General features: G+C 52.2%; 1 protein-coding gene across 2 annotated transcripts; it reads right to left on the bottom strand.

The window, feature by feature from the left end:
- Positions 1–50,431: 50,431 nt before the first annotated feature.
- On the bottom strand, positions 50,432–133,196 carry ETS1 (ETS proto-oncogene 1, transcription factor). Of its 2 annotated transcripts, XM_039383752.1 has the most exons (10): positions 133,071–133,196; positions 125,879–125,961; positions 122,850–122,994; positions 72,516–72,635; positions 71,813–72,013; positions 68,460–68,537; positions 67,092–67,340; positions 63,218–63,478; positions 52,606–52,724; positions 50,432–51,412 (listed from the first exon to the last, which is right to left on the bottom strand). In XM_039383752.1, exons 2-10 carry the CDS (start codon positions 125,948–125,950, stop codon positions 51,197–51,199), a joined length of 1,461 nt encoding a protein of 486 aa, XP_039239686.1. In that variant the 5' UTR covers positions 125,951–125,961; positions 133,071–133,196; the 3' UTR covers positions 50,432–51,196. The 2 variants fall into 2 exon arrangements, with proteins under 2 accessions (XP_039239686.1, XP_027584626.1); XM_027728825.2 differs by lacking the exons at positions 122,850–122,994; positions 125,879–125,961; positions 133,071–133,196 and adding an exon at positions 100,506–100,646.
- Between the last annotated feature and the right edge of the window lie 9,714 nt (positions 133,197–142,910).

Genomic DNA, 142,910 nt, shown 5'->3' with positions numbered 1-142,910 from the left:
TTTTGTCCCTGAAGGAGCTCCTGAGCCACCAGCACAGGGATTCAGGTCCAGAGGGAGGGCAGCACAGTGTCTCACCCACCACCTCCCGAGGACAAATTTACCTTGGACTGGTTTTTTTCCATCTTGGAAAGACCCCAAACACTTAAACTCCTCTTTTCCCCCCACTATGGGCGAGCTGGAGAACCTCCCCCTGTTTTAGCAGGTTTAGGTGTTTATTGAGCAGCTGATAACAAACACCTCAGGTAAAACCCACCCCTGGCCCCAGAGTTAAACCCAACACTCCCCAAATCCTGCAGTGAAACCCCCCAGCAGGGTCAGGTCCCAGCAGCCCCACAAAGAGGGTTCAGGGGGGAGGCCCAGCTCAGGTGTCCCACTTGGATTGGATCCTTCCCACTGCTGTTTTCCTTAAAACTGCCACAAAGGGACTATTGGCCCCCTAATCCTCATTTTTCTCACTGCTGGGCTGCAGGAAGGGATTTTCCAAAGGGTGAGAGGTGGGAGAAGATGTTTTGGGTCCAGCAAGAGTCATGAGTTGGTGCTGGTGGTGAAGGATGCTCTGGAGCATCCCGATTCCAGGCGGGATCCAGAGAAGCATCCCTGCAATTTGAGGCAGGATTGCCAGGAAAAATTGGGCAAATTGGTTAAAAATGAGCCTGGAGCTCCCTTTTGCAGACAGGCAGGTATTGCCCAGCCCTGGAATATGGCAGGAGGGTGGAATGGGTGATGTTAAGCAGGACAGGGAGTTGTGTTTTACTGGCAAAATGCCAATGGGATTGGAATGGAGGTGAATTTGGGTGGCTGGGGGGGAGCAGGACACACAGGGCCAGAAAAGCTGTGCCTGCTCCAGCCCTGGAAGTGTCCAAGGCCAGGCTGGAGCACCCTGGGCTGCTGGAAGGTGTCCCTGCCCATGGCAGGAACTGGATGGGCTTTAAGGTCCCTCCCAGCCCAAAGCACTCCGGGATTCTGGGATTCTGTGACATCACCTGGCAACCCCTCTGCACCCCAAAATCTGCTCCTGGCTCAGCAGCTCTGCTGGGGGGGTGCTGGGAGAGGGAGCAGGGTGGGCAGAGCGGGAAGATCCCTGGAGAAGGCTCCCTGGAGAAGGCTGGCATCCCCCCACCACCGAGGCTGGAGACAGGAATGTGCAGCAGTCGGAGCTGCCCGGGCTGGAGCTGGAGGAGGGTAATTATGTGATTAGTGGCTAATGAAGGACAATTGAAATGGATAAGCCCTGCTTAGAAAAACCAAATGAGGCCAACTCTGGAGTTTCTAGGGAGACCAAACTGTCACAAGCTCAGGGAGGGGGACAGAGGGAGACAAAGAGAGGCTGCAGATCCTTTCCAAATGATGCTCCTCTGACTGAAGATCCCCAAACCTGACCCAGCTCAGAGCCATCCCACACCAGCTCTCATATCCCAAGGGAACATCCCTGCAGCCTGCTGGGAATGAGGGGAGGACAAATTGCCTCTGGAGCCGCAGCCCCCCGGTGATTCCTTCTCCCCCACACGTTTTCCAGCCCCTGCAGCTCCAATCTCATCCCCCAGGCCTGGCAGGAGCTGCAGAAGGATGTTGGATGTGTCTGAGTGGGTTATTAATTTGTCTGGGGCTGCTGGTTGTGCCTCAGGAGCTGGAGCTGCTCTCAGCCAGGGCTGTGCAGGAGGAGCAGTGCACACCCAGCAGACGAGGCATCTGTTTATTCACTTTAATTCATAAATAGGCTTAATCCTTAAACCTGGGCTGGGCCTCCTGCAGGAATGGATGCCCTGGTGGGAAAAGCCACCCTGCCCAAAGCAGGGCAGCTCCTGCTGCATCCCTGGTGCTTCCCAGTGCTCCCAGTCCCCTCCATAAGTCATCCCCCTGCTCCCAATGCTCCCAGTTCTCCCCTATAGGTCCCCCCAGTGCTCCCAGTTCCCCTCATGACTCATCCCCCTGCTCCCAGTTCCCCTCATGGGTCATCCCCCCACTCCCAGTGCTCCCCTATAGGTCCCTCCCAGTACTTCCAGTTCCACCAGAAGGGCAGCCCTGCCCTTTCTAGGGCTCCCAATTCCCCCCATAAGTCATCCTCCCCCTTTATTCCCACTGTTCCCAGTTCTCCCAGTGGGCAACCCTTTTCCTCCCAGTCCCCCACCACAGACGATCCACCCCTCTCCCAGTGCTCCCAACCCCCCCCGTGGGGCAGCCCCGCTCCTTCCCAGCGTTCCCAGTCACCCCCATAGGTCAGTCCCACCAACAGGACCCCTCCCAGTGCTCCCAGTACACCCCAGCGGGGGCGGGAGGGGGGGCTGGAGATACCGCAGGGGTTGGAGCCGCTCCCTGGGGTGTCCCATCCCCATCCCAACAGCGGGACAGAGCCGGGAATCGCCGCTGCCCCTCCCCGGGCACAGCCGGGCTGGGAAGGGCCCGGAACCCTCCCGAGCCCCCCGGGCTGGCTCTGCCTCCCGTCGGGATCGCTGCCAAGGGAGCCTCCCTCCAGCCCTGCACCTTGTCAGCATTCCTGGGAATGGGAGACAGCTGCTCTGGGGGCTGGAGAGCAGGGAAAGGGGCTGGAGAGCAGGGAAAGGGACCATTTGGGATTTTTGCTCCTTGCCCAAAGCTCTGGCCTCAGGTGAGGATGGGGAGGAGGCTCCCAAACCCTGGCACGGGGGATGCTGGGATGCTCTCGGGACCTGCTTCCCTGTGGGTGGAGGCTTTTTGTCCAGCCCGGTGGGTTTTCCCATTGCCCTGGGCAGGTTCCTTCCAGCATCCCCCTATCCCAGAGGAAAATTCCGCACAGAGATGATCCCACCCACCTCTGGATCCCTTTCCCCACCCCCAGAGCTGAGATTCCCTGATGAGATTCCCAAGATTCTGGCCAGGAGACAAGCTCATATTTTCACCCCAAATAGCCATTCCACCCCCAAAATTGCCTGTAGAGCTCAAATCCCTGCTGTGCCCAGAGCACAGAACTCCAGGAGATCTGATCCCAGGAAAGGATTATCCTTTGGATGCCACAGCATCGTCCCTCCCAGTGCTCCAAGATCCATGCAGCACCCCGAACTTCCAGCTTTCCTTTTGGGATTTCCACTCCCCATCGAGCTGGGAACAGGAGCAGGGGGAGGATTTCCATGGGAGTCCAGGAGGGGCTTCTGGAAGGAGCAGCATCCTCAAGGACCCAGCTCCATGACAGGAGTAACTGGGCTCATTTGCAGGACAAGGTTGCTGCTAATGAGCTTTAATTAAATCCATCCTCACAGTGTCATCAGCTTGAAATCCAAGGCAGGGTTGACTATCCACAGTCATTCTCCTCCCTGGATCACAGGCAGGTGGTGGGCATTGGAATTCTGGGGCAAATGGAGCCAAATTTGCCAACCCAAGTGGCTCAAGCCCTGCTTGGATCCACCCTCACCAAATCCCGGGATCAGCTCAGCCTCTTCCAGCCCCACAGATGCCTCTTCTCCCCCCTCCCAAGCTCTCTCCAGGCTAATTTTAGCAACCAACCCCCCTAGAAGTTTCCTGTGGGGCTTAATCCCATTTGTGATGGGGGGCAGGAAGAGTTTCCCTGCTGTGGAATCTTTTTTCTTACTGTAAAATTCAAGTTTTGGCCCCTCTGAAGCTCTGGAAGAGATTTTCCCCTTCTTTTCCCCAGCCCTGGCTCTGGGCTGGGATTTCACAGCTCGTTGCAGCCACGCTTTGAGGACATCTTGAGTGCTTTAAAGAGGCCTCTTTTATGCTCTCTCCAGCTTTCAGTGCTCCAGGGACACGGGATCAGGGTGGTTTGGGATGCACCGGTGTTGGAATGTGAGGATCCACGATGGGACGGGGGCAAAGGGGATCAAGGAGAGCAGCCCTGGCACAGCTTTGGGCAGCTCTGGCTGTTGGCTCAGATCCCTGGGCTGCTCAGAGAAGGGATTTCATCCACCAAGGCACAGAATTCCACCTCAATCCATCAATGAAAAAAAGCGGGAAAAGAATATCCAGTTCCAGGATCTGTTTCTCTGCTCAACCCCCATCAGAGAAGAGCTGAAACTTTGTGCTTCTCATCCCAGAAATGCAATATATTCTTTTTTTTTTTATCCCCATAAAACCAGGTCTCCAACCCAAATCCTTGCCTGCTCTTGGCTTTCTCTCTCCCTCTTGTGCCAAGCCTGGAAAAGCTTTCCAGGGGCTCTCTGGGAAGAGCTGGGAACTGCTTGTGGCTCCTCAGGTCTCAGCTCCACAGCAGGCTGGGCACTGAAGGGCTGTCAGGACACACTGATCCTTTAGGGATGATGCAGGATTGTCCCTAAGGAATTCCAAGGGCACAGATCCTGCTTGGGCACCTGCATCACTCACCCACCACAGAGCCCGAGGAGAAAAGAGGATTTGGTACCAAATTCCAGCTCTGTTTGGGATAAAAAGCCCTGATTTGCTACAAAATAACAGGAAAATCCTTCTGGAGTGGGATAAAATTTGGGATAAAATTTAGGATAAAATTGGGATAAAACCTCCTCCAATGAGGGGGTTGCTGCATTTCCCAGGAATGCTGGATCTCCAGGAATGGAAGGATTTTGGGATGTCGGGAATGCTGGATCTCCAGGAATGGAAGGATTTTGGGATGTCAGGAATGCTGGATCTCCAGGAATGGAAGGATTTTGGGGTGCCAGGAATGCTGGATCTCCATGCAGGGTTGTGTCCTCCAGAAAAAGGCCCTCCAAAAGCACAGCAAAATTCCCTCTTTTCCCTTTTATCCCAGAAAAAGCAGAGGAAACAGGGAGGATGGGACATTACTTTGGGGGATCTCTGTCTAAATCCCAGATTTCCTGGACATCTGTGGGAAAAGCTGCTATTTTGGGGGTGGCAGCACAAGGCACTGACTGGACAAATCTGACACGCTGTGAAAATCCAGGGAAAAGTCACTTTTCCAAGAGGGTTAAAAAAAAAAAAGCCCTTTTTTGCTGGGACTCTGCACTCCCAAATCCTCCTGCTGCCTTTCCTTGGAAAAGAATCACCCCATGGAATGAGCCCAGCTCCTGACTCACCTCATTTATCTTTCCTTGGAGCCCCCGGCCGGGAGACCCAAAAACTGGGATTAAGGGCCGAGATAAACCAAAGATCCCAGACGGCCCAAGATTTGTGGATTTTCCCCCGAGCTGAACTCTGGGCCCAACATTTGGTTTTTATTTGGGAATGATAGGAAATGATGGGATTGGGGGGGGGGTTCTGCCACACTTGAGTGATTCCAATAGTCTGGGAGGAAGGGCTGGGAAGGGGCTGGGAAGTGGGATCTGATTTGCCTTTTTTGGGATACAATTTGCCTTTTTTGGGATACAATTTGCCTTGTTTTGGGACAAAATTTCCCTTGTTTGGGGATAGAATTTGCCTTGTTTTGGGATCTGATTTGCCCTGTTTTGGGATCTAATTTGCCTTGTTTTAGGATCTAGTTTACCTTGTTTTGGGATAAAATTTGCCTTGCTTTGGGATCTGATTTACCTTGCTTTGGGATCCAATTTGCCCTGTTTTGGGATCTAATTTTCCTTGTTTGGGGATCCAATTTGCCTTGCTTTGGGATCTGATTTACCTTGTTTTGGGATAAAATTTGCCTTGTTTTGAGATCTGATTTTCCTTGTTTTGGGATCCAATTTGCCCTGTTTTAGGATCTAATTTGCCCTGTTTTGGGATCCAATTTGCCCTGTTTTGGGATCTGATTTACCTTGTTTTGGAATCTCATTTGTCTTGTTTTGGGATCTAATTTGCTCTGTTTTGGGATCTGATTTGCCTTGTTTTGGGATCTAAATGAAGGGTTTTCTTGCCCCCCTTCCCTGCCTGCAGCTCCCTGGCTGGGGGGGAAAGGGAGGGAGATTTGGGTTGCTCAGAGTGCGAGGATTGGGTTGAAACCCCTCCTGCAGCTTTCCCAGCCCCCTCCATCCATCCTTCCCCCCATCCAGCCCCCTCCATCCATCCATCCCCCCATCCAGCCCCCTCCATCCATCCAGCCCCCCCATCCAGCCCCCTCCATCCATCCATCCCCCCATCCAGCCCCCTCCATCCATCCATCCTTCCCCCCATCCAGCCCCCTCCATCCATCCTTCCCCCCATCCAGCCCCCTCCATCCATCCATCCTTCCCCCCATCCAGCCCCCTCCATCCATCCTTCCCCCCATCCAGCCCCCAGGGCCGAATCCATCCCTGCCCACAGCTCCCCCTGAAGCTTTGCAGACACAGAGGAATCCCCTCCCTGCCCTCCCAGCCCAGCCAGAGCTGCTCTCCCTCACATCCAACAGAAACCCCATTTTCCCTGAAAAAACAAGGAATGTTTCCCTTCCAACATTCCCAGCACCCAGCTCTGTGTCCACCAGGGAATTTTGGGTGCTTCTTGGAGGATGTCAGGACCACAGAAATGCATCCCTAGGCCTTTCCAGGGATGAGTGGAAGTCCTTTCCCAGGATTATAAGAACTAAGGACATGGGAAGGTTCTAAAAATGAACATTTTCAAGCACTTTTCTCCTCTCCCGTTTGGCTTTTCTGCCCTCAGTGAAATATGTTCCTTCAGCTGGAACTTCCTGAGGGGAGCAGAGAAACCCATGGCCAGGGGCTGGAAAATTCCCAGGGATCCCTTCAGTCCTGTGTTTTTCAGGAAAACTGTGTTTTTTGCTGGAAGGTTTTAAAGGTTTCATTAAAAAAGATACAAAAATCATCATTTTATGTAAACTCTTCTAAGAGAGCCTGATCCCTGTGGCTCCTGAATCAGCATCCTTGAAAAACATTGGATATAAGGAATAGATCTTTACAAGAAGGTATTTTAATTCAATAAAATCATTTTAATAATTCTAATTATTTCATTAGAATTTAATAAATTTAATTATTAATTATTAATCAATAAATCAACAATAACACTTAATAATTCTAAATATGTAATAATTTTAATTCTTTTAACAATTTTAATTTACTAGAAAGCAACTCTGAAAGGACAGAATTCAGCACTGGATGGTGGAAACTGCTTTTTTTTTTTTTTTTTGCTGCTTAAGGTGCCCTAAAATCAGTGAGTGAGGGCTGGGATGATCTGTGCAGGGAAAGCTCAGCCACCCCTACACATTTTGAAGTGGTTATCCCAGTGGGAAGTTTATTTGTGCAGGAATCAGCCAGGATTTGTTCCTGGGCTGGTGGAGGGAGAGCAAGAACAAAAGGGATGGTTCCCAAAAATCAGGGTTTCACACCAGATTCCTCCTGCATTGCAGTGGAACCACTTGGGTCCCCTGGAAATATCTTCCTTTTTCCCTGTGACTCTGAACCTGTCGGGGTTTGGGTTTCACACTTCCAGCATCCCAAAAAGCATCCCAGAGCTCCCCAAAGGAGGGAGGCAGGAGGAGGAGGAGGAAGAGGAGGGAGGCACCTGCTGACCTCAAGCCCGAAGCAGACGAGGCAGCTCGGCCCCAGTGCCACCAGAGGGTGCCAGGGGAGTGTCCTGGAGCAGGTGGGACATGGAGGGGGCACCCACATCCCCCCTGGCACGGGGGTGTTGAGCATCCCTGGTGGATGGAATGCCATGGAATCAGAGAGCAGAGATTGCTTTGTCCTAAACGCTCCACCCTGTGCAGCTGGGGCTGCCCCAGCCCTGGAAGTGTCCAGGGGTGGGGCTTGGAGCCACCTGGGGTAGTGGAAATTGTCCCTGCCCGTGGCAGGGGTGGGAAGCCAAAGATCTGAGGAGTCCAACATGTGGAAATTGGAACAAGCAACAAAGGAAGAAAACTGTGAAACCCCAGAAACAAACACCTTTTCTACCTCCCAACGAGCACAAAGCTGTGGGGACTTAGGGCTGAAGTTTGGGTTGTATGAAGATGTGTTTCCTGTCCTCTGATGTACCTTTTTCATCAATTTTGTAAAAATTGCTCATGTTCTCTATTCCTTATTTGTCCCCTTGTTGCTGACGGGTTCCCATTGGTGCCAGGCACCATTCCCTTATTTGGTCACCCCATATATGGTTGTCTGCACCCAGTTGTAGTTGAAACTCTCCCCTTTTTTCCTTCTCTGTCCCTGTTTAGCAACTCCACCCCTGTTCCACCCCTTCTTCCAGAGAGTTCCCTCCAAACCCTGTGAAGTCCGTGCTCCCCTGTTAATAAAGGATCCCCTGTTGATAAAGGATCCCCTGTTGATAAAGGATCCCCCTGTTAATAAAGGATCCCCTGTTAATAAAGGATATAAAGGATCCCCTGTTAGTAAAGGATCCCCTGTTAATAAAGGATCCCCTGTTGATAAAGGATCCCCTGTTAATAAAGGATCCCCCTGTTAATAAAGGATCCCCTGTTGATAAAGGATCCCCTCTAAATAAAGGATCCCCTGTTGATAAAGGATCCCCTGTTAATAAAGGATCCCCTGTTGATAAAGGATCCCCTGTTGATAAAGGATCCCTCAGTTCCACCCTCACTCTCTGGTCAGACCTTTGTTCCCCGGGCTGTCACAGCAGGGGGTGGGACTGGATGAGTTTTAAGGTCTTTCCCAACCTGAACCATTCTGGGATTCTCTAATTCCATATCTCCTCCTTCATTCCTCCCTTTCAGCCTCCATCCTCTCCAACAGCTGCCCAGTCCTGCTGGCAGTTCCTGCTGCCTTCCCAATCCCATTTCACCTGGGACCTGCTGGATGAAAACCTCCCATCTCCTCTGGAACCACCCCCTGCCTTCCCTCAGGTCCTTGTTCCATCACTAAGTGTCAGTTCTTCAGATCCACCTTGTCCCCACTCCTGACCCTGCAGAGATCCGACCCCCTGCAGCTCCAGAGGGACCCCTGGGAAGGCTCTGGCAGGACAACCATGGCCCTCAGGCCTCGTGTCACCCAAAAATCCTTCCCCCAGAGGCTGGTTGGGCACTGCCCAGGCTCCCCAGGGCAGTGGGCACAGCCCCAAGGCTGCCAGAGCTCCAGGAGGGTTTGGCTGATCCTCTGGGGTACAGGGGGTGACTCTTGGGGCTGGTTAAGAGTTGGACTGGATGATCCCGATGTTCCAACTCAGCATGTTCTGGAGTAACTTCAGCTGGACCAAGAGCTGGGAACGTGGCTGTGGCTCCACCAGGCTGAGATTGCTCAGAACAATTCCCTTGGAGGCTCCTGCAGGAGAAAACATGGATGGGAACACTTGGGAACACTGCTGGGATGGGGGGAATGTCGGTGCAGATATTCCAGCTCCCTGCAAATTTAGGATGTGAAAGGACTGGAAGGATTTGAGGAACGTTTCCAGATCAAAGCAAAACTCCTCTGGCTTCATTCCAATAAAAGCTGGAAGTTTGAATAAACTACAAAAACCAAGTGAAGTTTCTCCATATCTGTCACCCTGCTAAATGTTCCCATCCCTGCCAGGTCACCTGAGCTGCTCCTGTGTCTCCCACTCTTCATATTTCTCCCAAAAGCTCCAATTCCCAAATCCCGTTGCTACAGAGGAACCTCAACATTTTTCTTTTTAATTGAGAGGTTTCTGGACTTGATTTCATCCCAAAAACATGATCTCAGGCACCTCAGGGGCTTGGAAAATCCTTGCCCGTTCCCAGAGGATGTATGAAAGAAGCTCAGGAACTTTGAGATCCTTTCCAAAGTGGAGCAGGGAAAAGGGAAGGTTGGATGACTCGGACCCACTGCACAGGCAAAGGCTTCGGTGTGAAACTGGAGGAGGAAAAGGGCCCAAAAGTGCAGAAACAAAGCCAAAATCTTGGGTTTTCCATGGTTCAGCACCTCCCATGCAGTGATGGAGATGAGGGAATGATGCCATGGTGCCCATGGAGATGGAGAGGGGGGATCCACACTGGCATTCCTGGGGAAACTGAGGCACGGAAGGGTTTGGCTGCCCTGGAAATCTGCAGCACAGCTGGGGGCTGGATGGGAACTGAGAGCCCTTTGGCCACATGTTTCCATCCCATTAGGTGAGAAAACATTGCCTGGAGTGTGGAATGTCCCAGGACTTGCCTGCAGTCCTGACCAGAGCTGGAACCACAGCATGGGAATGTGTGTCCAGGCCCCTTTCCATCCCTCTCCTTCCTCTGGGGTTTTTCTTCCCCGTGTCCTCTGGGCTGGAACATGGATGTGAAGGCAGCACTGGGCTGGATTCTCCATCCATAGCATTCCCAGGATTTGATAGTTTCTTCTCATTTTTCCCCTCCTTCATCCTACAGCCAGCAGGGAGGGAAGAGCACCACGTTTCCAGATTAAAACCCACTTGAACTTGCCCACCAAGCCAAGGCCAAAGCCTCTGGGAAGCTGTTTTGTGTCACTGCTCAGCACGGAGCAGCCACTTCCCATGGTACCATAATCCCATTCCCAGCGCCCAGGAGCTCCCAGTCTTTTAAAATCAAACCAAAAAGAGCAGATCAAGCTCCAAAATGAGCTGGTTTTGGAGATTTAGCTCCACAAAGGAGCTAAAACCGAGGGAGAAACCCCCCCTGTGCTGCTGAGCACATGGAGCATCTCCTGCTCCCGCTGCCCTCGGCCCACGTGTCCATCCCGGGGAGCAGCTGTGGGAGCACAGCCCTGACACGGCTGTCTGGGCTCTGTTATTGTTGGTGTTACATTACAAACCCCCTTTCCAGGCACACATCCCAGGGGGGCCATAAACGGGCAAGGTCAGGACCCTGCCAATAAACAGGACCCCCAACCCCCCCCCCGGGGCCTCCCCACGGGGCAGGAAGGATTTACCCAACCTGCTCCTGCAGATCCCGGCTCTGGGATGATCCTCATCCATCCCCCTCCAGCCAGGACATGGGAATCCCCTTGGGAATGCAGCACAGCAGTGGCTGAGGGGGCTGGTGCTGCTACAACCACTCACAGCTCCGTCTATAATTAATCACCTTCCAGAGATGAGGCTTTTAAACACAGCAGGGATTGTTGGGTTTCCCCCATAATTAGCTCATGTGTTTGGCCAACACTGGTGCCTGGTGGCAACTATCAGCCAAAGTTCATTTTCCAGGGCATTATTCCCTTGGTGAATGTTTGTAGGGATGGAGAACATTCCAGGGGGGCAAAAATTCCTTAAAGCAAGCTCAGATGTGGAGGGAAACTCAGGGCTGGTGCTCTGGATCCAGTGCTGCTGCTCACCAGGATGGTTTTGCAGCATCTCTTTGGAATCTGCTGATGCAAAGAGGGGGTTGGGAGCGTCCCAGTGGGAGCCAGGGATCCTGAGAAGGAGCAGGGAAAGGGTTAATGGGACTATTCCCACAGGAGAAGATCCCGTCTGATCCCATGAGGTGCAAATCTCAGGAGTGGTGTAACCTGCAAGCTCCTCACCATCTTCCCCTGCCTGGACCACAGTGCTGAAGATATTTCTTCCTAATTAAGGATGTTTCCTGTTAATATGTGGATTTATTTTGCTGTGCAGGATGGGAAAAGGCCAGAGAAGCAAAAATCACCCCAGAGAGCAGCAAAATTCCAGCTCTTCTCTTTCCAGCTCCCTTTCCCACAGTTTTCTCCAGCACCCTCTGCCCTTCCACGCATTGGAATGATGACCCTGGGTAAATATTTGCAGAATGGGGAAGGATAAAGGGAAAAGGGGAATTCTCCACCATGAGGAAAGAAATAAAACCCCTCAATAAAACACAGATATTAGAAAGACAATATAGAGCATTGAGGTTTCCATGAGATGAGGGTGGTGAGAGTCTGGTGCAGGTTTTCCAGGGAATCTGGGGATGGCTCATCCCTGGACGTGTTCAAGGCCAGGTTTGGAGCAACCTGGTCTAGTGGAAGGTGTCCCTGTCCATGGCAGGGGGGTGGGACTAAAACACCTTGAACGTCCCTCCCAACCCATTCTGGGACTCCACAATTCCACGATTCTGGATAATTCAGGAGCTTGACCCTCACTCAGGCGCAGGTCTCAGAACAAATCCCACCCTGGGAGGGTTGCAGGGATGGAAGTGATGGTTCATTGCCCAGGTCCAAGAGACTTTGGGTGGTGCCTCTGAAAACCCCCCACCCAAAGAGCAGTTTGGTGCCCACGGACTGAAAATGGGCCTCCCACGCCTGACTCAGCCACTCTGAAACCACCTGGCAGGGAGCTGGGTGATAAAAATGTTAGAAAAAGAGAGAAAAAGAGAAAAAAACATATATTGAAAAACAGAGAGAGAAAAGGAAGGACTCAGCTGCTGGAAGTTGCTCAGCTTAAGTTGGTGAAAAAGCACCTGGGACTGTTTGGGGAGCAAACTTAACAGCCAAAATCTTGTTAAACCCAAAGTTTACCAGCACAAACTGAAGCTTTTCTGCACGTTCAGGAGCCAACAAAGAGCCCACATTTGGTATCAGATGGGGCCAGGCTGTCGGCGAGGCCCAGCAGTGACGCAGAGCAGCTCTGGGGTGAGATGCTCCTCGTGCAACGAGACACGTCGGCGGCTCTGAACAGCTCTTCAACCTTGCAAAAATCCAAAAACCAAATGCTGGAGATGCAGCAAAGAGATTTCTGTGGGTCCTCTCGTGCTGAGCTCCCGAGGGTTGCCATGGGCACCCAAAACCACCGAGCAAACAAGGCTGACTCAGAGCCACGTGTGACATCGGGCTGGGGAGATGTGACGAGAAGTCCCCAGCTCAGCTCACGTCGGTCACAGCTCCTTTTCTGAAGGCACAAGGGTGGGTTTTTTTAATTTTTGGGGGTTTGTTTTGCTTTGTTTTGCAGATGATTTGCCCAGGAGCTGCTGGTGATGAAGATAAAGGGTTGAGTAGCAACCGAGGAGCCTGTGAAGAAAAAACAAAATAAACCCGTGCAGGGGTCAGAACCACGGGAGTCAAGGCTGGGGGTGGTTGGGTTGGTGCTCCTGCTCTGCCTTGAGCAGCTGGATGATGGAGAAGCTGGACTGCTGCTCCAGCTTTTGAGGAATTATTTGGTGGAGAACCTGGGCTGGTGCTCCTGCTCCAGCTCTTAAGGAATTACATGGTAGAGAAACCTGGATTGGTGCTCCTGCTCCAGTTCCTGAGGGATTAGATGATGGAGAACCTGGGCTGGTTAGTGCTCCTGATCCAGCTCTGGAGCAGTGGGATGGTGGAGAACCTGGGCTGGTGTTCCTGCTCCAGCTCTTGAGGAATTATATAGTGGAGAACCAAGGCTGGTGCTCCTGATCCATCTCCTGAAGAGTTCCATGATGCAGAAACCCTGGGAATGATGAAGCTGGAGGAGAAAACGGCTTTATGGGCTTCAAGTCCCTCCTCCAGATTACTTTTCCTTCTTGCTGATTCCTAATGCTTGGACTCAACGATCTCAAAGGTCTTTTCCCACCTGACAATTCCGGGATTCTGGGATCTTCCCCCAAAAAGCTCGCAGATTGCTGCAAATCCGCTGGAAGGGGTTGAGGTGGGAGGTGAAAACTCCAAACCTCCTGGCCCAGAGGCTGCAACAAACCAGATTTGGGTGGGTTTTAACCTATTCGAAGATCAAAGCTTTAAACTGCATCATTTCTTCAAAGGAAGGTGACAAAGTCGTGGTGTGTTTTGTGAGGTTGGAAGAAAATCCCTGTTTGTAGAAACAGAGAAACTGAGGCCCCACACGGGGCCATGACTTGATAAACCCTGGGCAGCTCCAACCTTCCACCTTTTCTGGAGGGTTTTGGAGCTCCTTTGGTGGAACAAATCAGGGGCTGGTAATAAACCAGTAAGAAAACAGTCCTGTGTCCAGGGAAACTTGGAGAGGAAACTGCGCTGGAAAGGTCAAGTTCATCTCCAAAATCAAGCCCTGCTCTGTTTTGACAGTCCCCCCTTCTCTGGAGGCAAATGAGACTTTCCCACGTAAAGTTGTATTTTGTTCATTAAGAAGAGAAGCTGCTTGGCTGGTTCAAGTATCTCAATAAATTGGATAAATAAAGTATCAAAAATATGGTCAATAAATAAGATTTATATTTATCCTTAGCTGGTCTCTGGCAGAGAAATTTGGAGGATGCCCAGGAGCACCAGCAACTTCAGATGAAAGGAAACTCTCCCCTTCCTCTCCCTTGACTTTCCCTCCCAAACCAGAGGTTTCTTTATAAACCTCTGGAGCAGAAATATTGGTACTTTCTGGCTTTGTTTTCATGGGAAAACTGGAAAAACCCCATCCAAGCCCGGTGACAATTTGCATTTTCCATGGATACATTGATTTTTGCTGTGAGCAGACCTTCCCCCTCCAGGAGGAAGGATTTTAGAGGCCTCAGAAGGAGATGTTTGGGCTCAGTTCAACCAAAATAAAAATAAAAAAGCAAAGAGCGTCCACCTTCCTCAGCCTGTTTTCCAAGCAGGGAAGGGCTGGAGCATCCTGGGGCCTCAGGATTTCTCCTTCCCCCCCTCTCTGCCCATTTCCCATTGAAAGAGTTAATTAGCCAAGCCTGGTAATTAGGGCCCCTCCTCGTGCTGCTGAAGCTCCACAGGCTCCGAGCTGTCGTGTCTGAGCCCCATTTCCCCTCGGATTCCATCCCCCGACTCCAAATTCCCTCTTCCCCACCTCAGCAAAGCATCTTCTCCCCCTGAGATGCTCTTCCTGCTTCAGTGCTGGGGTCAGGACCTTGCTGTTCAGGTTTTTTCCTCTTTTTAATCCATTTTCTTGCCCCCAGGGAGGGTGAATTTCCACCTGGGGCCGTGTGGAATGGAATCCAAAAATCCCAGCCCTGGGCAGGGCCCCCCCTCACCCCAGGGAGAGACAGAGATCAGGGGAAAACCCTGCCCCAGAACCCTCATCCTGATTTATACACGGATTTGGGGTCATATTTACTTATATGGAGTTATTTATATTTCTTTTTATTAATACGTCTTTATTTATATGTTATATTATATGTATGTTATATGGATTTTATATATATGGATCAATATATATAAAATATATATTCATATATTTATATAATGAATAAATATATGTAAAATATATATTATATATGTATTAGGTATTTTTATATATATAAAATATATTATATTGAAAATATATTAGATATATAAAATATAAAAATATATAATATATATTTACATATTATAAATTCTTTTCTTTATATATGATATGATGTGATATTGTAAGATAAGATATTATATATTGCATATCTGCTATATAGATTATTGAGATTTTTATATATTTATATAATGTATATAAATTATATATAAAATATATAAATACGTTCTATGTCATGTATTATATATTATACATAGTTATATTTTATTAATTCCTTTATTTAGATATGATATGATATGATATGATATGACATTATATTATATGTATATTATACAGATTACATGGATTACATAGATTTTTATATATTTATCTATAATTATAAGTTTTCTTTGAGAGGAATATTTTAGATATATAATATATGTATAAGATATATATAATCTATATGTTATGTAGATTATATACATTATGTAGATTTTTATAGTATACTCATTTACTTATATATTTTAAATTTATTTATATAATGTATAAAATCTATATTATCCATAAAAATATATACATATGTATAATATATAACATAATTTTATATTTTTTCGTGTCTTTTAATATATAATATAATTTTATATTTTATTCATGTCTTTATATATCATATTCATTTCTTCATATACGATATAACATATATTATATTCTATATGTATGTTATGTAGATGATACAGACTTGGGTCCAAATATTAGGCAAAATATTCCAGCTGTGTTTTTTGGGGTTGTTTTTGGAGCAGAGCTGCCCCTCAGCACCAACACCACTAGAGGGCCCAGGGAGTGTTTCAGGGGCTGCTGGTTCCTTGTCCAGATGCTCTTGTCCTCCAAAATTGGCAGAGCTGCTCGGGCATCCCTCAGTCCCTTCCAAAAATTACATTTTTATCACTTCTAAATTCTCTTCTGGAATTATAACGATAGAACTGAGCAGTTATTTGGAAGGATTTTTATCCAGGGACTCCTCCAGGTCTCCTGCAACCCCTATTTGCAACTGCCAAGACATTTATATGTATTTTTAATCTCTATTTTGGGTCTGTTTGTGCCTGTCTAAGGTTAGTTTGGATCAATGCAACTTCCAGGGATGGAATTCCCCTTCCCCAGGGTGGAATTCAGCTGGAAAAGGACCCTCCTGCCCCGGTTAATGCCCGCAGGCTGTGGGACCCCTCTGGCTGGGGCTGAAAAGGGATAATTCTTTTTCCTGGGATTTTTGAACTGGTTTTCCACATTCCTCTGTGAGGTGAGAAAGGGAACAGCTTTTTCTGGAATTCTTCTGTTTGATATTTGGGTTTCAGCTTAGAAAGCAGAGAGGTGAGGACCCCACAGGAGCAGACTGGGGGGGTTTTGCTGCCAAAGAGGGATGTGGGAGATGTTATCCCAGCCATCAGCTGGCATTCCTGATGGATATCTCTGCCTCCAGAACCCTCTGGCTCTCCTGAATCATCCCTGGCCTTCAGCTCATTCCAGGGGAGAGGCATTAAGAGCGCAGACACCTCCTCAGGGACACCGTTAGGGATTAGAGATGGGAAATCTTTGGGATCGTTAATAGGGTTGGTGATGAGGGGAGGCGAGTCCAGAGACCGGAGCAACGACCCCACCCCCTTACTGACCGAAATTTGGGGCATTTCCTGTGCCAAATTCATGGAGATCTCTGTGCCACTCCACCCCCAGGGGTCACAAAGCCCTTTCAGGCAGGAGGACAAATCCCAGGGGACAATGTGGTGCCTCTCCGAGGGGCCAGGCTGGAAAATCAACGCGCAGGAAGAAATCCGAGCCCCGGGGCACTGTCCAGGAGCAGCTCCCGGCGGAGCAGCTTCCTGAGCATCCCCGTGCCGGGCCCACGCCGTGGCTGGGGGGCAGGAAGGGGCTGGGCCCCCCTCCAGGGCTGTCACGACGCTCTCAGGAGCTGCCAAGATGTTTCCTGCAATTCTTGCTGGCCCTGACCCGGCTCCCTTACCCAGCGAGGTGCTGACGCTCCGCACCCGGAGCCGCCGCTGTCGCTGCCCTCCCCCCCTGCAGCCCCCACTTTGGGGGCTTGTCTGTCCAAGGATTTCACTGCCCTGCCCCCTTCCAGCCCCAAGGCTTTCACTGACCTCCCTCTCTGCAGAGGGTTTATCTGTCCATGGCTTTCACTTCCCTTGACGTCTTTAGCTCAACACGGAGCAGAGGTGGCTTTGTGGGGTGGATGGGGCAGCAGGGGAGCATCACAACCCCCTGTGTCCTCAGGAACCGTGGCAGCAGGCATAGATAACCCCACAGGATGCTGGAGCAGGGTGGGGAATCCTGCCTGCCTCCAGCCAGCTCAGGAAAAGCAGCTGAAGTTCTCCACACCACTCAGGAGAAGGTCCCAAACACCTCTGTTGAGTTGCATCAGTGTAAGGTCCTGTGGAATCCCAGAATGGTTTGGATTGGGAGGGACCTTAAAGCTCATCCCATCCCACCTCCTGCCACGGGCAGGGACACCTTCCACCAGACCAGGTTGCTCCAAGCCCTGTCCAACCTGGCCTTGAGCACTTCCAGGGATGGGGCATCCTGGATAAATTTGGGGTGTCCCTGTGAAGCCCGGAGAGCCTTGGTGTGGAGCAGGAGGTGGAACCCTTCCTCTCCAGGCTCAGTGTGAAACCACGGTGGGATCTTAAATCTCTTAACTCCCCCTGTCTAGCCTGGCACTGTGTGCCTTGGCCCCTGCCACACCAAACCAGCCCCCATGGATGGACATGAGCCCCTTTTTGGGGACTGGAACCCCCAGAGCTGCCAATGGGGACTTCCCTTCCCAAACCAAAACCGCCCAATTCCAGCTCACACCGAGCCACCCAACCCCAGCCTTTAAAGGGCCCTTCCAACCTACACAATTCCATGACTCCATGATTTCCTGGGGGTTTGGGGAACACCCTCACCCCACACCCCCTGCCAAGCCCCCCTGCACCCCCAAACCGCGGCGGTGGAGCCGTGTCACGGTGTCACCACCCGGGGTGGCCTCGGCCCCGCGGCACGAGCGGCTGGTCCTCGCCGGCCCTTTCCATCCTCCCACTCCCTATTGTTCCCCGGAGCCCGGCCCTGACCCTGGGTATTTATATCCCCCTTTCCTGAGCATTGTGTGCCGGCGGCACCCGCGCCTGGATGAGCCGGGGCCGCGCTCCTGCTTCCGCACCTTCCTGTTTACGGCGCTCGGGACGAGCCGGGCCGGCCCCTCCTGAGAACTCCATCCCACTTAGCCCTCCAGCAGAGAGGGACGGCAGCTGGGTGCGGATCCGCTGAACCCCCGAAATCTGGGAGAAGATGGGTTGATGCAGGATGTGCTGTGGTGGGGGATGGTGTTCCCTGAACCTCCAGAGAATCACAGAATCCTGGAGTGGTTTGGGTTGGAAGGGCCCTTCGAAGGCTGGTTTCTCTGCAGGGTTGGGTAGCCCAGTGTGGGTTGGAAGGGCCCTTTGAAGGCTGGTTTCTGTGCAGGTTTCTCAGTGTGAGTTGGAATCGGGGGGGTTTTTGGGGAATGGAGCTCCCCATTGCAGCTCTGTCTCCACATCCTATCACTGTTGGAATTGAGTCAGGCACGGCACCAACCTCAGGAGTTTGTCCTCAGACTGTCCAGGCAATAAGATCGGGGTTACCTCAAGTCCTTCTGCCTCCCTGAAATGGTGTGGAACCCCAAAACAACATCCAGGCTCAGATTTGGGCCCAAAATGGACTTTTTCTCCTCTCCTGGTTGTAGCCCAGTGGGCCATGGCCACGCCTTGATGCAGACAAGCATTGTATGTGTTTTACACTAAGAAAGGGCAAAAAAAATATATCTCCATTCTGTGCTGCTATGGTGTGTGAAACAGTTCATTCCAGCAAGAAAGACCTTTTGCCCAGATAGTTTTTGTTATTGGGGAGGTAAATCAGTGCTGGCAAAGGGTGGAGCTGCTCTGTGGGAGTTGCCAAGTGACCTCTGTGACAGAGCTGGGCCACAACAGGATGGGGTTGGGGCTGCAGGGATTCGTTTCAGGCTCACAAAAAAATAACTCCAGGTTTAATGAGAGAAGGTGTGTCAAGAAAATGTGGCCTGAGCCGTTTCAGTTGGGTTTGTTTGGGCAGGTGTGTGAGGGTGAAGGTTCCTCAGCCACCACCTTGATCCTGTCCTGGCAGAGGGGCAACCAGGGAACAGGGAAAAGGCATTTTCTTGTGCCAGAAAGGGGGGGAAATGGCAAAAAGGAGGAAAAGCAACCCTTGGGTTTGCTCTGAACGGGTTGGGATCAGCAGGTTGGGCAGAAAGGTCCCCATTCCCACCATCCCCTCTCTGCTCTGCACAGGGGGAGGATTCAGCCCCATTTCCCTCCCTTTGTAGCCCAGAGACATCATTAGCCCCAGAGTTTACCCCAGGGCCAAACCGTCCCATACCCAACCCCCTCCCTGGCAGGTCCCTCCCTGCCCCCGGAGCCGGAGCCGTGCCAGCGGCAGGGACTGAACAAAGCCCGACGAGAGCCCTCCCCCGCTAATCTGAGCCTTGCAAAGCCCGGGGGGAGCGAGCCCTGCAGGAAACCCCCACTCAGAGCCGCTCGTTAGTCAAAACACTGCCTAAATAATTCTCTTTGCTGCTCGTCCCCAGCCCTCAGCCCCTGCTCCAGGTGGGGACGACAATCCCTGTGTCCATTCATCCCTGCGGGAACGGGAGCCGCCGCTTCCCCCTTGGATGTGCAGCCAAACAATAGCCCTGGCTGACGAAGCTCCAATATTTGTGTGGGTTTTTCCTGGTCCCAAGCCATGAATCGCCCCTGAAATCCCACCTGGAGCCCTGGCTGGGCTGTCCCCTGTGCAGAGCCCACGGCTGTCACTGGACATTTATTCTTTATCTGGCTGTGACAGGCGAGGCAAATGGAATTCCAGATGTTTCCTACCCCGGAGCCCAGCCCAAGGTTTTTGGGGTTGGGCTGTTTGCTCGCCCTGGTTGGCACTGGGACATCTGGGGGGAGCAGCTGCCTGCAAATGTTGATTTTTTCCCACAAAAAATAGGAAAAAAAAAAAAAGTAAAAAAAAATCGTACAGCTCCTGTTTGATATCAAAATTAAATGTCTGGTGCTCTCTCATTGGTCAGGGCATTGTTATTTATGGGGTTTGGGGTGAATGGAAAATGGGAATAATCCCCAGTTAGGGACTCAGGAGGATCACAACAGTGTTAATTTGCAAGAAAACTGAAATTCCTTTGCTCAGGATGGCAATAAGATGGAAATCCAGCTGGAGGTTTGTGCGGGCACTCGCCAGGTTTCCCTGATGTCTGGGAGGGAAGGGATCAAAGCAGCTCCTGGTGTGGTTTTGGATGTGTTGGTTTGGCAGGAATAGAATTTAGAAGAAAAATAAATATTTAAAAAAATAGATGTGGGTTTTCATTTTGAATTTTATTTTCATTCTAAAGCAAAATATGTGTTTTCCATGGAAAGGCCATGTCTGGATGTCACCACCTCTGAGGTGGAGCTGGTGAACCAGAGCCAGAGCATCCCACCCACGTCCTGGCAGGAGGAAGGTCCTGTGCCAACGTGGGCTCAGGGACTGTTTCCTCCTCTGCCAGGGCTGCTGCAGGCACTTCAAGGTGAGTTTTGTCAGCAGAAATCCCATCCTGCATCACCTCCAGCACCCCAGACTCCTCCTGCAAAGCAGCAGCAGGCAGGGAAGGGATTTCTTACAGGTGCTTTTTGGTGAAAGAGCTTGGGAGTGGTGGGATGAGGGGGTTTACAGCAGGGAAAGGTGTGTTTGTTCAGGACAAAAAGGACTGTGGTGGTGACCTGCCTCAAATGAGCAGGAAAATTGATGCATTTGAAGCTGGAGACCCACCTGCCTTCCAGCTCACAGTCAGGATGCGTCTGAAAGAGCTGGGAGGTCCCAGCATGGGGTGTTTTCCCCCTGCATTAACTCTCCCCTTGGATATTCCTACAGGAATCCCTACTCAGGTCCCTGGTGCTCCTGGTCCTGTTGAGCTCTCTGGAGAGACTCATTTGGAGGAAAAATATAGTTCCTGCCTAGATCTGAAGTCCACAGTCATAGAACCTTGGAATGGTTTGGGTTGGAAGGAACCTCAAAGCTCATCTCATCCCACCCCTGCCAAGGGCAGGGACACCTCCCACTAGCCCAGGTTGCTCCAAGCCCCTCCAACCTGGCCTTGGACACTTCCAGGGCTGGGGCAGCCACAGCTTCTATGGACAACCTGTGCCAGGGCCTGCCCACCCTCACTGTAAAAATCTTTAGTCAGGGCAGACAAACTCCATCTCTAATGAATGAGGGGGACCAGAGACAGAGAGAACAGGGTCACACCTTGGTGGTGCAATTGTAAAAACCCCCAGTTCCTCCATGTCCACAGGAGACTTCCCAAAGCCTTCGTGCTCCAGGGCCATCAAGCCCTGCTGGGTTCATACTGAACATCCAAAAATACCTAAAATATCGGGATTGCTGAAGAAAAGCTCTTTATTTCACTGCCTGGTTGGTGGGAGCTGCAGGCAGTGGAATTTCCCTTCATTTGTATTCAGGTGGTTGGAACCAAATGCTCCCTGTGGGTTCCTTTATCTCCTTTACCCTCCTTTATCTCCTGGCCATCCAGAGCAGGGGGGGACAAGTGCACACGGAGCAGCTTTGGGAAGGATGGGCCCGCCTTGCCTGTGCAGGTCCCCAAGGCTGCAGTGAGATGTCTCTCCCACGTGGACATGGGGACAGGGCTGGAGGAGTTTCAAGAGCTCTGCAGCCCCTGAGGCTGTTGGTGGAGGTGGCCCCACACACCACATCCTCACCACACTGAGCAAGCAGGGTTTGGGCTGCCCAGAGAGTAACTGCAGGGACACAGAGGGGTCCTTTTCCTAAGGGGAGGAAGGAATCAACCTCAGCCATGGCCATAACCCTGGGGTTCAATTCCTCTGGATCACCCAACGTCCTTGGAGCCACTGAATCCTCCAGGTCCATCCATTGGGCTCTTAGGGCGGGTCCAAAGGAGGCAACAGGATGGGGAAGGGCCTGGATTTGAAGCCGTGTGAGGACACTGAGGGCACTTGGTGTGTTCAGCTGGAGGAGACCGAGGGGAGACCTCAGTGCAGTTCCACCTTCCTGGGCAGGGGCAGGGGAGGGGCAGGGACTGAGCTCTGCTCTGGGGGGACCAGGGACAGCAGCCAGGGAATGGCTGGAGCTGTGTCAGGGCAGGCTCAGGTTGGATCTCAGGCAAAGGTTCTTCCCCCAGAGGCTGGTTGGGCACTGCCCAGGCTCCCCAGGGCAGTGGGCACAGCCCCAAGGCTGCCAGAGCTCCAGGAGGGTTTGGATCATCCTCTGGGGCACAGGGGGTGACTCTTGGGGCTGGGCCTGTGCAGGGCTGAGGTTGGACTGGATGATCCCGATGGATCCCTTCCCGCTCATATCCTGGGATTCTGTGCCCTCTGTGCAGCCCCAGCTCAGCCCCCCAGGGACTGAGGAGAGCAGAGCCCTGGGGTGACTCGGCAGCTCCAGCGGGGTGGGGGGGACACTCTTTGTGGGGAGCAGGGCCAGGCCCTGGCACCCAAAATGTTCCGAGGCACAACTGGATCCCAAGGCACAGCTGGACCCTGAGGCACAGCTGGATCCTGAGGCACAGCTGGATCCCGAGACACAGCTGGATCCCGAGACACAGCTGGATCCCGAGGCACAGCTGGCCCCGGGCAGCCCCCTCTGCCCCCCCCCAGCCCTGACCGAGGGTCTCCGAGGGACCCCGGGAGCCTCCCCCTGGAAACCCCCTGACCTTCCCAGGGCCACCTTCACCCCCCCGGGCTGGGGGCTCTCCCCACCCAGGGCTGCCTTCAACAGCAATAAAATATCCTTAATATAAATAATATATAATCGAGATATAAAATAGAATATAAATGTAAACACAAACCAATAGAAATGTAAATATTAAATATAAATACACATATATAAAATATAAATACATTATATGAAATATAAATATATCTATAAAATATAAATATTTATGTAAAATATAATATGAAATACAAATAAAGCCCACATCCCTATCAATTTACGTCAATCCAATCTAAGCTCGCATATCATATACTCTGACTACAGTACACAGCAAAGAAAATATACAGTAAAAACGACAAGATATATAAATCTGACAGTATCCATAAAGCAACCTCAATCTATCCCCTCCCACATCTCAATACCAATCTATAAATACAGACAAAATCTAAAAATAAAACTAAAATATAAAATGAATATAAACATAAAATAAAAATGTGAATATATAAAATATATTATAAAAATAAATATAAATAAAACATACTAATGCAAATTTATAAAATATAATATAAATCTAAAAATAAAACTGAAATAAATATAAATATAAATAAAACATAAACGCAAATATATAAAATATAGTATTGATCTAAAAATAAAGCTAAAATAAATACAAATATAAATAAAACATAAATGGATTTATATAAAATATAATATAATTCTAAAAATAAAACTAAAATATATAATGAATATAAATATAAATTATAAATACAAATATATGAAATATAATATCAATCTAAAAATAATACTAAAATAAATATAAATAGAACATATAAATTAAAATATACAAAATATAATACAAATCTAAAAACAAAACTAAAGTATAAAATGAATAAAAATACAAATTATAAATACAAATAAATTAAACATAAGACAAAACTAAAATATAAGATGAATATAAATATGAAATTGAAATACGACTATATAAAATATAAATACAATTATAAAAATATAATATAAATCTAAAAAGAAAATATAAAATAAATGTAAATATAAAATATAAATACAAATATATAATATATAAATATAAAAATAAAATTAATATGAACATAAAATATAAATATGCATATATGTGATGAATATAAAAATTAAAAATAAATATAAATAAACATAAACTATAAACACAAATATGTCAAATAAAATATAAATATAAAATTTAAAATAAAATAGAAAATAAATATCAATATAAAATATCAAAACAAATAGGCTTGGAGGAATGGTCCCTGATCCTGGCTCTGTGGGATGGGGAGGGTTTGCAGAGCCCCCAAACCTGAGCGCTCAGGGCCTCCCTGCAACGGGGGAGTTCTGGGAAGAAATCCACATTTAGGGCCAGAACCCCCCAAATTTCCTGGTTTTACCTTCCTAATTAACCATTCTTGGGTGGGGAGGAAACAATCCCCTGGGAATGTCAGAGGTTCCAATGAAAACCCCTCCTGAGATTCCCCCATCCGTTTGTGGGGAGCGATCCTCTCCCCACAGCAGGAGAATTAAAGTCCCTTCCCCACCAGCTCTCCCAGAGCCCCCCCCGGCCCTGATCCCTCCCCCCTTCCTTCCCGCCGGGCTCCTCCGGGCCCTGAGGAGCCGGGAGAAGCAGAGGATTGCTCGGACAGGAGGCCAAACCTCCCTGGGAGGAGGAGAGAGTGACGCGTCCCCACCCCTGGGACTCGGGACACCGGCACGGTGGCTCTGGGCAGGGCAGCAAACCTGGCTGAAGGCCGTGGAAATCCAATTCCTGCTCCAAACTTGGGCTTTGGAGATGTTCAGCTTAAATCCACCTTCCTCGGGAACACATCCAGACATCCCAATCCACGTCTTCACGCCCCCAGGTTCCTGCAGGGACCTTGTCCCATTCCTGCCTCCACTTCCCCACCGAGTCAGTTGGGATTCAGGATTTTTTCCACCCTGGCTCAGTGAACTCCAGAGATACACATAATAAATACTCTTTTTAATATAATTCTGGCTTTTTAGAACTTAATCCCCACAGTAACAGGGTCAGTGTCTTCACTGGGAGCAGCTCAGAACCCACGGAGAGGCTCTTGTGGGGGCCAGAAGAACATGGAAACATGGAAAGAAGGGGCTCTTGGTTTATTTGCTGGGGTTGTCTGTTGTTTTCCAGCTCTGGGGAATAAAATCAGCTGCCTAAAATTCTTCCCTGGTGGTGTTAATCCCTTTCCATCCCCAGGCTGAGCACAAAAGGCCAGAGGAGGATCAGGATCTTCCAAGAGGGATCAGCAAGTGAGAGACATGACCTGCCAGTGTTGATCCATCACAAATAACAGCGAAGAAGAGGAGAAATTCCAGAGGAATGGAGGAGTAAACCAGGGATAAAACCTTGGTGGGTTCCCCACATGTGCAGCACCAGTGCTCTGTGCTTAGGCCAGGCCTAAAGAATAGGGTAATTTGGGAAGCACAGGATGAACTTCCTACCCAGGTCAGCTTGGATTGTCTCACCAGTGCATTATATCCTCCAAAGCTTATAAATCTATTAAAGCAGGCCTGCTAAGTTAATTAGAGCCAGTTACACTTCCAGCTAATAAAATATTTGTCATCTCCAAAGCACTGGGGAGTTTTTCTTCAGCTTAACCCAATCACCCTGACAATTCCTGCAGCTAAAGACATTCCCAGCAGCAGTTTTTGCCAGAGGAAGGGAAAATCTGATTAGGGGGGATGAGAAAAAGTTGCATTCCTGCAGTTTTCCCAGCTGGAGCATGAAGGGGTGGAAATAATGTGCCATAATCCACACACCTAGAAGTGGGGGTGGAAATTTGAGGGAACTCTGGGTTTGAGGGTGCAGAAACCTGTTGGGCACTTTGGTTTAAGGGCTTTCACCATTTTAGCTTCATCCTTAAGCCAAGCTTTGTTGAGCCTGGGAAGATTCAGGTTCAACTGGCTGGTTTTTTAGCATTTATTCATCTCTATTTTGGTATTTATTCATCTCTATTTTGGTATTTATTAATCTTCATTACACTTGAGACACACTTAATTCAGCAAAGGAAAAAGAAGCTTTTGAATGTGTTGCTGCATCCAAAGGGCTTTTTTTTCCCCCTTCTATCTCCTCTTATTTTTTTTAATGGACTTAATAAAAAAGGAAATGTATTAGCCAAGTCCAGCCCATGTGGTTTTAATCACTCAATTTAATTAACATCTCCCAAACTGTCTTATTAAAACTAAATTAAATCCTGGTTTGAGATGTTTAATAGATCACACAGACTTTGTGCAGAGACAACTGCAGCCGTGGGAGTGGCAGAGGAAGGAGCTGAGGTTTTCCTTGCTCACCTTTGCGGGGGCCAGAGCTGCTCCAGCCCCATTCCCAGGCTAAAATCCGGGATAAATCAGTGTTTATTCACTGGGGCTCTTCAGAGCTGGGGGTAGAAATGGGTAGGAGCTCCCTGACTCCACAATCTACCCTGGGAGGCATAAAAAACTGGAAATTATGCACAATATGCAACCCTTTCCATGTAGTTTGGGGTTTTTTTCCATTTCATGGCTTTTTTTCCCATTTACCTGAACCACGTTTTGCAAGATTACTTCTGACTTAAAAAAAGAAGAGGATGCTCAGCTGAAATCAGGATTATCCTAGAGATGGCCCCATTTACCATGGGGAAGGACTTTGGGTTTAGCTGAAAACACGTTGGTTTTGGAAGAGAAACAGGAAAACACCAACTTATTTTGCAGATTTTTTGCTGCCAACAAGAGGTTGGCAGGAAAGTGCTGCCTTTGTGGAGGAGCTGGTGCTTCCTCCTGCACCACCCCATCTTTCTTTGCCCTTTTCACCTCTGGTTTCCCCCTGTTTGGGGGGGTTCTGCCTTTTCCCTCTCCTCTCCCAGCTTTCCTGGATGCTCCCACTCCACAAAACAGCTTCTGATCCCGCTTTTCCCACCAGACCCTCCCAAACCAGAGAGCCAAGGGAGAAGGCATCTGCTTTCCATCACACCTGCCAGGCTTGGCTTAGCTCTGGCCCAGTTTAAGCCCTGCCTGGGCATTAAATGTGTCCCCCAGACTCAAATCCTGCTCAGCCCCCACTGGCTCGTGGCAGCCGCAGGGGGGGAGGTCAGAGGAGCTGATTTGGGGTGAGGGGCTGAGACTGTGCAGCCCAGGGATGTTGGGAGGACACCTTGGAGCTCTTGAATGGGTGGGCAGGGCTGGAAGGGCTCAGTGGAGTTTTGATTTGGCTCTTCTGGCTCCTGTGGGGATGGCAAACACATAGAATCATAGAATCAGCTGGGTTGGAAGGGACCTCTGAGATCATCCAGTCCAACCCTTGATCCAACCCCGCCGTGGTTCCCAGCCCATGGCACTGATGCCACATCCAGTCTCACCTTAAACACCTCCAGGGATGGAGAATCCACCCCCTCCCTGGGCAGCCCATTCCAATGGCTGAGCACTCTCTCTGGAAAGAATTTCTTCCCAATATCCAACCCAAACCTCCCCTGGCACAGCTGAAGACCCAGCCCTCTTGTCCTACTGCTGGTTCCTGGGAGAAGAGCCCGACCCCCCCCTGGCTCCCCCCTCCTGTCAGGGAGTTGCAGAGTCAGGAGGTCTCCCCTGAGCCTCCTCTTCTCCAGGCTGAGCCCCCCCAGCTCCCTCAGCCTCTCCTCACAGCACTTGTGCTCCAGTCCCTTCCCCAGCCTCGTTGCTCTTCTCCGGACCTGCTCCAGCCCCTCCATGTCCTTCCTGAGCTGAGGGCCCAGAGCTGGACACAGCACTCCAGGGGTGGCCTCACCAGCGCTCAGTCCAGGCCAACAATCCCTGCCCTGCTCCTGCTGCCACACTCTTCCTGAGCCAGGCCAGGATCCATTGGCCCTCTTGTCCCCCTGGGCACACTCTGGCTCCTGTTCAGCTCCCTGTCCATCCCCACTCCCAGCTCCCTTCCTGCCTGGCTGCTCTCCAGCCACTCTGGCCCAGCCCAGGGGGCTGCCGGGGGTTGTTGTGGCCAAAGGGCAGGACCTGGCCCTTGGCCTGGTTGAACCTCATCCCCTTGGAATCAGCCCATGGATCCAGCCTGGCCAGGTCCCTCTGCAGAGCCCTCCTGCCTTCCACCTGGTCAGCACTCCCCCCATGGGGGGTGGGTTTGGGAGCAGAGCTCAGCTCCTGCTTCCAGCACAGGGACACAGGGCTGGATGGGGCACCTGGAAGGGTGGGAATGGGAAGATCTGGTCAGAGAATGGTGGGAATGGCCAGCCCTGGGAGATAATGGCAGTCTGGAAAATGTCTCAGCTAAAGCCAGAAAACACTGCCCCAAACAGCAGAGGCAAAGGCCAAGAGGCTTGGTCAGAGTGGGCTCAAATCCCTAAATCCAGCTGGCCAGGAGGTCACTCTGAGAGGGGTGGGAAGTGCTGCTCCTGGGAGGGTGGACAGAACCTGTTTTCCCAGACACTCAGCAGAAAGTCTGGGAGCCCCCAAACGCCCCGTGCCAGTGAAAATCAACCCCATGTGTGGATGGCACCCAGGGCTGAGGCACAACACCCCCGGGGCTCAGGCAAAACAGGAGCAAAAACCATCCTTCAAACACACTAATTAGGTAAAAAGCCATTGTTCCCTCCTTTGGCTTGAAAAGCACAGCTTTAAACCGGCAGCTGGTCATTTTGCAATTCTATTGACGAAGATTTTCCAGCCTGAATCCAGGATTTTGTCCATTCCTGCTGACGTGTGTGGAGCTCTATCACCTGGAAATCTGCTCCAAATGTGTGTGGAGCAGCCCTGTTTACTCCTAATCCTCCCTGTACAGCTCCTCTGCAAATCGACACTGGAATCAGTAAAGACATCCGCAAAAAAAACCCAAAAACAAACCCTTTTGTGAGTGGAAGGAGATTTGAATCATCCAGTGCTGGAAAACTTCTCTCATCTCTTGATTCCGGGGCCTGACATCTCCGAGAAAAAACCCAACCAGCCCCTTTCCCAGCCCTAAGAGGGGTCTGCAAAGGCTATTCCTGGCCCAGTTTTCCCATCAGCCCTTCTGGAAGGTGTTTCCCCACGGAAAATGTTGTACCTGGGGGTGGGTTCCTTGTCCTGGTTGGGTTGAGGTGTCCCTGGGGCAGGGAAGGGGGAGGATCAGCCCTGAGTGGGTCTGTGACTCCTCTGAACGGCAGGAGATCAGGATGGGGTGGGAATTGCTGGGAGCAGGGAAAGGTAAATCCTCGGGGTGTCTGTGCCATCACTGGTGCAGCTCCAGCCTCGGGGAAAACTCCCTTTTCCCTAAAAAGCATTGAAAAGGTTGGTGGGAAAGCATCACTGGGCTTTCTTCTGCGCAGAGGCAGCCCCTGACTTTTCCCAAAGGGTTTTTTTGGGGTTTTTGCTTCCCAAGGATCTCAGTTTTGGGGAGCTGGGGGGTGTTGGTGGCTTCATCTCCCCTGGGTTTGACCTGCTCAACGCTGAACATTCTGGGTGAAACGTGGGGGGGTTCCAAAGCCATTTAAAAGGGTGCCTTAAAAAGGGAGCTTTGCACATTTTAAGGTTGTTCTTTTCTTTCTAAAGGTGATCTTTTCTTTCTATAAAGGGTCCTTTAGAGGCTCTTACAGCATCAATCACCTGAGGGTTATTAGAGGGAAAACTCTCCTGATAATTCAGATCAGCAGCTCCTCAGTAAACCCAAGAGTTGCCCTTCCAGCCTCCTGAGGAAGGTGGATGCCATTGTTATGGACACAGAGAAATTCAGGCAAAAGAGGAGAAAACAAACCATAGAAATTATATTTATCTCTTCTTTTAAACCCCCTTTCCCCTCTCTGCCACCTTGTCAGCTGTTTCCTTTCCTTTCCTGGAGGTCGTGAGTTTAATTTTCAAATTCAGCTTTTCTTTTAGAAGTAAAAATTTTCAGTTAAAAAAAAAAAGACAACTGGGGAAACAGCTTGATAAAAATTACAAATCACTGTTTTAAGTGAAAAATAATGGTAAGACCCCAAAGTTATGGACAGGCCACTCATTGACCCACTTCTGTGCAATGATGATATGGAAATAAAAGAGGTTTATTTTGGGGGGTTGAAAGGGGAGAGGACGTTGCTTTTGATCCCCCCCAAAGCCACCATGTGCCCAGCACCTGAGAAATGCTATTTATAAACCTGGGGGGGGAGAAGGGAGCCCATAAATCTTCTGGGTTTCCTTTTCTCTGCGGGTCGGGAGGAAAATGAGAACCATGTGCTCGAATTGCCAGGGATGGGAAATCCCACCTCCTGCCCCAGCCTGGAGGTGTCCGTGGGGACCTGATGATCCTGACCTGGTGATCCCAAAGAAGTTCAGGAGGTAAAATGAGGGTGATGTTTCTCCCAGGTCAGACCCTGACCTATAAAAAGAAATTTTCCTGCCATTTTGGGGTGATCTCATGTAAAAAATCAAGGAACTTTGCTGTTGAACCTCCACCCCCCACTTTGAGGACCATATTCCCTCACCTCATTGCCAAAGCCATTTTATTGGGAAGCAGAGAGCTGATCATTTTTAAAAGGAAGCCAAACCCTCCATTTTTTTCCCAGGAAGGATCCATAGAGTTCCCAACAGGCTCGTGGAAGCTGCAGTGGAGATTCCCTGCTGGCTCCTAAGGGGTTGAGCTCCTGCTGCAGCTCAGGATCAGTTTGGCTGCTGGACTCCAAATTCCTGGAGGAAAGGTGGATTCCAAGCAGGAACAGGCTCAGCAGTGCTGGAGCAGACACGTCCCATCACTGAGTTATGTGATGGGAAAAGCTGCTTTCCTGGGGATCAGTGGATCAAAGGGCAGGGCCGCCAAATGTGACCCCCATGGATACGCCCCTTTGAGGACCATATTCCCTCATTTCATTGCCAGAGCCATTTTATTGGGAAGCAGAGAGCTGATCATTTTTAAAAGGAAGCCAAATCTTCTATATTTTTATCCAGGAAGGATCCCTAGTGTTCCCAGCGGGCTCATGGAGATTCCCTGCTGGCTCCTAAGGAGCTGAGCTCCTGCTGCAGCCCAGCATGTCTAAACTCAGGATCAGTTTGGCTGCTGGACTCCAATTCCTGGAGGAAAGGTGGATTCCACGCAGGAACAGGCTCACACACCAGGTTCAGCAATGTCCCATGACTGAGTTATGTGATGGGAAAAGCTGCTTTCCTTGGGATCAGTGGATCAAAGGGCAGGGCCACCAAATGTGACCCCCCCGGCTGACCTGCTGGGGGGTGAGGAGCCCATCCAGCCTCCCAGAGCTCCCCTGGCCATTCCCTGCCGGGCAGGGTGAAAGGGGAGCTGTGCTGGGCACAGCCAGTGACCCCCGGCAGCAGCAGATGTGGAACAGAAGCTCCGCTGTTGCCGTGCCCGGGGGGGGGCCCTGCCCGCGGGAAACGACCCCGGGAAAGACCCATTGTCCCCAGATTTCCCAACGGGAACTGGGGCCTGAGGGACTGGGAGCAGCAGCTGCTAAAAATACCAGCAGGGGGAAAAGCAGCTCCTGCCATCCCTGCAGAGCACGGGGCCGTTGGGAATGTGCTGGGCTGTTTGCATGGCATGGAAAAAAACATGTTCCCAGTTTTTTGGGGTTTCCCCCCCCCCCTCATTCTTCCATCCTCTCCACTGGTGCTGTTCAGCTCTGTGTCCTGCACCTAAAATACAGAAGAAACCACTGTTCCCCAGTTTTATTGGTATTCTGCCCCCCATTCTTCCATCCTTTGCACTGGTGCTGTTCAGCTCTGTGTCCTGCACCTAGAATGCAGAAAAAAGCACTGTCACCTGGTTTGTTTGGGGTTTTTTTCCTCATTCCTCCATCCTTTCCACTGGTGCTGTTCAGCTCTGTCTTCTGCACCAAAAATGCAGAGCCTGGAGTCTCTTCTGCCCAAAAAACCCACAGGGAAGTGATTTTTTATACCATTTTTAAGGAGGGGGAAACTGAGGCACAGAACAGGGATGGATATTAACTTCTCCTTCATATCCTGGGGGTGAGACAGGGAATTTCACACATGTTTCCCTGCAATCCTGGACAAAATAAAAGCCACTGCCCAGCTCCTCCTGGATATATGGGATACTTCCCAAATAAAGGAATGCTGCCCAGACCACTTTCTCTCTGCTGAAGGACAAATAAATCAAACAGAGTCAAAAAATCCCTCCTAAAATCCCAAGTGAGGATCCTCCCTGCAGTGCTTTCCTGGGAAGTTTTATCCATGTGGCCTAACCAGGGAAAAAAAAGGAGTTTATTCCAGTCATTATGCGAGAGAGGTGCCAGAGACAAGAACTGAACGTGGTGAGACAAAGGTTCTGGTGCCTGGCTGCACATTTGGGTGCCAAGCTATCAAGAATCAGACAGAGAATCAGAAAGAACCACATTTTGGGCATAAAACTGGGAAAAGCAGAAAAAGAAAAGAAGGAAAAAGAGGTAAAATCTCCCCCAACCCCATCCAAGTGTTTCCCAAACCTCCCACGGGAAAAGAGCCATAACTCAGTAAATCCGAGTGGGATTTGAAGTGTTGGGAAAAGCAGCAGCTGAAGTTTCCAGAAAGGTCCCGCAGCACCTGCAGAATATTTTTCCTTGCTGGCTCTCCCTAATTGGCTCCATCTGGGAGCGAGTATCCCTTTCAAGGCCGGGGGTGTGGGCAGGACCCGCCGGGGTTTGTCCCGTTCCCTCTCTCGGATCACACACAAACGTGACCTCGGGCCCCGGGAGGCTCCGAGATGCCACGATAAGGCAAAAGCACCCCATTGTTCTTTAAGTGGAGCTTTCAGAAAGAAGTTTTGCTCAAACAGCCCATTTTCAGCCTCCTTTTATCACTTTTTTGGGAGAGGGGGTGACGATGAAGGTAAAAAGGAGGAGGCAATCCCATCTCTCCTTTATCCTGGGATACAGGCGCTGTGTGCCTCGTTTTCCCCAATTATCTCAAGGAGATGCTAAAACTTCCCGCTTGGCCAAGAAAACAATGCTTACAGTGTTATTTCCACGTGCCACCCCCAGGTTTGATGTCAAACCGACAGGAATATAAAGAAAAAGGGAAAATGCCTCCAGTCCACACTGACAACTCCAGCGAGAGGAGGTTTGGAGATGTTTGGAGTTCAGGAGCCCCCAGGGATGAGCCTGAGGCTGCAGCAGGGGCTGGGATTGTCAGCACGTTATTAAACGTTTCTACAAAACAGCCAAGTTTTCTTCTGGTGGGAAAAAGCTTCAGGGAGGGAGGATTTAGGGGGGCTGGGGTGGTTTTTTTTCCCCCAATTGCAATTTCCCTCGTGTGGGTGTCAAACCCTGATGCTCCAAAACATCCCAGTGACTCCAAATGATTTGAAGACAATCCTTTTGCTTTTTGGAACCATCCAATAAAGTCCTGGAGAGATTTATCTCCCCATCAGGAGCCTCTACCAACCACTTTCTAAATAGTGGGGAGAGGTGATCATTTAGTGGAAGCTCATGAACTGTTTCAGAGTCCATCTCTTCCAAGTGCTCCTGCAATCCCTGTGACTGAATTAGTCCCACAGCGACCTTTCCCTGTGTTCATCCCGCCTAAAACAGCTGGAGAAGTGGGAAAGATCTAAATGGGAGATGCCCAGGGATGGAGAAGGGTCGGGAGCAAGGATTTAGAGCCCTGGATGACATCTCTGCTTCTCCTGGTGAAGCATCGGGAGGAGTTGTTTTCATGGCAAGGAGCAGCACCTGAAATCACAGTCAGGGAATCGTTTTGGTTGGAAAAGACCTCTCAGGTCGAGGAGTCCAACTATAAATCACAGTGGGACTCACTGAGGGCTTGCAGGATGGTGTGGCTCTGATGTCACCCCACACCCTTTGCTCCAGGGTGCCATGGAAACACTCATCAGCTGGATCAGGAGGCTTTCCACAGAACATGGAATCCCAGGATTATTTGGGTTGGAAAGGACCTTAAAACCCATCCAGTCCCACCCCCTGCCATGGGCAGGGACACCTTCCACACCGTCCCAGGTTGCTCCAAGCCCTGTCCAACCTTTTCTCTGCCCTGTGGTCCCACCTGCTCCCCCCTCCCAGCTGAACTTTGTGTGGGGAGGTGGAGAAGGGCGGTGGAAGAGGCAGGAGGAGGTGGGAGGGTCGGGCCCAGCAGATCTCTCAGGTTTCTTCTATGGTTGTTGTTTCTATTTTTATTCCCTTTATGGTTTTCCAATTTTGAAATTTCAATTTAAAACAAACAAACAAACCAAACCAAACCAAACCAAAACAAAAAAGCCCAAAGCCCAAAGTGCTGCCTGGAATTTCTTTGCTGGCCCATTCCCAGCCTCCGTGCGTCGTTCCCAGCGCAGCGTCGGGGGCTGCGTTGACTCAGCGGGGCCAGGAGCCAGCTCTGGTTTCTATTACCAGTGATTGATGCCAGGGAACATGTTTAGACTCCCAGGGATAACACTGTGCTCGGGGACTTGGGGAATTTTTGGTACCAGCCCTGGTAAAACCCTTCATTCCTGGCTGGGGGTCACGCTCCGGGCTGGGCTTGGAAGCGGCTCCCCGGGAGGGTGGGATGGGGCAGCAGGGCAGGGCACCCCCAGACCCCACAGCTGAGGGGTCCCCCTGCTCTCCCTGCTCTCTGCAGAGCTTTTCTCCGTGCTCAGCTCCCAAGTCCTTCTGTGGGAAACCCTCTCTGGGCAGGAATGGGAGCGAGGGGTGATGAAAGGTTGACAGTGGCCAAGGCAAAGCAGAGCAGATCAAAGTGTTCCTCCTTCCCTGGTTGCTGAGAAAGCCCTGGGGACACCCAGAAATCCACCTCCTGGCCCAGCATCTCCCTCACCCCCAGCAATTGCCAGCTGACTTCAATCCCTTCAGAGCCAAAGGACCACTACATACAACTTTGTTCCTTGTGTTTTTATTTGCTTTACTTTGCTCCAGCTGCAAAGACCGGAGCTACTCCCAAATCCTTGATGATGGGGGGATTTCAGGAGCAATCAGGAAAGCTGGGATGAAACAAATCCAAGCCAAATCTCTCCTAGGAGAGCTAAACCCTCCCTCAGCCTCACCCAAAGGGACCTGCAGGCCCCCACCACAGCCAGGCTGGTTGAGTTCCTGGAGTTCTCCTCACTAACTCATGAGCGCCGGGAGGAAATTCCCAGGTTTCCCAAACTCCTCCTCCTCCCCAAACTCCTTCTCCAGCAGATGTTCCCAACACAGCACATTAAAAGCTGAAGTCTCCTGTCCCAGGTAGCTGCAGCTCCCAGGGGCACAGAGTTCTTGTCCCTGGAAATCCTTTCCTGGGCTTTGGGCAAGGCAGCTGCTGGTGAGGGGCCCGAAGATGCTCAGAGAGTTGATTCCTGCTGCCCTCACACAGGGAAAAACCCCAAATGCCTCGAAAGCCCATGGGATTATTCCTGGAAACAGGATTTCTCCCAGTCCAGGAAAACAAGGTGGCCATGGAAGTGCATGAATTGTTCAGAGTGTGTTGATGGAGTTGCCCGGACCAGCAAGAGCTCAGCAGGTTGGTTGGGCCACCTCTCTCCACCAGGGAGATGGATTCATCCCTCTTGAATGTCTCCAAAGCTTTGGATGGCCACCAAAGGATTTGGGATACACTGGTGGAATCACCTGCATCAGCAAGACCTCGTCAGGTTGGTTGGGTCACCTCTCTCCACCAGGTGGGTGGGTCCATCCCTCTCGGATCCTCCAAAGCCCTCGTGCCGTGCTGTTAAACCTCCTTGGGTTACAGACTCCAGTACCAGGAGTCTTTGGGAGAAAAAGATGCTGGAATTCTTTGCAGTGCTGGTCAGAACATGTTTTGATTCCATTTGATTCCTCTCCACCCCCAGAAAATTGATATTTTGCAGCTAAAAGCCAAGCTCTGCCCTGTTCACTCCCACACAGGATTTCTGGGCTGGTTCCTTTCCCCCTCTCAGAACGTCAATCCTGGAATTTCTATGGAAAGCAGACATCTCTTAAAGGCAGCTCCTCAGAAATCACCTTCTTCACCTAGAAAACTGTCCTGAGGGATTATTGTTTTTTTCCAGGAATCATTTTTTCAGGCTTTTCTTTCCTTTGGCAGTTGGAGTGCCCAAGGAGCTGGCAGAGCCCTGAGATCCAGGGTAGACATGTCCCACATCTCCAAGAATCCTGCTTGGAAGAGGAGAGTTGTCTTGGCTCGTCCAACCCTCCTGAGGTCACAATCCCTTCTGTTCATCTGCCATTCCTGGAAAGCAGATGGATATTGTTTTCTCCATCCCAGCTTTCAAGCTTCCCAGGCCCACCCCAGGCTCTCCTGAGTGGAGCCTGAGGAACCACCTCAATCCCAGAGCTGGTGATGGGGATGAAGAGCCAGTGTTGCCTCCTTGGAACCACATTCCCAAATAATCCCACCCTGGGCTTCCCACTGGCTTGGGAGAGACCCCTCATCTGCTTCCCTCGTGTCCTTCTCGGGGAGAGGGAAAGGGGTGGGAAGGTCATTTCCCAGGGCACCCAGCTGGCTGTGGGCTTGGAACAGTGCTTGGAAAGGAAGAGGGGGAGAAAATAGCCTGGGCTGACGGTGTCTGGACTTCTCCAGGCAGCAGCAGGGCACAGTTTGTGGTGGAAGTGTCCTGGAGTTGTTTCCTGCAGGAATCTGGGTTGGGTTAGGCAGCTGAGACCTTCCCAGCTCCGAGTTCCTGGGCTGCACTTTCCTTCACTTCCCACCAGCTTTTCTGTTGCAGACTTTGCTTTTCCCAGAGGAGATCTGCTGGGCTCCTCACTGGCTGGTTTTCCAAGGGGATGATCCCCAAAGCCATGTGCTGGAGGCTGGGATTTCATCCCCAGCACACCAGGGCACTCCTCAGGAGGGCTGGAGCCCCCCAGCACTTTGCTCTTACCATCCATCCCATCCCTGTGCTGGGGCTCCAGGCTGGAGCCAGGGGCTGTGCCAGGGGTTTTGGGGGCATCAGAGGGGTGAGGGGAAGCCCATGGAGAAGGTTTATCCAGCAGGAACTGGGACAGGCAGGGGTTGGAGCTCTCAGAGTCACCAGAGCATGACAAGGAGAGCAAAGAGGCAACTGGGTCTGAGTGTTCCTCCAAAGACTCTCGGTGTTCTGGGAGGAAATCAGGGAAGCAAGGCCTGAGCTCCCATTTTTCTAATGACTTTTAGGTGTGAATTACCTCAATTAGGTGCTTTTTGAACCAATCAACCCTTGCAGGCCACCTTCATCAGGAAGGAAAGCACATGGGGAGACACCAGCGTTCAGTTGAATGTTGCTGAGACAAACCCCCCTCTCCAAAGCTCCACCAGCTCCTCCTCCTCCCACCATTCCCTAAAATCTGGGTTTAACCAGCCCTGCTTTTCCCAGGCCACGTCACAGCTCCCTCTGCAGAGCCAGCCCTTGGAAGCATCTGGAAGCTGAATGCACAGAAGTCACTCACAAACCACAAGGCATTTTTATCCACCACCAGAAGCTTCTGTGTTTATTTCTGGAGTTCCAGCAGCCCCAGGCGAGGATCCCTCTGGTTTAAAAGGAATGGCTGAGAAAAAAAGAGGAAAGGGGAGGGATGTGCTCCACGAGGAGGAAAGGTTGGGGGTCCTCACACAGCACAGGGCTGGGGGATACCCACCTGCTCTGTGCTGGTGCACATCCTCATTGCTCATTTTAACAGGGGAGGATTGCTCAGCCCCCCAGGCCATGGTCAGGAATTCTCCTCTGGAAAACATCGTGTTTTCCAGCGCGTTGTGCGTGCGTGAGGTGGCTCCTCCTGACAACACTGGCCTCTGCCACCTCATTTGGGTCATGGTCCGGGCAAGATTCGGGGCTGTGTGCTTCAAACCCTCCTTTTATCCCATTTCCTGAGCTGATCCAGCCCCCTGTCCTGGGCCATCCCAGCCCTGCCAGGGCTGCAGCTCCGTGAGAACCTGAGCCTGGCCCAGCCCACACGGATTCCTCTCTTTGCTCCTGTGGTTAAACAAGCTGGACTCACAAACCAGACTGTTTATTAAACCAGTCCAGCTGAAATGTGCAGCTCCTGGAAGCAGCCTCTGCCCTGGGCCTTGTTCCCCTGATGCTCAGGGAGGGAGGATCCAGCTGCTGAGATTCCCGAATCCACACTGCAGACTTGGATTTGCTCTGGTTCTGGTTGTCACACCTGTAGGAATTGCACATTCCTCATTGCCAGTTTGAACAGGGAAGGATTGCACAGAGCCACGGATCCCCAGGCAGGAATCCTCCTCTGGAAAAGCAGCGTGTTTCCCAGCACGTTGTGTGTGGTGGCTCTTCCTGACAACACTTGCAAATGGCTTTTTCTTGAGTGGTGGGCTTTGGTTTGGTTTCTTTTCTCTTTCTGGTGGCTGAGGGAGCAGTTGGTGACTCACCATGACCAGGCCCAGGCAGTTCCAGCCCTTTCCCTCCGTGTCTGCTTGCAAGAACCATTTTGGGCTCAGGTTGGGAGGTTTTGGGGGTGGGCACCAGGTTGGTGCAGCACGAGGTGGTTGGGAAGGAAAATATGAACCATCTCATTTTGGTGCTGCTGCAACATGGTAATGCTGGAGTGGGGGGGGGATCATGGAATCCCAGAGTGGGTTGAGTTGGAACAGACTTTAAAGTTCATATTTTTACACTCCCTGCTGTGGACAGGGACACCTCCCACTAGCCCAGGTTGCTCCAACCTGGCCTTGGGCACTTCCAGGGATCCAGGGGCAGCCACAGCTGCTCTGGGGAACCTGTGCCAGGGCCTCCCCACCCTCACTGGGAAGAGTTTCTTCCCAATGTCCCATCTAACCCTGCCCTCCTTTAGCTTTAGTCCATTCCCCCTTGTCCTGTCTCTCCATCCCTTGTCCCCAGTCCCTCTCCAGCTCTCCTGGAGCCCCTTTAGGCCCTGCAAGGGGCTCTCAGGTCTCCCTGGAGCCTTCCCTTCTCCAGGTGAACCCCCCCAGCTCTCCCAGCCTGGCTCCAGAGCAGAGGGGCTCCAGCCCTTGGAGCATCTCCGTGGCCTCCCCTGGATTCACTCCACGTCCTCCTGATGCTCAGTTCCCAGAGCTGGAGGCTCCAGGATGGCTTTGCCTTTGGCACCAAGGAACATTTCCAACTCAAAATAAGATTGAGTTGCAAAAGCTCTCCCAAAACTCCTGTGAAAATCCCGGGCTTGTTGTCAGCACCTCTGCCTTGGCATCCAGAGGGGATCCCTGCAAGGAGCTGCAACGAGGCAGGAATGATTCCTTTGAGCTGGAGAATAGATCTGGGGGATGAGGAGCAAACCCAGAGCCCCTCAGGCTCCATTTAACCCACAGGATTCCTGAGCAAAGCCTTCAATGAACATACCTTCCTCACTTCCACTTTCTGTTGGTTCACTGAGCACTTTTTGCCTCTGGATCTCTCACTCCTCCACTGCCAAACTGCTCTTCCCCATGGAGGGAGGGAGCCTGTGAGTGGGATAAACCTTTTCCTGCACACAGGGAGAGAAATGGAGCTCCCACAGCCTCATTCCAGCGGTTTTCCTCGCCCTGGCCTGAACTGCAGCCAGGTTTGCAGCTCCCCCACTTCAGCTGGAAATGTTGGTGCTGTCGGAGCCCAAAAGCTGTCAAAGCTCTGGGATGCTCCTGCTGCTCCCAGTGCATATTCCCTGCTGGTTCATCCCCAAATCACACATTTATTGGCAATGCCATGAGACCAGGCAACATTTTTTGGTTGTTATCCCTATTTTATGCTTGGACTTTGAAAATGAGGACACCTGGAAGTGTCCAAGGCCAGGTTGGACAGGGCTTGGAGCAACCTGGAATAGGGGAAGGTTTCCCTGTCCATGGCAGGAATGAGATGGGCTTTAGGGTCCCTTCCAACCCAACCCATTCCATGATTCCATGGCTCTGTGACACGGGAAGCACAAAGGCACCTGGAACACCCCGTGCTGTTGGACACTGTGTCACCTCCTGCTGCCCTTTGTCCCCAGCCTGGTGGGAAGGGCAGGAGGGAGTTCAGTGGTGGTGTTGGTCAAGATCATGGGATATTTTTAAGAATCTGCCAGTCCTGGATTCACAAACAGCCACTCCAAGTGTCCATCCCGACCTGCCCATCCCTCCTGAGCCCGGGAGCAGCAGCTCTGTGCTCACCTGAGCTCAGCTGAGATGGTCCAACCTCTTCACCCCATGGCAGGGGGTGCAATGAGATGAGCTTTGAGGTCCCTTCCTACCCAAACCAGTCTGGGATTCTGTGAGAGATCTTCCCAAAACCTGGCACCAAACAGAACCTCCTACAGCTCATCTCTGCCCTTGAAAAGGGCACCCAAGGGTGCTGGAGGGCCCAGGGGAGCTTGGGAAGGTACTGGGGGACTGAACTCCCCACAGGAGCTGCTGCCACCCCAGAGAAACCACAACCCACTGCACACTGTGGGATCTGAACCCTCTGGCACATCCCAGCCAAGAATTTGGCACTGCCTTTAAATAGGTCAGGAGGGACAGAGATTTCCAAATTCCACTGGGAAACAGGGTTGGAGGCTTTTGATTTACACTTGAGGGCATAAATTCATTACTGCGTCACCCAAAATCCCAGAATTTGAGCCCTTTCCCTCTGTTAATGCCGAGGCAGCCAGAAATTCCTTGGATCCACAAGCGCAGTGAGAGCCACTTATTTATTTATTTGGCACTTCAGCCCCTCTTTTTCCTCTTTCCCTGGCTGGCACAGAGCCCTCATCTCCTATTTTTATCCTCAGGGATTGGATCTGCCATGAAAGGCACCGAGTGGGACCTCACAGGAGCCACAGCACCATCCCAGAAAGGGGAAAGGGAAAAATAAACACCCATCTCCCCCCGTGCCGGGGCTGGTTCTCAGGGGGGAGGGAGAAGCCAAGCCAGGGCTGTGCCAGCTTCGTGCTGAGAGTGGCACTTCCCCCATCTGCTATTTTTTTTTGGGGGGGAGGTTGCAAATTAAAATGAGCCTGGTGAGGCAGAGCCTGGAGATTTATGGGCAGCTCTGCTCCAGCAAAGGCTTTCCACCCGGCCAGCCTGGGGGGTGCAGAGGAGAAGGGGTCTGGGGGGGTTTGGGGGATTTTGGAGGGGGTTTGAGGGATTTTGGGGGAGAGGAGCACGAGCTGGCAGGGGGTTGGAAACAGATGCTTGTGATGTTCACCCCGAGGGCTGCAAAGTGCCTTCAGTGCAGGCCCAAAAGAGCCCCCTTCCCCCAGGGTTTGGGGCACCTCCATCCCCGAGGTGCCACCCCCTCCCCCAGCCCCATTCCCAGTGTCCCTGAGTCCCCTGGAGCCCGGGGGGCCCGGCTGCAGGAAGGGATGCTCAGCATTTGGCACCAGCAGTTTGCACATCATTAAGGTCCAAAATGACCCAGGGTAATGTTGAATCCTCTGTGTTGCTGCTTCATCTCCCCAGGAAAGCATTTTGGGTGGATTTGGGAAAACAGAACCACTTGCAGAGGCTGCTCAGGGGGAGTGAATGCCCCGAGCTGTGTGGGCAGAGCTGCCCACGGGACCCTGAGCTCTCCAGCCCCACGTGGAGCATCCCAGCCCTAGGGTTTGGGTCACAGGGACACCCCAAACATCTCCCAGTGTCCCCCATCCCACTTTCCTGGGAGATATTTGAGGTAGAGGCGGTAGCAATGCGGGCTTGGGTTTATCCTGCAGTCTGGCTTTATCCTGGCTGAGGATTCAAGGAATTGGAAAAAGGATTCCATAAAAGAACCCAGTGGTGGTGGTGCTGGCAGGAGCAGCCATCCCACTCCGCTCCCAGACAGGGATCCCAGTGTTTGTGTGGTCTTTTTAAGGTTTGGGATACGGGTTTGCACTTGGAGAAACTGAGGCAAAGAGGGGGAAAGAGGCCAAATTTCCGAAGAGCTCCACAAGTCCCTGATCCTGCCTCCCAAACCTTCCCTATGGGATCCCTGCCAGCCCCTCCTGCCCCTTCAGACTGGCAGCAGAGCCCTTTCCAGCTGCCAAGTCCCTCTGCCCTACTTTCTTGGGCTCATTTAGCCAAGAGTTCACCCCCTTGAGTGGCAAACTAGGACAGCGATGCCAGAACTGGGATTTCTGCAGGAGCAACCAGGATGGGGAGGGAGGAAAACAGAAAAATCCCAAAGAAAAACCCCAATGTAGGGGTTTTTCTGTTTAATTTTCCTTGCAGCACTCAATCCCTGAGGGGATGATTGTCCCCTCCAAACAAAACCCCTTCCTGGGCCAGGGTTTGCTCTTCCCTCTGGCCCTCCCAGTGCCCTCCCTGGGATCCTTTGGATTTGGGTTTGGAGTGCTGGTGGGCTGGGGTGGCACGTTGGTGGTCTGCACAGAGCCAAGGGCTTGCCTGGCTCTGGTTCCACCTCAGCCTTTCCAGCTGGGAAATGTCCTTAATGGAAGCTGGAGAGACACTGGCACCATTCCTGGGATGAGTTTTCCACTGAGGCAGAGCTGGAGCAGGAGATGGGATGGAGGGGCCAGGGATGACCCTGGGCAGGAGGGGAGTGGGATGGGGGGGTTGGGGTGGCAGCAGGGATGGGAGGGACAGGGGGGGTGGGAAGGTGGGTAAGGACCAGCCCAGAGCTGGGCTGGGACACAGGGGGGGCAGAGGGTCTCTCTGGGCTGGGTCCTTCCAGGGCACTTCAAAGTCAAGGGGGGGAAAATTAAGACCTCCTGGGTTTATCCCATGGAAAGACAGCACTGGCTTCAGGAACAAATGAGCTCAGCTCAGCAGGACCAGGCCAGGAGTGTCCTGAGCCCTCCCCAAAGGGATGCTGGAGGCAGGAGGGGGATGCAGGGAGCATCCCTACCCCAGGGATGTAGAATTTTGGGGAGTATCCTCACCCCAAGGATGCAGAATTTTAGGGAGCATCCTTCTTTGATGGATGCAGAATTTTGAGGAGAATCTCCACTGTAGAGGTGAAGCACATTGGGGAGAATCCTCAGCTCGGAATGCAGAATTTTGGAGATCATCCTCACCCAAGGATGCAGCACTTTGGGAATCATCCTTACCCCAGCGATGTGGAAGGTTGGGGACCATCCTCACCTCAGGGCTGCAGCATCTCAAGGAGCATCTTTTGCCCCAGGGATGCAGAATTTTGGGGACCATCCTTTTTTGATGGATGCAAAATCATGCAAAATGCAGGTTATGCTCATCCCACATGGAATCCCAGGATGGATTGGTGTGTGCAGGGTGTGCATATCCCACATGGAATCCCAGGATGGATTGGTTGGAAGGGACCCTAAAGATCAGCCAGTAATGATCCAGGAGACCTCAGCCAGGGAAGGATTCAAGCTCCCTCCATCCTCTCATTCCAACTCTCCCTCCATCCTCCCATTCCAACTCTCCCTCCATCCTCTCTCTGCCTTCCCCTCAATTCCCCTTTCCCCTCTTTCCCCACCTCCTTCCCCCTCTCTGGCTCTGTCTCAGGGGTTTCTCCAGAGCCCTTCCCTCAGGTCAGTAATTCCAGTGCCTGGTTCAGTCTCTCCAGCTCCAGTTCAAATCTCTCATTTCAGAACAATGACCCCAAAAAGACCCTTTTTCTCGCTGCTCTCTGCTCAGAGCAGCAGCTCAGGGTGTGTCCACCTGCTTTTCCCTGGCAAACCCCCTCCATCCATCCCGAGGGATCCCTGGGGATGTGCTGCCTCCTGCTCCCCTGCACTGCTGGATTCCTACATCCCTGGATCCTTGGATTCCCCACCCAGGCGGGGTTTTCCTGCTGGGAATTTCATCCCTCCCAGCAAACCCCTTTCTCTCAGCTAAATTCCATCCCTGAGCTCATTTATTCCATGATTCTATAAAAAGGTTGGACACAGTGATCCTGGAGGTCCTTTTCCACCCGAGGAATCCTATTCTCTGATTCTAAATTCCCAGGCTTTGGGATTAACTATTATTTCTAAGATGAAGCTTGTAATTTTTCAATATAATTCTATTTTCATTGCTTGCAGGACACGGGGACGGCTTTGGGGGTGCAGAGCTGGGGCTGGGATGGTTTTCCCACGGGAAAATCTCCGTGTATGTCCCCAGATTCCACTTGCCCATCCCAAATCTTTTTGCAGTGGTGGCACAGAGGGGCTTGGCACAGGAAAAGGAGGTGAGGACAGGGCAGGGGCACCGGGGGGAGCGTTTGCTTTGGGTTTGGAGGGCACTTGGTGTGTCCAGCTGGAGAAGAGGATGGAGCAGGACAGGCACTCACTGTCCCAGGACGGGCACTCACTGTCCCAGGGTGGGCACTCACTGTCCCAGGACGGGCACTCACTGTCCCAGGGTGGGCACTCACTGTCCCAGGGTGGGCACTCACTGTCCCAGGGTTCTCCCAGCTTTGAGGTCTCTCCCAGCCTCTCATATCCAGGGATTAGCTGAGCTTCCAGGACACAGGAGTGTCCCACAGCCACCCCAGGACCGCTCTGCAGGGACCATCCTGGTTCTCCACCCTCATCCTTCGGTGTCTCGGGCCATCTCTCTTCCTGCCTGGCCGCAAGTGGAGTCACCACAAAGGAGTTGGTTTAAATATTCCTTGTCCTGGATTCATCCGTTGCATCCTCATCACCCTGATGACTTGTCCAACCTTCTTGGTGTCCAAGAAATCCAAGTGTCACATTCCTGGGTGCTGTGTCTGCTCCACCCCATGCTGATTCAAACCCCCAGTCCTCAGGGATGTTGTCCTCTGGGAATGTCCCATCACACAAACTCTCCAGCCCTTTGGATCAGCGGCAGCTCCTGGACCTTGAACCTCTCCGAGACCCTCATAAATCAGCACTCCCAGACCTACAAACGAGCTCCAATTAACCCCCATCCAGTCAGGCACAACCCAGAGCTCCTCCTGGATGGATGAGGGTGAGGAGACACCAGCGCCAGCACAAAACTCCCTGGAAAAAACATCCCAGCTCTTGGGCAGGGCTAGGATGGTCCTCTTGGGTCCTTCCATCCCAGGACACTGCGGGATGTCCACAGACACACGGGTTTTCCCAAGGTCTGGGGCACAGGGGTGTGACTGAAGAGCCCAGAGGTGGATTTCTCCTGCTGATGGAGCCCAGCCCGTGGTGGCCAGGAGGAAAAGGGAATTCCAGCGGCATCTTCTGCTGCCACGAGGACACACTGGTGGCCACGAGGACACACTGGTGGCCACAAGGACACACTGGTGGCCACGAGGACCCACCGATGGCCATGAGGACACACTGGTGGCCATGAGGACACACCGATGGCCATGAGGACACACTGGTGGCCACGAGGACACACTGGTGGCCACAAGGACACACTGGTGGCCACGAGGACCCACCGATGGCCATGAGGACACACTGGTGCCCACGAGGACCCACCGATGGCCATGAGGACACACCGGTGGCCACGAGGACACACCGGTGGCCATGAGGACACACCGGTGGCCATGAGGACACACTGGTGCCCACGAGGACACACCGGTGGCCACGAGGACACACCGGTGGCCACGAGGACACACCGGTGGCCACGAGGACCCACCGATGGCCATGAGGACACACTGGTGGCCACGAGGACACACTGGTGGCCATGAGGACACACCGATGGCCACGAGGACACACTGGTGGCCATGAGGACACACCGGTGGCCACGAGGACACACTGGTGGCCATGAGGACACACTGGTGGCCACAGCGGTGGCCCCCAGGCTTGGGGAGTGGCTGCTCCTGATTCCCGAGATCCTGCCGAGGAAAACGCTCCTCTAAAAGCCTTTTGGGGAGGGAACCACAGATCTCCCAAAGTGCCAGGGAGGGTTTGGCATGAAAGACCACCTGGAAAGGCTGGAATTGCCCCTGGAACGGCGACGTGGAGCCACAATCCCAAAGGAAGAGGGAGCTGACGTGGAAGATCTTCCAGGAGCTGCATCATCAGCCAGACCACACAAGAATGGGGAAAGTAGAGAATTTTTATAACAGATAATATTATAAAAGATAGAATTTTATATGGACAAAATTTTATAAATAATCTATTATAAAATATATATTTTATATATTTCTAAATATATTTTTAATCTATTATAATGTATATTATAAACCATATAATTGATATTTAAATGTTTTTATAAATAATATAATATAATTTAATATTTTATATTATTATAAATAATTACTTATAATAATATAAATATTACTATAGTATTATAAGTCATATAATAGTATAAAATATATAATTTTATATAAAATAGTTTTATAAATAATGTAATCTTATATAGCATTATAATGATTTATAATCATAGAGATATTGTTATAAATATTAAAAATACTATATTATGACATATATAATTATATATTAAAATAATTTTAATAAATAATATATTATGAATAATGTGATATATATTAATAGACATTATGTATAATTCTGTAAATATTGTCATATTAGAAATAATATAATATGAAATATATAATTTTATCTATAAGTAATTTTAGAATATAACAACTAATGCAATGTTATATATTATTATAAAGGATTTATAATAATATAAATATTGCTATAAATATTAGAAATAATATAATGTAAAATATATAATTTTATCTATAAATAATTTTAATAAATAATATAATGAATAATGTGATATTACATATTAATAGAAATAATTATGTAAAATTATATAAATATTGTTATAAATATTAAAAAGAATATAAAATATACAATTTTATATATAAGCAATTTTATAATATTATATTGAATGTAATAGATATTATAAAGAATGATTTATAATACTATAGGTGTTGCTATAAATATTAAAAATATATATTATATATATCATATATATTTTCAATAAATAATATCTTATAAATATTGTACTATTGTATATTAATATATAATTAATTGTAATATATAAATATTTTTATAAATATTATAAATTCTATACTATTATAGATGATATAATTGTAATATAAGAATCTAAATATTGTTATATTATAAATAACACAATAATATATTATATATATTATATAAAAATATAATAATTCTATATTATAAAATATAGAATTTTTATAAATACATAATTGTTGGCATTTCTCCATTTTCCCATTGGTTTTCCCATTGGTTTTCCCATTTCTGCCCCCCGAATTCCCAGAGGAAAAGCCTGGAATGATCACACGGACACCGGGAATTAGGAATTATTCTTCTTTTAATTTCACATGGTTTAAAATACGATATGAAATAAGGCTACAGTATATAAAAAACTCTCCAGCAAAATGATGTGCCAGCATCAGCAATTCAAACGGAACCAATCCCCCCTTCCTTACCCATTCAATGCAGGAGGGATTGCTTTTTCATTTTGTATCCTTTAAAAACAAAAGACCAAAACAGACCAAAACACACCACACAGACACACACACACGTCGCTACATCTCGAAGCTACCTCAGCTCAGGGGTTTTTTGTAAAAAGCACCTGCTTTTTCCTTTTTTTTTCTTTTTTTTTTTTTGTTAAATCTCACTTTTAAACTTCTTTTTTTTTTTTTCCCCGCCCCACTTTTAAAAAATATAAATTATATGAAAATACAAGTTGGAAAATAGTCGAACAGCACAATATAACAATCTCTTTTTTTTCTTCTTCTTCTTCTTCTTCTCTGTTTTTCAGCTTAAAAAAATGCGTAAAAACAAAATAAAACAAAAAAAAGACTTTTTTTTCCTTTTTTTTTTTTTTTTTTTTTTTTTTTTTTTTTTTTTTTTTTTACTGAGGCAGTTAATTCCTGGAGATATTCCATTATAACATATATGTATACATAGATTTATCATTTATTTAAACCTCTTTGGAATGTAGACAACAGCTCAGGGGTATCATATAGACCCTACCAGAGAGCAGAGCACGCCAAGGCATCCCAATTTTCCAATGGAATAAGCAATCAAGCCCTAAAATCTGGGAGAAAACCCCTCCAAAAAGAGCAAAAAGCATAAGATGGAGGTGATTCCTGGATTTCCTGGGGATTTCTGGGACCCTTTTTTTGGAGGAGGAGTTGGTTAAATCTCATTTTATCTTTTCTTTTTTGGTTCTTTCTCCACCTGAACGGTCACGACTGGATGAGGATGTGTGGGAATAACATGGATTTACACTTGGACACACAGGAATGTCCAAGGACTATGGTGGTCCCACACATGGGGATGGAGAGAGATGGGCAGCAGAAAAGTGCTTGTGTTTTTTATCATTATTGGGGTTTTTTCCCCTCTTTTTTGGTCCCAAATATTGACCGTTGAGGCCCCCGAGAGCTGTTTGTAAAGAAGGGCTCAGGCTCTGCCAGAGGGACCAAGGGACATCAACCACATGGAGAAGAGTAGAAAACGAGCAGGACACAGAAAATATTCCCAAAAAAACCCCAAAGCACCTGAGACATCCCAAAACAAGGCAAACCCACCGATTTCCAACGGCCATGGGGGTGGAATTCACCCCCACGCAGAGAAACCAGCCCAGGGGTGAGTCCCAGCTCATCATCCCCCTCCAATCCAGCCTTCTGGATATCCCAGCACAGGTGGGATCCCAAATTTCCATGGAGCTGAAGGCCAGGAGGTCAGAGGGTCTGGGCTGAGCAAGGCTGGTCCAGCACAGCCCTCGCCAAAGGCCAGCAGGGAAGGCAGGAGGAGAAGGAAAAAGGAACAAAATCAAAAGAAACAAAGACAAATCTGCAAATTTCCAGTGTATAAACAGCAAACATCTCGGGGATGGTCCCTGGAGCGGGAATGAAAAGGAAAGGAAAAGAGAGAATGGTGGCCCTGATGGCCCTGGCATGGGATGGCTTGGAGAAACGATGGAGAAACTCCAGCCAGGGGCTGCTTCCGAAAACCAGAGCTGCTTCCCATGGCTCACCCTTTCCAACCTCTAAACCACCTCCCCAAAGTCACTGGGAACACAGCTTGGAAACCTGGAATAATAAGCATGGTGGGGTGGAAGTGGGATTCAGCCTGGCAGGACAATGGGGTTGTACCTGAACCTGCACTTCCTTCTACTGGAGGGAAATTTTATCCCAGTTTTTTGCTTGAAAAAGGCACTTCAGCTGCAGTGGAGCAACCCAGCAAAGCAGGGGGGATGTCCTGGGACAGGGCACGGTGCCAGGGCAGGAGCTGGAGTGCCTGGCACCTTTCTGTGGGTGTAAGGGGGTTCTAAGTGACCCATGCTGGGGAAGCTCAGGGCACTTTGCAGCAAGGCAGGACCCTGAACATCCCCCAAACCCCTCCAACTGCTGGAAATCCAACCCACACCGAGTGTCCTGCTGGGCTGCCCTGTACCAGCTGCTCCCCTGTGCCCTCTGTGCCCTCCCATCTCCCTGCACTCCCTTTCCAGCTGCTCAGAGGACACAGTGGAGCTCTGCCCTGGTGCCTCACTGATGGAGGGGACTCAGCCACGACATCCCAATTTTCCTCTCCTCTGCTTTCCCCACCCTCCCTGTGTGCCCAGGAGATGAGCCAGGGCTTAACCTCCCAGTGGGCAGCATCCCTTTCCTCCTTTGGGGCGTGTTCCCTTCACCCTCCAGCCATCCCCTCTTCCCTCCTTTCCATCCATCCCACCTTTTCCTCCCGTGGGCTCAGGGGGACAACCCCCAGCCACGAGCCAACGGTGTAACAACCTCCCTGTCCAACCCCCCCTGGGCTGGAGCTCCCTCCTGGCCACTCCCTGCCCCTCCACCAGCATTTTCTTTTCAAGCAGCAGCGATTTTGGGGCTGACCTGCCCTAAAATGACCAATTTTAGGATCCCAAGGTGCTCCAGAGGAAATGGATGAGGGTCCAGGACCTCTGAGCATCACCCTGGGATTGGGCTCCCCCTCCAGCCCTGCCCCTGCTCAGGGGGGAAGTGCCTGAATATTTTGGCTCTTTACACTCAGTGTCCTGTCCTTCCAAGCTGATCCTTTGGGATCAGGCAGGCATTGCCCACCCCCATCCCTGGAAAGCCTCTGACCCCACTGGTGCCCCACAGTGCCCCTGGAATGACCTCCATGCCCTAAAACACACAGACTGACAAACAACACGAAAAGAAGGTACTTTTGGTTCAAACACGTAACACTGGCTTGGAATGCAAAGGCCTGGGGGGGGGAAGACTCCAGTGAGCAGCCAGATCCTCATGGATCCAGCTTTGAGGTTGGACCTGGATATGGGAACACTCACTGATCCTCTAAGGCATCCCAGAGCATCCCAGGAAGTGCTTGGCACAGCAGGATTGACCCCTCCAAACAAAAACCAGCTGCAGCAAAGGTTTGGAGAGCAGAGGGAGCAGCTCCCACTGGGATTGATCCCAAAACCATCTCCCCTGAGCACAAGACCTCGTGTTTGCCCCGGGTTTGCCTCGTGTCCCTCACACCTGCCAAGGCTGGGCTCCAAAAAGTCATAAAAAGCCCATTTGCAGGGATAATTTTCCCCCTCCTGTGCCCAGGCAGGTCAACACACACAGCCCTAAAGACAGAGCTGGTCACAACAGGAAGGAAAAAACATTTCCCTTTGGGTTTTTAACTTTTTCCTGATTTTTTCCCCTCAGTTCACTGCTGTGTTTTCCATTTGTCACCTTGAAAACACAGGAATTTCTCCCTGTTGGAAAAAAAACAAACAAGCAAGCCTAATTTTCTGTAAGCACCAAAGTGATCCTTGAGCAAAGAAATTATTTGGAAAACACACAAAAAAAGACATTTTCCATGGAAATCTTGAGAGTCTTTGTGCAGCCAGGCAAAAAAAAAACAAAAACAAAAGGAGATATTTCAACCAGCTTTATCAGCACAGAGTGTGGGACTGGAAAGGAGGGTGGCACACCCAGCCAGCATCACCAGGAGCCAGTTTGGAGTTAATTTTCCTTCACATCCAAGTTGCAACGTTCCAATTCTCCAGTGGGGTCTACATAAACTAAATTCTTTTTTTGTTTTTTTTTCCTTTTACTCACTGTGATAAAATTCTCTGCTGGCATAACAGAAACAAACACACACAATATTGCAATACTGAGACCATCTTAGAGCTTAAGACTATTTAAAAAAAAAAATAAAAAAAACAACCAAATACTGGCACAAAATTTAATAAAATAAAACTTTAACAAATTAAAAAATAAAAAATAAAAAAGAGTCTTGATCCCTCCTAGGAAAAAAAAAAATCTGTCTCTTGTAGAAAAGAAGACAATGGACAGAAAAGTGATGGAACAAGAACAACAGTTCTTGTGTTTTTCCTATATTGCCCCTCCCCGAAGCAGGAATATTCACCCAGTTGGTTTTTCCCCTCCCCAACCCCCCCAAAAAAAGTTGAAAATCCTGAAATCCTTGGGAATATTGTCATTTCTTCAACTGTCAGTTTGGGTGAACAACCACAGGGATCCATTTCATCATATTTTTTCTAAACAGCAAAGGGTGGGGAGAGGGTTGTTGGTTTTTTTAAATGAGCTACATTTTTCTGGCTTTCTTAAACTCAGAATTTCACCCCAAAACAGCCTGTCTTGGAGCTTGCAGAAAACAACCATAAAGCCCATCCTTCTCTGAACCAAACTGGCCAAAATTTGGCTCTTCCTCCACCCTCTCCCCCAACACCCTCAAAGCATCAAATCTGAGTCGCTCTTGAAAAAAAAAACAACGTAATGAATGGAGAGAATTTCGCCCCAAAAAAGGCCTGTCTTGGAGCTTGCAGGAAACAACCACAAAGCCCATCCTAACTCTGAACCAAACTTTGGCCAAAAGTTTGCCTCTTCCTCCACCCGACCCCCTCAAAGCATCAAATCCGAGTCGCTCCCGAAAAAAACACAACGTAACGAACGGCAAAAAGAACAGCAAAAAAGGCGGGGAAAAAATGCACCAACACAGTCCCAAAGGCTCTCCAGGAGGACGGGGGTGGCCCTGGGTCCTCTTCACTCGTCAGCATCGGGTTTGACGTCCAGCATGGCGTGCAGCTCCTCGGGGGTGTAGCCCAGCAGGCTCTGCAGGTCGCACACGAAGCGATACACGTAGCGCTTCCCCGCCGTCTTGTGGATGATGTTCTTGTCGTAGTAATAACGCAGCCCCCGGCTCAGCTTCTCGTAGTTCATCTTGGGCTTGTTTTTCCTCTTGCCCCATCTCCTGGCCACCTGGCAGAGGGGGTGAAAGGGAGGAGGGGTCAGCATGGCTCGGTTGAGGAGTTCTCAGCTGGGTACGAGGGGAGGGAGAAGATTTTCCTTGTCGTTGTTGAAGTCGGCGTTGAGAGGGACACGGGTGGGCCACGAGCACCAGTGCTTGGAACAACCAACCCAGAGCACTGCAGAGGGTTCAGTCTGGAGAGGAGGAGACTGAGGGGAGAGCTCAGTGCAGTTCCAACTGCCTGGGCAGGGGCAGAGGAGGGACTGAGCTCTGCTCTGGGGGGACCAGGGACAGCAGCCAGGGAATGGCTGGAGCTGTGTCAGGGCAGGCTCAGGTTGGATCTCAGCAAAAGGTTCTTCCCCCAGAGGCTGGTTGGGCACTGCCCAGGCTCCCCAGGGCAGTGGGCACAGCCCCAAGGCTGCCAGAGCTGCAGGAGGGTTTGGATGATCCTCTGGGGCACAGGGGGTGACTCTCGGGGATGGGCCTGTGCAGGGCTGAGGTTGGACTGGATGGTCCTTGTGGGTCCCTTCAACTCAGTACATTCTGGGATTCCATGAGGATACACAGAATCATTTAAGTTGGAAAAGCCCTCTAAGATCAAGTCCAACCATTCTCCCAGCACAGCCAATCCCACGACTAACTCATGTCCCAGGTGCCACATCCACATGGCTTCTAAATCCCTCCAGGGATGGGGACTCCACCACTGCCCTGGGCAGCCGTGCCAGGGCTGGACAACCCTTTCTGTGAAGAAATGTGAAGAAATTTTCCCAATATCCAACCTAACCCTGCCCTGGTGCAACTTGAGGCCATTTCCTCTTGTCCAGTCTCTTGTACTTGGGAGAAGAGACCGACCTCCACCTGGTTCCAACCTCAGCCAGGGAAGGCAACAAATATCCCATCTGTTCCCCAAAACCAGTGGACAGTCCCCCCCTCTCACGTGTCCACAGCCTGTCTGAAGAGCTTTGCCACTGCTCCTCTCCCTGGGGTGTTTCAGCTCCTTCCCACCAACTCTGGGCACAAATCACTGCTCCCAAGGTGTCACTGCTGCCCCATTTTTAACCGGGTTTCAGCTGGTTTCCCCACATACCCAAGGCCAGAAGAACAGGATTGCACAAATCCCAGCCCCAAAGAAAGGAGGAGTGGGTTATCCACACCAATATCTCTGAGGAATTTGGGTTGTGCACTTCATTCCAGGGAACTCTACCTCGTCTGGGTCAGAGAGTTTGAATTCCCAGCCATCGCCCGTCCAGCTGATGAAGGACTGACAGGACTTGTCAGTGAGCAGTTCCAGCAGGAATTGCCACAGTTGGATGGGTCCACTGCCTACAAAGACAAAGGAGACATTTAATGGGACATTAATACCAGGAAAAGCACAGCTCCTTCTATCCCGGATGGGGGAAAAAAATCCCATGCAAATGGTGTTCACTGGAAGAAAAGAAAACCTCCTGCTGTCAAAACCAGCATCAGCAGCCACAGGGCAAGATGTGGGCTGAGCTGACAGCTGGGGAGTTCAATCCTGCAGGTAACAGAGCTTCCTATTTGCAGGAAGAGCTGAATATTCATGCCCTGGAATGCTTCACTTCGAGTTACATAAATAGGATTATTTTTCTGGCAGGGGAAGAGCGAGGAGTCATTGTCTTGGCACAGGAGCACCCAGTGCTCTCCATGCCAAAGAGCTGCTGGCCATGAGGTGAACTCCAGCACACTCCTGCTTCCCGACCTTCCCAAGATAAGGGGGGACCCAGGTATGACAATTATTTGGCCTCTTCCCAGGGCGTGTTGCTGCAGGAATGGGCGAGGCCGGCTCCGAGGGGGGACGGCACACACAGAGCTCCCCAGCTCAGCACTGCTGGAGCTCCCCAGGGCAGAGCTCAGCAAATCCAGGGGAAACCTCCCTGGGGCTGCTGCTGCTTCCCCTGATCCAGCTGGAGAGGCAGGAGGGGATGGACAGCATCCCGTGCCATGGACATTCCACCTCTCCTGACAACACTGTGGTCTCCACGTTTCCAAAATCATCGCTAATTTTGACCAACAGGAATTTGCTTTGGGGTCCCAGTGCCCTCCAGTGCCCCCCAGTGCTCCCCAGCCTGGTCTTGGCTGGATTCAGGGAAAGGTTTCACAATCCTTATCTCTTCCTTGGGCCTGTGGGTGGATTTCCCCATGGCAAATCTTAGGAAATCATAGGAAACCTCCCTGTGGCTGCTGGCTCCCCTAATCCAGCCGGATTATGATGGACAGCATCTCATGCCACGGACATTCCACCTCTCCTGACAACACCACGGTTTCCATTTTTCCTCTGATTGCTAATTTTGGCCAAGAGAATTTGCCTCAGGGTCCCAGAGCCCCCCAGTGCTCCCCAGCCTGGTCTTGGTTGGATTCATGGAGAGGTTTCACAACATTTATCTCCTCCTTGGGCTCGTGTCCCAACCCAAGGTAGAGGAGAAGCCCTGGAGCCAAAATCTCTTTGATGAGCAACTTCCAAACATGGCCACACCCAAAATATTGCACTTAGCCCTGGGCAACGTGTTTTGGGAGAGATCCTGCCAGGTTTGAAACCCAGTCTAGGACATATCCCTAATAATAACAATAACAGAGCCAGACGATGGATGAATTATTTATCCCAGAAGGAATTGCACAGGCTGGATTGGGCCGGGATGAACCCAGTGCTGACAGCGACGAGCAGGAGCTTCAAGAGGGAATAAAGGAGCCATGGGCTCAGAAAAGGGAGGGAGCCCAGCCTGTTTCCAGGAATGACAATGGGAGCTGTCAGAGCTGTGGCTGTGGGATAACCCAAGGAGGGAAGAGTTTGGAATGACTCAAAAGCAGCCAAGTTGCTGGGAGGAGGAAATGAGGGAGCTGGCTCCAGGACAGGGGAATCGTGGGTCCCATCCAGCCCTTCCCAAATTGCTTCCCTCCTGTCATCCCTGGGGAACTGCTCCTGGGTTTTGGAGGCACTGGGTTCCCTGCCAAGCCCTGGGGGTTATCAGAGTCACGGGCAGGACAAAGCAGGGAGCTCCCAGTGTCATTTCTGCCTGGAAATGGGAAGAGACTCGGCGGGAAAGGCTCCAGCCAGTCGCTCCCGGCAGGAGCTGGCCAAGACAGTGACTCCAGTAGGGATGGAGTTGGGTTATCCCAGCCAAAATGAGGGAGGAAATTCAAATGATGCCTTTGCCTCTCATTCCAAAGGGAAGAGCCAAAAGCCTGGCCTGAAATGCCACCACATCTCAAAGCTCGGGCCTATTTACAGCAGAGAAATAAACACAGCGAAAACATGGGGAAAAAGGTTTTTCTGGCCACCTGAGGTGTTCCATGGGGAACATCAGGTGAATTCCCAAAGGGATGGTTTGTCTTGGCCCATATGAATTTACATCAGTTCCCTGCACAGAGCCAGGGAGCCTCCAAGCCCCAAATCAGGGTAACAGAGACGTGGCCAAGGAGCCAAGGCTGAAGCGAGACCTGGTCCATCCCCTCAGATCTGTCTCTCTCCTGCCCAACCAAAGGACAAGATTTTTTGTTGATTCCCTCCCCAAAATAAGCTGGATGGAAGCCCATCCCCCAGAGACCAGGTTCTGGGGTAAGGAATTGCCCCCAAAACTCCCCTGGGCCATCCTGGCTCTGCAGGAGCCTTTGGAGGCTCCAGTGGCACTGCCCCCGAGCCAAGTGGCCAGTGCAGTTCCTGCTTGGCTTCCAGCTGGCAGGGAGATCTTTCCCCGGGGGAAACCCAGGAATTCTTGCCCTCTCTCCAGCAAGCAAAGCAGGGCTCCTGCCACCCTCTGCCGGGTACTGTGGGATTTCCAAAGGAAGCAGTGATTCCAAAGGAACAGGGATTCCCAAGGTCTATTCCGAGCTGCCTGTGGGACACGTAAAACCCCAAATTCCTCTGTGTTGGACAAGCAATTATGTGAAGAATGTGTTTACTGCAGGGCTCCAGGCATGTCCCAGCTCCTGTAAACACACACCCTCCCTGCCCCAGGGGAGGGCAGAGGGGCCCTGCAGATGTGCCAGCCAGGGCACCTTGAGATGTCAGCCGGGCACGAGGTGGCAGGAGCCAAACCCTGGCACATGCCTGAGCCTGTGTGCCCAAAACCAGGAGGGCAGGAAGGTGAATGGAACAGGGAAAGAGTTCTGGAAGTCCAGACACCATCTGGTGCAGCTGCAGTTAGTGCTGGGAGGGAGATCTGCAGAAATGGGCTCCTTTCACCTACTCTGCAGACTAGCAAGGAGCTGGGAGACCCTTGGAAATCTCCTCTTTTCCCACAGGATTTCAAGCTAACCCTTGGCTCGTGCAGCGATGCCACTCCTGGATGTCACATCTCCAAAGCTGCCAGGCTTTGTGTGCACCCCAGGAGCTGGGAGCAGCGCCCATTTTCCATCCCTTCTGCTTCACCCCTTCCTCTCATCCCCATCCAGGGCTGGAAATCCCCCTTGGGATGCCTGGTTGGGATCACTCCATGCCACAAGCAGACACAGACTGTTCCAGGCTGGCACAGCTCAGTGGGTGTAACCCACCCCAGGACCCATTGGTTATCTCCAAAACCACCCCCACTGGGGTGTTCCTGCAGCCTGGGTTTGGATGCAGCTCCAAGCATGGAGTAGAGGGACACAAAGCAACTTTTATGCCCCATGCACTTCCAGGAGATTCCCAGAGCAACCCCAGCCCTGGCTGGGGAATGGGGGCAGCCCCTGCTGCACAAAGGACAAGGGAGGATCAGAGGGTGGGGGGTGACCTCCAGCACCCCCGGGGCTGCTCAGAATAGCACCCACCAGAGGGGCCACAATGGGGGCCCTGTCTGGCCCTGGTGGCACTGAACAGGGTCCTTGAGCAGGGAGTGTCACACCACAGGAATTCTCCGGCGTCAGGGGGAAAATATTCCTCTGGAGCCGGAGCACAGGCGGCTCCTCCAGCGGGAACAGCCGGAGCTCCGCAGCACCAGCCCCTGAGGGCACCCAGGGGTGTCCCCAGGGCTAAGGGTGTGGGGCCACACCATTCCTTGCTCAGGTTTGGAGGTTCCCCCACCCCATTCCCAAGCACTGGGAAATTAAACTGGTGCAGTGCTGGTGGCACCACCCGGCCGGGGCGGATGGTGCCAAACCGGGGAGGGCACAGCCCCAAACGAGTCACCCCACTCTGTCTTGAGAGGGTTTCACACACCACCCCTCTCAACGGCCTCTGTTTTGTTTTCCTTCTTTCAAACAAGAAAAGAAGAGAAAAAAAACCCCACCTGAACCCCCCCCAGTGCTGCACCTCTGCTGGGGCTCTGCGGTTTGTGGTTCCAACCCAACAAAACAAGTGCTCGTGACAACGTCTCCAAAACAGCCTTCACCTCTCTCACGTGTCACCTCGCTCACCCTGCCCCAGCCCCCTTCCATGGCACCGTGGTCCCCAATTCCCCCAAAGTGCTGGGGCACAGCAAAGCTGGTCCCCATCACTCGTCAGACCAGGCCCAGCCACCTCCTCTGCAGCTCCTGCCAGGATTGGGGCAGGAGTCACACACTGGGAAGTGCTGGGAGGGCAGTGGCGGAGCTCAGGTGGAGGCATCTCCAAAAAACAGGAGCGAAAAGAAGCAGGGAAGGACCCAGAAAGCACCTTCCTTGGGGAGCAACTTGCTTTTGGCCATGATTATAGTCAGGACAAGAGTCAGGTGGGCAACTCAGAGCAAGACCTGCTTTCCTGAGGCACCTCCTCTGCTCTGAGGAAGACGATGTTCGGAGGACTGGTCACAGAACCTCCCAAGTTAGAAGAGATCAACTCCTGGCCCCACACAGGACAACCCCAGCAATCCCACCACGTGCCTGAAAGCATCATCCAACCTTCCTCTGAGCTCCAGAGGCATCTGGCAAAGCTCAAGGGGGTTTCATGAGCTTCCCATCCCCCCTGAGGGTGGCCCTGCAGGCCCTGAGCTGCTGTGCAACCCCAACCAGAGCAGAGCCAGAGCTGCTGTTCCCCCCCAGCCCAGGGCTGCAGCAGCTCGGGGGGGCTCAGCCCCTCCACGCTTGGGCAGCGGCGCGTGGGGCCGGCTTTGTTTGCACGTCTGGCAGGTGGAGCAGCAGCCACTGAATCAGTCCCACCTTCAAGCTCCACACCCTGGGGAGGGGAGAAGGGCCCCAGAGGCAGAAAGCAGCAGGAGCTGCTGCTGGTCACCCCTGAGGTCACAGGGATGACCCAGAGGAGCAAGGTCACACCACCCCCTGCTCTGCACGGGGTCAGAGGGGCTGCTGTGCTGGGGAAGGGACTGGAGCACAAGTGCTGTGAGGAGAGGCTGAGGGAGCTGGGGGGGCTCAGCCTGGAGAAGAGGAGGCTCAGGGGAGACCTCCTCACTCTCTGCAACTCCCTGACAGGAGGGGGGAGCCAGGTGAGGGTCAGGCTTTGCTCCCAGGAACCAGCAGTAGGACAAGAGGGCTGGGTGTTCAGCTGTGCCAGGGGAGGTTTAGGTTGGATATTGGGAAGAAGTTCTTTATAGAGAGAGTGCCCAGCCATTGGAATGGGCTGCCCAGGGAGGGGGTGGAGTCACCATCCCTGGAGGTGTTTAAGACACTGGACATGGCATCAGTGCCATGGGCTGGGTAAGGTGGTGTTGGGTCAAAGGTTGGACTCGATGATCTCAGAGGTCTTTTCCAACCTCATTGATTCTGTGATTGTGGCTGCTGGGGTGGCTTCCTGCACCTCCAGATCTCCCTGCCCCAAGGGCAGGTGCCCACACAGGCAGAGCACGAAGGATGCTGATGTTTCTAGGAATGCTGCTGCCCAGGCTCTGGATGCCAAGGACAGAGGGATCAGTGGGGTGTGGTGGGAGAGGGGCTGCTGATGGAATTCTGGATGCTGATCACCACAGCACGTGGGGGAACTGGCTGGTGGGAGCTTCAGAGCAGTAGCACAGCAACAAGGGGAGGGGAAGCAGCACACAAAGTGTCCTGACAGAAAGCCACTTTCTTTGGCACCAACTCGACTTTCTTGCAAAACAGCAGCTGTGCTTTCACTGCAGGGTCACTGATAACATCACCCAGAAACACAGGCTGCTCAGAGCCTTTGCACCACACACAACTCCGGGCACAGGGGTTTGGCAGCAAATGTGGGCCCCATGGACACAGCCCTGTGAATGCTGAGAGCGAGGACCAGGCTGGGATCTGGCCTGGGCAGGAAGGATTGGTGGAGAGAAGCCTCTGGGTGCTCAGGGGAGATAACATCTCTCAGAGGGGGCTGCTCCCTCCACTGCCTCCTAAGGGCAGGATGATAACAGGATAACAACAGTCTGACAGACACACTCAGGGGGCATTAACTCTTTTGGTGCTGAGAGTGGCTTTAAAGGCATCAGCAGCTTCCCCACTGGGCAAGGCCAGCACCACCTTCAGCCTCACAGATGTGGGATCAAGGTCTGGCTGACTCCACCTTTCCCATCCCTCTTTCCTGCCTTTCTCCCTGCACTGGAGGGAGGGGCCCTGCAGAGCCAGCTCAGTGAGGTGCAGCAGCAGCTCAGCCCAGCTGAGCTCTGGGGCTGTGGCAGCTCAGACATGAGGGCTGTGGAAAGCCCCGGCAGCGCTCGGGTCCTGCACACACAGAGCAAACAAACCCCACAGCTCGGCTCCAACCCACACAGCTGCTCCACAGAACCTAAACCAGCTCAGAGCTCCGTGGCCATCACAAGGCTGAGCCTCCCCTGGGCCAGCAGGAGAGAGGCAGCACGAGCAGCAGCAAATGCAGGGCTGGAAGGTCAGAGCCCAGGGGGTCAGTCCCACCCCACTGCCTCAGGCACAGGCTGCTCACCCTGACACACATCAGCTGGGTTTGTCCATGTGGCAGCAGGTCCCACACAGCTGCTGGTGGCCACGGGAGTGACCAGGAGCAGCACAGTGCAGGATCCAGCCACGGCACAGCCCCAGAGCCTGGCTTAGCCCAGCTGGGCTCAGGGACAGAGGGGTCTCTGCCATGTCCCAGCATGAGCTGAGCACCAGCACCCACCCACCCCAACACCACCCACCCACCCCAACACTGCTCTGCTGCTCAGCGAGGCAGCTTAGACTGAGCTCAGCTGAGCCAAGGTGAGGTTTAGCAGCCAACACACCCCCTGACCCCTGGCTTGCCTGAATGTACCAGGTGCACTCTGTCTGCTGGCAACCCCCCCAAATCTGCCTTGATGGAGAACCACAGAATCTCCTGAGCTAGGAGGCACCCACAAGGATCATCCAGTCCAACTCCTGGCCCTGCAGACACCCCAACAATCCCACCCTGTCCCTCAGAGCGTTGTCCAAACGCTCCTGGAGCTCTGGCAGCCTTGGGGCTGTGCCCACTGCCCTGGGGAGCCTGGGCAGTGCCCAACCAGCCTCTGGGGGAAGAACCTTTGGCTGAGCTCCAACCTGAGCCTGCCCTGACACAGCTCCAGCTGCTCCTGTGAGTGAGACTCAAGCTGGCCAAGCTTTGGCTCCAGACCCAGGTGTCCAGGGCTGGCCCTCCCTGCAGCCATGGAAACGGAACTTCACCAACTCCAGAGCAATCACATTTCTCCTTCAAAGGAAAGATAAGAAAATTGCATCAACCTCTATCTGAGCAACCATGGCAACTTGTCAAACTAGGTCAAGATGTGGGGGCAGATAAGGCAGCTTTGAGAAGCTCTCGGAGCTGGTGAAGAACACATCAAACCCCAAGAACACATCAAACCCCAAGAACACATCAAACCCCAAGAACACACCAAACCCCAACAGAGCTTCCGCCAAAATGCACCTTCTCAGCCCAGGCTGCGCCTCCCGGGGCAGATACCATCAGAGATGTGCTGTGACAGGGCACTGGGCCACCTCCCTGGGCCACCACCACGAAAACAGGGCCCTGGTAACAAAACCTGACAAATATTGTCGAGTTCTCAACCCCCAGAAAGCCCTGGAGATGTGATGGCCCAGCCCCACAGGGTGCCTTTGGGTGCTGGGTGTGGGCTTGAGGAATCCGCTGAGGGGGAAATGGAACATGAGGGTCGTGTTTGGGGGCCCTGGGCTGTCAATCCCCTGCTCTGCTCGTTCGGAGGCTCCACCTCCTCCCCAGAGCCACAGCCAGAGCCCAGACACCGAGTTCCTCCGCTGGAGCTGCGAGACAGCACTTCCTCCCCCAGTGAAGTAAAAGGAGTGCAGAGCAAAGCAAAGAAAGCACCAAAAGCTCTGCCTGAGTCCCCCCCTCCTTGCTTAGCCAGCCCAAGACAGCCTCCAGCAGTTCTGGGCAGCCTGAGTGGCATTTTTTGGCAGAAATGCATCAGCACAGAGTTTGAGAGTGCCCAGTTCTCCTCCAGTTTGTGACACAACACGTCCTCACTCGCTCTTGCTGCTCTCACAGCTACCCAGCTCTGCTCTGCACCCACCCTTGGCACAGAAAGCTGAAGGTGTTGACGGGCCAGAGGGCTTGGAAAGGGTCAGAGGACACCTCTGGAGTCACCTGCCTGCAGAGATCACCTGCCCAGAGCCCATTCCCAATGGCAAAGGGGATGTGGTTGTACAAGGACTGAATATTGTTCAGCAGCCTTTGGAGAGAGCAAGCAGAGCCCCAGCCCAAGGATTTCTGAGTGATCCTGGATTTTCCTCTCCACATTTAAAGTCTCTCAAGTGAATCAGTGCAAATATAAATACAAAATCAGGCGTTCCCACTTATTGATCCCACAGAAGTGCCTGGGCCAAGGGATGTTCTTCTCAGCTCAAAGGGGGGCTTTAAATGAGGTGAGGGAAAATGTTACACTGCACAGAGGGTTTGGAATTGTGCTCTGGCATTGCAGGAACCCAAGTCCCCCCTTCCTGGTGGCACCAGGCCAAGGACAGCCTTTGGGGTGCTGCTATTCCTTGGAAAAGCACAGGGTCCAGCTCTGACTTCAGCTCCTGCCTCTCTGCGGGGGTGGTTCTTTTCCACTCTTTTCCATCAGCTACAGCAAATGTGGAGGGAAACATCCAGCTTGGAAAACAAGAGCTCCTAGTCCTGCCAGCACCTCTGTGCCTCAGTTTCCCCAGATGTTAAAATTCATCCAGTGCTCCTTCCCAGGCACTGGATACCCAAAGCACTTCCAAAGGAATTGCTGGGAGAAAATGGGAATAAAAATTGCAAGTCGTGGTCCTTGGTCTCTTTTTTCAGGAACAGCAATTTCCATGGCACAGCAGAGGATAAGAACCTGGGCATGGTCCCTCCTACCCCTCCTGCCTCTTCCCACCACACCCCCCGAGCCAAAATCCTTTCAGGAACAGCAGAGCACACTCATATTTTGTATAGACTTTGTATCTATTTTGTATAGACTTGGTCTCATGGAGCAGGCAGGGCTGAGCTCTCTTTCTAACTAAAGCTATAGCAACAAACCACTTCCTTTTCTGCACTCCTAAAATTATCTCCCCACCTCTCCTTCCTCCTACCCCTCTCCCCACCCTCACGAAAAGCTCGAGATCAGCCCCAAGATGAGCCGAGCGTGGGAGGAGATTCAGGGACAGTCACACCTCAGGATCTGCTCTGAACCTGCTGATCCTTATCTGCACAAACTCTTTCCACCCAGCTGGGGCAGGAGAGATCAGCGTGTGCAGAGCAAGGGGAGCTGGCAGGAGCTGCCCTGAGTTCCACTCGGAGCACAGGGAAAAGCCATGGAAAGATGAGCTCAGTTTTAGCTGGAAGCCCCATCCCATCTCCGTGGAGATGCCAGGCTGCTGCAGGGCTGTCTCACCACAGGAGTTTCCATGGCCTATCACCTCCTCATCTCTCCCAGATGAGAATGGAAAATGTTTGGGACTGCTTTGGCACCATCCCAGCCCTGCCTCACACCAAGGTACGGAGCAAAAGCAAGGGATTCCCTGTGCCAGAAGGGGAGAGGATCATTCCCATCCCACCCAGCAGTGCTGGGGATGCAGCTGCTCCTGCCTGAGGGGGGAACCAGGAGTGGCCAACAGAGTGTCAGAGGGGGAATGTGGGCTCTCTGCCACCCTGTGCTCCAGGGATCCAAGCAGACACCAGCTCCTTCCAGCCCCAGCCAGGTGGGAATGGAACAGCAGGTCTTCCCTCAGCCAGGTCCCACGTCCTGCAGGAGCTGTGGGATGCCCACCCTCAGAGGAGCTGCAGCCCTGGGGGGCTCTGTGCTCTCAGAGGTGCCTGAGGCATGGGGCTGAGCCCAGAGACCCCCAAACCCTCCCTCACAGCCCAATAAACACAGACCTTGGGCACCCCAGAGAGCCCCAAACCCCTCCCTCACACCCCACTGCAACACAGACCTTGGGCACCCCAAAGACCCCCCAACACCTCTCACTTACAGCCCAATAAACAGACCAACACAGACCTTGGGCACACCAGAGACCCCCCAAAACCCCTCCCTCACAACCCACTGAACCAACAGACCTTGGGCACCCCAGGGAGCCCCAAACCCCTCCCTCACAACCCACTGAAGCAGCAGCACAGATTCTGGGCACTCCAGGGGCCCCCAAACCCCTCACTCACACCTCACTGAACCAACAGACCTTGGGCACCCCACAGACCCCCCAAACCCCTCACTCACACCTCACTGAACCAACAGACCTTGGGCACCCCACAGACCCCCCAAACCCCTCACTCACACCTCACTGAACCAACAGACCTTGGGCACCCCACAGACCCCCCAAAACCCCTCCTCACACCTCACTGAACCAACAGACCTTGGGCACCCCACAGACCCCCCAAAACCCCTCCCTCACAGCCCAATAAACAGCAACACAGACCTTGGGCACCCCAGGGAGTCCCAAAGCCCTCCCTCCCAGCCACTGCACCCCCAGCCCTTGGGGGCTCTGCTGGGTGCCGGGGACGATCCTCCCCGGAGGTTTCCCAGGGAATGGGGAATCCCTACCTGTGTATCCAGCCAGGGCAGCAGCAGGAATGACGGGCTTGTCCTTGTTCATGTCGGCCCGATCCCGAACATAGTCCTTGAAGGTGCCCTTGGGCTTGTGGCTGGGCAGGGTGGCGGGATAGTCCTCGGAGTCGAAGCTGTCGTAGGACGGGACGCGCTGCAGGCTCTGGAAGGAGGACTGGCTGCTCCAGGACTGCGTCAGCCGGTCACAGCTGTCGTAGCTCTCGATGCTCTCGAAGGAGTCCTGGCCTCCCAGTTTGCCTGGGGAGCAGCAACAGCAGGTGAGGGGTGATGGGCAGCACACGAGCTTCACCTGCCTGCTGGGCGGGCACCTGGGGCTGCCCCACCACCCCTCAGCTCCCAGGGAAGGGCAGCCTGGACCTGGACCCATCATTCAGACCCCTGGAAAACTTCAGAGAGAGACAGAGGCAAACCCTCAAATCCTGCCTCTCTCTCCCCAGGGCTAATGCCCAGGGCTGACTGGAAATGATCCTCCTCTTTCAAAAAGGCAACATCAGAGAAATAATTCACTTTACATATTCCAGACTGAGTTCAGGTGCCTAAACATGGGCACTCCAGGGCCTCTTTATTCAGAGGGTGGGGAGGCCCTGGCCCAGGTTGCCCAGAGAAGCTGTGGCTGCCCCTGGATCCCTGGAAGTGTCCAAGGCCAGGTTGGACAGGGCTTGGAGCAACCTGGGCTAGTGGAAGGTGTCCCTGCCCACAGCAGGGGGTGGGAATGAGATGAATTTGAAGGTCCCTTCCAACCCAAACCATTCTGTTACTTCATGATTTCTATGATTCTCTTCCTGCTGAAGGATATGGGGGTCCCCAATAAATCCCCTGTTCTCTCTGCCAGCCCCATACAAACACTGCCCAGGCCCATCCACGGGCACTGCACCAGCTCCTTTACTTTTGATGTTTCCTCCAGAACTCCACAGCAGCCCTTTCTTGCCATATGTTACAAGCAGCTTCCACCCCCAAATCCCCAGGGAGCATCAGATTTGATGGAGGAGGAGAGCAAAGGGCTGAGAGCTCAAGCAGCTCTTTTCCCAGTTCTGGTAAGGTGAGCACAGCTGGATTGTATCAAAGCTGCTCTCTGGGGTATTTTTAGTAAAAACCAGAACATGAGAGGCCAGATCCTCAGCAGTGCTGATTTACACCCACTGAAGACAGCAATGCACCCTCTGTACTTAAAACAGAGCTAAAAAAGGAGCCAAAGAACAAGCTGAGGCTGCTCCTCTGATCTCCCTTACGCTGCTGATTGCTCAACATCTTTCCTGACAAACTACGAGCGTAACAGGATCATTCAAGTTCACTAATTTCCCAAACCAAGCTAAAAACAGCTGCTGGGATTGTGCAAGAGCTCCTGGAGAAATTTCCATTGGCAGAGCTACCCACAGCCTGGGCCTGGACAGTGGATCCCAGGGGAAGGGGAACGTGGAAGGGTGCTGGCACACTCCCGAAATAGTTGTTGTGTTGTAGTTTGAAGAGCACTTGCTGTGAAAAGACTCAACTAATGAAGGCTCTGCCCTGATTGCTGGCCTGGAATCCTCAGATGTTTGGATCCATTGGTATATCCATGTTTCAAACTCACTTTTGGTTTTATGCCTTTTATTTTTTTTGAGAATTCCACAGGATACACTTCAATGCTTTCCTGAATCCTGCTAAAGGAGAACAACACTGCAGTGTGTGCACATTAATTGGCATAACCAATTCCCTGAGCAGTCCTGCAGCACGACCTCACTTAGAAAAGGACTTAAGAACCTGACAGGGATGTGGTTTGTATCAATCCATTGAAAATTCACCTCAATTTGGCCTAACTGAAAAAGCCAAGCCTTGCACTAGCCCAGGAAAAGCTTAGAAGAGTTTGACAGCTCCACTTTCTAGGCAGGAGCCCTCTCTGAGATAAGGCAGAGTGAAACAATTCCCATGGGACCACAGAATTCACTCCTAAAGCCCCCACAAAAGACAATTGACTGGCAAACCCTCTCCCTGAGTGATGCTCAAGGGCCTGACTTTGTGAGAGACTCAACTTCTAAGATAATGCAAGGTAAAGACAGACATAAATCTAAATTAACTGGGCTCTGCTTTCTATTAAAGCTTCTTTCCACCCTTCTGGGAGGATTTCTGCCACCAAAGGCCCTTTCCAGGGCTGAAATGTGTGTTAGTGTGAGCACAGCCTGTTGGAATCATTCTATCAAAGTCTTTGCTAACAACAGCATTAAGGGCTCTTTCCTCCCTCCCCTGAAACCATTTTTAGGTTTGCCACTGAGCACAGGCCCAAGGTACAGTTGCAAAAGCCTTCCTGGATCATTGCATTTCGAGGAGAATTATGAAATCACCTGTGTCAGAGAAAAGGTCGAGAAAAGGGAAAGGCACTGAAAAACAACCACAGAAAGAGGAATTCACCCAAAATTATAACTCTGTGCCCTCCTGGCTCACCCAGGTCACCTCTGCCAGAAGGAGAGGTAATAATACAGATAATGACTTCCCTGACAGACTGGAAGAAGAATGGGAAGCTGCAGCTGAGCTGCTCTGAGCTGAGATGTGCAGAGCAGAGCTGCAAAGGGGAGGCAGCACCTCCCCAGCTCCCAGAGCTGAGAAAGGGTTTTAAATGTTCCACATCCAGCCTGGCTCACAGCAACACATCCCCACAAGGAATTTGAGGCTTGGGGACACCTGGATTCTATTCAGGGGGTGGTGGCAGGTCAGATCCCTTCCCTGTGCCTCAGGTTCCCTACCCGGAATCAGGAGACAATGAAGCCCCTTTGTCGGTGACTTTGAGCTCTGTGGGTTCGGTTTTTGCTCTGATGGAAGTTGGGAGCACCTGCCCCTCACCCTGCACCAGGTGAGGTGGCTACAAAGCACTGGGGCAGCTGGGCCCCATGTGTTCTGAATTTAATAATATTAACTGGAAAGGTATTTGGGCTCAGATCCTCCAAAGTGCTCAGGTGTTTAAATCGCATCACCTCAACCAGGAATCATGTACCTCTAACTCTTGGGAGATGTCAGGCTGTAGCAGGAGGATTCAGGGGGTCTTTCAGCTTTGCTGCTGCCTCAGCCCCTGACATCTGCACCTCCTGACAAAGCCCAGGGCTTGGATTCAGCAGAATATCCATGGGATAATGGACAAAGACTTTGGATCATCGAGTGTAAAACTCTTCAGAGCCCTTGACAGTAATTCCTGATGAGAACTTGTGAAGAATTTGTGGGGTTTTGCCTGATCTTCTAAAAAAATGGGATTTATACAACCACCAGCAGTTTGTCCTCCCCAGTAGCTTTAAAGCTTAAAAATTTCACCCGAGTTTGACATCAAAGCCCAGCGCCAGAAATGGCACATTTTTGCAGATGTTGTAAAAACAGGCAGTGGAGGAGAGAAAAGAAAGACCTTTTTCATGTTTTCCCTGGAGGAGAGAAAAGAAAGACCTTCTTCAAGTTTTCTCTGGGAAGAAAGGCAGGGAGGGCTCAAAGCCACCAGGGGATCCAGCTCCAGAAGACACGTGTTGGGAAAAGGCTCCCTGGGGACATCTCCCAGGGGAGGGAAGGCAGCACGGATGTTGTTACAGGGAGAACAAGAAGAAGGGCATGGTCTGAAGCTGTGCCAGGGGAGGTTTAGGTTGGATATTAGAAAGAATTTCTTTCCAGAGAGGGTGCTCAGCCATTGGAATGGGCTGCCCAGGGAGGGGGTGGAGTCCCCGTCCCTGGAGGTGTTGAAGGTGAGACTGGATGTGGCATCAGTGCCATGGGCTGGGAACCACGGCGGGGTTGGATCAAGGGTTGGATTTGATGATCTCGGAGGTCCCTTCCAACCCAGCTGATTCTGGGATTCTGGGATTCTAAGTCAAGCAAACCCTGGGTTTGGCCCCAGCTTTACCTCTGCTGGCACGTCCCATGCACATGTTGTCTGGTGTGACCACCTCCTGCTTGATGCTGAAGTAGTCTGTCTGCAGGGGGTCCGCGGGCAGCGGGTCCCGCAGGATGACCGAGGGATAGTCGCTCTCGTACTTGAGGGACAGCAGCTCCTCGGAGCTGATGGGGTGCAGGGTCTGGTAGGACTCTGTGATGAAGCTGGGCTCCGAGAACTCCGAGGGAGGCACACACTGGGCGTGTTCAATGCCATAACCTGGGGGCAGAACAGCAACGTCAGAAACGGTCCCGAAAGCTCAAAGAAACCCGAGCAGCGCTCGGTCCCTCTCCAGCCTCCCCATCCCCAGGGAGACCTGCAGTGCCTGTGGATATAAAACACCTGGAACAGCTGGGAACTAGTTTTGGGAAAGGTTTCTAAAAGCTACAGAGGTGGTTTCTAAAAGCCTTTTGGCTGAGGTTTCTAAAAGTTTATCCTGTCCTATAAATGCAGTAATTTAACAAAATCAGGCTTCCTCAGCCATCACCAATGTGCTTCCCTCAAGCAGAGCTGCCAGAGGGAAAGAGCCGGAAAATCAGGAAGAACGGAATCTCACAAAGGAGATATAGGGCAAAATGGTTTCATTGATGACTGTAACAGGTGAACCATTTCCATAGTCCCCTCTCCTCACTGGCCAGAGCCTGGAATCCTGATTCTCTGAATCATGGAATCACGGAATCATGGAATCCCAGACCAGTTTGGGTGGGAAGAGACATTAAAGACCATTCTTTTTCACCCCCTGCCACAGGCAGGGACACCTTCCACTAGCCCAAGTTGCTCCAAGCCCCATCGAACCTGGCCTTGGACACTTCCAGGGATGGGGCAGCCACAGCTTCTCTGGGCACCCTGTGCCAGGGCCTCCCCACCCTCCCAGGGCAGGATGTCTCCCTAACACCTCATCGAAATCTCCCCTCTCCAGGTCAGCTGGGGTTTTTAGCTGGTTCATGAAATACCTCCCAGATTTCCAATCTTCTTCCAGAACATCTCCAAAACAACAGCAATGGGAAGTGCAGCAGTGCAGACTGAGGACTCATCCCTTTCCTTGCCAGGCTCCTTCCTAGCAATCCAGAATCAAGCCTTCTTCCCCCATTCCCTTCCTTTTTAAATATGTTTTTAACAATTCCCAGTACTCAGGAGTGATGAGGTCTCTTTCAAGGTCTGCTGAGCTACAAACGAACATCACTTGCAAAATCAGACCCCAAAAATACAGATGGCTCCTAAATGAACCCTCAGCCCAACACGACTTTGCACAAGTCCTCATGTGATGCAGACAAATCTCTCCCAGGAGGCACTTCCATGCCTGGAAGCACTGGAATGACACTGCTCACTGAGACTTACTAACGAAGTAGTCGGAGGTGTAGCGGGATTCGGGATACGTTGTGTTCGCTCCGTTTGCTGGGTATGGTTTTACCTCTTCTGCAAAGAGGAAAGGAAGGAAATGTCACACACTTGTGCTTTGCAAGACTTGTTGTAACACAGAGAGGTCTGAACTTCCTGAAATGCTCCTCTCTGGGTTAAACTGGGACGTTCAAAGGAACAGAAATTAATTAAGAGCTGAAATCCCACAGAAACTTGATGCACTTTGGGAATTCGTGCTGCAGGTATGGCCAGATTTAAAGCAAAACAACCCGACCCAAAGAGCAACAACTTTCTCAATCAGAGGCTCCAGGTGGTTCTGAAACACCAGTTGCATCATTTCCTTGCTTGCCTTGGTCTTTGTTGTCTTCCATCCTCCCGAGGGTTGCTGATCACGCTTCCATGTGTGAGCTCCTGAAAAACCTCACCTTACAAGGGCAGTTGTTTCCCTGAAACCCCCTATTTTTAGACCAGCAGTAGGTGTGTGCAAGGGCGTGGGTAACACATACCAAACCCAGCTCCTCTAAGCCCTAATTAATGCTAATTCCCAGCCTATGCAGCACCTGATGCAGGGAGAACATTCCACATCCAAAAACGCTTTGTCCCACTGTCCATGACCCAACTCCTGGCCCAGACTCCACTGTGTATGTGTGGGCAGGATGCCAAATTTTAGCCTCTCTATAGGCATAATTCACTGGGAAAGAGCACAGAGCACATCAAAGCACAGATTCCCTGCTCCCTGTTGCTTTTTCCAAGCCTTTCGGTGCTCCCGGGCTTGGCGCTGGATTTGCTTTCCCACACAAAAGCTGCTCCTCCCCCGAGCAGTTTTTCCATGAACACCTTTCTCATTCCAACATGGCATTGTGGGCACAGATCCTGGCACGGGAGATTTTCTTTCCTTTGCAGAGGGCAACCAAAACAAACCCCCCCGGGCAGCTCTGGGCTGGGTTTGTCTCTGCCGAGGCTCAAGAGGAGCCGAGCGAAGACAACGCACGTTCGCTCGCGAGGAGCCTAATTTTGGTCCCCTCTCCTGGGGATTGCAGGGTGGAAAATATTCCCTAACAAAAGGAGGGTTTGTACAAACACAGAGAACTAATGAGAAAAGCTCTTTTGCTGTCCCCGTGGTGGTTGCCAAGGCACAGGGTGGGTGACCACAGAGCAGGAGAGCAACCTTGGGCTGCGCTCGCACTCACTGCTGGGAACCGAGGGGGTTATTTTAGGAAGAAATTTGGGAAAATACGCCTGAAAATACCCAAATCCAAGCAGGGAAAAGTGGCCCATCTGCTACCTTTTTATAACCCTGAGCAGTCTGTGGTAGGTGAGTCACTCAGAGCTCCCAGGGGAGGTCAGCCCAGGGGACAGCGAGGTCACAGCGTGTCCCAGCGCGACCCCGGGGACAGGGGCAGGTAAAGCCAAACATTTTGGGGTTAACCACCACCCCCAGCACCAACACCCCCAAGGGATGCTGGTGGGTGGATGGGGAGGATGGAGAGACAAGTTTGACCCTGATCTCTTCACACATCCCATCCCCAGGAGCAAAGTGCAGCCCCCCAACTCCTCCTGGCTGGGGAAAGACCTGGCAGGGACAACTTTGCACCTTCTGTTCGTGCAGCACCAGCACAGCCCAGGCCTTGGCAGGGGTTGGAGATGAGCTGCCACTGACACGAGCCCTGTGGCCCACAGGGAACAGAAACCAGGCCCCAGAGTTATTTCTTAGAAGTCCTTGGTTACACCCCAAACACTTCACAGATATTGCCCTGCTGGGAAACGTGCTCAGAACCCACCAGAGGAGAGAGGGCTCAGCTTGTGCAAGAGGGACAAAGTCCCCAGGAAAGCCAAACACAGAAAGGAGATTTCTTGGTTCCCAGGGCTACACTAAAAGTGTGGAGACACTCAGAAATTCAGCTTTATCCTTTTCCTGCCTTTTGGAAGAAGAGTTACAACAGGAGCAAAGGTTTCCAGCTGCTTTGTGAAAGCTCCTGGCTATCCCAGACCTTTGGTATCCTCAAGACTGCAGTGTCTGAACACCCTGGTGTTTGTCAGTGCTATATGAAAACATGATTCCCACTTTCCTGTGGAATTACAGCTCCAAGTTCATCTCCACGTGTGGGGAATCTACAGGAAGGAGCTGCACGCCCAGCTCTGATGCCTCAGCCAGTACCTGCAGCACAACCCATCCCTCTCCAGTGAGTTATAGCCCCCAAAATCACAGAATTACAGAATCACCAAATGGTTTGGGTTGAAATGAGCTTAAAGATCATCTTGTTCCACCCTTCTGTCACCTCCAGGGACACCAGGAAGGTTGTGGGAAGGTACAAGGAATGGCTCATAGCAAGGAGAAATGGGCCTGACCACAAGGTTTTGCTCTGTTTGGTTAAAGTACCTGCTGTTGATATAAGCACTCAACAAAAAACAAGCAAAAGAAGAACAGCCCAGATAAAGAGTGAGACAGCAGAAAAACAGCCTGTCCTCCCCAGAGCCTGTGTTTACCTTCTGAAAACCACAGGTAGCAGTAAAATTAGTAATTGGCAATTAGCAGCCATTTGTCAATGGTTTCCTGGAAGGAATAACTGTGCTCCCCCTCCCCTTCCTGCCACCAGGGTCAGTAGGACAGTACAGGGGATGTTCCAGGAAAGCAAAGAGCTCTGCACAAAAAGGAGCTGGAAAAGGAGCCCGGGGGCTGCTGCTCCTGCTCATGGCCCAGGCCAAGGTGTTCAGCTCTTCTCCTGCTCTTTGGAAACAATCCCAGCATTTCCTGAAAATCAACAGCCAAAATCAACCTGTGTGTCCCCAGCCAGTGACAACTGGATGCTGTCACACAAGGACTGGCAGAGATGGCTTCTCCTCCCAAAAATGCCATTTTTGGGATGTGAAACACCCTTTTTGGGACATGAAACACCTTTTTTGGGACACAAAAGAAAGCAAAGCAGCTTCCAATCACCACTAGGAAACGAGGGTGGGATCTTGGCGGTGTTTTTGTGCCCAGTTCTCCTGGAGGAAGCACTAAAATTCACAACAGGAGTTGAACAAGCTGAGGAAAAATGCTCTGGAAAATCCCACCATGGATTCCAGGCAGGCAGAGTGTCCCTGCCCATGGTGGGTTCCTGCCAAGCATCCGGCACAAACGCTCTGCCCCTTTCAAGTAGTGCCAGGATTTGCTTTGCCCACTATCAGTGGGGATGCCCATTTGGAATCCTACTGGAAAGCTGGGCTTTGTAGGATGTTTTTCCTGGCATTAAAGGCCAAGGTGAACACTCAGTGCTCTTTGGAAAGCCCCAAAACCGGGCTGGCCGGGACAGTGGGAATCATTCCCTGCCGAGACTCACAGGCCTCACCTTTCTGCAGGATCTCCAGATGTTCCCAAAGGATGTCTCCCACAAAGTCAGGCGCCAGCTCCAGGAAGCACTCCTTGCCCAGGGCACAGAGGGCAGCTCCATTCATGCAGAACTTCTGGAAATCCACCTCCTTGAGGCTGAACTCGTTGACCGCCCACATCACCCAGTCCCGCACGTGCGTCTCCGTCCACTGCTGGGGATCTGCAGGAGGGATCCAAGAGTGAGCAACCACGAGCACCTTTCCCGGGAAAACAGGGCACAAACAGTGCTCCAGCTGCACAGCCTCAGCCCATGGAGACTGGCAGCCCACTGGCACCAGGGTGGGGAGGGAACACCACACCCAGTTTGGCTCAGCCCCATTGTACACATATTTCAGACAATCAGCTTTGGATTTGTTTGGGACTTCCAATAATCAAGGGAGTCAATTCTCTGACTCCCTTCTCCCACCCTTTTTCTCTGATTTTTTGGGTTCTCCCTGTCACCAGTTTGACTTGTTGTACTCCCTGCTGCTTCTCCCTATAGTGGAGATGACTTATCCACGTTTTTCCAGCTGAAGCTGCCGAGAAACAAGGCAATCCCACCTGAAGAGAACCAACAAAGGGATGGCGGACTTGGAGAATTCATGGAGAATTCCAGGCAGTCTGGCTGGAGGACACAGTCCCTGTGGATACCAGGGCTGCTCACGGGGAAGAGCCTGTCTCACCTTTGGGAATTCCCAGCCGCTGCTGCTCCTTGGCGAAGCCACTGAACGTGGCTTTCAATGCCTGGGACATCATTTCCTTGCTGCTGGGAGTTAATAAAGGCACATCGGCACATTCCATGTCTGCAAAAGAGCAGGAGAGAGAGATGGCCATGAGGACAGGAGTGGGAAAGGGGCCCGGAGTCATGCTGGCCAGGTGACACGGTGCACGTGGAATGTGCTGCTGGAATTGGACAGTGAGACCAAAGACCTTTCCTGACATCAACCTGCTGGGCTTCATCATCCCAGGAGTGTCTGGAGCCTGGGACAAAGCTGAGCAGCTCCAGACACCAAGGAAGGCAAAGAATCCCACACCAGGGTGAGCAAGAAAAGAGGGGAAAAAGCATCCCTGAATTCCCGCTCCATTGTCCCAGTCCAGAGACAAACAAGGGGAAAATTAAAGAGTTTTAGAAAATCCTTTATTCCAGAAAATTCTTCCCTGGGAGGGTGGGGAGGCCCTGGCACAGGGTGCCCAGAGAAGCTGTGGCTGCCCCATCCCCAGAAGTGTCCAAGGCCAGGTTGGAGCAACCTGGGATGGGGGGAAGGTGTCCCTGCCCACGGCAGGGGGAGGCACTGGATGGGCTTTAAGGTCCCTTCCAACCCAAACCAGTCCAGGATTCCATGATTCCATGAAAAAGGGAGCTGCCAGCAGGCTGAGAAAGGATGGGGAACCAGCAGAAAACTCATTTGAGGAGGAAGGGAAAACAAAGAGCTGGCAAATCCCTCATTAGCCCGGAGTTACATCATGCCTAGCCCGTGGCACCGAATGACAGATCCAGGGGAGTCAGGAAGGACGTGCAGCCACCCTATGGGAGAGAGGGGCCAGGCCAAGCCAGGCCTGCAGTGAGCCCTGAGGAGAAGCAAACCTCATCCTGCTTTTTTTTTTTATGCCTTTTTCTGATTTGTTTGGAAGGAGGTGGATATTTGTAGCCAAAGAGTTTCACAGACAAAAGCAACTGTTTGAGAAAAAAATTAGAATAAAGGTTTGGCTCTTTTTCCTACTTTATAAGTATTCCTGAAAAACATCTTTGATGGAGAAGGAAAGCCTCCCACAACCACCATCCCAAAAACTGAACTTTACCGGCCTCATATGGAAATCTTCCACCTGAGCTTGGTTTAGCACCGTAGCCTAGTGGAAGTTTTTCCATGAAAACTCACTGGAAAAACGATAACACAGGCAAACTCTTGGGTGTTTTCATGAATATCTGGACATGGACATGAAAAATCAAAGAATTCTCTGTTTTGTGGGAATGCCACCATGGATTTCCATGGCTCTAAGTTCGTTTCAGCTCTGATTTAATGAGCAAAATGCTGGTCAGTGCTTGTTTTAGACAATGTTGAGTGAATCCCTGATAAAATATGGATTCAAGGCTGGACACAGTGCTGCAGTCCCCAGTGCAGCAGAGCTGCTTCCCAGTCTGACCCAGTCTGGGGGTCCTGCTCCACTCACATCCTCCACAGCCAAACTCCTGGGCATCACTTCAAGGCCAAACAACACAATGTGGGGGCTTTTTTCCAAGTGGGAATCTCAGGGTTGGGCCAATAGGATTATTGGGCACTGGTGGAATCACCATCCCTGGAACTGTTCAAAAGACATGTGGATGTGGCACTTGGGGACGTGGTTGGGTGGTGGGATGGCAGTGCTGGGGGAATGGTTGGACTGGATGATCTGGGAGGGCTTTTCCAACACAAATGACTCTGTGATTCCATGGATAAGCTCTGTAGCACAGGGTGAGGGTGACCGTGACCAAAGCAGCCCCAAATCATCCTCTGGATGCAATGAATGCAGTTCCACTGCCAAGCCAAACAGAGCAACTCCTCTGCCTCCATTTCTGCCCCTTCCACCTCTCAGCCCCCACTAAAATCCAGGCTAAAATCAGCCCTTCTCTTTAACCCCCTCCCACCTCAGTCACCAAGGCACTCAAGGAATGATTTGCAGACTCTTTGCTCAGGCAGGACCAGTAAAATTCCTGACCCCAAGTCTCTGGGGACCCAGTTCCTCCCCACATAAATCCAGGATTGCTGCCACAGTGGCAGCATCAGGACCTTCGAAAGCAAATCCCACATTCAAGGGCTATTTGGCAAATTACACTTCATTATTTACTGGATTTGGCTGGAGAGGGCACGGAAAAATGAGCAGCCACCCTTGTTATCTCTGTTCCCCATCTGCTGCCTCGAGATAACACTGGGAGAAAGTGGTTCAGTGCCCCTTTCCCTTCATCCTCATGTTACATTTTAATGCTTTGCTTTCTGTGGTTTCAGGGACCACCCAGGAATCCCTCCCCTCCTTGCCTGGTTAAACAGCAGCTCCTGCTCCCGCCTGCCATGGGAAGATGAGTCAGAGTCGGGCTGAGAAAACAGTTCTAACCCCAATTTTTACACTGAATCACTCGTGAAAACCTGTGTGGAGGTGACTTCCTTAGGCGAGACACCACGAGCAGGGCGAGGGAGGTGAAAAAACGTGGGTTTATCTCTGCAACAGCAAATATCTCTCCCTGATCCCCCCTGTTTTCTCCTGCAGGGTCCGTGGGGTTGGGCTTGTTCAGACCCAGAATCAATTTTTCAGTAGCGGGGGGATAAGGTTTCGGTTTAGGAAGGTGAACGCTGAGCTCTGCACAAACAACATGTCAAAACAGGGGAGACTTAAAAGTGATTCCCGGGGAGAGGTCATGGAGAAGCAAACAGTCTGTTTTCAAATAAAAAAAAACCCCATGCCAGAGGAGGGTTTCTATTTAAACACCAAAAGCAGCCCAAATGTGCATTTCAAGGCTTCTCCTTGAAGACATGTTGTACTCGGCAGATTTAGGGTTGAAACATCATCTATTTTTTCCTGTTAAATCGTAGCTGCTTGTTCACATTTCTGCAGAGGACAGAGCAGCCCCAAAGCCCTGAGCCTGCAAACGCTCCCTGAAGCCTTGGTTTGGTCAGCGGGGTCCCACAGCTCTGTAAAACTCTGTAAAACTCACATGGGTAAAACCAAACGTGGGTGAAAAGCTCTGCAGACGTGTTTGTGGGCAAGGCTTGGCTTTGTGACCTGAGAAACACATGAGGGATGGAGAGTTTTTAATCTAAATTCTGTCTCTGCTGGTTTGGAGATACTGAAGTTACTTAAATATCCTTTTCTTTGTTAAACCCTAAGTGTATGAGGAGCATGATGGGCTTCACCCAGCTCTGCCTGATGTAACTTGAGGTGTTCTGTGCAAGGCCAGGAGTTGGACTGGATGATCCCTGTGGGTCCCTTCCAAACAATTATAATTCCATGAGCTTTGCTGGGTGCTGGGTGCATGGGGAGTTCCTTCCCATGGAGGAGAATCCAGCCTTGGCGATGTCCTCCAGCCATTCACCTCCAGTTTGGGATTCCTAAAGCTCAGAGCACAGCACAGCTTCGGGAATAAAAGCAACAAGCCGGGCTTAGCTCGCCTGGTTTCAGCTTTCCCTGCCATCTGAAACCTGTTTCCAAGAGTTTGATCAAATCTTGCCCAAATCAAACACGTCCCTTTGCGCCCCTCCTGCTGCCCACAGAGCACACACACCAGGGACAGAGCCAGCCCCGGGCAAACAGAGCACACACAGCACACACACACACCAGGGACAGAGCCAGCCCTGGGCAAACAGAGCACACACAGCACACACAGAGCACACACAGCACACACAGCACACACAGAGCACACACAGCACACACAGCACACACAGAGCACACACAGAGCACACAGCACACACAGAGCACACACAGCACACACAGAGCACACACAGAGCACACGCAGCACACACAGAGCACACACAGCACACACAGAGCACACACACACACCAGGGACAGAGCCAGCCCCGGGCAAACAGAGCACACACAGCACACACAGAGCACACACACAGCACACACAGAGCACACACAGCACACACACAGCACACACAGAGCACACACAGAGCACACACAGAGCACACACAGCACACACAGAGCACACACAGAGCACACACAGCACACACACAGCACACACAGAGCAAAACACAGAGCAAACCAGACACACACAGCACACACAGCACCACAGAAACACACAGCACACAGAGCACACACAGAGCACACACAGCACACACAGCACACAGAGCACACACAGCACACACACAGCACACACAGAGCACACACAGAGCACACACAGAGCACACACAGCACACACAGAGCACACACAGAACACACAGAGCACACACAGCACACACAGAACACACACAGAGCACACACAGAACACACAGAGCACACAGAGCACACACAGAGCACACACAGAGCACACATACAGCACACAGAGCACACAGAGCACACACAGAGCACACACAGCACACAGAGCACACACAGAGCACACACACAGCACACACAGCACACAGAGCACACACAGAGCACACACAGAGCACACACAGAGCACACACACAGCACACGCAGCACACACAGAGCACACACAGCACACACAGAGCACACACAGAGCACACACAGAGCACACACACAGAGCACACACAGCACACACAGAGCACACACAGAGCACACACAGCACACAGAGCACACACAGCACACACAGAGCAGACACAGCACACACACAGCACACAGAGAGCACACACAGCACACACACAGCACACACAGAGCACACACAGAGCACACACACAGCACACACAGCACACACAGAGCACACACAGCACACACACAGCACACACAGAGCACACACAGCACACACAGAGCACACACAGCACACAGAGCACACACAGAGCACACACAGCACACACAGCACACAGAGCACACACAGCACACACACAGCACACACAGAGCACACACACAGCACACACAGAGCACACACAGCACACACAGAGCACACACAGAACACACAGAGCACACACAGCACACACAGAACACACACAGAGCACACACAGAACACACAGAGCACACACAGCACACACAGAACACACACAGAGCACACACAGAACACACAGAACACACACAGCACACACAGAACACACAGAACACACACAGAGCACACACAGAACACACAGAGCACACACAGCACACACAGAACACACAGAGCACACACAGAGCACACAGAGTACACACAGCACACACAGAGCACACACACAGCACACACAGAGCACACACAGAGCACACACAGAGCACACACAGCACACACACACAGCACACACACAGCACACACAGCACACACACAGAGCACACACACACAGCACACACAGAGCACACACAGCACACACACAGCACACACACAGAGCACACACAGAGCACACACAGAGCACACACAGCACACACAGAGCACACACAGAGCACACATACAGCACACAGAGCACACAGAGCACACACAGAGCACACACAGCACACAGAGCACACACAGAGCACACACACAGCACACACAGCACACAGAGCACACACAGAGCACACACAGAGCACACACAGAGCACACACACAGCACACGCAGCACACACAGAGCACACACAGCACACACAGAACACACACAGAGCACACACAGCACACAGAGCACACACAGCACACACAGAGCAGACACAGAACACACACACAGCACACACAGAGCAGACACAGAACACACACAGAGCACACACAGAGCACACACAGAGCAGACACAGCACACACACAGCACACAGAGAGCACACACAGCACACACACAGCACACACAGAGCACACACAGAGCACACACAGAGCACACACAGCACACACAGAGCACACACAGCACACACACAGTACACACAGAGCACACACAGAGCACACACAGCACACACACAGCACACACAGAGCACACACAGCACACACAGAGCACACACAGAGCACACAGAGCACACACAGAGCACACACAGAACACACAAAGAGCACACACAGCACACACAGAGCACACACAGCACACACAGAGCACACACAGCACACACACAGAGCACACAGAGTACACACAGAGCACACACAGAGCAGACACAGCACACACAGAGCACACACAGCACACACAGAGCACACAGAGCACACACAGAGCACACACAGAGCACACACAGAGCACACACACAGCACACACAGCACACACAGCACACACACAGAGCACACACAGAGCACACACAGAGCACACACACAGCACACACACAGCACACACAGCACACACACAGAGCACACACACAGCACACACAGCACACACACAGCACACACAGAGCACACACAGCACACACAGAGCACACACAGAGCACACACAGAGCACACACACAGCACACACAGAGCACACACAGCACACACAGCACACACAGAGCACACCACAGAGCACAACAGCAGGCAACACACAGCACAACACAGCACCAACGAGCAACACACACAGAGCACACACAGCACACACAGAGCACACACACAGCACACACAGAGCACACACAGAGCACACACACAGCACACACAGAGCACACACAGCACACACAGCACACACACAGCACACACAGAGCACACACAGAGCACACACAGAGCACACACACAGCACACACAGAGCACACACACAGCACACACAGAGCACACACAGCACACACACACAGCACACACAGCACACACACAGCACACACAGAGCAGACACAGCACACAAAGAGCACACACAGAGCACACACAGCACACACAGAGCACACAGAGCACACACAGAGCACATACACAGCACACACAGAGCACACACAGAGCACACACACAGAGCACACACAGCACACACACAGAGCACACACAGCACACACACAGAGCACACACAGAGCACACACAGCACACACACAGAGCACACACAGAGCACACACAGCACATACACAGCACACACAGCACACACACAGCACACACAGAGCACACACACAGCACACACAGCACACACACAGCACACACAGCACACACACAGCACACACACAGCACACACAGAGCACACACAGAGCACACACAGCACACACACAGAGCACACACAGAGCACACAAAGAGCACACACAGCACACACAGAGCACACACAGCACACACAGAGCACACACAGAGCACACACAGAGCACACACAGCACACACAGAGCCAGCCCCGGGCCCGGCTGTTCCACTGAGCTCAGCTTAGAGAGTTCAGGGCTTTAATGGCCAAAGCCAGCGCAGCAGCAGGGCCCAGGCGAGCTGGGTCTGCTGGCTGAGCTTATGAGGCCCATCAAAGCCTCCCTGCCACTTGGCTGCCTGGATGCCAGGTCCTCCCTCTGCCCTCCCTCTGCACCCCTGCCCCGACTGGGAACTGCCTTTGATTTTCCTCCTGGGAGAGCGGGCAGGGTGTGAGGGGTTGATTTTTAAGTACTACCAGGAGCTGCAGTCGCCCTGGAAAATTGTGTCACCAGCAGCTCCAGCATCTGTGCAGCAGAGAGAAGTGATTTGCCTCACACAAGGGAGGCAGAGAGGGACAACTTCTCATCTGGCCACAGTTTCCCAAAGCTTCACCAAACCAGAACCCTCCAGCTCCCTGATATCCCTGGGAATGGGACTTTGGACAGACAAGAGGATAATGACAACCCTGACATCCCCTCTGTACCCCAGATGGGTTCTGCTAAGGGGGACCTGCCCAAACCCCCAAACCCCACGTGGGACACGGAGCCTGAGAAAACCCGCAGCAGAGAGGCCGAGATCACCGAGTTCATCCCCCAGCCAAATTCCCACTCTGCTCTCACCAGGCTCCACTTGGATAAACTATTTCCACACATCTGATCTTATTAAAGGCCTGGGATTTACAAACTTTAGGGATTTTGACCTTAAAACGCAAGAACCTCCTCTGCAGGCCAGAGCAGCTGATTGCACAAGGGCAAGAAATGGAAAATAAAGAAGATGCTCTGAGCACAGGGATGGGAGCAAAGGCATCTGTCATTCGAGTTCCCACTCGGGGTCACTGACTCCTCAAAGCTCCCCTCGGCCACTCACTTTTTTTTTCCATCTCAGCCCCAGTGTGTCCTTGTCTGGTGTCCCGTGTGGAAATGGGTGTACAGAGGGTCAGAGTGGAGCCACCTGACCCCGCAGCCACCTCGGAGGGATGGACACCAAGGTCAGGAAGCCAGTGTGCCCAGTGTCCCCCTCCTCCTCCTCCCCAGCCCAGAGCATGAGGAGAACACGGGGATTGCAGGGTGGCTTGACAGAGGTCCAGGGACAAGGGGGAAAAATGGCTTTGAAATGAAATAGGATAGATTTAGATGAGATTTTAGGGAGATATTCTTCCCTGTGAGGCTGGGGAGGCCCTGGCACAGGTTGCCCAGAGAAGCTGTGGCTGCCCCAACCCAAGGCCAGGTTGGAGCAGCCTGGGCTAGTGGAAGGTGTCCCTGCCCAGGGCAGGGGGTGGGACTGGATGAGCTTTAAGGTCCCTTCCAACCCAAACCATTCTGGGATTCCATGATTAAGTTTGGGAGGAGACGGTTGGTTTCAAATGAGAACATTTGATGAGAGTCAAGAAAAATCATCCCTTGGGACTGTGCATCCAAGGGCTTTCTGAATTTGTGCCCACCTCCCTCAAAACACCTCAGGCCTTGAGCCCTGAGGCAGCTGAGATCCTCCCTGAGTCCATTTGGAGCTGCCCACAATCCAGGACATTCCTCCACCATGGGATGAGCGCAGTGGAGCAGGAGGAGTTTCTCAGAGCCTCTGCAGAGCCTCTGCAAACAGGGCTTTGCTCCTTTCCCCTCTTCCCACGAGCCCACAGTGAGTCCATGAGCACCAAACCCCTGGATCCCTCCACCTCTAGCCCACCCCAAGCCTGACACTGTCCATGCTGAGCCCCCTCCACCCCATCCCGAGGATCCAAACCAGGGCAGAGTCAGGGATGGGGGAAGCTGAAACACGGATTACCCGATGTCCCCCAGCTGGGGACGCCCTCTTTAACACAGAGAATGAAAAGAAATACATTCCTTAAGAGGAAATACATTTTCTTGCAAAAAACCTTTTTGGATAAATTCTAAATTTCTGCTGCAGTTGCACTCAAGCTTTGTATGGCATTGTCAGTGAGAGACAAGTTCTCTAAATATACACAAATATGGTTTGTTTGCTACTTTATTTGAACTTATTTAACCTGCCTGACCCACAGCAATCATCCATTAGGCTGATTTTAATGTGCAGCCTGAATTATCATAGAATCATAAAATTATCATAGAATTATCTAAATTATCATAGAATGGCTTGGGTTGAAGGAGACCTTAAAGATCATCTCGTTCCAACCTCCCTGCCATGTGCAGGGGACCTTCCCCCAGACCCCTGAATGGTTACTCCAATCTAGTGGATGGTTCCTCCAAACCCTGAGTTTCTCAGAGCCTCTGCAAGGACCAACATGGGTTTGCTGTCCCTGCCTCTTCCCACGAGCCCACAGTGAGCCCATGAGCACCAGAGCCCTGGATCCCTCCAGCTCCAGCCTGACACTGCCCCAGCTCATCCCCCACCGCGCTGAGCCCCCTCCATCCCATCCCATCCCATCCCATCCCATCCCATCCCATCCCATCCCATCCCATCCCGAGGATCCAGCCCAGGGACAGGGGAAGCTGAAGCGCACGTTTCCCAATGTCCCCCGGCTGGGAAGGTTCAGCAGCAGAGAAACCTTTCTCAGGATCAGAGGAGGCTGAGGGGAGAGGGGGGCCTGGAGCCCAGACCCTTCCCACGCTCCCCTCCGAGGCGCCCGGGCACCGCGGGGGCACCGCGGGGGCACCTCGGCCCCAGCTCAGGTTTCCAGCCCCAGCAGGCACCTCCAGCCCCCTCGGGCAGCTCTGCCTTTCCCAGGTGCCCCCGCCCTGGAGCAGGGGCAAATCACCCCGGCTGAGCCCCCTGTTATTTAGGCAGGATTAGGCAAAAATTTGTGTGCACTTTTGAACTGTTTTCACAAGCGCTGCCTCTCACTCCCACGCAGGAAGCAGGAGAGGAGCCGGCCTGTTCCAATTAGGGCTCCTCGGACCCAAAGGGCAGCGAAATTCAACGGGGGGAAAGGGAAAGTGGGACAGAAAGCTGGGAAAAAAGGGACCACAAGGAAATCTGGGAAGCGGGGACAGATGGGGAGCAGGGCTAAGCACAGGGAGATGGGATGGGAGCAGAAGGGGAGGTTTGCTTCCCCTTCCTGCAGCAACTCGCCAGAGACCGGCCCTGCTTCCCTCTGCTTAAAAGGCGCAGACATTTGCTATTTTAATTTAAAATAAATATATTTCTTTTAAAAAAAAAGAAAGGAAAAGAAAAATAAGTCCTTTTTTTCTCTCCTTCAAGCAGCGAAAAATAAATACTCTGAGATGAAAGCTGAGCTTCAAGAGAAAAAACAAGAGAGGAAACCGAAAGCCCACAGTGCTTAGAGCTGCAGAAAGCCCAACAAAGCCAGCTTTTTTCCGGCCTTCAGCAGCTTTCTTATGGAGATGTGGTGTGTCATGGGGGCCAGCTCTTCCCCTAAGAAAAGGGCTTGAAAAGTGCATATCTCTAAATGCATTTCTTCCCAAAGTTTGGACTCTCAGCACCTCGAGGGAGAGGGAGGAAGGTTGAGGTGCTGGGATGCTCCACTGGGCTCCGGGCTTTGGGCACAAAAGCAGAATGGAAACATCTCTCTTGGGTGCGAGGTGGGCGCTTGAGGGAGATGTGTCCACAAGGAAAACTGCACATGGAGCAACCCCAGGGTGAGGGAGGGCTGGTTTGGGCACTGGGTATCCTCAGCAGGTGAAGGATGCTGCAGCCACCACCCCCAAGGCATTCAGGCTCCTTCTCCTGCCTCTCCCTCTCTCCCAGCTTTACAATGTGGGTGCTGGCCAGCAATCCTGGGAAAGCAGCATCCCTAAGAGTCCCAGAAGGTCACAGGGAACAGCCTGATGGTCACCTTGCTCCATCCTCCCCACTTCTGTGGGAGAGAGGAGGGAATGAAGTGCTAGAGAAAGCCCAGAGCAAAACCACAGCACTTGAGTCAAGGCTGCAATTACAGCAAAGCTGCCCAGCTCAGCACAGGGACAGGGCCTGCAGCTCCTCTCCCTGCAGCAGCTCAGAGCAGGGCTGCCCTTGCCTGGGAATTTGCTGCATCCTCCCCATTTCAGCCCCTGGAAGGAGCACAGATGGATAAGAGCAAGCACCAGGGAGATGTGGCCACCTCTGGGGTTGGGGAATGTGGCCACGGTCTAACTGCTCATCAGGACTCTCGCAAGCTTTCAGCAGGAAGATCTTTCATCAAGGAAAGTTTCAGCATTATTGTCCAGAGAAGCTGTGGCTGCCCCATCCCTGGAAGTGTCCAAGGCCAGGTTGGACGGGGCTTGGAGCAACCTGGGCTCATGGAAGGTGTCCCTGCCCATGGCAGGGGGTGAAAAAAAATGGTCTTTAATTTCCCTTCCCACCCAAACCAGTCTGGGATTCCATGATTCCGTGATTCCATGATTCAGAGAATCAGAATTCCAGGCTCTGGCCAGTGAGGAGAGGGGACTATGGAAATGGTTCACCTATTACAGTCATCAATGAAACCATTTTGCCCTATATCTCCTCTGTGAGATTCCGTTCTCCATGATTTTCCAGCTCTTTCCCTCTGGCAGCTCTCCTCAGAGCATGGAGCAAAAAGATCTTCCATCAAGGAAAATCTCAGCATTGTTGCCCAGAGAAGCTTTGGCTGCCTCGTTCCTGGAAGTGTCCAAGGCCAGGCTGGACCAGCCACTAGTGGAAGGTGTCCCTGCCCATGGAATGAGATGAGCTCTGCTGTCCCTTCCAACCCAAACCATTCTGGGATTGCATGGTTCTAAGCTGAGGTGCTACAGGGTGGTTTAGCCCCAGCACCACTGTGAGCACAGCTCCAGACCCTCCCACACTGGTGAACACTCTTGAACCAGCTCCAAACCTCTCTTTAAAAGTCACTTTAGATTTAACAGCATCACAACTAAAATCTTCCACAAGCCTTTCCCAAACCCTGCACCCTGATGGCAGAGTCCAGAGTTTAATTAAACCCCTGCAGAGTTGGACACAGCCAGAGCAGGGGCTGCAGCCAGCAGGAACAAACTCCCGTGCCCAAACCCCTCCTGCCCGGGAGCCAAAGCCGGAGTCAAAGCCTTTTCAGCAGCCTTAACGCCCTTCACCCTCCTGCTTTCCCGAGGGACCATCGAGTCCCCTCTGGAGACAGGATTAGCATCTCCCTCTCAGGCTCCTTTGCCTCGGCTCATTCCTCAGCAGGGCGGGAGGACACTCCCAGCGGGGTGCAAACCTGTGAGCCACGGCTTCCCCCGGGATAATGCGCCCTAATCCCCGCTAACTACCCGCTAAAGAGCTCTAATCCCCGGGCACCGGCACACACGAGCCGGGCTGGGCTCAGCAGAGCCTGCCATGGACACCCGGCCCCGCCGAAAGGAGGTCAAGTGCAAAGAGCCAGCCCAGGTCACGCCCCAGGCAGCTGCACCACCTCTGGGAGATGCTCCTCTGAGACCCACCCAGCTCCTCACACCCCACACACCTCCAACTGCTCCACAGAAACGGGAAAAAACGGGCAAAACCTTCCGAGCACACGAGCAGATGTTCATGGCTCTTGGCACGGTGCCCGAGGCATTCCCAGGGTGCCTGAGGGATGGACACGGCCACCAGGAGCCTCTGGAAATTCCTGGGGCTGGGCTGGGAGCCCTCAAGGCTTCCACAGCCACAGGAGCACAGCTTGAGCCCTCCAGAGCAACCCCAGAGCAACCCCAGAGCAACCCCAGAGCAATGCCAGAGCAACCCCAGAGCAACCCCAGAGCAACCCCAGAGCAATGCCAGAGCAACCCCAGAGCAACCCCAGAGCAACCCCAGAGCAATGCCAGAGCAATGCCAGGCTGGGCTGCACTTCCACAGCCACAGGAGCACAGCCTGAGCCCTCCCAGAGCAATGCCAGAGCAATGCCAGGCTGGGCTGTGTTTCCTTGGCCACAGGAGCACGGCCTGAGCCCTCCCAGAGCAATGCCATGTGGGGCTCCAGCACTCCAGGGAGGAGACAGTGGGCTGGGTCATCCCCACCCACCTGCAAGAGCTCCCATTTCTCTCATGCCAGGTTAAAAGCAGGAATCCTGTTCTTCTCACCTTGAATCTTTGGCTGGTGATGCCATTTCTGGCATCTTTGATGAAGGAGGGATGGGACTGCAGGATTTACCCAAAGAGAAGGATGTATCCCAGTACCCTGAGACAGGTTTTTCCTGGGCTGCAGAAGCACATGGGATGCTACCAAGGAACTACTGTAATCACACCAGGCAGTTCAGATGGAGCATTTCTCCTCCAAATAAACCCTCACTCTCTCCTCCAGATTTTAATCTCCCTCTTCATCATCCAGGGACAGGGACAGACACAAAGGGAGTTCAGCTCCAACACCTCCAGCTGCTGCTCCAGGCTGGGGCTGCCAACAGTCTCCCAGCAAGGGAGAGCAGGGATTTTGCAAGGCCTGGGTTGAGGATAATTGGCAGAACATTGTGCAGGAAGATGCTGTCAGGATGGGAAGTGTGAAAGGGAAGGCTGAGATCTCTTGGCAGGGCTGTCCCCTCGCAGCAGGGAGAAGGGCCAAGGAGCCTTCACTCATGCTGAGCTCTTTCATCACCCCACAGAGACATCCCAAGCCCTCCAAGTGGGCTCAAACACACCTGAGGAACATGCTGAGCCAACATATTTGGGGAGCTGCTACATGTGACCTCCCAGCTCGGGGTGGTTTCATCCCACAGTCCTGCTGATCCATGGGAAGTGGCTCCATGCCCCAATTATTGTGGTGCCCATCCCCATGACATGACACACTTCTGATGTAGATGTCTCTGCTGCTGGGAACACACTGATCCCTAAAAGGAGCCTCTCAATTATCCTTGCCTTGGGAAGGGATCAGACATGCAGATACTCAGCCAAACCCCTCCAATCCGTCTGTCCCAAGGAATTCCCCAACCTTCCCATGATTTTCCTGCCTAGACTGATGTCTCGGAGTCCTGACCTCAGCCTTGTCCCCAGGCTGAGTCAATGCCACGTCACAGCAGACACGAGGGGCCCACATGGCAGGAGGTGCCCTGGAGCTGAGATGAACAACCCTTGAAATATCTCCATCCACATCAAACTCACTCTCCTTGCCTCCCCAGCTCTCCCATTCACACCCCAGGAATGCTGCAGCTGGAAGGGCTGGACCTGCTGGTGTCCATCCACCCAGAGTGCCTTTGGTCACGAGGGGAAGGGATTCCTCAAGCCTGGCACTTCTACCCATGATGCAGTGAGCAGGGAGCAGTGATGCAGAAGGATCAGAGGATGAGGAAGGGAGGCTGGGCAGTCCTGGGTCACCTCCCAGCACACGCTGCCCCAGGGGCACTGGGCAAACCTCACCACAGCCCTGAGCAGCTGCAGATTCCTGCCCAACCCACCCCCACCTCCGCAGCCTCCTCGGCCACCCCTTCGCCCCAGGGCAGTGCCAGCCAGACATTGCACAGCCACAACAAACCCGGCATTGCTCAATGGGAGGGGCAAGCTGCAGCGTGTCACATCCCCCTGGATCACAGAGGGATCTTATCACATCCCCCTGGATCACAGAGGGATCTTATCACACCCCCCTGGATCACAGAGGGATCGTGTCACACCCCCCTGGATCACAGAGGGATCGTGTCACACCCCCATGGATCACAGAGGGATCGTGTCACACACCCCTGGATCACAGAGGGATCATTTCACAATCCCCTGGATCACAAAGGGATCGTGTCACACCACCCTGGATCACAGAGGGATCATTTCACAATCCCCTGGATCACAGAGGGATCGTGTCACACACCCCTGGATCACAGAGGGATCATTTCACAATCCCCTGGATCGCAGAGGGATCGTGTCACACCCTCTGGATCACAGAGGGATCATTTCACAATCCCCTGGATCACAGAGGGATCGTGTCACACCCTCTGGATCACAGAGGGATCACAGAGGGACCGTGTCACACCCTCTGGATTGCATAGGGATCGTGTCACAGCCCCTGGATCACAGAGGGATCATGTCACACCCCTCTGGATCACAGAGGGATCACAGAGGGACCGTGTCACACCCTCTGGATTGCATAGGGATCGTGTCACAGCCCCTGGATCGCAGAGGGATCGCTGCTGCCGTGCCCAGAGAAAGCCCTTGCTCTGATATCAGCCTTTGACAGCATCTCTTTGTTTTTCCATCCATCTGGGAGTGCTCTGGCTCTGCCCAGGAAGCACTGGCAGCACTCCACGGGTATGTGCAGAGGAGGAGAAGGAGCCCGAGAGCTTCACCCCGTGCTCACCTGGTGACTGCCAGGTCCCCATGTCCCTCACCCCTTCCTGCCCAAGGACCTGCCACCACACACAGGGACTCCAGGTCCGCCCTCCCCATCATCCCATTGCAGTTTGCAAAGGGGGAGAGGAGATTTTAGGGTATTTAACTCTGAAATCAAACAAATAATTGCACAGGCCTTTTGCAAACAGATCAGGGTCGGGAGGTCAGAGAGCAGCTGGTAAATCTCAGCACTGTTTGCTCTGCCTAAATAATATTAGACCAAGGATAATCAATCATTTTAATCAACAAAATTATTTATAACTGTTTAGAGCAAATAGTGAACTCTGCCAGCAGCTGCCAAGAGATGGCAGGTAATGATCCACACACCTCCAATGCCCCTGCACTGTGGATTGATTCTTTGCATCACTGCATTTACTCCCCTGAAGACTCACAAGTGCCTTGACCCTCTCTGAGGGTCTCCCTCCTCCCTCCCCAGGGCTCACAAATATCACCCCACAGCCCCTCTGCAGCCAAAATCAAACCCAAAGGGGCTCACAACAGTCCCTGCACACTCCCAGCACCTTCCCTGCACAAGCTGCTCCCAGCACAGCATCATCCCCCAGGAGGGAGGGAGAACCACCTGACAGGAGAGGGAGAAGATGCTCAAAGCCAGGGAGCCGCTGCTGCTGTTTGCTGCCCGAGCCAGCCCCCTGTCCTGGGCTCTACTGATGCCACCAAATGCCACCTCCATGGGCACCACCCATGTCCCACACCCCCACCCTCACGCTCCTAGCCCCAGCCCCGGGACAGGCTCTGCACAGCCTCCAACACAGGAGGCTTTTCCTGGCTGGGCTGGAAGCTGTGCAAGCCCAGGGATCGCTGCAGAGGGGAGAACCAGGGTCAGTCTCACATCTAGGACCAGGAGGGGATGGGACAAGGCCACCCCTGGGTGCTGCCTGCCAGTTCATCTCCCTGTCCCTTGTCCCAGCTGCTCAGCATCCCAGGGATGGAGCCAGAGAGGGGCCTGCGAGAAACCTGGGAACCAAAGCTCTCCAGCCCAGGGCAGCGAGTCTCTCAGGAACACCAGGGCCAAACCAACCTCATCCCACAACTTCCCAGGAAAAATGCTCCTGGTATGATTAATTTTTAAGCAGACAAGGAAACAAAGGCAAAGAACAGGGGGATTTTCCCAGGAACACCAAGAGAGCCCCAAGATTAAGCCTCCCCCTCCCAGGGTTTTCACAGAGCTCCTGGCTTTGCCCAGATATGTTACACCACACCACAGCCAGGTTATCAGGATCCTCCTGCACAAGAGCATTTGCCTAATTGACCCCCGGAAGGTCTTCTTTTCCAGCTCCTACTTCTAGGAAACTTCCCACCAGGGAAGAGACCAGCGCAGAGCCTGGGCCAGACAAAGCCCTGGGAAGATGAAGGTGGGAGTGAGCTGGGGAAGGTGGCCAAAGACTGCTGGGCTGCCCCCTCAGCCTCAGTGATCCCCATCCCAGATCCAAGGGCTGTCCAGGATGGGGATTATGTCACCTCTTGGCCTCGGCCTGGGGAGCCAGGAGCAGGCAGGGATAAATCAGAGGTGCTGGGATGTGCCCAGGGGAAGCCTGATCTTGGAAAGCTCAGCGAGGGCTGGGGGGAGAGAGGCTGAGACACTCCCAGCCCTCACATCCACCCCGGCAGCATCCGGAAGCTATTAAGGAATTACAGGCTCCCTGGCCCCGAGCCTTCCCCGGCAGAAGTGCCTGGGAGCAGATGGTGAAAGGGCTGATTGAATTCGGCTGCTCAGGCCAAGAGGCTGTTTAGGAGGAGACGAAATGGGGGAGGGGGTGGAGGGGGTGTCATTTGGCGACTCGGGAGCTGGGAGCCCTTGCCAGGAACTCCAGGAATCCTCCAGCAACCCTAACAAGCTTGGAGGAGCTTCAGCAGGGACTTGGATGTGTGATTTGGGGGTGTGAGATGTCCCGTTGCCCTCGGGAGCTCCTGCTGTTGAGGGGGTGAATCCCTCAGAGAGCCAGAGTTCCTCTCCCCAGGAATCTCCATTCCAAAGGCAGCCTGGCTGCTGGAGTGGCCCAAGGAGGCAGGATGAGCACAGAGCCCCAGGAGCTGTGTGATCCCAAGCCTCAAGCCCAGCTGAGAAGGAGGAAGCACAGGAGCTGTCAGCTCAGCAGCCCTGTCTCCCTCCCAGAAAAATGCAGGTTTCCAAAGATCCTTGATTGCCAACTGGGTCTAATCCCACCCCATCCCCAGTGCCCGTGGGAAAGCCCTGGGCATGGGACCAGACCTCCCAAAGAGCCTTCAGAAGGGGATGGGACTCCAGTGACTCTGCATGGGGAGGAGGTGGGGAAAAAGACCAGGATGAGAGACATGAAGGATGAGAAAGAGCCAGCAGGCAGGAAAAACAAAAAGGATAAATATCTTCGAAAGCCATGCAGGGTGCCAGCCCTGCCGGGGGCAATGCCAGTGCCTGCGGAAAACCCTGAGGGGGAACCCAAATCGCCTGGGGGTGAAGGAAGGGTTTAAACCCTCCCAGGAAAGCAGAGGAGAAAAACCACAAGCCCAAGCTCCGGGCTCCCTGCCCTGGCAAACCAGACCCAGCTCCCAGTGCCCTGTGTCCCAGAGGGAACAGGTACCAACTCTGCCAGCCCTTGTCTCCCAATCCATGCCTGTTTTTCCAAGGGAGCAGGGGTGGGTGGGTCCCCCGGGATCCCAGGCTGAGTGCCCCGGCGGCTCCCCGAGGTTGGGAAATCGGGAGCCTGGGCAGGACGGGCGGGCACGGAGCACTCCGGGGCCGTCAGGAGATCTGTTCTGTTCGGAGCAATCTTTTCCGAGACAAGTCATGAGATTATTCCTTGCCTGGAATTTGCTCCCGCAGCTCCCATCGGCCCCGGAGTGCTGAGTCAAGAGACCGCCGGGGCTGTGCCCTCCCGATGAGTAAATAAATTGCCATGGGGAGCAGGGGGGTTGGGGGGAGCTGGCGCCCGGGCGGGGAGCGGGGTGAGAGGAGGGAGGGGACCCGATGACTCCCGGAGCCTTGGGCTGGGGCTGGATCCCGGCTGGGGCTGGATCCCGGCTTGGCAAGGCACGGGCTTAGTCACAGATTAGTGAGCGCAGTCCACACGCTGTTAAAGGCACACCACACTCCCTCCCCTCCCCTTCCCTTCTTTTTATCCCTTCTTTTTATCCCACTTCTTCCTTCCTCTTCAACTTTTTAAATTTCTTTAAGCCTAACTTTGGCTTTCAGTGAGTGTCCAGGACTGGCAGCCAGGAAGCCAAGGAAGGAGCAGCCCTGGAAGGTGCCAGAGGGTGAGAGGGTCCAGTCTGGGGGTCCCAGAGCCCCTCCTGCCCTCCCCTGCTCACCAGGTCACTCTATAGGATCCATATGGCCCCGGCTGCTCCGGGCTGGGCTGTTTGAAGGCAGAGTCATCCAGCTCGGAGGCAAACAGGCCTTTCATGTTCCAGCCTTTGGAGCCAAACTCCAATCTGGAGCTGCTTAAAGGGATGGAAAGCAGCCCCAGTGCGTAACTGGGCCCCGGCTACTGGGCCAGCTCCGAACCCCCACTGCTGGGGGAGCTGGAAACACAAACATTCCCAGCACGGCGGCTCCGGCATTCCCAGAACCCGGGACAGCCCTCGGACACCCAGCCCAGGGTGCCTGGCAAGCCTTCAAAAGGCTGGGGTTGGGCAATGCCATGGGGTCAGGGCACCAACGCTGCCCCAACCTGCTGGGCTCCAGCCCTGCCCGGGACTGACGCCAGGGACGGAGGAAACGCAGCCATTCCCCACTTCCAGCTGCAAAGCAGGAGGAATGGCGTTCTCTGACCTCATGGAGCAGTTGGGTAACTGTGCCTCGAGCATTTGAAAAGAGAAAGCACTTGGCATCGCGTTTTTCAAACCGCTTCTAACAATAATGTGTAAAAACAGAAGGGGAAAAAAAAAAACCCAGACCCAAATTTCACGTGTTCCGCTCCATCTTTTTTTAATTTTCCAGTGGAAAAAGCCAGGACTCCTCAGCTTTTGCAAGTTGTTTCTTCACAGGGTTCAGGTTTCGGTAAACAATTTCTCAAAACTAAAAGGTAAGAGAAAAAAAAAATCCCCTTTGCTGCTTCCAGAGCACTGCCCAGAATTCAGTGGGTTTGCACAAACACACGCGGGCACCTCGGAAAAAAAACTTGTATGTGGGTCAAAAAGCCACAGTTTGATTATTGTCAGAAATGGTGCTGACAAGGGGGGGAAACAACAGAAAACAACCCCCAAAGCACTGCCCAGTGTCCAGCTCCAGTGGCAGCTTTCCCTTAGTCAGCAGTTTTATCCAGAGGGCATCCCAGGAGAGGCAGCATTCCGGTGGAAATCCCAGCCACGGAGAGGACACACCGCCCTCACCCTGCTCTGGGAGACTGTGAGGCTGAGCCACTCACCTCCCCCAGGCCAGCTCTCACTCCAAACCAGTCACCCACTACTCAGACTGGGAATTCCAAGGGGTGGATGAGTCCAGGCCTGCCTGGTGCTCTGGAGGAGCCAGGGAAGGGCAGAACAGCTGAAAACAGACCCAAATACTGCAAGTAGAGGGAGACCTGGAGCACACTGGGGATGCTCCCTGCATAATGGGAACACCCTGCCTCAGTTTCCCCTAAAACCAGGTCTCATCAAGCCTTTCCTCAATCTCTTTTGGGGTCAGAAGCCCTTCAGCTTTCAAAAAAAGCTGTATCAAAAAAAGAAAGCCCAGTCCCACTGGCTGGCTGCTCCTGAGCTCCCCACCAGCCATCTGAAGAATGCCTTGGAATCACGTCAAATATTTGGGATGGGATGGGGGGAGAGGGGGCACTGAGGGGGGAGCCACTCAGCTTTTGACTCAGTGTCTGGCTTCTTTCATCAGCCCCACATTCCTGCTCCTGCCATCACCCTCCGGGGAAGTGCCACAACCTACACGATCCATGTGGAGCCAATTTAAAATCCCCTCCGTGTAAGAAAGTGCATTTTGTTCATTAACTGGCTCAGAGTGCTCAGCTGGGCTGAGGAGGCAGCTCTGCAGCCATCCCAGAAATGTGGGATCCAGCAGGAATCATCCTCCACAGAGGACCATCCTCCACAGCCACGTCCCAGAGCAGAGCAATGCCCCCTGCAAACCCCCCCAGCACACGGGAGAACCTCAACAACCAGCACCAGCCACCCGAGCTGGAGGTCTCTGCCTCTGCTGGCTTTGGAGGGAAGGTTTAAACAGCAGCAAAAAGCTGGAAAGCAGGGGACTGCTGGAGCAGGGATTGCTGTTGTGCCCAACACCAACTGGGAGATGGTGGGGATGGGAACTGCAGCCCCACAGCCCGACCAGCTCAGGGCCAGACAGAGCCCTTTGACTTTGCACATCCCAATCCACAACTGGGGCTGGGATTTCGATTGTCATTCCCAAGCCAGAGGGAGCCACAGAAAGGAGGGGATTTTCCTCTCTGGGAAAGCCAGCTGCTATTTCTTGGTGCATTTGTAATACTTTTCTGGCAGGTTATATTTATCCACAGGCTGTGTGGCTACAGGAACCAGATGTGGGACTGAAGGGCTGTGCTGCACCAGCGTCACAAACATCCTGCAAACATCAGTTCCACCTGCCCTGTGCACAGAGCTGGATGTGGGATGGAGGGAGCCAGGCACTGACAGCCAAAAAATTGTGCATGGTCAGCAAAAACAGGGGAGGTGACGGGAGACAATGGATCACCTGCCTGGTCCTGATGCTGCCCTGATGACTTGAGGCTGTTCACAGGATGGAAGAGCAAACCAGGGCTCAAATTTTTGCCAGTTGAGTGGGGAAAAAAAAACCAAAACAACATAAAACTGTGCAGTTTAATGTCACAGCTCAGAAAGAGAGCGCTGGGTTTGCCCCATCCAGGGCTGAGTGAGTTCATCTGTGCCCCCAGCACAGCAGAGAAGGAACAAACTCCTTGGGGCAGGGCTGAACACCGAGGGCTCTGCCTTCCCTCAGCTCTCCCAGCCTTGCAGGAGCTCAGGCCCTGCAAGTCAACATTTGCAGCCTGTGACTGGCACAGGCTCAGCTCCGGGGGTGTTTGCAACCCAGGCTGAGCCTTTCAACCAAAGCAAAACTGAAACCACCCTGGGAGCGTTCCAGGCCAGGCTGGACGGGGCCCTGAGCACCCTGGACTGGTGGAAGGTGTCCCTGCTCATGGAACAAGAGGAGCTTTAAGGTCCCTCCCAGCCCAACCCACTCTGGGATTCTGTGATTTAATTATTTCTTTCCCATCTCTCCTGACCTGGCATCAAACTCTGCATCCACCCCAGCCTGTGTCCCTCCCCTGTTCCAGGGGGTGTTCAGGCACATAAAGCGACCTGCAGATTTCCACATGTTCCCATAATTCCCACCTGAGCCTGCAGGGACACGGCCTCAAACCTGGGAAAGCTGGGATGGAGAACGGGCACATCTCCAGGCTGGATGTGCAGGACCGATCCCAGCTTTCCAAGGGCCACCTTTGCATCAGAAAGCCATTATCTCTGGAGCCATCTCCCAGTTTTGCCAAGGGCAGGACCCGAGTGCTCCCCCCTCAAATTCCACTGCACCTGGGAAAAATGTAGGAGCTCATAGAAGAATCAATAAATATTTATTGTTTAACCAGCAGTATTTTGACTGGGGATGTAAGCATGGCCCCGTGCCAGGGAAACCAGAGCCTTCTTGGCCAGCACTGCAAACAAATTTTTTTCTGTATCTAGTTGGAAGATTATAAACTACACAATGGGGGGGGGGGGTAGAAACAGAGGCAGCGAGTAGCTTAGTCACGGAAGAGGAACAAAAGAGCTGAGATGGATAACTATGTCTTGGGTTCAAAAAAAAAGGGGATGCAGCCCAAGTTTTGGCTGCCAGACAGATGTGCAGCTTTAGCAGCTACGGATTTGTCCCACTGGCCTCTGCAGGGCTCAGGCTTCACACTGGATCAGGGCACAGAGCCCTGGAATCAGGGCAGAGACGTGGATTTGGACAAGCTGGAGACTGGCCCATAACTCAGAAGCAACCTCAGGACTCAGGGCTTGACCTATGAACACCCAATCTCCCCCCCTAAGGAAGGTCCCAGTTTCCAGGGGATCCCCAGCACACAGTGGGATGAGCAGCTCCAGGGGCATTTGGGGGCTCAATAGGGCAGAGCAGCCCCTCCTCCCTCACCCAGCTGGGCCCTGGCACCATCCTACCCTGCACACCAAGCATGTGGGAGCCTGGAGGATGCCAGAAGCTCCACCCTTGGGTCAGGGTCAGCAATGACACTTGCTCTCCTAAATCATGGAATTTGCTCACCTTGTGCCCGTGCAAGGAACAGCTGAGAGTGCAAAAAGGAAAAGTGCCTTTCTTGCCCAAAATCCCAGCTGATCCCGGTGCCACAACTGGCAGCAGCTATTTGGGGAGACAGATCTGCAAGTTCACACCCCTGAGGTGTGTTCAGACAAAGTCTGGTCTCACACCCACCTCTCCCCCAAGTGCCTGAGATGTTCCTGCTCTCACCGAAACAGCAACTGGAGAACATCAACCCACCTTCATTTCACCTCCAGCACCACACCCGGGGTCCAACCATGGCACCCTGACCCCGACCCAGCTCCCCCCAGCCCATCCCACAGCAGGATCCATTCCAGAGGGTGCAGTCACTGCTCTTTGACAGCACCATCCCCCAAACCTGAATCCCAGAGAAGCTGTGGCTGCCCCATCCCTGGGAGTGTCCCAGGCCAGGTTGGACGGGGCTTGGAGCACCCTGGGACAGTGGAAGGTACCCCTGCCCATGGCAGGGGGTGGGACTGGATGGGCTTTAATGTTCCAACCCAAACCTTTGTGGGATTGTGTGATAATCCCCACAAAACTCGGCGTGTCACAGTCCTGCTGGAGTCCCTGCCAGCAATTTCCTATGGATCTGGGAGAGTGGATGGCACATGATGCTCCTCAGCTCGCTCTGGAGAGCTGGAGTGCAGCATTCCAGCGTGTGTTATCCCTTCATTTCACGAGGCCTATCAAAGCCTGGCACGCTGTAATTACATGGCAAATTAGGGGCCACTCCATGTAACAACACTGTAATTACACACTTGGGACGTGCTTTGGGGAGTTTATGACGGAAAAGTGGATGGAATGGGGCTTTGCTCCCATTTCCTGGGAGTTTCACTCCCTGGACCCAGGTTAAAATCCAGGGATGCCCTTCAGTGGGTGCATCCCCGAAGGACAGGGCCATGGAATTGCCCCCTTTCCACCTCTTTTCATACCTTTGGTATGAAGTTGGCGCAAAAAAGCTGGAGCTGGTGGCAGCCAGGTGCAGACAGTCCCCCCTCATTCCCCCATCCCGGCTGGATACCACAGTAATGGGCATTTTGTGAGCGCATAGAAAGGTAATCGCTCCTCTGCAGTCCAATTCTCACCTCCTCCGCAGGCAATCAGCATCCAAACTGCGAGAGGAGCCCTGAGAGGAGCCAAAGCCCTCGGTTTATTAGAGTCTGATGATTCCAGCCCACACGGAGCATCCCCACCCAGCCTAGCTCTCACCTCGGCTGGTAAAAGCGCGTTCCCGGAAGATGCCGGGTGCAATTCCCTGCATCCCTGAAACCACCTCTCAGTGCTTGTTTCCCCTCCCCAGGCTCTGGAATTCTGTGTGTGCAGCAGGTGAGGGCAGGTAAAGGCTCTCCCAGGGGAGGGACAGGGGACATCCCAAAGCAGAGGGAGATGCTGGTGCTCTCCCGTTGTGTTTTATCCCACATGGAAAGAAAACCTGACCACGCAAGAGCCATCTCTTAACAGCAGCAGGGAAACTGAGACACGAGTGCTGTGCCAGGATAACTCAGGATCGAACCTTCCTTTTGGGTGAGAAGAACATTCCAAGTCCCTGGGCACTTTCATCCCAACCGGCACAGCAAACTGCCCCCCCCGGGCTGATCCAGCTGGGACCCTGTTCCATGCACATCTGTAAACACCTGGAAGCCAGGAATGGCTGGAAACTTGTCCTCCCCAGACAAGGCAGAGGGAAGGATGAAGGATCCCATCCTAAAACCATAAAGACACACTCAGACTGTGCCATCTCCCCGCAGTGGAGGAGGGTTTGCATTTGCCAGAAGGGCTTTAGATGCAAACTCCCTCATTTGCCTGCAATGAAAGTGAAAGCAAAGGACAGAGCAAAGCCCGACCTGGCTGTGGGAAGGGGATGCAGGTCCTACATCCAAGAATACACTGCATGGAAGCTGTGCAGGAGTTTCCCTGTGCCCTGCACCACCTCAGCAGGAGAATCAGGGAATGGTTTGGGTTGGAAGGGAAAATCTTGCTTCAGTCCTAATCGACGTTGTCCCAAACTCTAAACAGAGGGAAAGGCTCTTGCCAGATAAAAATACACCCCTGGGATGCCACCCACGCACGGGCTGATGGAAACAACGTGTCCCTGTCCCAGCTGGCCTCGGGGTACGGATGGGAAGAGCTGAAAAGGGATTTCTACACTGCATGTGCTCAGAGCAAATCCTTCATTCCAGGCAGGAACAAATCCACCACTGCACCCGTAACACACCTCCAGGGAAAGGAGGGGAGAGGGGGCGGATGCAGGATGGGGAGCTCAGCATTCCTGCCTCACCTGGGATGTCCAGCACCACAACCTGGAGTTACAGCCCTTCTCCAGGACCTCGTGGGACGCTCTGGGGCAGCAATTCAGCAGCTTCCTCAGCAAGAAATGAGTGTTTGAGAGTCCCAGTGACTCCCCACAGCTCCCAGGGAGGGCTGGGGAGCTGTTCTCCACTCCGACCACAGCCAGCACACAGAGCTGGGCACGGCTGGAGGAAACAAAGTGATTTGTGGAGGGCAGCGTTCCCCAGCCCCGAGGTGAAGTTCCCCTTGGGGCTGAATTTTGCATGGTTTGGGTTTTTACTGCCTCAAAAAACCCTGCTGGTGGATCAGCCATATATCTGCAACCAATAGTGATGCTTCCAGCCACTCCATCAGATCCTTATAAAAATATTCATGCACATACAATTAAAATATTTGATATTAAAAGAGAAGCCCACACCGTGGGGTTTTGGCTCCTGACCTGCTCATCTCACTCCCAAATTCTTGCTGGTAAGAGCGGCAGGGGCGGGTGGGGGTGGATTTGGAAGCTTTGTACAGCTCCACATCCCTTTCAGGTTATTTTTAAACCCTTTGGACACACTACAAATCCCAGGGAACTTTTGCAGGCAGAGGCTGCCTGCACGTGTGGGCTGGAGCAGGGGTTGGTTTCAGGGGGGTGGAAGGGGGATGGACTGTGCAGAGATGCAGTTTTATGGGGCATCAAGCACCTGGCACATTAAACATCCTGCCCAATTGAAAACCTGTGGCTGCAAGGACTCTTAACCTAAGGTTAACCCTATGGGTACCGTGAGGCACAGCTGCTTTGCTTGAAGGAACAAGGGGGCTGGACCCCTTCTCGGTGAGGCCAAAGCCCATTTTAGAATTTAGAAGGATTTGGTGGCAGATTTGGGGCTGGACAAGCCACCAGGGAGCAGATAAGTCCTCCAGGAGCAGAGAAAAGTAACGTCCCCTAAACAGGGCACTGCTGGAGCACAAGCCAGCAGCATCCACACTCCTTCCCTCAACATCCATCCCACCAAACCAGAAAGCTTCAGCATTCTCTAAAAAGTTGGAGGGGAAATGAGGTTAAGCCAGCTAATTGACAGCACTGACCTTTCTGGCTCGCAGCGAGTGCAGCCACCAGAACAGGAGCGGCTGCAGCTCAAGGCGATGGGGACTCAGCTCTTTTTTACCTCTTGGGTTTGTGTTTTTCAGAGCTCTTCCTGCCAAGGTTTAAACTGTGGGTCAGCTCTAAGAGCTGTTTGCTGACACAAGCTGCGAAAGAGTTTTTGTGGACAGAAGAAAATGAATTTAAGGCATCATGAACCAGCAGAGTCCTCCCTGCAGGCACCAGGGAATTCCACTGCTCCAGTGCCCAGACACCCCAACCACAGAGAGCCTCTGGAAATGCTCTCCTCCGTGACAGGAGACATGCAAATTTAAACAGATCCTCTGGTCTGGAGTGAAGAGCAAATCCCACACCTCCCCAGCCCTGCCCCAGTGCTCCAGGTGTTTATTCCTAACCCACTTTCCTCCCTTCCAAGCAAACAGATCTGAAGTGCAGGAATGAGTTTTAACCAAAGTTTTAGGAAATGGGCACAAACAGGTCCTCAGCTTCACTGGAGCCCCTCATTTAAGCTGTGTTGGTGCTTTGGAAAACCATCCTCGGCATCCCTATTGCATTTGGAAGCCTGGTCCTTCCCAGCCCACACCTGAGAGTTCAGCTTTGCTGTCAGGGACAGGGAGCACCAGAACAGTCACAGCCAGCAACAGGGTCCTCCCTGCAGTGGGAACATGGATCACAAGGAAGCCTCTCTCCCCACCCCAGACACTGTGCAGCCCACGGATGCAGATCCCCAGCTCCGGAGCTCAGTGCTGATCAGCCAAGCTGATGCACCAACATCTATTTAATCTGTGTGCCCCAGCACTCAGCTGTCATTTTATTCCCACATGCAGCCTGAAACCTCATTGCCTGGCAGGAGCTGTGCCTCTTTTCTGGGTTTCCTAGAAACTTCCTACCCGGCAAAGAGACTATAATTTGATTTTTTCGCTGCACAAAATCCACCAAAGTCCCAGTTGGGCGCAGTGTGAAGTCCGGTAGGGAGAGATGAAGCAACAGGAACCCGTTTCACACAGAAAAAGAAGTTTTTTACCCTTTAGTCCCTCCAAGCTCCATCCTCTACCTCGCCTGGGCAAGACACGGAGCAGCTGAGTGCCTGGGGTCAGCAGGAGTCGGACAGCAGTGTGTGAACAGCAGCCCTTACTATGGGAAAGGCTCGACTCTGAGCACAAACCACAGTCCGCAGCAGCTGAACTTACCGCTACAACACAAAAAAACCCCTTCACGCCTCGCTTCAGTAACATGTTGCTTTCTGCCCCCTTCCTCCACCCATTTCTCCAGCTCCAGAAAGGGGGGGCGGAAATCAAAGCAGAGGGTTTTCCTGGTTTAAACGCGTTAAATCCAGAGGAGTTACCGCTGGAGTTGTGTTTCCCCAATACCAGGAGCGCTTGGACCACACAAGACATTTCCAGCGAGGGATGAGGGGAACGTACATCCCGAGGATACGCTCGGGAAAAGGGGGGATGTCCCGGGGAGCGCGTATCTCCTGCCTCGCAGCCGGAGGGGCTTGCCTACATCCCGGCCAGCATGCCAGGAGCATGAGGGAAGGAGGCTGGAGGGGCGGCGGGATGGTTTTTAGGAGAAGGAAGGGGGATGGAAAGTCATAAAAGCGCTCGGAAAGTAAATTCTCCTTGGGCTGCGCGGCAGAGCCCGGGCGGCGCCGCTCGGGAGCGACCTGGGGGTGCGCTCCGAGTGCCCTTCCAGAAGAGACTCCCCCAGAAAACACCACCCCGACCCACGGGGCAAACATCTCCCCACGGGGCAAACATCTCCCCGCGGGGCAAACATCTCCCCACGGGGCAAACATCTCCCCATGGGGCAAACATCTCCCCATGGGGCAAACATCTCCCCGCGGGGCAGCGACCTCCCGCCACCGCCTGCGCTGAGGGCAGGGGGACAGGGGTGCAGGCAGGGGGACAGGGAGGGCTGAGGGCAGGGGGACAAGGATGCGGGCAGGGGGACAGGGCTGCGGGCAGGGGGACAGGGCTGAGGGCAGGGGGACACGGCTGAGGGCAGGAGGACAGGGGGGCGGGCAGGGCTCGGCAGGGCTGCCCGGGCGCGGGGCTCGGAGGGCGGGCAGGGCGCTCACCGGGGGACGGGAAGAGCTCGATGTCCACCTTCTCCGTCTTGATGATGGTCAGATCCACCGCCGCCTTCATGGCTGGGGCAGCGCCGCGGGGGCGTCGCGCCGGGAGCGGGGGGCGGCGGCTGAGCCCCGCCGAGCGCGGAGCGGAGCGCCCGGGGCAGCGCGGCCGGCGCTGCCTCCCTCCTCCTCCTCCTCTTCCTCCTGCTGCTGCCGCCGCTGCCGCTCCTCCTCCTCCTCCTTCCTCCCTTCCGCGCTCCCTCGCTGCCCTCCCGGCTGCTCTCCCGGCTCCGCTCCGCTCCGCCGCCGCCCCGGCCGGGCTGAGCCGCCGAGGGGAGGGGAGGGGAGAGGAGGGGAGGGGAGGGGAGGGGAGGGGAGGGCGCTGGGCCGGCCCCGAGCGGTGACAGCGGCGGGAGGGACCCGGCCCGGACCCGCCCGCCCCGCCCCGGAGGCGGCCCCGGCCGCGGCCCCGCGGGGAGCGGAGCCGGAGCTGCTGCGGGACATCGGGGGGTCCCGGGGATGCGGGGGGGACACAGCGCGTCCAGCGCATCCAGCGACCTCTGCGCGCATCCCTGTGCCCAGAATACGGCGGGAAAAGAGAGTCCGAGCACGAGAAAAGAGCCCGAGGACGGGGAAATGCCGTTGGCTGCAGCCAGCCCTGGGCTGGAGCCGCAGCAGCCTGTCCAAAACCGATGGTTCTTGAAACCGGGCCAGTTGTCTTCACCCTGCCTGTCTCGACACGAACCGCTGCCTCTCATGCTCACCCATTCATGCTCCCATCAGCCTGCTCTCATCACCCTGCTCACATCACCCCAGCATTGTCGCATCAGCCCCTCGCGTTTCCATCATCCCACTTGGAGTAGCCTGATCCTCTCCCACCCACGAGTGGGGGCACTGCCAGGGCACTGTGTGTGCACATCGTGTGGTGATGGGTTCCCAGGCCTGCTTTGTACAGGTGGGAGGCCAAAGAGGTTTGGGAACTGACTGGATAAAAAGCATCTCAGAGATGCAAGATGAGTATCGTGCCAGCGTGGCACGGACTTAACAGAAGAATGTCGTTTTTCAAATGAAATATGTTTTATTGTATTTAGGTAGAACAAACTTCAGACCACAAACGGCAGAGCAGGAGGGAGATTATGACTCACAGATGTCAGCTTACCGGTACAGAGAAAAAAAAAATCATTAGCAACCAACTCTTGTGGTTCTCTCACTCTGAAAGTCTGTAACAGCCTCCTGGCAGAGCCCAGACTGCTCTCATCAGAGCTGGGCTCAAATGAACACGGGCCCACGGGAGCCAGACGTGGGGTTCAAGGTCACTGGCCAAGCCTTGGGATGAACCAAGGTCCTGCTTGCAAACACCCTCGAAACCTGCCAGGGCCTAAGGGATGAGCTGCAGATGCAAAGGCTGCAGCTCCCAGCGCTTGCAGCCCCTGCAGCCCTGCCCTGCTCAGCCCTGCTCAGCCACCCCAGGGCGTATTTATAGAAGGAAAGTTTGTGTAACTGAAAGAAGCTGCGAGGAGGTGCCGGGGCCAGACCTGGAGAGACCGATCGTGGCTGCACAAACAGCCAGACCGAGGCAGAGAGTTCAAGACACAGCCAGCAGCAAGGTTGGAGCTGGCAAAGCCAGGCAGGCACTGAGCTCCAGCCCGAAGTTCATCTCCCAGGCACCTCACCCACTGACAACCTCTCACATTTCCAATTTTACAGGCAATCGTATTTTCAATTTACTTGCAAGCTCAGTTCTGGGCAACTTATTCCTGCAGCAGTGGGGTGGGATCAGCAATTCATGGTGTGACCAATAAATAAACTCCCTCCGCTGGTTCCCCTGGGCTTTGGGGAACCTGAGCCGTGCTCAGGCAGGCACAGGGATTGAAACCTCTGCTGGTGGTTTGAAACCTACCACAGGAATGAACCTGGAAATCCAGAAGTGAAAAGAGAATGGCTGCAGGGATAAAATGTGGTCCCTGTAGGGATAAAATTGCCTCTCCCATCCAGGATAATGTGTTTGCACCTGCCCTCGGTTTGGGTTTCTTTCCTCTCTTCCCTGTACGACAACGATTGAAGGGGGGAACTATAGAGAGGAGATTTAGCAGAACATTTCCAGTTGAAAATCAAAAGGGGATTCAGGAGAAACAGCTGCCTTTCTGTCTGATCTCTGATCCTCTCAGGGCAGGCTGGGGAAAAGAAACCTGATGCACTTATCACAGGCCGACAATCTCCCCTTCCTACCGTCAGCTGGGCTGGGATCCCACGGTGGGAGAGGGGGGAGTGAGTGTGAGAGTGTGTGCGTGTGTGTGAATGAGTGTGTGAGAGTGTGGCAGTGTGTGTGTGTGTGTCAGTGTGTCAGTGTGTGTGTGAGTGTGTAAGAGCAGCCTGAGTGTGTGTGCGTCAGTGTGTGTCAGTGTGTGTGTGTCTGTGTCTGTGTGTCTGCGTCTGTGTGTCTGCGTCTGTGTGTCAGTGTGTGTTGTGTCAGTGTGTGTGTGTCTGTGTCTGTGTGGCAGTGTGTGTTGTGGCAGTGTGTGTCAGTGTGTGTGTGTCTGTGTCTGTGTGTCTGTGTGTGTGTGTGTCAGTGTGTGTGTGTGAGTGTGTGTGTGTCTGTGTCTGTGTGTCAGTGTGTCTGTGTGTGTGTCAGTGTGTGTGTCAGTGTGTGTCAGTGTGTCAGTGTGTCTGTGTGTGTCACCGTGTGTGTCAGTGTATGCATCAGCATCAGTGTGTGTGTCAGTGTGTGTGTGTCTGTGTCTGTGTGTCAGTGTGTGTTGTGTCAGTGTGTGTCAGTGTGTCAGTGTGTGTGTCAGTGTGTGTGTCTGTGTCTGTGTGTCAGTGTGTGTTGTGTCAGTGTGTGTCAGTGTGTCAGTGTGTGTGTCAGTGTGTGTGTGTCAGTGTGTGTGTGTCTGTGTCTGTGTGTCAGTGTGTCTGTGTGTGTGTCAGTGTGTGTGTCAGTGTGTGTCAGTGTCAGTGTGTCTGTGTGTGTCACCGTGTGTGTCAGTGTATGCATCAGCATCAGTGTGTGTGTCAGTGTGTGTGTGCCAGTGTGTCAGTGCATGTCAGTGTGTCAGTGTGTGTGTGCCAGTGTGTCAGTGTGTGTGTCAGTGTCAGTGTGTGTGCCAGTGTGTCAGTGTGTGTGTGCCAGTGTGTCAGTGCATGTCACTGTGTGTGTCACTGTGTCAGTGTGTGTCAGTGTCTGTGTGTCTGTGTGTGTGTCAGTGTGTCAGTGTGCCAGTGTGTGTGTGTGTCACACACACACACAGGAGCACACCCACAGACACACACCCGCACAGACACACACACTCACACCCACAGACACACCCACACCCACACCCACTCACACACACCCGGTGGATAATTCCCTGCCCAGCGCCCGCGCAGTTCCCGCAGCACAAACCAGCGCCCCCAGCCCAAACCGGAGAGGCGGCGCTCGGTGAGGTCCCCGGGACCCGCCCGTTTCTGGGGACATTTGCCGATGCCCCAAGAGGAAGCTCTGCTGAGCAGAGGCAGGCCAGGCATTCACAGCAGCAGCAGAGGAGGCGGCGGTGCCCCCGGGCTGTCACTGCTTTAGCCCTGCTCCCCCGGGCTGTCACTGCTTTAGCCCTGCTCCCCCGGGCTGTCACTGCTTTAGCCCTTCTCCCCCGGGCTGTCACTGCTTTAGCCCTGCTCCCCCGGGCTGTCACTGCTTTAGCCCTGCTCCCCCGGGCTGTCACTGCTTTAGCCCTTCTCCCCCGGGCTGTCACTGCTTTAGCCCTGTTCCCCCGGGCTGTCACTGCTTTAGCCCTGCTCCCCCGGGCTGTCACTGCTTTAGCCCTTCTCCCCCGGGCTGTCACTGCTTTAGCCCTTCTCCCCCGGGCTGTCACTGCTTTAGCCCTTCTCCCCCGGGCGGTCACTGCTTTAGCCCTTCTCCCCCGGGCTGTCACTGCTTTAGCCCTGCTCCCCCGGGCTGTCTCTGCTTTAGCCCTTCTCCCCCGGGCGGTCACTGCTTTAGCCCTGCTCCACCGGGTCGATGCTTTTGGCTCGGCCTCTCCGCAAACGTTCCAGTCTCAGGGACTGGCTGAACTCCAGTGCACCTGTACTGGGGCTCCTTCTCTCCTGGACCAGCACAGAGGCTCCAATAAGGATCTTTCTCACAGCTTGTGTGGTTTTTATTAGGAAAGATCCACACGCTCTTGGCATCCCCGCTCAGCTCCGATCCAGCAAAGCCGGTGACACCAAACCACAGGTTGGTGCAGCAGGGCTGTGATGCAGCTTTGAGCTTTGCCTCAGCCCCCCTCGTGCTCCCCCCAAAAATTTCATTTTGCTGGTGCCTTTCATGACAGCCCCTACATGCAGGGAAAGCAGAAACGCTTCCAAAGCAGCACCGGGGGAAAACCCCCCGAAGTGGAGGAAAAGAACGGAGTGGCTGCGGGCAGAGGTTTCCTCCCAGGGCAGCTGCATCTCTCCCTCGAACCCGACTCCGTCCTAACAGCCGCCTTAATTTGTGTTCACTTCAGAGCCTGCGACATGAAAGCCCTGGCTCGGAGCTCCAGCTGAGCCGCTCAATGGCTCAGTGTTCGCACGAGGCATGGAAGGAATCCATTGATTAGTTTCTTCAGCTGGGATGTGACCGTTTGCAGCCCAAGACCTGCCAAACATGACTTCGCCTCAGCAACTGGTTCCTATTTGCTGCTCACAGGCTTTAGAAAAATCTTTCCTCTTCCACATCCAAGTCTCACCCTCCTTTTCCACTCTGGTTACAACGTTAGTGTCTCCTGAGGCTCTCTCCTGTGGAGGGAGGATGCCGGGCCGAGGAGAACAGCCCTCCTGCCATTAACGTGGCCAAAAGATGGGAGATAACCATCTGCCCTCCCTCCACAATGCAGTCCGGCTGTTTTCCAGCAGTTTTGGGAACAAAGAAAGGATGGCCAGTAATGCCACATTGTTCCCAGGGACGCTGACTAACCTTGGGTTAAAAGAATAATAATTATTATTCCTTTAGCACTGAGGAAAGGTGTCACAGAGCCCAGCCTTCCCCGGGATTTCTGGGCTGCTCTTCCACGACCTCTCTCTGAGCTCTTTCTCTTTGCCAGGGTCAAATTCCCCCCTGTCCCAGCCCGGGGCAGCTGCTGGCTGTCCTCAAAATGTTAAGGAGCTGGGACGGCTTCCCCTTTCCCTTGGATTTACCCACTCTCATTCCAGCAGGAATTAGGTGTAACTCCTGCTCTGGAGAAGCTTTTCCAAGCTCCTCTGCTACCAAAACACAGCCACCTCTGGGGTGAAACACAATGGAGCATCCACCCAGCTGTAATGGCCAGGAAATGAAGAACACCATATCCAATTAAAACTGCAGGGGGATATTTATGGCAGAACGTAATTAGCCAAATTGGAGCCTTCCCCAAAACTGCCATGGGATTTTTAATGACCTCGAGCGGCCAGGGATTCGTTTTGATGTTTTGTCAAGTAAACAATATCCAGAGGGCTTGAGACAAAAATCAGGAGCAAAGGGGAAGGGGGAAAAAAAAAAGTGCTCTGCAATTCCAGGGAGAAACGGAGACATAAAAGGATTTATCGTAAGGGGGACATTGTTGGAAAGAGCAGCAGCCACCACTCCAAGAAAGGAAAGAGCAGGGAGGTGGCCCTGGGTGTGGAGGTGGCCCTCTGCAATGAGAGGAAAGAGCAAGCAGCTGCCACAGCCATTCCCCAGGGATTTACCTTTCCTGGAATTTAAAATGATACGAGAAGCCCTTTCAAGCTGGGAAGTGTTTGAGTCACTTGTTTTACGCTGGGAGAAGGAGGCTGGATTGGTCCCCGGTGACTCCGGCCTGGAAACACGGGCATGGAAGGAGAGCTGGTTCCTCAGCAGGTCCCGCTGTGCCCTGGGGGAGCCAGGCTGCTCCCAGAGCCAGGGGCTGTGCTGACCATCCCCAGAGCCTTGGCTCCTCCGTGACCCACATGGCTGTGGCCCTGGGGTCCCCTCTCTGCTCCGTGCTCCAGGGCTGCAGTCACGGAAAGTCCCTCCTCGGGGCTGGCGCATGAAAAGCCCGTTTCTGTTCCCGCTGGAGATGCAGCTTCAGGCCCCGGCTGGGCCCTGAGACACCACCACAATACCCTCCTCTGATTGCCCTCCAGGAAGCCGCCTCCGAGCCTCCCTGGCTCCTCTGTCATTAACTTCCCAGCAGAGATGGCTCACAAAAGCAGCTTTGTGGCCAGCCAGGGGTCAGGACTAGCACACACATCCCCACACGGAGCCACGGCCTCTTCCACACCGTGGGCACCTCAGTCGAGCCTCACGAGCTGCCTGAGCATCCTCAGGTGCCTCCTGCTGTCGGTTCCCCAGAGCTCCCATGCTGGTCCATAACCTGATTAGCTGCTCTGGGCTCCAGCAGTGTAACTGTGCCTGGAATGTCCTTGCTGGGGGTGCTGTCACTCACTTGTTTCCCTGCTGGAAGAAGTGGCTGGATGGAAAATCCTCGTAAGCTGTTCTGCACTCTCTGTACATTTTCCCTCTCCCCTCAAGTAACAGCACTGAGCTCCTGGTAAATAAAACCTGAGGATTTCTGCTCTTTAACTCTTGCTATTCACAATTACTGAGTCTGTGCAGGTGATATACATCAAACCTCGCCTGCAGGACCTCTCACCTTTGCTCAGATCTCTCTCTCAGGCTCCTCCTCAGCACAAACAAATGCAGCCAGCTCAGATCTAAGCAGCACATCTTTGATGGCCACTGCACCCTCAGCATTCACTTATCTCCAGTTACTGAGCCCATTTCTGATGGTGCCTGAGTTCCCCTTCCCTGGGACACAGGGAGGGATTAGGAAGGAGAGGCAACAGGATCGTTGCTAATAAATGGTCTCCTGGACAGCAAGACTGTAATCACCGACACTTATCTGCTCTTTCCACCTTCCAAAAACCCCACCACCACGAAACCAAGACCCACTCCTTCACCAAACACCGAGTGACAACCACACTTCACTGCCACAGAGGTGCCAGGAGCCACACAAGCACCTCCCGAGGATGGTCAGTCCAGCTCCAATCTCAAGTATTTAATCCACAGCCTGAGAAGTGGCAGCCAGCAGGAAAACCCCCTTGCTCACAGCCAGCTGGAAGGGATCAGCACAGGAAAATAAAACACAGGACTGCAGTGACCCCCCCAGGTTAACTCTGGGCCAGGATAGAGGGACTCGAGTGATGGAAGTTTAATTCCTGGTCAATATATCCACACATCCCTTTACAAACCTTTGTGCCTCATCCCTGTTTTTAATAGAATGACACTCTCTCACTTCACAAGGAGCTGGGAGTTCAGTCCCAAAGGAAAAGCTCAGGGGCTGGGGACTGTGACAGGGTCTCTCCAGGGAGAGATTTGAGGGGGAGAGACCAGGGATTTCCACCCCTTTTTGTCCCTGAAAGGCACAAACTCTGATCCAACAGCCAAGATCGCTCCATGCCAAACCTCTGTCCATGCCCGTGAGGAGGCAGGTGCACACAGCCAGTCTGGGGGGATAATTCAGGGACGGGCACGATTATCCGACGTACACCATGCCCAAAACATGGGAATCACGGGGTGAGACCCACCCCCGCAATGAAAGCCCCGGGGCCGCCCTCCCCAGCAGAGACACCCCCCAGCATCACCCCTGGGCTGAAGGATCCGCCCGGGGACGTGTCTCAGAGAGGAAAAACCCTCTCCCGGCGCTGGAAAACTCTCCTGCGATTGTCTGCGCTTGGCAAGGCGGGATGATAGTGAATAAACGACAGAGAAATATTCCTCCCTACACGTGTTTGGGTTTTTCGGGGTGGTTTTCTTGGACGCCGGTCCTGGCTCTGCAACAATGCCCGTCTTGTCCGGCCCCGCTCCGTAGAGCAGGCTTGAATAGATCTGTCTAAAATTATAAGCGGGCAGCCCCTGGGCTCTGCGAGATCACAGGCCACATGCTGGGGCCGAACAAAGCCCCCGCTATTTCCCAACAATTAGCCCGGCTAAAAGGACATCTATCTCCTTCTATTAGAGCCACCACGTGCCTCCCATTCAGTCCATTGTAAAGCTAATTAAATAACACGCCTCTCTCCCCATGAGGGTCTCCTGATTAGCTCGCCCTGCTCCTAAATCCTCGCTGGTGTGAAGGGGGCAGAGACAGCTGGTCTGCAGGGAACGGCGGCCCCAGGGGGTGCTTGGGCTCCCCTGGGCAGCCACGAGCACCGTCACCACTTATTGCAGGGGTTTTATTGGGGAATTCCGGGATGGGTTTGGGTTGGAAGGGACCTCAAAGCTCATCCACCCCCTGCCATGGGCAGGGACACCTTCCACTGTCCCAGGTTGCTCCAAGCCCCGTCCAACCTGGCCTTGGACACTCCCAGGGATGGAACAGCCACAGCTTCTCTGGGCAACCTGTGCCAGGGCCTCCCCACCCTCCCAGGGAAGAATTCCTTCCGAAAATCCCATCTAAACCCACCCTCTTTCAATTCGAAGCCGTTCCCCCTTGTCCAGTCTCCTGTTTAACGGAGATCCTGAGATCCAAGAGGGTTCAGCACACAAACTGCTTTGCCTCCCTATCTGCTCTCCCACTGCCCGCAGCAAAACTTGTGAAAACAGCTCATTTATTGACTATTTTTCATGCTTTGCTGGTGGTTGGAGGAGAAAAGCAGATGCAAATATTTTTTCTAAATATGTTCCGGGTCGATGCAAACCAGTTTGTTGGTGGTTGTTTTTTTTTTAGTTCCCACACTTTTCATTGGGTTAAAACAGTGAAAAGAAAATAAACAAGGAAAATGTTGTGTCATTCAACCAGAGCTAAAACTTTCTATTTTTGCACTTTTAATATGGGAAGGAATTGCAAAATGGAAAAAAAAAAAGTGCCTATTAAAAGTAACGTGTTAACAAACTCTTTTCACCCAGTTAATTCACCTCTTCGAGGAAGTTTCTGTGGGAGGGGAAGTCTGGGATGAGGATAAGCTGGAAGGAATCTGCCTTTTTAGCTGGGAAGCCTGATTTGTGTTTTGTGAGATGAATTAAAACAATCTCTGGTGCTTGGAGCTTCCTTCCCATTTAAAAATGAGTTCTGGCAAGTCAGGAAAATTCATCCAGATTCATCAAAGACCACAGGGGTGTTTGCAATGTCCTGGGGTGTGTTTTGGGGTGGATGGAGGCCACCACAACCTCTTCTGAACACCCAACCTGCCCCAGCTCCAGCCAAAAGCCACAAGTGGATTTTCCCTCCTTCATCCCGTCCTGGTTCCACATCACAACCTCACCAAACTGCAAAACCTCTCCAGATGTTCAGCACCTTTTCTCACACACTCCCAAGACCCAGAAGAAATACAGTTTCCTTCTGGCAAGGCTCCAGTCAGCAATACTTGCAAATATTCCCTTTACCCCCCTTTAAATCATTATTTTCCACCCTTGGCTATTTAAATCATCATTTTCACACTGAGGGAGCGTGGCTGGAAAACTGGGAAGGTGGGTCAACGGATTAATGAGCTGATTTCCTGTGGACCTTCAGCTCCAGGCTTGGAACAGCTGGACCTGCTGCTGCAGACAGAACTCCATCCATCCCAGGAAAACAGAAAAACCCCATTCCTCATCTCCTGGCGGGGAGACAGGGGCAGGAAGGACACGGAGGAGGAGGCAGAGCTTGGGTTTGTTTTAAAAGGGAACCAAAGCTTGCTCCTGTTTTCCAAACCTGTACTGCTCACAGCCATTCTGTGACGGTGGGAAATCACATCCAGCTGGGTTGGAAAATGCTGGGAAGCTTTAGAAATGCAGCAGGGAATGTATTGATTAGTGTATATACGTGTCCATAGGGTTTCATTGGAAAAGCACAAGGATCAACTTGTTGCACATTGTTATCAAAATCATATTTACCCTGCATTTAACAAATGCAAAGGTTTTACACCAAATAACCCAATTTTACAGGGCCACATCAACAGGAGCAGGGAAATCAGCATTGCAAGATGTGACATGACTCACATGAAGGCCTAATACAAGAGTCAAGCCCAAAACCCAGTTTAAACATAACCCAGGAGCAGCTACTCAATGCGGCTGCTTTCCAACCCCACAGCCAGGTCTGAGAGCTGCATTCATCCCAAACTCCTCAAAAAAGGGGCAGGAGCCAAGAAAAAGCTGCCTTGTGTTCCCTGCCTGCCTCCCCTCACCCAGGCAGTGCCCTTGATCCCAAAACTATGGGAATGGCTCCACAAGCCACTTGATTAATAAGAGCCCAGGGGGGAAAAACCGTTTATATAACCCCGTCTTCTCTAAACTTCCTAAGTGCTTCAGAAAGTGGCTGCCCTGGAAACCCAAACTGGAAACACAAAATATTATCTCTTGCATTTATAAACATCTCTGGTGCTAATGAAGTGAGGGAGCAGCAGCAGAGGGGAGGGAGCAGGGGGGGCACAGGGCAGGCGTGGGAGAGCCCCGAGAAAACCGCTCCCTTCCAGGGTGGGGTGGAGTGGGAAATCCTCCCACCAGCACCCTGAGCCACTGGAGCTGCTGGGGGCAGCACTGGGAGGCCTCCAGGGAGGGGTTTGGGAGGAGGGATATTGAGGTTTTCCATGTGGGTTATGGAAGAGGAGTATCTGCTCCGCTAAACACAGAGGTGGGCTGACAACCAACAGGGGAGAACGACAGGGCAGCATCCAACAGGGCAAGAGCAGGTGGGGGAAACCTCCAAAACCAGCTTGGAGTGGAGCTCAGGTCGGAAAAAGAGCTTGGAGAGGAGCTCAGGTGGAGCATCCTGCTGGAAACTTGGAGGGAATTCAGGTGCTTGCTTTGCACACAGACCCTGTGGGATGAACTGCAAGTCAACAGAGCCCGTCTGTTTACACCAATCTGCCCTAAATAAACACTCCAAATTTAGCTCTTGGGTTCAACCACCCTGTGCCTTGGACACACACCCGGCTCAGGGAGCCAGGAGGAGCAGAGCAGCCCAACCCATGGCTCCATTTTCTGCCCCTGGTGGCATTTCCCACGGAGGTTTGTTCCTGCCTCAGCACAGCCAGCACCAGAAAACGCTGAGGTTTGGCTGGGGATATTTGGGTTTGGTTTTCGCAAAATATTGATGATTTCCGCAGAACAATCTGTCACTTTTGGCAGCAACAAGCAGAAAAGAAAAAAAAAAAAAGATATATTTCATGCAGATACAGGGACTGGGCTGACACCCAGCCTGGAACTCGGCACGAGGGGAAGGCAGAGCAGGCTACTGGGCTGCCTCGTTATCCTGTCAGCTTGATTACTGGAAAGCAAGAAGTGCTCCTGCTTCCCTGGAGTAGCTGTTTGCCTGGACAGAAGCACAGCCAGAGCTGTCAGACACACGAGGCCCTTGGTGTCCTTGGTCCCCTCCGGAGATGTCCCCCAGGAGATGGAAAACCCCCGAGGTGCAGCGTGGCAAGAGCTGGTGCAGGGCAGGACACAGATGCCAGCTCTGCTTCCATCACTGCCTTCCATAACTAGTCCTGCTCTGGAGCCTGGAAAACTGGGTTGAAACCTCCCAAGCCCAGACTCTTCTGCGAGATGCCAGGAACTGCCCAAATTAGGATTTTTCCATGAACAGGCTCCCCTGGGGCATCGCCTCCTTTTTTCCTATTCCACCTCAGTGCTGACATCAGTCTGGCCAAAACTGTGCCCTCTGTGCCCTCTGGCCCTGCTTGAACTTCGGATGCGGCGAGTGAATCACACAAACCAGGGCAGAGAGGCATTTTTGACTCCTGAGAAATAGTTGCTGATGAGCTGAGGAGAAGTAGTTTGGGCCAGATCTCCCGAGAAATCCAACCTGCCCTTTGGTGGAGCAGTTTCTTTTGCTCCATCCCATTTGTGCTACTGGAAGCACAAATGTCTCCAAGTGTTTTTGCTGTTTTACTGTTCCTGCTCTCGCAGCCTCTGCCATGTCAGCGGCCTCATTTCCCTTTCCAGGAAAGGAAGTCCTGTCCTGAACTTGATTATTTTGCTTTTTGGTTGTGGATTCATCCACTCCCCCTTGCTGAAATCAGAGGCACGTTCCCACTGACTGGGGGGAAGCCAAACCTGTTTTCCTGCAGGCTCCCCCTTGGCTTCAGGAATTTAAAGGAGAGATTGTGCCCTCCAAGATCATCGAGCCCAACCATTCCCCCAGCACTGCCAAGGCCACCACTAACCATGTCCCCAAGAGCCACATCCACATGGCTTTTAAATCCCTCCAGGAATGGGGACTCCACCACTGCCAGTGCCTGACCACCTTTTCCATGAAGAAATTTTCCCTAATGTCCAATCTGAACCTGCCTGGTGCAACTTGAACCCGTTTCCTCCTGTCCTGTCACTTGTACTTGGGAGAAAAGCCCGACACCCCCCCGGCTCCACCCTCCTGTCAGGGAGTTGCAGAAATCCTGGTTTTCCATCCTAACCTGCCTTTGCAGCATCCCAGGGGAAGGAGAGACCCCAAAAGAGGAGCCCTGGCTCTAAGAGGGGATCAGAGGTTTCATCCTAAAGGCTGGAGCATCTCCTTCCATGAGCCTCATGCTGAAAACAATGCAAATTCCACCCTCCATCCCAAGCTTTTCCCACACCTCACTCAAGCCATTTGGAGGCCGGCAAGAGCAGGTCTCCCGTGGCTCTTGCACAGGGAAAGCCTCCTCCTGACTCAGCCCTGCCTGTCCCTCTGTCCCTCCCTACAGCTGCAGGGGAGGAACCACCTCTGAGCTGTTGTGGAGCAGCCAACAATGCACACCCTGCAGCTCTGCCAGGCCTATTGATCCCAAACCCCTCAGCTCTGCCAGGCCTATTGACCCCAAACCCCTCAGCTCTGCCAGGCCTATTGATCCCAACCCCCTCAGCTCTGCCAGGCCTATTGATCCCAACCCCCTCAGCTCTGCCAGGCCTATTGATCCCAAACCCCTCAGCTCTGCCAGGCCTATTGATCCCAAACCCCTCGGGAAGGTCCATCCCTGGGCTGGGTGAGCTCCAGCACGTGCTGGAAGCAGCTTCCCTGGGCAGGGAAGGGTCGCTGCAGACTGGGGGGGGGGGGTTGAGCAGGCTCAAGCACAGCACAGCTCCCCGAGGACTCCCAGCCACTCTCCTGACCTCGGTGAATTAAGCATTGCAATAAAATGTGCACTGAATTAATCATCTGCATCTCCAACGTGAGAAACTGCTGTGCAGGGGCTCACAGGAGCCTTGGGAGGGGTTCAGGCACCTCACTCCATGGAAGGCAGTGGGATTTAGATGCCTAAAGACTGTCTGTTAAGTTGTGTATCCAAGGTCTCCCAGATCCCAGCTGTAGGATGTCAGCCAGGTCTCCTAAGTCTGCTGTTTCTATCCCTGAGAATCCTTCCTCCCTAAAAAGAGCAGGTTGGATGGGGCTTGGAGCAACCTGGGCTAGTGGAAGGTGACCCTGGCCATGGCAGGAACAAAGTGAGTTTTGGGGTCCCTTCCAACCCAAACCATCCTGGAATTCAATGATTCTGTGACTGTGGATGCTGGGGAAGAGCCATCAGGGCTGAGAGCTCAGGTGAATGAACCCACCCCATCCTCTGGGAGGAGGATGTTGCTTTATCCAGCCCAGGCACTGCAGGGTCCTCCCAGTCTAGAAGTTGATTGCTGCAAAGCAGGGATGAAGAGGGGTCTGGGAGAACAGTGGGAGAGCACAGATCCCATATTTCCCCCCAGGAGCTCCAGAGAAGGTGAAAAACTTCCCATGCACAAAACAGAGTCTAACAAAGCTCATTTGGAAAGGTCAGACCTGGGTCTGCTCTGAAAAGGAGGAATTATTTCCACCCACAACTAACAGCAGCTTGAGCTGTTTCTATTCAGTTTTAGAAAGAGAGCAGAGAGATGCAATCCCTCCCAGGGCTTTCAAGGAATATTCATCCTAGTGCTGTCATTCCTCTTTCATGGCTCTAAGCCTGGTGTTTCTGCTTCCAGCTTTCTCCAGCCTGCACAGCAGCTCCTGGAGCTATGGGGGGCACAGGACAATCCAACCCGCCTGGAGGTGTCTGTGTTGGAAATAACAATTCAAAGAAAAGACAGACCATCCCAATACAACCAAACCCTCCCCAAATGTTTGACAGCAGTTTCTCAGACTGAAGTGATGCAAATAGCTCAGATAAGGTTCAGATAAAGTATCTGAGCTCTCAAGGGCTTATCTGAGCTGAACACCAACTCCAAAAATCCTGAAATTTGCCCTGTGGGACTGTCTCTCCAGCTTGATTTCCATCTGAAGCCTCGACCTCCAGAGGCTGCAGAAACAGCTCCTGTTCAAATGCATTCTTGAGATAGCAGGGTGGGACACAGCAGATCTGCACTCCCTATCACAGCCTATCTGGGATTTGCCTCTGCTGGGAATGTTGCAAGAGTTGGGCTGATGGCTCAAGGAACCGGTGATGGCTCCTTTCACCACTCACCCTCCAAGGGATGAGGGAAAACCGCCTCCCTGGTGCCAACGGAAAGATCACTTTCACTTGGTTACAAATTGTTCCATGTGGCTTTTTCTTCCAGCCTGGTCCCACTCAGTGGGAGCAGAGGGAAGGCTGGGGGAGCTCAGGGGGCTCTGCCATGAATTCCATCACACTGGGCTGGGCTTTGGGTTCCAAGGCAGCCTGGGTGCAACAAGGAGCTGGGTGAAAAATCTATCCAGGCTTCCCTGAAAGCCTGGCAGGATGGACAGGGAGCAGTCACGGGGACAGGCTGTGGTCAAACAGACCCAGCTCACAGCAATGGGCAGCCGCTGCTATTTATTAGAGATTGGAATCCAGCCCTTCCAAAACACACAGAGCTCCAGTGGTTCCAGAAGATGTGAGACCTGGGAGTGACATCCATTCCTGGTGCACAGCTCAGGCTGTGACAGGAGCTGTGGAATCACAGGATCATAGAATCTCCTGAGCTGGAAGGGACCCATCAGGATCATCCAGTCCAACTCTTGGCCTTGCATGGGACACCCCGACAATCCCCCCATGGGCCTGGGGATGGAAGTCCAAGGCCAGGCTCAGAGAGGGTAAATTGAGATTGTAAGCTGGTACCAAGGGCCCATCAGCTCACTCCCAGCTGGACTACAGCCATTCCCTGTCCTGCAGGAGCACCAAGGTGTCCCGTGTCCCAGCCAGGTCCCACGTGCCGTGTGCTCTACAGACACAGCGGGAAGAGAGCAGGAAGGATTCCTCCCTGAAGGGTTTGCAACCAAAGAATCCATGATCTAATCACTTATACACCTCATGCAAATCTAAAAAGGATGGAAAAAGGAGCTTTCTGAAAAGCTCTGCAGAAATTACCCCGATCTCGCTGATTCAAGCAGAGCAAGATTTCCTCTCAGGCAGAGTTCTCAGGCAAGAACAGCACTGAAATTCTATAGGATGGCTCATAAACCAGAGCAAAAAAATTCATTTCCTACTCAAAAATTCCCAACAGCTCGTTCCCAAAGGGCTGGAATGCCAAAGGGTTGCTCCAGAGCGCTGGCTCCCCTTCCCCATCACGCTTCCCCTGGCTAAAATCCAGGGATTGAGGGAGCAGGCGTGGGCAGGGCCGTGCTCCCAGAGCTCCCCAGAGCTCCCCTCCCTGGCAGCTCCAGGGTTAACGCGCCGGCGCCCTGCAAGGCAAGGATTTCTGCTTTATTTCAGGAGGGGAAGTGTGTCCCGGCCTGATTAGCCCAATGGTTTCCTCTTTTCCCATAACCTCCAGACCCCCATGGCCTAAGTGTTTACTTTCTGAAATAAAAAATCTGCTAGTGTTTTTCTTTTTTTGGGGTATGTGTATTTTGGGAGGATTCGGGGGGAGGGAAGCGGGAGAGGGGGAGTTGAATGGGATGGGAGGTTTGCATCCACCTCCCTCCTCTCTCCCACCCCTCACCCCAGCTCCTTCCAGCTGCAGCTCTGAGCTGAGACTTCTGGCTTCAACGGGAGGGAGAGAGAGAGAAAAGTATTAATGAGAGAGTTCAGTGCCTTGCTCAGCAGCTATAAACACACAGAACATCTGGAGGGGGAGAGCTGCTCCGTGCTGCCAGGAGCTGAGAGGAACAGGCTGCTTGCAGGGTCCCAGCCCCCCTGTCCCCAGACTCTCCTGGCATCCCATGGTCCATCCAGAGAGAAAAAACAACCAGGGAATCATCAGGGTTGGAAAAGCCCTCTAAGAACACCCAGTCCAACATTAACCAGCCACTAAACCACGTCCTCAAGGGCCACATCTACGTGTTTTTTGAATGCTTCCAAGGATGATCATTCCATGATTCCCTGGGCAGCCTGTCCCATATTTCTGCTCTCCCTGATGCTGCTCCCTCTGCTCCTGCCAGCCCAGCCCAGCCCACCCACGGGCACCACAAACCCTGCAGAGAGGCTGTTCTGCTGCCCTGGATCCCCAGAGGTCTTGGTTTTGGGGAAATTTTCTTGGGAAAGCTCAAATCCCCCCCAGTTCTGCTTTGTGTGGCCTGTCTGAAGGAAGTGTGTGGTGGTGCAGGATGGTTTCCTCTTCTGGAAAAAGAAACAGGTACATCCAGCTCACTCTATCCCTACACAGGGATCAATCCTACTCCAAGAGCATCCCAAAACCAGACATCTTCTGCAGCCATCCTCAAGGGACCAGGGAAGCCCTGGATAGTTTGTTGCTTATCCCTTTCCCCCTCGACTCTCCGTCCCATTATCCCTCCCCCACAGCACACTGGAGCTGCTCAGTTTTGGGAGGTGCAGCTCCACAACTTGAGTTTTGCCTCTTGCTGAGCTCCCACCCCCCTGGTTATATTTGAGGACCCCAAAAAATTTGCATGTTTCTCCCAAAAATCAAGCAAGAACCTTCCAGCTCTCACCCAGCCCCATCCAGGGGACCAACCCCCTGCTCAGAGGAGGATCCCTGCTCCCCAGCTGATCCAGGCTGCAGCCAAGTGGGAAAAGAGCTCAGAGCTCCTTCTCTGGTGATGACCCAGGGAGCTCCCTTGGGTTTTGACCAGGAATTTTCCAGAGTCAGGCAGGAAACAAATGGAAAAGTGAAAGCCTGGATTTTTGTCATTCTGTCGCTTCAGAGCAAATAAACCCCTTCAAGTGCTGAGTTGCAGCAGGTTAGAGCAGCACTGAGTGTCACAGCATCACCTGGGTGTGTGTTCCTCACCTGGAAAACAACCAGGACCCACACAAAGAAGATATCCCAGCTCCCACTGACCTGAAGAGCAAACCAGGGACTGCTCAGCATCCTGCACAGGACAGTCTAAGACACCACAGGCAGCCCAGGGCTCTGAAATTCATTCCCAAGGCATTGAGGGATCTTTTCCCTCCACCGAATTCTTTCCCAAGGCATTGAGGGATCTTTTCCCTCCACCAAATTTATTCCTAAAGCATTGAGGGATCTTGTCCCTCCACCAACAGATTGGAAAGTGCCCTTAACAGAGAAAATTCCATGTGTCCTTCCCCAAGCCCAGAGTGCCCCAGCAGAGAAGGTTGAACTGGAGCCAACAAAACACCCAAAGATGCCATCAAGGAAAAGTGAAAGGAAAACCCCTTCCACCAGGCTACAAACAGCTGCAGAGCACAAAAGGCTGTGCCAGCTTAGCCAGAGAGGTGCCCCAGCCCAGCAGAAAGGGCCCATCCATCCCCTGGCAGAGCTGTGGGTCAGGGGGTGGGGGCAGCAGGTGGGGCAGAGGCAGGAGTTTGTGCAGGGCTTTTGTTGAGCCACCAAATGAATTAAGATCCAGTGAGATGAATTAACATCCAGTGAAATGAATTAAGATCCAGTGAGATGAATTAACATCCAGTGACATGAATTAACCTCCATCACCCTCTCGCTCATCCCTCCCCACGGTGGCTCATCCTTTTCCCACTGTTCTGCTTCCCTTCACCTTCCTGCACGTCCTCCCCTGCCTGCTCCTGGTTTAGTAAGGATGGAGAGGAGATCCTGGCTGGCCCAGGAGAAGGGCTGGGATGTCCTGCCAGGCTGCAGCCACAGGCAGCTGTGCTGCCCTGTGAAAAGACTCCCATTCATCTCTGCGAGAGCAGAGCGTGCGGGGGAGGCAGCAGCAGCAGGGGAGGGGGAAGTGTTGGAGGAGGCTGAGAAAAGGAAGGAGGCCACAGTTAAAAATAGGATAAAAGGACATGAAGGGAAAAAAATGCAGATTTTTTTTTTTTAAGAAAAAAAAGCTTCGTTCGGAAAATGTGCTGCAGCTGGAGAAGCCATCGGCTGAGCACGGTCAGCTTTCACCTTCCCCCGCCCTCCTCCTCCTCCCCAAGCCCCTTCCCCCGAGCGTGGGCCTGGAAGCCGGCCCAGAAAGCGCTCCCAGAAAGCACTTTCCTCCGGGATTCTCCAGCGGGAAAAGAGCAGGGCTCGTGCAGGAGGAGGGGGCCACGTGGGGAAAGGCAGGGAGAGCTCCCCAGGGCTGCAGGAGGTCCTGTGGGACTCCTGGTTGGCTCCAGGCTGGGCTGGGCTGGAAGGGAGCTCACGGGGTCAGCAGGGTGAGGGCACATCCATCCCTGCTGTGATGGGGCAGAGCACCCCAGGATGTGTTGCTCCAGCTACAAGGGCTTTGCTCTCCTGCCCAAACCAGCCCAGGCTGCAGGGATTTGATGCCCACAAGGCACCAACTCTGCCTTTTCCTCTACAAAAGATCCCTGGAAGTGTCCCAGGCCAGGTTGGACGGGGCTTGGAGCAACCTGGGCTAGTGGAAGGAGTCCCTGCCCATGGCAAGGGTGGAACGAGGTCCCTTCCAACCCAACCCATTCTGGGATTCATTTCTCACTGAAAGTAAGATCACTCCCCCAAGTACTGCAGTAGTATCCAAAAGGCTGGGAATACCTTCATTCCAAGGGTGCTAATTCAGCACAGCAGTCCTAGAAACTTCAGCCAGGGTCCTTCCATCCTCACTGCCATCAGCAACAGCTTTAGCTCCCCTCTCACTGAGGAAAACAAACCCGGCCAGGGGGAAGGGATTGTCACAGTGGCCTTGGCTCAGAAAGGCAGCACAGCCAGGGCTGTGTCCATGCTGAAATTATCATGGAAGAACAGAATCCCTGAGTGGTTTGGGTTGGAAGAGACCTTAAAGATCATCTCACTTCAAACCCCCCACCCTGGGCAGGATGCCACGAAATCAAGTTGCTCAGAGCTCCATAATAATTTGATAATACCATTATCAAATCTTTTCCTTCACTCCAGCTTTATGCCTAACCTTGTATAATCCAAAAAAATACAGCCAGGGAGTAATATTAGGATACTGTTTCCTTATGAATGAAACATAAGTGTGACTCTCAGCATCCTCTCAGCAGGGCTGCCACTTTGGGCAGGCCCGTGGCATTTCTTTGGGCTGGCAGATGGATCAGCTGAGGTGCAGTGGCCTTTCCAGCCCTGATCCCACCTGTGCAAGGAGCAAAGCTCCTGTCCACAAACAGGCAGCAGTTCCCTTCTGGCTGGATTCATTCTGTCACCTCTGGGATGTGCCTTTCTCTGGCTGTGACCCCTGGTTGGTTCTCAGGGCAGTGATGTTCCCAACATGTGCCCCACAGACTGTGGCAGCAAACTAACAAATAAAACTGCCTCTGGTCCATCGCCAAATTTTGGCCTTTCAAACAAAAAAACCTCCACCCCTTCTTGTCTTCATCTACAGCTAAATCCACATCAGGCTTCCCTTTCTCCATATCACTGAATAATCTTATCAGCCTCAAGCACAGTGTAAATAAACTCAGCCAAGCTTCAAAGGCAAAACATCTCTAAACACAAGGCAGCTCTCAAACTTTTAGAAATAGTGTGGTTTCTATTGCAAGGGGATATATTCACACTTGCATTTTCCTTGTTGACTTGTTTCTTTCACCAACATCGAGACCATGAAAACCAAAATAGCCTCTAGTACACCAGAAGAATAGATGACAAATGGTTTTAATGTGCACCCGAGACACAAAGGAGAAATGAAAACTGTTCCTGGCCCTATATACAAATGAGAGTTTCCTCTCGTTTAAAATTAGAAACTGCTCTAGACTGAAGAAACAGCAGCACTAAAAAACAAATCAGAGAAAGAGTACCTTGCATTGCCACGGGCAGAACTGAAAAGTGACCCTCAGGTCTTGCAGGAGAACCAGAAGCCTGTTCTACCTGTGCCAAAGTGCCAAAAGTTTGATCAAAACCTATGGAAGACAGTGCCAACTTGAGTTTCTTTCCCTGGCCTCACTGAGGTTTGAAGGAGGCTCCAGCCTCTGGAAGAGGACATTTCACAGAGCCAGCGTGGGGTAATGAAGATCTGGGCTGCAGATATGTTGGTCCCTGGAGAGAGCACTTCCACAGAAAAGGGGAGAGGGGAGGGAAAAAAAAACCACTAAGAAAACTTTCCAGGCACAGATTTGCAAAATGTTTGAGCAAATCCAAATGCTGCCAGGGCAGATTTCATCAGAGCTGAGCTGACATCATGCTGAGAGAGGTCACCCACAGGAGTTGAGCAAATAGCTGGAATAAGGAGGGCTGGGAATAGGCAGAGGAGCTTTGCTCCAGCCACAGGCACAGCTCTCTGTGTCCACCTCCTGCTCACACACAAGCGCTCACCAAAGGAGAATGTAAAAAAACCCCAAATGCCTGAATCTTTGCCAAGGAGAGATTTCAGACTGTACATTTGACAACAGTCCCTGGTTCTGCTGAACTCTTTAGCTGCAAAAAGGCTCTGAACATCAGGGTTCTGCCTCCCCAAGGGGCCAATGTGAAGAACTAAAGAGCTGGGAACAAGCCACAGGAGAGCAGCACATGCCATGCCAAGGCTTACATGGGATTTAAGTGCTTCAAGACAGGCTTATGTGGGACTAAAGTGAAACATAAACTTCATATTGGCCCTTTGCAAAGGTCACATCTGTGTAACCTGAGCCCTTTCCCTCAGTTCTGTGCCCATGCCAGGCTGTACCTGAGCCCTCTGCTCTGCCACAGCACCACAGGGCTCTGGGCTGGGGTCCCAGCACCCATCCCAGGGGCAGGAGGAACAACTGCCCACCTGACACAGAATCCTAGGATGGGTTGGGTTGGAAGAGACCTAAATCCCATCTTGTTCCACCCCCTGCCAAGGGCAGGGACACCTTCCACTAGCCCAGATTGCTACAACCTGGCCTTGGACACTTCCAGGGATGGGACAGCCACAGCTTCTCTGGGCAACCTGGGCCAGGGCCTCACCACCCTGTGACTAAAGAATTCCCTTCTAATATCTAATCTAAATCTCTCCCCTTTTAGTTTAAAACTGTTCCCCTTGTCCCACCTGCCTGTGTGATCACATCTGCTGCCAGTTGGTTATGCAGGAATGGTTTAGGTTGGTCTGCTCTGGAATCCCAGAATGGTTTGGGTTGGATGGGACTCTACAAACCATCTCATCCCACCCCCCTGCCATGGGCAGGGACCCCTTCCACAAAAGCAGCCCAAAGTGCAAGCTCAGCTTGAAGATTCAGGTGTTGAACAACGTGTGGGGCAAGAATTAGTCAGCGGTGACTTTGTAACGGCTTTCGGGCTCTGAATGTGTCAGAGGAGCCCATCCTGCAGCACCCCCAGGGCACGGCTTCAGCTGGGCACACACCACAACCAGCATGGCCCAGCGTGGCCACACCTCCAGCTGCGGGACCTGGAGACTGTGACATCACCTTCCCAAGGAATCATGGAATCCCGGAAGGGGTTGGGTTGGAAGGGACCCTAAAGCCCATCTTGTCCCATCCCCTGCCATGGGCAGGGACACCTTCCACTAGCCCAGGTTGCTCCAAGCCCCGTCCAACCTGGCCTTGGACACTTCCAGGGATGGGGCAGCCACAGCTGCTCTGGGCAACCTGTGCCAGTGCAAGGCATGGAGCTACAAGAGACTCAAAACTACAACCACAGTGGAATGAAAACTTGTGAGTCCCCATTTCCTTGCAGCCTTCCATGAATGGCCCTTTCCAAAGCCACTCGCCAGGACATCAGTCCTGCAAATGCCATGAGAAATGCTGAAGATGCAACCAGCAGGTTGGCAGGTCCATCCTGCCCGCGGTCTCCTCCTGGAGACCCCCATGGCTGGGAAGATCCCAGCAAGCAGCAACCAGGGCTGCTGTCCCTAAATGCAAGGGGGGTGCACACAGGACTTCAAAATGTCAAAAAATCAGCAGAATCACCACTTGAAAGAGAAGTTCTCCCACACCATGGCAGGGAAGAAGGAAGCTCCCATCCTTCAGCATTGCTCTGACAGGAGAGGAATAGTTGAACAGAGCAGTTGTAAGGGTTTTATCTGCTTTCTGGCCCCATCTCCACTGACCCCAGCAAGGCAGGCACCAGCCTGGTGATGCTGTGCCTTGGGGATGCATTAAGGGCAAAAAAAACCAAGAAAGGAAGCCAGGACTGGGGCAGAAAGCAAATGTAGGAGGAAGGAGACCAGACTCTGGACAACAAACAGAGCACGGAGGGGCTTTAGGTTTGGTTGTTCACCCAAAGATGCCCCCGAGCCCCCCCAGCACCCCACAATGTCCTACCTGTGCCGTAGTGCTCCAGCCCCGTGGGCACCTCCTGCGTGCTGGGCTCGTCCCACAGCGGGCAGCAGGGCCGGGGGGGGCAGCAGGAGGCCTGGAAGCCACAGCTCACCCAGGGATCCTCGCAGGCACCGGCGGCTCCCGCCTTCTGGGAGGGGGAGAGGGGAAGTGTCAGCGGGGCAGGACCCCGAGAGAGCCACCCAGGGTGAAGCTTCCCCCAAAACAGAGAGTGAGCTCTGCTCCTGCAGGGTGTGCTCCCAAAAACTGTCCCTGAGGGGTGACACGGGGAGGCAAAAGGGGCCTTTTTGAACAGGTGGGAGGGAAAAGCAAAGGTGCAGAGCGAGGCCCTGCTCTGCAGGCCCCTCAGGAGGGGCTCCAGCAGGACACCCCTCATGGCAAGGCTTTGTTCCAGCCCCAAACTGGAACAGGGATTTTTTGGCAGCACAAGCAGGAGCCCCAAAAGCCCCCAGAAATGAGGAGGGTGCTGGGGGTGCAGAAGCCACAGCCCTGCCCAGGCATTATGGCCCCCATGCTGTGGGGTGAGCTGCCATGTGTCTGTTCCTGTTCCTATTTATGCTGATGTTATTTGTGATCATTACGCTTGTATTTATATTTATATTTGGGTTATTTATATTTATATTTGGGTTATTTATATTTATATTTGGGTTATTTGTATTTGTGTTTGGGCTATTTGTATTTGTGTTGGTTTTATTTCTGTGCCCATGGGCATACCTGTGTGTACACATAAAGGTATTCATGTGGGTATGAGATATACATCTCATATGTGCACATGTGTATTTATATACATAGATACCCATATATTTACATATATACACATGTATATTTATATAAACTATGTATTATTGCATTTATATTACATAATTATATAATTACATCATATAATTACATTATATATTATTACATAATATATATTACATAATATATTACATATATTACATAATATGCAATAAACAATATTGCATATTATATTACATATATAATATACCATCTATATATATCATCAGTATATACCATATATATAATACACCATATTATTATATTACATCACTTACATATAATACATTATATGTGTATATGCACACTATATATATTAATATATATAAGTATTTATATACCCTAGGTTAGAAGTCAATATGAATTACACTTTCATTTTTATGCTATATGAAGTTAGATTCAGCCTCTATAAAGAAAATATCTGTACTATATATACAAATTGTTATACATATATATACAAATTATATATACAAATTATATAGAGAATTGTTTGGGTTGGGAAAAGCCTTTAAGATTATCAATTCAGAAACAATCCCGGGATATAATTTTCATTTTGTTCTGTACAGACCTGTTTCATACATATATATTTATAAATATGTGTATTTATGGTGTGTATATATATGTACACACCATAAATATGCAGTATATATATGTGTGTATATACCTTATATATATATTTACCATATACATGTACATGTATATACATGTATACCATATAATATATATGTTGCATTTAAGTGGTTATCTCTTTGTAAGAGGATAATTACATACAAATACCTATAAATAAATGCAGGATGTTTTAATTTTTTATTATTATTACCATTTCCCCACAAGGGAAATGGCTTTGTTTCATCTCCAATCAATATTTTAAAAGCCAAATGCACACTCAGAACCATTTAAAGGGAAGATATGGAGCTGCCTCAGAAAAATCTCATGGCTCAGAGTGGCCTTTTCTTCCTATTTTGGTGAAAATTGTGCTTTTCAGCAAGTGTTCTGTGATTTCTCTAAATATGGAGATGATATCTCTAAATATTACTCTGATTTCTCTAAACATGGAGGTGATTTCTCAGAATTTGGAGGTGATTTCTCTAAATATGGAGGGGATTTCTATAAATATGGAGGAGATTTCTATAAATATGGGCCTGATATCTCTAAATATATGGGTCTGATTTCTCTAAATATTGGTCTGATATCTCTAAATGTGGGCTTGATTTCTCTAAATATGGGTCTGATATCTCAAAATATAGGTCTGATTTCTCTAATATGAAGGTGATTTTTCTAAATATTGGTCAAATTTCTCTAAATATAGAGGTGATTTCTCTAAATTTAGAGGTGATTTCTCTATGGGTCTGATTTCTCTAAATATGGGCTTGATATCTCTAAATATGGGTGATTTCTCCAAATATTGGTCAGATTTCTTGAGAAGTGGAGATGATTTCTCTAAATCTGGGTCTGCTTTCTCTAAAAAGGCTCAGGGCACTGCCAAGCCTGGCCCAAGCTGCTGGTCATTGGCCTGGCCATGCCCAGGGTCACACTCCAGGTTGTGTTATTTACAACTACCCATCACCTGCCCACACAGAACAGAGCTGGCTCAGCAGAGGGAGCACCGAAATTGTCCCAGACCTCCAGAAAAGGGAGGGAATCTTTGCCCAAGCTGTGCTTTGTGCTGTTCCCCCCACGCCCGGCCCTGCAGGTGAAGGTCAGCCCGGCCGCGGAGGCCCCGGGACAATGGGCCCTCCAAGAACCCTCCTCCCAACACAAGCGCAGGAAATCCGAGGCAGGATCCCATTTCCAGGGGAGGTTTGCAGGCTCCAGAGCTTCAGATAAGCTCTGGGTAAACACTGGGAATTCAGGAGCTGCTCTGAGCGGCCTAAAACCTGGGAGTACTCGGTGGATGACACCAAACCGTGTCCGTGGGCTGGAGAAAATCCCACTGCTGGGGTAGGAAAATAACCCCACTCCTTTCTTTCGTAGAATCCCAGACTGGTTTGGGTTGGAAGGGACCTTAAAGATCATTTAGTTCCATGGGCAGGGACACCTCCCACCAGCCCAGGTTGCTCCAAGCCCTGTCCAACCTGGCCTTGGGCACTTCCAGGGATGGGGCAGCCACAGCTTCTCTGGGCAACCTGGGCCAGGGCCTCCCCACCCTTGTAGTAAAGAACTTCTTCTTTATATTTAATCCAGACCCACCCTCCTCCAGCCTCAGGCTCTTCCCCCTGGTCCTGGGTGTTCCTTACCATCACTCCAGGCCGAGCCAAAGGATAAGGGGCTGCACTGCCGATGGTCGTGTCCATGTAGTAACTCATCATCTTGGAGGTGCCTGCAAAAATGGAGATGGATTAGATGACAGGCCACAAAAAGTGAGAGAAGCAGCTAAATCCCTGCTTTCTCACAGTCATAATCCCTGCTTTCTCAGAGCACACCATCACCTTAATGAGTGTGAGCTGGAAAAGTTAAGGGGAAAAATATCTGTATTAAGAGGAGATACTGTGATTAGATGGGTTGTATCAACAATGCAAACACAGATCCATTAGTGTAAACTGGGGAGAGCCTGACAATGGTGAATGAATTATCACCTGGAAGCTGATGGAGCTGCTCTGAGGGAAGATGAGATCATATTTCCTTTGCTGGAGAATCGGTGGGAAATCGTTGCCAATTTTTTTTCTTTTGAGAGAGAAAAAAGAAAAAAAAGCCACTTTGTTGAGCTCAACACCTTTCCTGTCACAGCTTGGTCACAACCAACCTGTTTCACAAAGAACTTTGCTGTTTTCAGGAGACATCCTCTGCTTTCCCACATGAGCTTATGTTTGCCTTGCTAAATCTCTGCCTTGCCTGGCATTCCTCACATGGGATTTACTCCCGTGAGCAAGTCCTACCAGAGCTGCTCTTTAAATGGGACATTTAATCACCCAGGAGCCCGTTTGTGTGGCTGAGGTGAAGGAGCTGCAAAGTGCCTCTGATATCAGAGCTGTGGATGTTTCTCCCTCTCTCCTTTAAGTGCCCAGTGGAAAGTGCAGGGCCAGGGCCCTTGGTTTTGGTGGATGTGACTCAAAGGTGCTGGAGGAAGGAGCAGAGGGGGAGGAGGCTGGGCAGGATGTGCCTGGGAGCCAAGGGAATGGCTGCTTCCATTTGGGGATAGAGGCACAGCCTGAGGGATGAGGAGCTGCTTTAACCAGAGGGGACAGAGCAGCTCCTCTGAAACCCCTCCGGGGTCCTGCAGAGCCCTGAGCTGCCAAATGCAACCACTGCAGATGCAAACACTTCTCTGAGTCGTCTCAGAATAAAACCACAGAGTCATGAGGGTTGGAAAAGTCCTCTGGGATCACCAATCCAACCATCCCCCAGCACTGCCAGGCCCACCCCTGCACCACATCCTCACATACCACATATACACAGTGTTCAAGAATGCCAGGGAAGGTGACTCCACCACTGTCTTGGGGAGCCTGTGCCAGTGCTGGATAACCCTTTGGGTGAAGAAATTTTCCCTAATATTTAACCTAAACCTCGTTGGTGCAACTTGAGGCCGTTCCCTCTCCTCTTGTGCCTTGTTCCCTGGGAGTAGAGCCCGACAACCCCCCACCGGCTCCCCCCTCCTGGCAGGGAGTTGCAGAGCCAGAAGGTGCCCCCTGAGCCTCCTTTTCTCCAGACTGAGCCCCCCCAGCTCCCTCAGCCTCTCATCAGACTTGTGCTTCACAAGGTTTGTGCTTGGTCCTTCTCCACAGAACCAGCACAGCCACGTTACCTTCAGCTCCACCCCTACACCGGCCCCTTGAACAGCTCCCGGAGGACTGGGATCTGCTCCCAGCCTTCCCTCTGCTCCCAGGGCTGGCCAGCAGTTCTCCAGCCCCCAGGACAGGGCAAGGCAGAGCTGTTGTGGCCGTGCCTCACTCACCACCTCAGCAAACAGGGACCCCGACATTGTTTCCCCCTGCTCGGTGAGTAATGGCCAAACACGGAACACCTGCGTGTGCAGGGTATTAAATGATCATCATCATTTCCTGCCTGTTATTACTGACTCTTGTTCTCACACCGGCATGGTTGTTTTTGAAAAACTTTTCTTTTTTTAATTCACAAAACTGAAAACTACCGAGGTGGTGGAAGAACAACGAGCCCATTTCTCTTTGTGCTGTACCCAAAACCACACCGAGTGTGAGTTACCGTGGCTGAGGAGCCTTAACTAATCTCAGCATCTGTGCACGCCCTCCCAGCCCTAACGAGGCGTTAAAACACGTTTGCTTCAGTCTCTTTGCAGCTGAGGCTGCAGCTGGGGAGACACAGACAGTGCTGGAGCCCCTTTCTGAGTAATCACAGAGTCCCAGAATGGTTTGGGTTGGAAAGGACCTCGAAGACCACCTCGTTTCACCTCCTGCCATGTGCAGGGACACCTTTCACTAACCAGGTTGTTCCAAGTCCCGTCCAACCTGGCCTTGGACATTCCCAGGGATGAAGTATCCCTGGAATGAAGGGCATCCCCTAAGGGAAGGTCAAGGCTCTCAGTCCCACACGCTGGTCCCCTGATCCTCACCCTCAGCACATATAAACCATCTCAGGTAAACGTGAACTGACCTTGCCCTAAAGCCAAGATTAGTGCTGCCAAACTGCACAGAACACGACAGACACTGTGAAATGGAGGCAGAGAGACCCTGGGGCTGGTTCACCTGTTTCAGAGCCACACACGTGTCCGAGAGTGAGGAGTTACAGCCCTCAAAGAGCAGTTCAGCAGCAGCTCCTGGGAGCAGCTTCTGTTGCTCTCTGCAGCCTGTGCAATAGGCAGTTGGGGTTTGCTCTGGGTTTTTTTTGCCTTTGATGAAGACACCTGAGTCCCACGGTTCTCGAGAGCTGCTTTCATGCCTCGCTGAGCGTCGTTTGCATCTCTCAGGCTGCACTTGCCAGCTGAACCTTCCAGCAAGGGGCCACACGCTGCTGCTCGAAGCCACATGTGCTGCAGTGACAGCAGAGGCACCAAACCCGTCCTGACACCCAGGACAAGGCTTTGTGCACTCAGGAATATCAATAAGATTTAACCAGAGCACCAGCAACCCCCTCCTGAGCCTGGGAAAGGTGAATTATCATCTCTAGGCAGCAGCTCCAAGAGGTTCACAGCCAGTTTGCTCTTTGGTTTCCCTCCCCCTCCGAACTGTGCTGTTAAAAATCACTGGTCGGGGGCAGAAACACAACACAAACCTCGGCAACTGTTTGCACTCCCACCCCTGGGGGTTGAAGACAAGCCCAGCCTAAATGCAGGTTAAGTCAGTCCCCCAACCTGATGCAGGTTTTGTGGATGACGGTGGTTAAAGGACAGAGAGACACAAGCTCCAGTCTGTGAAAAGGACCTGGAATCATGGAATGGTTTGGGTTGGAAGGGGTCTTAAAGATCATCTCTTTACAACCCACCTCCATGGGCAGAGATGCCACCCACTGAATGACAAGCCCTGGTAGAAAAGGATCCTGTGCACGGAATAATTGTGCTCTGGAAAAGCGGGTATGGAAGAGGAGGCCGGAGGGAGCTCTGCTGTGCTGTGTCCAGGCTAATTTTAACAGAACTTCCACCACTTCCCAGAGGAAACTACTTCACAGCCCAATACGTCTCTCACTGTCAGCAAGTTTCCCTGATGTTTGAGAGATATTTTGCTTCTCTTTGACTTCCTCTAATAAGAGCCTAAATAGTTCCTCCCCTCCCCTGGCTGCTGTCAGACAGCTCTGATGAGGGCCCTGAGCCGAGCTGAGCTCAGGACAGAGCCCATCAGGGCAGGTAACTTGGCTGAGATGGAGGAAATCACTGCAGATTTACCCCCAGATAATCCTGATCCAGAGCTTGCAGAGAGCTGGTAATTAATAGAAGGGAATCAGACCCATTTGGTAAAATCCTTAATGACTTAATAGCTTGACTTCAGCCTTATTGTTTGCCCTTATTATTCGTGTCTTATTGTGAAAACACATGTGGGAGAAACAGCATTTATTTTGGGAATTGATCAAGTACCAGCCAAAGCTATGAGACTCTTGGGTCATTTCTAAACTGAATTAAAATTTTAATTTCATTTCAACATCCATCCCTCCTCTTTTACAAGGTTTTTTTATCATTATTATTTTAAATCAATTACCAAGCTTAGTTTAAAAGGAAAACGCTGTTTGTCCTCATGATTAACACACACACACCCCCACCTCCTTTCAAAAGTTGGGAAGGAGTTTAAAATATATATTAGAACAAAACAAACTTCGCCTGTTTGATATATGAAGACACTTCACAATATTTTCATATAATGTTTTAGTTTTATAGTGTTTTAAGGATGGGGAGAGGGAAGTGGAGTGAGGCCACAGTGGCTTCCCAGTGGCAGAATCAACAGATTCCCATCTCTGTTTCCCAGTTTAATGTTGTAAAATGCAGAGGCTCAGACTGTTCCTCGGTTTCTGAGCTGTAGGACCACGCTGAGCTTCTGCCCACCCCACCCCCTGAGCCCCAGCTGGGCACCCAGGGAGGGTGTCCCTGCAGGGTGGCACAGCTGGGACAGCTGCTCACCGGGATTCGGGACCTTTTCCTCCATCCCAACAAACCAGGAAGATTCCTTTTCCACGGGGTCGCTCCTGGAGGATGGGGCAGCACCAGCAACCCCACCAAAGTGTTTCTGGCTTCAAGAGCCTGAATGAAGAGTTTAAAAAGGCAAAGCAGCCCCTTCCCCGTGGGCTGGCAGCTCCTGCCCCAGAGCTGCTCCCTGATAACCGCTTGATTTGTGCATCAAGGAATAATTCCTCATCTTTGAGGGGGTGGGGAGAAGAGCTGGTGGAAATGACATCCTTCCACAGGTCTTTAACCCCTGGCATCCTGGCACTTTCCAGGCCTCCTGCCAGCTCAGTTCTCAGGGGAGGGAGTGTTTGTTGATCCGTTGGCATGTTAAAAACCCCTTCAGTTCATCAAACCCTGGCACCAGCTTGAAATAAAGAGTATCCCTAAGGCAGGAGCATGAGCAGCAGAAATGAGTGTGCTTCCTTTATGCACAATCCATGCTTTTTAACTGCTGGAAATCCCACAGTTCTTAGGATTTCAAAACTTTGTAGTGTTCCTGCAGATAACAGCTGATTTAGTGAAGGGAAAGCAGGCAGGGCAGTAAATGCTGCTGTGGTAAAGAGATAGGAATGGTAAATAGAATAAAAATGGTAAATAGAGCAACAGTTTACCACTGTAAATAGAGTGACAGTGGTAAATAGAGTAGCAAAGGTAAATAGAATAGGAATGATAAAGAGAGTAACAATGGTAAATAGAGTAGCAATTGTAAATAGAGTCAAAATTGTAAATAGAGAGGTAATTGCCCTTCTGCACCCGCTGTAAATACTCCCAGAGGTTAAACGACCTGGCCGAGGTCACCCGGGGAAAGTGAGGGGGAGAGGATCCGAGCACTATCTTAGCTGCGGGGCGGGGACTGCCCCGGGATTAGCGTGTCCGGAGGAGTTTTTTGGGAAGGATGGGGCAGGGGCCGCCTGTCAGCACATCCCGTCTGCTTCAGCTGGGCTCTTTCTTCCCTCGGTGCCTGTCAGATCTGAAGGAGATATGATGGGACCTCAAGAGCCTTCCCATTTGGCTGGATAAACTCTGGCCGGGCTGGGTGACTGTGGTCGTGAGACAGTGCCAGGATGGTTCCCTTACACGTGTGCCTTTGCTCTCTGTGCTTGTAGCAAACTGCTTTTGCTTTAGCTTTCTCCTTTCCCCTGTTCATTCATCAATTACTCAGCTGCTAATTTATAATTAAGCTGAAGTAACCCCCCGTGAGCAGCCCAGCAGATGTATGGTGAGCTGACAGCCGGGTCATGGCAGGCAGAGGGGTTTAGGAGGGATGCTAAACCAGAGGGGCTGCTGCCATTAAATCATGCTGCTGCTGCAGCAGCTCCTGCAACTGCAGGGAGATGTGAAGGGCAGGTTAATTAGGTCATCTGTTCCTTCACTCCTGAATTTGCCCCTGTGAAGCAGCAGCCTCACAGCACAATGTCATGGGCCAGGGCCTCGGCCAGGAAAAATCCCAGGGGAGGGAATGGGATCCGGGGAATGGGATCTGTTCCCAGCCAGCAGGGAGGGATCCCCTGCCCCAGGGAAGGCTCTGACACCACAGGGAGCACGTTCCCCAGACCCCAGAGCCCAGGCTGCCCCTGGCACAGGGACTGCCAGCCCAGCTGGGAGGCTGTGCTGTGCTCCAGGATCCCTGCAGGACCCCCAGCAGGACAACTGGGACCAGCCTGCCCAGGTCTGATGGTGCTTTGAGAGCCCCCCTCTTCCCCAGGCACCCAAACTGCTGTGGAAAGGGAGGGTACCCTTCATTTCTCTGGGCCAGATGTATAAAGAGGGAAACATTTTTCTGCCTTGGAGGAGCATGTGGTACCCCAAAACTCTGCAGTGAAGCCGAGGACAAGGGACACACACACAGACCAGTGCTGGGGGCACAAAATGCACCTACACACCCCCCAGCCTCTGGGTGAGGGAATGCATCCCCAAAAGTGACTGGGAAGACCAAAAAAATCAGGTTTTTCAGGAAATTATGTACATGACAGGCAGGGGAAAGCTTGAAAACCAGCAGAATGAGAGGCAGCACGAGCAGGCTGTGCAGGAAACCACTCTGGAGCCAGCCCACAGCCCCCAAAGGTGTCAGTTGACAGCCCAGGATGGGAAGTTGATGGTGGCTGTAATAGCCAGTGAGTGGCCACATGCAAAGCAATGATTTCGAGACTAATGGGAAGGGGGAAGGCCTCGGCTGGGCTCCTCAGGGACTCCCCATTCCCTCTGCCTGGGCTGGCAGGGCAGGCTCTGCCCTTCCCGGGGAATGGCAGTGGCACAGCAGCACATCCCCGGGGCTGCCACACTGCACATCCTCCCACCAGCCAGGGCTGGCACCTGTGGCACCGTGTGCCCTTGGAGGGATGGCATTGCTGGGGAAAACACACCCAGGTGTCACAGCAAACCCCTTCCAAGATCCCTCCAAGGCAGGAATCTGCTCCTGTCTGAGGGGCTGCTCCATGTGAGGAGTGAACATCCGACCCCGAGCGCTTGGATTCTCCCCTCCCTCACAGCAAATACAAACCAACCCCCTTTCAAACCCAAATTACAACTCAAAACATAAAAGGAACTACAAATTTAATCCACTGCACAAATGCCAAGGCACAGCCTTCTGCCTAGACAAGGAAAAAAATAATATTCCCCTAAATATCCATATCAAATTTATATACCTGATATTAAAAAAAAAAAAGGATTTTTGAAGGGAAGCATCAGCTCAGACATTTCTATAAGACCTTTCAGTAGCAAACACACAAATCAGTTACTGGGTAAGACTGGAAATGGGGAGAGGAAAAGTAAATCACCAACAAAACAAATCTGAGATGCCCTGAAAATTTCCTGGTACCTCCAACCCACAAAATAGTTTAAAGAGCCTCTCTTCCCCCTCCACTTACGACTCAGCTGGAAAACCCAGGGAAAAGCTTAAGTCCTCCACGGCTTCCCACACTTGTCTCCGCTCTCTTCCCAACTACCTGGTGTATCCTGCGCGCCGGAGAGGATGGAAATCCCATCGTGTGTGCGGCAGGGCTGCCTATTCAAAGGGAGGGGGAGTGGTCAGCCCCGCACCCAGGGCTGCGAAAGGCGATTCCAGCCGCCAGCCAGGAAAAAACCACCTCTGGCAGCTGTCACGGCGCTGGGGAGGCAAACCCGACGTGAGCTGGAGGCGCTGCTGGGGCAGCGAGGGGCGGCCTCGGGGTCCCGTGTCCTGCACAGGGGTCCGAGGGGTTCAGCCCGCTGGGAAGTTCTGCTCCAGCCCCTCGGATCCCGGCGAGTGGAGTTTGTTCTCGCCCAGGAGCTGAACTAAAGGCTGGCAGAGCACGGCCGGGCTGAGGTTTATCCAGCCCCATCCCCCGATCCCAGCCCAGCTCCTGCCCCTGCCTGCAGGGGCCTCATGGCAGGAGCTGCTGTTCCCACCTGGAGGTCCCCTGGGCCTCTGCCTACCCTGCTCCCCTGGATATTCGGATTATCTGGGCTTTCTGCCCCTTGGCACGTGCCTCTGCAGCCAGGAATGCCAAAGGAATGCCACGGGAGCTGCTGCTGGCTTCTGAAGTCATAAGGGCTGAAGGAACCCCCCCTTACAGGAGGTACCAGAGAGGGGAGATGCTGGATCAGCTCCCTCCTCTGACAGAGGTGAATGGTCCCAACCTGCATCACCCCAAAACTGCTCTTAAGGAGGGTGATGGGGGTGTCCAGGGGCTCTTCAGAGAGGAGAAGGCTGTTGGGACCACAGGGGCAGGAGAGCTGGCCAGGACAAGGCAGGGGGGCACAGGCACAGGTTGCACTGCAATAACTCCAGTAACGTCCGTGTGAATTATCCAGAGGCTCTGGGAGAGCGGGATCCGGGGCTGCCTCACCAGACACCCCTGTCTTCCCTTTCTCAGCCTGCCCGACCCTGCCAGCCTGGCCAGAGACCTCCCAAACGCCAGTGATGCCCCCAGATCCTGGCTGCAGGAGGACGTGCCCATCCTGCCTCTCCTGCTCTCCCTCTGCGGGCAGCAAAGCTCCCTTTTCCTCCAGGAGAGGGCTCCAGGCTGGGAATCCTGTCCAGCTCCAGCACAGATCCCCAGCAGGTTGTAAAATAGCTGTGGCTGAGCCCTGGCCGGGGGCAAAGCCCAAACTCCAGGGGTTCCATGGGGGCTGTTCCGGGACAGGCAAAATGGGAGGCTGGGAAGAGCTGCTGGGATTTTCCCTAGAGATCCCACTAGAAAATGTAATATAAGAGTAAAACCAAGGCCCCAGCCATGGGGCTCAGCCCTCACTGCCTCCAGGCACTGACACAATAACGTTCTTCTTGTAGGGTATTTGCACCTTTCCAGGGAATTTGGCAGCATCCTCCTATTCAAAAAATGCAGCCTGTCCCTCTGAGCTCTGCCACTGCAAATCCAGGCTGAAGGATTGGCCTGGGGGAAAAATAACTCCTGGGGACACCCTTTCCCAGCCCAAACGTGGGTATTTTAGGTCACATCAGCCAAGTGGACATTTGCAAAATGCAAACCTAAGCTGGATTTGCTCTCAGGTGGATAATTCCTGCCTGCATGAGGCTTTTGTGGCAGCACCAACAACCAAATCAAATGTGCAAAATGAGTGTCCACAGGCACAAAGTCCCTCCTGCTCCCCCCACCCCAGTCCAGGAGGTTGCTGGAGTGCACAAAAGGACAAATAGCAAGAAACCCCCCATTATTTATGCACATAAAACTCTTCCCAGGCCCTTCCAGACTTTCTCAAGCTCCCAAATGATGAATGAATCTCAGCTTTAGCCCTGAACTCACACACACAGCTCCAGGTGGCCCGAACACACGTTACCTGTTGAACTTGCAGCCCAAGGCATGGATCCCTCTTGTAGTTCTTTTAACACAGGAAATCATTTACAGGGTTCCCGTCTTCCCAGAAAGGTTTCCAGCCTCCTGGGCTTTGCTACAAAGGCTCTGTCACATCTGAGCTCCAAAGGAGTGGAATTCATCCAGCAATCAATTTTCATCTGGGCAACTCTTCCCGGAATAACCCCCTGGCAGCTGCAAACAAGATGTCCTTCCCTGGGCTGGAGGTTTCTCTCTGCACAGTTGTTTGGATGCAATAATCCATATATTAATAGCTCTGTGCATGGCTGTCCAGTCCACTGGGTGTCTGGGAAATGGAGAGGCTTCTGCTTTCGGGTGTTTTTTTCCACCAGCACAGTGGCTGCTGCAGGAAAATCACCTCTCAGCTTCTGGAATCACAGAATAGTGGAATGATTTGGGTGGGAAGGGTCCTTGAAGATCATCTTATCCCATGGTCTCCTGGTTTCAGAGTTGCTGTTGTCACACCAGTCACCTGAACCAGTTGTTTCAGCTCATAAGGAAAAGCTGGGTTAAATTTCGGGCAGCTTGTGGAATTCATCCCAAAGTCCTTGTACTTTCCATTGCAGCTGGTTTGGGTTTGCTTTGTGCTCATAAAAAAATGAAATGACTCCTCAGTGTTTCCCTGGAGTGGTTATTAATGTTTTCACTGAATTGGAGGTGCCCTGGGGAGGTTTCACGGGTTGTGCACCATCAGGCTGCTGAAATCTGGGGGCTCACAGGCTCCTCCTGGGCAGTGCAGGACAAATAACCTGAGAAATCCTTTCCCAATAACCTGAGAAATCCCTGTCTCCATTTGGGATGGAATCCGAGAGCAACATCATGCTGGGGGTGGCTGCAACTTGAGATGGTCCTGGTTTGCATCCTGGAGCTGGGAGTGAGCACAGATCACCTGGACAGAACTCAGCACAGCTCTGAGTGTCCCCAGCTGTCCCCAACTGTCCCCAACCCCGAGTCACCCTCTTGCAGCCCTGGGAATGTTTTCCAGGGAGAGATCCTTGGGGTCCTGCTTGAGGATCAGAAGCCACTGAGGGTGAGAAGCTGCATGTAATAAGCTTCCAGAGGCCTTTATGGGTCTCTAAGTATCATCATTTCCATATTACACTGGAAAAACAGAGCAGGAACCAATAAAAGGATCCTGAGGGCCTGGATCTCTCTGCTTTCTGCAGTTCCATGATGAACCCAGTGCCAGGGAGTCAAAAGGCATTCCTGGTTTGGAGGGTGACCTTCCCAGCCTGTTTGCCCTGGGAGAAGGGGACCAGCTGGATCGAGGAGCTGCCTGTGCCTGTGAATCTGCAGCAGGTTTGCCCAGGCTGCCACAACGTCCCCTCCTGCCCCTCCTCCAGATCCAGGCTGACACACAGCCTGGGCCCAGATGGCTCAGCAGGGCTCCCCCAGCAGCTCTGCACGTCTGGGCTCCAGGCACTGAGGCTCTGCAGAGCTGCCTGGTCTCCACAGCCAACTGGGACCCTCACACAGAAAATCAGGATAATACTGTTTTTTTTTGCTGAGGGTGTCCCTCCCGCTCCTGGCTGGGTGGTGGAACCCAGGAGGGCCCAGATTCCAGCCCTGAGGTCATTGCACAAACCACTGACCCCTCGCTGTCCTGGGCTGTGTGTCTGTCAGCTGAGGGAGAACAAAAAGGTCACTTTGATACTGCACAAAGGCCTGGAGATACAGAGAGGTTCCCAGGTTTATCAGCTCCCCATGGAAGCCAAATGCAGGGAAATCTCTGAATTCTTACATCACCCAAGTCCTTTCTCCTGCTGACCCCCAGCGTTTGTGACTCTGAAGAGACTGAGCCATGGAAGGAGAAGCCCAGGGACCCCAAAGGATGTTGGAGTCAGGCCCGGAGCCCTGGAATGGTGGCTGTGGAAAGCCAACTGACCCCAGCAGAGCTCAGCCCTTCTGGCCAGTGAGCCAGGGACCAACACCCTCTGAACTCCCTCCTTCTGTGGAGCCCTGTCTGAGCTGAGGGGAAATATCTGCCCTCAAAAGTAGGAGAAGAAGGTTTTTCCACCCTTGGGCCAGGCAGGAGCTCAAATCTGGGATCTCCATTATCTTGGTCCCAGTGTGATGGTACAGGGTATCCTCTAAAATAGAACAAATTTGGGGGGTACAGGAACATCCTGAATGATTAAACTGGTCCACGAGGGACTTTTGTGATGCTTTTTTAGGTTAGAAGCTTCTACACATAAATCACCTTCTTATTAATCATGATAATTGTTATAAACTTGGTTTATCTCACTTCTATGAGGGAGATAAGACCCATGGGCTTTAAACAGGGAACTTATGAAGGTGTCAGACTGGCCTGGGGAAGACACCACATGCAGGAGAATTCCATGTCCATCTTGGGTCTGTGCATGTGGCTCTAAACACAGGGACGTGCAGAGATGGGAAAACCCAAAATAACACCCAGTGCCAACAGGATTTTCTCCCCTGTGAGGGTGGGGAGGCCCTGGCACAGGTTGCCCAGAGAAGCTGTGGCTGCCCCTGGATCCCTGCAAGTGTCCAAGGCCAGGTTGGATGGGGCTTGGAGCAACCTGGGCTACTGGAAAGTGTCTCTGCCCACGGCAGGGGGTGGGATGGGATGGGCTTTGCTCTCCCTTCCAACTCAAACCAGGCTGGGATTCTGGGATTTAATGATCTTTTCATTCTGGAAGAGGAAGTGAGAAATTTCCACTCAGCTCTAACTCCGATGTTAAGCAACAGCGCTGGGGAAGTTCCAGCCATAACATCACCAGCCTGGGCCCTTGAGAGGCAAAGGCATGAATTTTGCCTCGTTAGCACAAAAACTGATCCCTTCCCTAAAGGCCAAAGTGAATATTGTCAGTGCAAACCCTTCTGTGCCCCACTCACCCCATTAACAGCACAGGGGAAGGATGCCCAGGAACCCCTGGCAGCTACAAGAACAAGGGAAATCAGTTATCATTCATGAAAATATTAACTGGAAAATCAGTCATCATTTACCAGTTCTCGCATTTCAAGAAAAATTTGACCTGGGTGTTGGGAGAAGGATCTTTTATTAGACTGTCTGATACACTCAGATAGGATTTCATCACATATACACCCTCTTCAAACTGTAAATTAAAATCCTCCTCCGAAATCAGTTAATCTAAGGCTATAAAGCCAGATTTCAGAAGTGCTCTTTTCCCAGGCAAGATGTATAAATAAAGATCAGATTTATAAAAATGCTATCAGTTAACAATTCCTGCTCAAACCCATCTGGCCAGATTTCAAAGTGAATTCAGCAGCCAGTTAATCACTTGCTCTTTATTACTTAACTCACTATTAGTATCAGGGGTAAAACAAAAAAAAAAAGAGAGAGATTTTTATTTTCTTTTATCTCTTCTAATATCCCCTGCCTCTTGCTGTAGTGAAATTCAAAGCCTTGATAAAAATCTTGACATTTTAAAAAAGTCAACTGCTTCTCAAACCCTTGGAAAAACGCAGAGGATGAATTGAGATCATTGAACTGCTTCCCTTTGCATCTTCTTGTTCGAAAAATAAGATGAGCATGGCAGTGAAAATGTCATATAAAACCCATCCTGGAAATAATAAGCAGCTTATTATGGTTAAACTGGGATGATAGTGAGGGGAGCTGTAGTTACTGGTGGTTCTCTGAGGACACCAGTCAAAACCTCGGTGTCCCCAGGGCTCTTTGGTGGCTGGGGGGTGGCCCTGCCTGCAGGGCACAGTGTGGTGGCTGCAGTGTGCTGGGCTTGGAGATGCTCCCTCCTGCCCAGCAGGGACTCCAGAAACATTGGGAAGTGTGGAGAGGTGAAAAGGCTCCTGCTCTGCCCCTGGGGGAGGAATGTCCACCCCTGGGGGGGGTTAAGGCAGTGTGGATGGGGACATGGTTAGTGATGGCCTTGGCAGTGCTGAGGGAAGGGTTGCACTCGACCTTAGAGGGCTTTTCCAACCCAAATGCTCCTGGGATTCCAGGAGTCAGGGGGGTTGGAGGTGGAGCCCAGGTTTTCCATTTGGCTCCTCTCAGGGTGGCTTTGGAGCCCTCAGGAGTCTGTTCCCCCCAGGGAAGGACTCCCCTGCAGCACAGGCTGCACCCACAAATCCTGGGCCCTGGGTGTGATCCCAGGGCAGGGAAGGGAGCAGTTGGCTTTCCACAGCCACCATTCCAGGGCTCAGGGCCTGACTCCAACATCCTTTGGGGTCCCTGGGCTTCTCCTTCCATGGCTCAGTCTCTTCAGAGTCACAAACACTGGGGGTCAGCAGGAGAAAGGACTGGGGTGACGTAAGAATTCAGAGATTTCCCTGCATTTGGCTTCCATGGGGAGCTGATAAACCTGGGAACCTCTCTGTATCTCCAGGCCTTTGTGCAGTATCAAAGTGACCTTTTTGTTCTCCCTCAGCTGACAGACACACAGCCCAGGACAGCGAGGGGTCAGTGGTTTGTGCAATGACCTCAGGGCTGGAATCTGGGCCCTCCTGGGTTCCACCACCCAGCCAGGAGCGGGAGGGACACCCTCAGCAAAAAAACCAGTATTATCCTGATTTTCTGTGTAAGGAACTGTAGGCCAGGGAAGTTGGGTGATGTAACTACATAAACTGGAGATTTTTCAATGCTTTAATTGCACAACTAAACCACTGCAAAAATTACCTGTATCTTAATAAACACTTTTTGTTATGAGAGAGAGCAGCAGAGGGAAAAAGTTCCAGTAGCAGAAACATGAGGTTGGGTTTTGTGGAAATGAGTTATTAACATGTCCTTTACCTCTCTGTTTATTTTCCACACAGTTCCAGGTCAAGGAAAGTTTGTCTGTGACAAAGATTAGGCTTTTGGAACAGCTGGGTCTTTTCATATTTAATTCCTGAGCTCCACTGAGCGTGTTTGGACAGATTCTCTTTTGTCTCTTTGGTTGATTATCGGGGGAGCTCAGGAGGGATAACAGGACACAGGTGACATCCCCCCAGAGATGTCCCTGAAGGACACCACAAGCTCCAGGAGGAAGCAAGAGGATAAATAAGGGATGTTCAATCCACACAGCCTGGGGAGGGAGGGGTTATTTATGGCCAGGCTGGGGAATTGCAGAGCTGGGTCCCACATGTGAAGTGAAAGTGGAAGTGTGTGGGTAGGAGGGGAAGCAGCAGCCTCCCATTTATCAGAACTCCAGCAGTTTTCCACCCGGCTCCAGGCTGCCTTCTGGAGCACTTCACATCTCCCAGGCATGATCCCATCCCAGCATCCAGCCCTGAGGAGTGCTGGGGCAGGAACACCTACCCAGCAGAGGGAGGACCCTTCCCATTGTCCTACAACCTGCTCTTGGGGCTTCATTGACCTGGCAGCTCCCAAAAAAGCCACCCCTGGCCTGCCTTCCCTTCTCCCAGTCCTCACAGATCCCCCAGCAGCTGGCATGGACCCCTGGGTTTGAAGCAGAGAGGGGGGATGGAGGGGATGGAGGGGAAGGGGGTCATGGCAGGGTCAGCTGATGAACAGCAAACAACCCTAATTTATGCAAAAAGCAGTCTGGAAAAAATGACATTCCTGGTTGTCTGCATGTATAACATAGAGAAATCCTAAATAAAGGAGCCAAAGAGGTTCCCATGAATTAGAGCTTTATCCTTGCAGCACCCCAGAGCTCAGCCCATGAATTTGGGTGAGTTTGCCTTTTTAATTGCCCTGTCTCTCTAACTCAGGCCATTTAGAAGCTGCACCAGCAGTGCCCTGTTGGTCATTTGGGCCTTGGCTTTTCCCTGGTTTTCCACCCTCTTAGACAACAAACAAGCCATTAATGTCTGGAAACACAGCTTTGATTTCCACTTTCAGTGCACAGCCCAGACCACTGCCAGTGGTGCCCAGTGTCTCATCTCAGCCCAGTCCATGGCCCAGCACTGATGGACTCCCCCCTGCCCTCCCCTCTGGGTGCCCACCTTCACCTCCCCCCTTAGTGAAGACTCTCTGGGTTCACAGCCCTGGAAATGAGGTCCCAGAATGGCTTTTCCTCATGGAAAACTTCAATAGTGAGCAAGTACAGGCTTTACTTTTGGTCCTGGATGTGACTCTCCATCAGGATGGGAGGATTTCTGGGCTAATTGCTGGATCAGCTGCAGCAAATGAACTGTATCTTCATTAACAGGAATCTTCTGTGCCCTTGAAATCCCTGGTTTCTTCTGCTGGTGGTTCACAGACTCTTGAAATGGTTTGGGATGCAAGAGACCTTAAAGATCTCCCAGTCCCACCCCTGCCATGGGCAGGGACACCTTCCACCAGCCCAGGTTGCTCTAAGTCCTGCCCAACCTGGCCTTGGACACTTCCAGGGATCCAGGGGCAGCCACAGCTTCTCTGGGCAACCTGTGCCAGGGCCCCACCACCCTCACAGGGAGGAATTCCTTCCCAGTATCCCACCTAACCCTGCACTCTGGCAGTGGGAAGCCATTCTCCCTTGAACTATCACCCCATGCCCTCATCAAAAGTTCCTCTCCAGTTTTCTTCTTCAAAAGTCGTTTTGTGGGACAAGTCCTTGGCTCTTGTGTTCTATCTGAATCTCTCTGTGACCAACCCCAGCCTGTGCCAGGGCCTCCAAAGTGCTTCTTCTTCTTTTCCCACCTTCAGAGTCTCTGCCCATATGAGGACACCTCTGGAGTGTCAACCTGTGGGAACCTGCATCCCAGCTGGTTTTCCCTGAGGTTTTCCCTGGACATCCCAGGCACGGTTGGCAGCTCCATCTGGATGCAGGACATGGAAACGTTGGCTCAGGCTGGGAGTGGGTGAGGAGGGGGCCCAGCTCCCAGGAATGGCTGATGGAGAGCCCAGGGAGCAGTGTCACTGCTCTGGCTGCTGCTCCAGGTGCCCTTCCCAGCTGGAAACCCTCAGCCCTCAGCAGGGAGAACTCAGCTCCCTCCCAGTCCCTCGGGCAGGTCCAAGCCTTGCTGTGCCTCCACTGTCCCTCCTGTGCCTGCTTTGTCCAGGGGCCTGGGAGCATTTGGGCCCAGGGGACACACGGATGGCAGGGAATGGATCTCACAGGAGGAGATGCCATCCCTGCCCAGACCTTCCCCAGACCTGCAGGGAGAAGCTGCTGTTTTATTTCCTTCCCCAGCACCATCCCTGGGTGCAAGGCTGAGGTTTCTGTGTTGCTCCTGGCTGAGGAGGAACACCCAGGGCTGTGACAGTGACCTTGTCCTCACCCAGAAGGTCTGGCTCAGCTGGGACCGAGTCCTGGAGCTTTTGAACTCAGCAGGAGCCTGGCCTGGGGAAGGTTTATGGGATGAGTTTTGGCTGTCCTGATTGAAGCTGCTTCCAAAACTCAGTGAATGCCATTTCCAGCACTGGAACTGGGGCTCACATTTGCATCCAGTGCCTGCAAATCTCCCTCTGAGACTTTATAAACCTCAGCTGGGACTTTTATTTAATTTTGGCCACCCTGGGCACAAGCACCACGAGCACGGACACAGCCTTGTTTATCCCAATGCAAATGGGATGAGGAATTATTTTGTTCCAACCCCATCCTGAGCATCTGTGGGCTGAAAGGGACTTCGCTGAAAGTCAGCACGAGCTGGATTTACCTCCTCCCTGAATGAGCTTCATTAGCTCGTGCAGTCAGCTCCAGCTTTTAATGGATGCAGCAAATGGGAGAAATAAAATAAATACTACAATCAAAGTGCTTAAACCTACGCCTTGTCTATGCCAACACAAACCCTGAATGGGAGGAAGCATTAGGCTAAAAATAGATCCTCAAGCAAAATCCCAGAGCTTTTATTTTTTCTTGACTTTTTTTTTCTCTAGGTTCATACTGTAAAACATCTGCTGAACAGTTTCCTATAACTGTTTTTGGCTTTTAAATCAAAGAAAGAAGAAACAATGTCCCATTTTTGTAGAGAGAAAAGGAGGAGGGGAATAATAGACCTTCCTCTCAAAGGAGGATGACAATGAGGATAGAA

The sequence above is a fragment of the Pipra filicauda genome, unplaced genomic scaffold (genome assembly GCF_003945595.2).
Source record: "Pipra filicauda isolate LSUMZ 115617 unplaced genomic scaffold, ASM394559v2 scaffold323_size1005334_pilon, whole genome shotgun sequence".
In the NCBI taxonomy this organism is placed as follows: domain Eukaryota; kingdom Metazoa; phylum Chordata; class Aves; order Passeriformes; family Pipridae; genus Pipra; species Pipra filicauda.
Note: the sequence above shows the minus strand (reverse complement) of the source record. Positions and strands in the feature narration are given on the sequence as shown.

Coding starts and splice junctions, on each gene's coding strand:
- ETS1 (XM_039383752.1), bottom strand. CDS start 125,950: ATGATGAGTTACTACATGGACACGACCATCGGCAGTGCAGCCCCTTAT. Junction 122,995..125,878: donor TGGCTCGGCCTGGAGTGATG/GTAAGGAACACC, acceptor TCCCCCTCCCAG/AAGGCGGGAGCCGCCGGTGC. Junction 51,413..52,605: donor AACTCTCTGACCCAGACGAG/GTAGAGTTCCCT, acceptor CCCCTCTGCCAG/GTGGCCAGGAGATGGGGCAA.